Source organism: Poecilia reticulata, chromosome 2, assembly GCF_904066995.2.
Source record: "Poecilia reticulata chromosome 2, P_reticulata-male-v2, whole genome shotgun sequence".
Lineage (NCBI taxonomy): Eukaryota > Metazoa > Chordata > Actinopteri > Cyprinodontiformes > Poeciliidae > Poecilia > Poecilia reticulata.
Genome location: NC_088831.1, coordinates 11,117,399 through 11,260,721, shown reverse-complemented (window position 1 = coordinate 11,260,721; position 143,323 = coordinate 11,117,399). Strand labels below are relative to the sequence as shown.

At 39.0% G+C, this 143,323-nt stretch overlaps 8 protein-coding genes across 13 annotated transcripts; 4 read left to right on the top strand and 4 right to left on the bottom strand.

Moving 5' to 3' along the window:
• Positions 1 to 929: 929 nt before the first annotated feature.
• On the bottom strand, positions 930 to 5,179 carry nhlh2 (nescient helix loop helix 2). The gene is made up of 2 exons (XM_008429117.3): positions 4,539 to 5,179; positions 930 to 3,535 (listed from the first exon to the last, which is right to left on the bottom strand). Exon 2 carries the CDS (start codon positions 3,492 to 3,494, stop codon positions 3,120 to 3,122), a length of 375 nt encoding a protein of 124 aa, XP_008427339.1. The 5' UTR covers positions 3,495 to 3,535; positions 4,539 to 5,179; the 3' UTR covers positions 930 to 3,119.
• A 31,913-nt stretch (positions 5,180 to 37,092) lies between these two features.
• On the top strand, positions 37,093 to 41,149 carry hpxb (hemopexin b). The gene is made up of 10 exons (XM_008429102.3): positions 37,093 to 37,248; positions 37,608 to 37,627; positions 37,908 to 38,003; positions 38,090 to 38,232; positions 38,313 to 38,466; positions 39,119 to 39,331; positions 39,435 to 39,527; positions 40,296 to 40,426; positions 40,512 to 40,659; positions 40,760 to 41,149. Exons 1-10 carry the CDS (start codon positions 37,181 to 37,183, stop codon positions 40,984 to 40,986), a joined length of 1,293 nt encoding a protein of 430 aa, XP_008427324.1. The 5' UTR covers positions 37,093 to 37,180; the 3' UTR covers positions 40,987 to 41,149.
• Positions 41,150 to 42,886: 1,737 nt separating this feature from the next.
• Positions 42,887 to 51,419, bottom strand: LOC103476609 (gap junction alpha-3 protein-like). Its single transcript, XM_008429085.3, has 4 exons — positions 50,211 to 51,419; positions 47,822 to 47,910; positions 47,062 to 47,621; positions 42,887 to 45,826 (listed from the first exon to the last, which is right to left on the bottom strand). Exons 2-4 carry the CDS (start codon positions 47,888 to 47,890, stop codon positions 44,983 to 44,985), a joined length of 1,473 nt encoding a protein of 490 aa, XP_008427307.2. The 5' UTR covers positions 47,891 to 47,910; positions 50,211 to 51,419; the 3' UTR covers positions 42,887 to 44,982.
• A 111-nt stretch (positions 51,420 to 51,530) lies between these two features.
• LOC103476590 (gap junction beta-6 protein-like) lies at positions 51,531 to 68,755 on the bottom strand. Of its 3 annotated transcripts, none has more exons than XM_008429075.2 (9): positions 68,656 to 68,755; positions 68,325 to 68,431; positions 55,074 to 55,249; positions 54,928 to 54,981; positions 53,953 to 54,124; positions 53,265 to 53,417; positions 52,236 to 52,374; positions 51,932 to 52,138; positions 51,531 to 51,843 (listed from the first exon to the last, which is right to left on the bottom strand). In XM_008429075.2, exons 5-9 carry the CDS (start codon positions 54,121 to 54,123, stop codon positions 51,833 to 51,835), a joined length of 681 nt encoding a protein of 226 aa, XP_008427297.2. In that variant the 5' UTR covers position 54,124; positions 54,928 to 54,981; positions 55,074 to 55,249; positions 68,325 to 68,431; positions 68,656 to 68,755; the 3' UTR covers positions 51,531 to 51,832. The 3 variants fall into 3 exon arrangements, with proteins under 3 accessions (XP_008427297.2, XP_008427285.1, XP_008427294.1); XM_008429063.2 differs by having other exon boundaries at positions 52,226 to 52,374; positions 68,656 to 68,754; XM_008429072.2 differs by lacking the exon at positions 55,074 to 55,249 and having other exon boundaries at positions 52,226 to 52,374; positions 68,656 to 68,754.
• sap18 (Sin3A-associated protein) lies at positions 63,088 to 65,561 on the top strand. The gene is made up of 4 exons (XM_008429038.2): positions 63,088 to 63,265; positions 64,883 to 64,992; positions 65,073 to 65,195; positions 65,281 to 65,561. Exons 1-4 carry the CDS (start codon positions 63,194 to 63,196, stop codon positions 65,435 to 65,437), a joined length of 462 nt encoding a protein of 153 aa, XP_008427260.1. The 5' UTR covers positions 63,088 to 63,193; the 3' UTR covers positions 65,438 to 65,561.
• A 703-nt stretch (positions 68,756 to 69,458) lies between the features above and the next one.
• rtraf (RNA transcription, translation and transport factor) lies at positions 69,459 to 72,934 on the top strand. The gene is made up of 8 exons (XM_008429024.3): positions 69,459 to 69,630; positions 69,958 to 70,082; positions 70,158 to 70,257; positions 71,066 to 71,146; positions 71,222 to 71,310; positions 71,972 to 72,040; positions 72,112 to 72,160; positions 72,256 to 72,934. The coding sequence occupies exons 1-8, from the start codon at positions 69,570 to 69,572 to the stop codon at positions 72,408 to 72,410; spliced, it is 729 nt and encodes a 242-aa protein (XP_008427246.1). The 5' UTR covers positions 69,459 to 69,569; the 3' UTR covers positions 72,411 to 72,934.
• Positions 72,733 to 119,311, bottom strand: nid2a (nidogen 2a (osteonidogen)). 2 transcript variants are annotated; one of them, XM_081597390.1, is made up of 46 exons: positions 118,904 to 119,311; positions 117,639 to 117,824; positions 117,343 to 117,459; positions 108,965 to 109,066; positions 108,722 to 108,861; positions 107,880 to 108,012; positions 107,550 to 107,798; positions 106,911 to 107,022; positions 102,514 to 102,553; positions 102,331 to 102,440; positions 102,052 to 102,185; positions 101,619 to 101,730; positions 101,127 to 101,327; positions 100,376 to 100,606; positions 94,641 to 94,784; positions 93,469 to 93,597; positions 91,654 to 91,779; positions 91,453 to 91,568; positions 90,344 to 90,449; positions 90,117 to 90,250; positions 89,229 to 89,334; positions 88,251 to 88,375; positions 87,638 to 87,743; positions 87,274 to 87,407; positions 87,064 to 87,166; positions 86,042 to 86,166; positions 85,510 to 85,615; positions 85,247 to 85,380; positions 85,037 to 85,139; positions 83,607 to 83,737; positions 83,414 to 83,516; positions 82,941 to 83,071; positions 82,767 to 82,869; positions 82,465 to 82,598; positions 82,273 to 82,378; positions 81,660 to 81,784; positions 81,465 to 81,570; positions 79,968 to 80,088; positions 79,801 to 79,901; positions 79,264 to 79,436; positions 77,886 to 78,015; positions 77,640 to 77,811; positions 76,267 to 76,424; positions 76,070 to 76,193; positions 75,891 to 76,003; positions 72,733 to 73,848 (listed from the first exon to the last, which is right to left on the bottom strand). In XM_081597390.1, the coding sequence occupies exons 1-46, from the start codon at positions 119,294 to 119,296 to the stop codon at positions 73,838 to 73,840; spliced, it is 6,099 nt and encodes a 2,032-aa protein (XP_081453516.1). In that variant the 5' UTR covers positions 119,297 to 119,311; the 3' UTR covers positions 72,733 to 73,837. The 2 variants fall into 2 exon arrangements, with proteins under 2 accessions (XP_081453516.1, XP_081453519.1); XM_081597393.1 differs by lacking the exons at positions 83,414 to 83,516; positions 83,607 to 83,737.
• A 3,766-nt stretch (positions 119,312 to 123,077) lies between these two features.
• ptger2a (prostaglandin E receptor 2a (subtype EP2)) lies at positions 123,078 to 140,132 on the top strand. 3 transcript variants are annotated; one of them, XM_008403286.3, is made up of 3 exons: positions 123,078 to 123,422; positions 125,421 to 126,378; positions 136,615 to 140,132. In XM_008403286.3, the coding sequence occupies exons 2-3, from the start codon at positions 125,497 to 125,499 to the stop codon at positions 136,900 to 136,902; spliced, it is 1,170 nt and encodes a 389-aa protein (XP_008401508.2). In that variant the 5' UTR covers positions 123,078 to 123,422; positions 125,421 to 125,496; the 3' UTR covers positions 136,903 to 140,132. The 3 variants fall into 3 exon arrangements, with proteins under 3 accessions (XP_008401508.2, XP_008401509.2, XP_008401507.2); XM_008403287.3 differs by having other exon boundaries at positions 123,079 to 123,417; XM_008403285.3 differs by having other exon boundaries at positions 123,081 to 123,359.
• The last annotated feature ends 3,191 nt before the right edge of the window (positions 140,133 to 143,323 follow it).

Here is a 143,323-nt window from a genome sequence, read left to right as displayed (position 1 = left end):
CTATTAGCAGTTATCAGAATCAGCTGATGGTAGTTGCTGTTTGATTAATATATAAAAGCTTCAGTTTGTTTTTATTTTTCTATGATTGAAGACATTTTTTTTAAGAAGGATGCCATGTTTACATGTAACGTTTTGGAAAGGAAAAATATAAACTTGTCATTGAAATACTCTATTTTCACGTGGACAAAGTCTGAGAATCTTGATCACCAAGTTAATTTATTGTTTGCTTGCATAAAATAAACCTGGAAGCGCTCACATCCTGTGAAGATGTGTGTGGGTTTTATTTATACTCTGGTTTATATTCTGGTTTTCTATGTTTGTAGTTCAGTAAAAGCACAAGTGCAAAAGCCAGAATTATTATTAGAAAGGTAGAGATTGTCAACTGACCCTGAGATCAGTACTTGATATTTCTATAACTCATATAAATCATAGTAAAAGTTGGCAATATAAACTGTTCATCACTAGTTTTGTATTTCTTGTTGAGATATAACAAGTGCAGCATCACTAAAGGCTCACAGGATAAACCCTTAGTGTCTATTTTCCAACAACTGTGGTTTAGTGAATTAGGACTTTACTAAAGTGAGTTAAAATGTTGCCAAAAATCAATATTTTCTGCCAGCAGGAACGGGTGTGAATTGGCTGCCACTTATTTTGCCACTCATAAACAGGCTTTATGCAACAAAACATGGCAAATTTCAAAAAACGGCATTCATTGCACCACTTACAGACATTAAACAGTGATACAAATTAGGTTTTTAGGACTTATTAGATTTTTACGACAGATAGGTTGGGAGTCCCAATATTTGTCACTAATGGCTTGCCATACAACATGGTCGTCTCAGCTAGCATGTTGTTAGCTTATGTATTTAATGGCGTTTAATGAACTAAAATGCTTGAAACGTATTCCAACATAAGAAAGGGAGTCTTCCTTTAGCATTTGTTTTTAATTAAAAATAACACCGGAAAATATGAAAAAAGTCTGTCCATTAGAAACCAGCTGTCACACGATAACTCTACTAAAAAATCTGCATAAAGCAACAAGCCTACACAACCCTGAAGAGACAAAAAAATCTTTGGATAGAGGATATGTGTTTTTTTCTTCTCCTTTTGCTATAAAATTACTTATTGGAATTTCCAGGATACAAAGAAGAGACAAATAAATAAATGTTTTCTAAAATGAGAGCCTAACATCAGCACATCGAAGAGAATAAATTCAGACTTTGTTTTTGGTCACAGCAAAAGAAGAGGTGTCATTCTGGAGATCACAACGGAACCTCTCGTTGTCATGAACTGACAGAAAAACTGGGCTAATCTGAAAACTGAATGACGTCCCAACACAACATTTTAGGGAAGCAGATACCTGCGGGGCCGTGGGGCCCCACAGTTCAAGTGCTCATCGTTGCCATCGATCGATTTAACAGACATTATCAAAGCAAAACAAGGAGACATCGAACATACATTGAAAGCAAACAGGAGATGCAGTGGATTAACAGAAAGTGCCATATTTCTTTTCTTTTTTTTTTTTAAACAGGAAAACACCGTTACTTACCACGTTCAATTTCACAGCCTAAAAATATATTGAATCAACAAACAATATACATTTATACAGAAAGAAAGACCTGTAATCCGCATAAATAAATTAGCAATAATATTAACGCAATCAAATAAATAAATAAATAAATAAATACACTTTAAAATGATTAAGGTCACAATTTCTCATGTCATAAGTAGCACTTGACGCATTGAATTTTTTTTTTTTTTCCTTTACGGAAAACATCTTCTAAACTATAAGATCTAAAGCAGCTATCTTGTTTACATCCCTTCATTTAGATGTGAAAAATGCCCCCCACAGCCTGACACAGTGAAAAAAGGGGAAACGCGCACTGTAAAAAGTGAAATTTGCTTCAAAAGAAATTCTTTAAAGTTGAATTAAGCAGTTTTATTGCCTACGTTCTGTTTCAAGCAGGAATTTAACATTTAAAATTGTGTCCAGATTAAGGTAGTTTAGCAACAGCGCTAATGCTAACGTCAAACTTGCTAGCAAGTGGAATTTTGCACATCTGAGGCAGTTGTAGTTTTCAGGGTAACTTTTAATTAGATCACCAAAATGATCTTAAAAGCCAACTAATATGGTAAACATACATATTTCCCAACAGAAATACTGTTTAAAATCTATTTACTATATAAATCCAAACAACTGCACCAATTTTATTTAACTTGTACAGTTTTGTTTTACCAGAATTATGAATTTATTAGATTTTTAAGTCAAGAATGCAGATATATTGGATAGTTCAGGAAATCCATGTCATTTTTATTGCTTCCAGAGCTTAAAAAGCCTCAACAATCGGCTCTGGTCTCTCCCTAACTCATCAAACAAAGTCTGAGAAGAAAAAGTGATTTTATTTAACTGATTCTTAACAATTAAAAAAAGTAAAAAAAAAATGGAAGGTTATGTAATTGGTGAAAGATGAATTCCACACCTGTAAGTGGAAAACTCTTAAAAAAACATAAAAAGGCCAAAAGTTCTTTAAGGTTATAAATGTTCTACCGCTATAAAAATTAATTTTAGGGAATATTGACTAAATTAATTGAACTTATGTGGTTTCAAATTTAATGTTTAATACCTGTTGAATTCAAACATACATTTTCTTCTTTTTTTATTCGTCCTGCATGCTGCGCAGAGACCAGTAAGGCTATCACGGGTTGAATTAAACTCTCATAGGAGTTATGGTTTATTTTAAAAAATGAGTTATGTTTAATAAGTTTATATTAAACAGTCAAACTTGCTAGCAAGCCGAACTTTTTAACAGTGGGGCGGTTGCTGCCCCACAACAGCACATTTTAACTGTGTTATGGTTTCTTTTTTTAACACCAGACTAGGTCAATTAATTTAATTAGTTAGAATTTCAGTGACTAATCATCGTTTATGCGTTAAAAGTTGGACTCAGAAGTGATAATAACTCTACCCAACTAAATGGTCTCTCCAATTTTATTGGTTGAATTCGAAGTTGGGTTTTTTCAGTGTAGCATGTCTGCCCAAAGTATCATCTGTGAAAGGCTTAGAAAATACTGCGCGTTCTGTAGAAATCTCCCGCACCAGTCCGCCCGTCCGCTCCCACTCAGACATCCAACACGTGGTTCAGGTAGGAGATGTAACAAATAGCCAGTCTCAGGATCTCGATCTTGGAGAGTTTCTTGTCCGGGGGCAACGTGGGCAGCAGCTTGCGCAGCTCCGCGAAGGCCACGTTGAACGCCTCCACCCGGATCCGCTCCCGGGTTGCGTGCGCGGAGCGGTACTTGGCCGTGGCCCGCCGCCGCCTCCTCTTCTCCTCCCTGCTCAGCGGCTGCTCGGCTTTGCACTTGGCCCGCTGCTCCTCGCCCTCGGTCGGCTCGTCCGAGGTGCAGCCGGCCGACTTGAGCCCGTTGAGCATCGACTCCGGGTCGGACTGGGTCCACGACAGGTCCGCCTCGGCTTGATCCGGACTCAGCATCATTTTTACGCTCGGCGTGTTGGCGGGCGATCCTCCTGGAAAACCTAAGGAACAAGTCAAAAAATATTATCGAACAGAATAAAACCATATAAATCGAATTAAATCGGTACTTAATTAGCATCGAGGCCCCAGTGGAGAAATCTCTCAGCGGGCCTCCATACATCCATCATATCATAAAATCTACTTAAATAATATATAGATTTAAATTAGCGTAATGTTTCAGCATTTATTCTAAAAAGTAAGCACTGTACTGAGGCTGCAGATCATTTACTAATCTAATTCTGACGTGATTAATCTGAGAAAAACGAATTACAGCAAAGTTTAGGAAAGCTTTCCCAAACACGTGGACGTGTTTTTATGACTATTTAACACGTTAAATAAATATATATTTAGTCTAAATTCAACCCTGTTCAGAGTCAAGTTTGTTTAAACAAAATGATCAACATTCAAAAAGCACAAGAGGTTTTAATAACTTTCACTTCTCAGTCACATTTTGGCCTTTTTTTTAAACGAAAGGAAGCAGTTTCTACTTTTATTCATTTGAACTTTGCTCAGTGGGTGTTCTCCTGTCTTGAACAGAAAAATCATAATATTTAATGCTTTGGAAGGAAAAAAAAACTAATTCAGAAATATTTGTAGCTTTTTATACACAATAAATCAAAGTTGAACTAAATAAATTGTTTATTTTTAAAATAGAAAACGTAACTTGAGGTGAAAGAAAAGCCTTAAATATGAGCCAAAAATTAAAAATGTATTTCTGATTTTCTTTAATTCAACTTGTGCTTATTTATTTATTTTTTATATATATTTTTAGGAAGAAGCTGGCCATTTTTCCCATCTGAATTAACATAATCAGAATTGGCCATCTGTCACAGTGTGATGAACACATCTGCTCAGCCGAGGCCGGAGCGACTTGACAGTAGATCTGATGGCAAAATAAACTAATAAACAAAACACTGCAAATAAAGCTGGTTAGAAAATTATCTGAGTTTTCTAGCTAAAATAAATGGAGGGAAAAAATGTAACATTTAAAGATGATTAACTTACCTTGCAAGAGAGTTGGGAGGCAATTTGGTTCTTCGTTTAATTAACCCAACTCCCAATTAACTCATATTCCACGAGCCGAACGAGCATCAGATGTCAAAAAGACGTGCATTCAGGCTCAAGGAAGTGGAAAGAAAAAGCAGAGAGAAAGTACTTTATGTCACTTTTTCCTGATGGAAACTTGCATCGCAGAACGCTTTGAAAACGGTCCAGAATTCTTCCTGGGATCAGTTCAGGAAATCTGCAGAAAAATGTCAAAATTAAAAAAAACAAACAAACAAACCAAAAAAAAAAAAAAAAAAAAAAAAAACGATTAGGGTGACGATAAGATGGGATCAGCCGGTCCTCGGTTGGATTTCAGACAATAGATGAGCGGGGCTGATGGAGAGGCTGCTGGTCCGTCCTCCTGTGGAAGATGGGGATGAAGAGGCTGGAGATAAGCGACACTCTTCCAGGTCGGGAGTCGGGCAGATCGCAGATAAATCCCCCCCGCCTCGTCGCTCTGATTCCTCCTCATCCGCCGCGCGTCATGTGGAAGATAAGATCCAAACGATCCTCACTAATAAAGGCTCACTTCATGGACGGAGGGGACGGAATATATTGGAGGAATGGGCATTGTCTAACGCCGCCCCCTCCCTCCAACCCTTCTTCCTCCTCCTCCTCTTCCTCCTCCTCTCCTCACGCCCCTCGGCCCTCAAGCGCTCTGCCTCCCGTGGGAGTAGTGGGCAAAGGGAAGGCAGAGATGTGTGCATGATAAAGGATGGAGAGGGAGGGAGAGGAGGGGGGGGGCTAAGAGAAGAGAAAGAGAAAGAAATGCATGTTGTGAGTTTGTGCACGTGTGCGTGTTTTTAGTGAATAGCAATGATTAAAAAATAGAAACTGTTTTGTTTGAGATGCGAGAGAGGGCAGCAAGGGGGGCGATGAAGGACGGAGTTAACTCGAATGTTTCTATCCTGCATGTTGGCTTCATGCCCTGACATGTTTTACAGAAAAAAAAAGAACGAGAGAAGCAGGTAAAACTGAACGCTTGTCGTTCCAAAAGCAGATACCTGTTGTGCCAGGTGAGCCGGTTTTTCAGAATATTTTATTTTCAGCTGCATGAGTGGAGGGAAACTTACATTTTATGCAAAAGGCAAACAGAAAAGTGAATAATTGTACAATGAAACATATTGCTACAAATCTACAAACAGTAGTAATTGCTAATAAATAAATACGCGCTCTGGGTTGGATGAGACCAAAACTGGACTTGCAAACCATCAGTGAGTGAAAAAAAACAACACTCCACAAAACTATGAATGCAGCATCCTAATGGTAGGACACGAAGGTGGCAGCATTATGCTTTGGGGATAAGCATAATGCATGAACATTTTTTGGTAGTTAAGAGGCTGTAGAAGATTTGAAACTGGGATGGAGGTTTACTTTTCTTCAGGACTGTGACTCTTCACAGAGGCTATCCATCCAATCTGAACATCTCTGGTTCCATTACAAATGTGCAGAAATCTTTGTCTAGTGTAAAAAAAACAAAAAAACAATTTAATTTCGTAATAACAGTGTTTCCATGAGTTGAGAAATGAAATTAAAATCACACGTGAGTAAACTTGTTCACACGATAAGTCATTAAAAATCATGTGTCAAATGTAAAGAGGAAATGTCACGTCTTATTCAGGCGCTGTTTTGGGGAATTTGTAATCAGCTATTTTAGAGAAGGTGTTAGGATTCAGCACAACTTTTTGTGAATTGTGTGAGAGCTCCGGTGGAGCCAGCTGCACTTTGTCTGAAAAAACAAAAACAAACCATCATCATCTTACCACTTCCTGTCGTCTTGTTTGTCATTTCTCCCAGTAGTAACATCTGATTGTTGATCATGTGATTCATGTTTCCATCATAGTTTTGGAAAATATGGCTGGAAAACCATCCCGTGCACAAACCTTTTAAAAAAAGTGAATTTATTTTGAAATTGGTGCATTTCCATTCAGCAAATTTCTTTCCGCAATTTGAATTTGCACAATTTAATGGTAGCTACTGATCTTGACCCATGCGAAGCTTGTAGAGTACCACCCCCAAAGTGAAAGTTAGCAGTATTTTAGACGTTTTTAGTACTTTCATTCTACTTTATTAGGTTTATCACATAAAACTTGCATCGAAAGACCTTCTTCTAGGCATGATTTAAACTTTTAAGCAAAAATAACACCTTTCTGGCTTTCGCTAACATTTGAAAACCCTAAAGCTCGTCATCTATCCTCCTCTCCCCGTCATCCTCGGTGCCCCATGCCCAGTGGCACCAGCAGCATCAGGTCAGGAGGGCACGGTTCCAGAGGAGGAGCAGCGGCCAGAAAGCGTGGGTTACTAGCTGCGCCTAACGAGGTGATTAAAACGATAAGGGGAAGCACGGATGACTTGGCGTGGCCCGCAGCCACCGCCATGTTTACTGCCACCGCAGACACACTCCCAGACAAACACGCTGTGAATGAGAGCAAAGTTCCAACCGTGGTGCCAGAAGGACCATATCAATGAAGGAAAAAAGGATGAAAGTGTGTGTGTGTGTGTGTGTGCGTGTGTGCGTGAGATGACGGACAGTTTGCCCTGGGCTCCGGCCGGGGTCCGTGTGACACAGAGAGACTCGCAGCAGGGTGTATTGGAGACATGTCAAGACCAGGAGACAGAGGCCTCCTGACAGCTGGAGCCCACGGACACACACACACACACACACACACACACACACACACACACACACACACACACACACACACACACACACACACACACACACACACACACACACACACACACTTCCTAATTGCTCCACAGACAGCAAAAGGGAAATGGGCTTGTGTTTGGTGGTCTGCATCACCCGGACCCCGCCTCGGTCCGCGAGGCTTTGGGCCAAAGACACGAAGGACACCTCCAAGGCTGTTTTGTTGGTGCCTGCTGCAATTACATCCCACAGCTGATGCAGTGAGAGTGGAGACAGGCAGCACACTGCAGGGTGGTGGAGTCACCAGAGGACGGATAATGGATGTTCTTTAGTCACGGTATTTACTCTTTTCTCTGCCAAATTACAGCAACTAAAGCCTGTTTAAGAAAACATCACATATCATTCATAGAATCATTAGTAATTAATCTGCAACACGAATGAAACTGGGGTAAAGGACAGAAAGTTCTGATAAACCAACAACAAAACCTAACATATGAGAAAGATGGGGTCTCTAAACGGACCCACATTTTTATTTTAGACAAATTTTTCCACAAGCAGCTTTTGTGACTCCATTTTATAGCATAATACTGACTCAGATTGTAGGAACCTGTTACAGTTTAAACACAGGACTGGACAATAAATCAATAACAGTGTATATTGCGATAGACTTGCAATATATACTGGTTGGTGGCTTCAACTCACTCATTCTTTGACCAATCGCGAATCTTTAAAAATCCATTGGCCAATATCTATTTTTAAGTCAGAGAAGTTGCTAAGTCAGCAACCATGAGGTGAGCAGTGGCTGATTTATCGGTGCACCTCTAATCCAAACTTTACTGTAAAATGTGCAAATGCAACACGAATCACTGAAAACGTGTTCAAATATGATTAATAAATGACATGAATGTTACCAACAGTCTGCTTTACAGCACCAAACTATTTATGAATATTTACCAGAATTTCTAAAGAGTGAAATTAATTCCCAAAATGTTGTTTTGGATTCATTTGGACTTAATGAGATCACCAGCGTAGCTTTTATTCACATCCTGGGGTGAGACTGCAAGGTGCCTAGTTCCTAATTATTCTACTTTTCATCACAGTTCTGCATTGAGTTAACCTGTCCAGTGTAGTTACCTTATTTAACATGTAATCAAGATAAATGCACAATTACTAACTCTTAATACATCAGAGTCAAAAAGAGAAAAAAGACATTTCAGCAGCAGAACACACACATACACACACGGAGATGCTGCTCTTGCTTCATCTCTGGGGGTTTTGATCAATTTTAGGGTGAAGCATTTCTTTATAAAGATCACCCTCTGAAACAAATTTTGCGCAGACTCCTGCGCCCTCTTACTGTAGTTCCCATAATCAATCAGCGCTAGCAGACACACAGCAAGAACAGAGTTCAGTGATTTATAGTCATGATTATTCCTTCCTCGGCTTCTATCACCAGCTGAGGCCTGATACTGGAGCTGGATTCACCGGAAATAAGATGCTAATTTCAAAGTTGAGGGAAACATTACTTTCTAATCTGAGGGAACAAGAGGAGAAACTTTTCCTTGTGCAGGTGGACCTCATTTTCAAGAAACTGTCAACGAGACATCAGGAAGTGATGTCACTCAGGTGAAGCGTCAGTGATGGAGTTATATCTCTAATCACTCAAAGCTCAGCAGCTGTCTGAGTCGCTTGTTACAACAACAACAAAAAAAACACCTTGAACTTGTGTGACATGCACCCACCTGTCACGCATCACACACACACACACACACACACACACACACACACACACACACACACACACACACACACACACACACACACACACACACACACACACACACACACACACACGCTCAGCTTTGAACATTTGCAGGGAGCAGCAGGCTGGAGCTGTGAAATGGGGAGGATTAGTCACTTTGTCAGGAGACGTATGAGGCCTCTCTCAGGTGGACGGCGAGCCACGGGGGGCATCTGCAACAGAGAGAGGGGCGAGGACAAATTAGAGGACCAGAAGGAAAAGACGGAACAAAAAAAACACTTCAGAGACAAAAATGAAGACAGAGTGGGGTAAAGGACACGGAAACGAGACAGAGGAAGATGTTGTGACTGATCATTTAGCCCCAGAAGCTCAGCGTTTGACAACGCTCTAACTCTTCTCACATTTGCATCGCTTACATCACTCTGACTCTCGCTCGCTCGCACGCGGGGGAAACGCTCCGGGGAGAGTGCGACCGCCAACTTCCGCGTGTGCGATGTTCGTTTTGGGGTTTTTTTCAGGGTGGCAAACGGGCAGCGGGCCCAGACCCCGGCCCCTGGACGGGGGAAGAGGAAGGAGGGTTGTCGGCTCAAGCCCGAGCAGGAGGTGTGGGATCCAGAAAGCTGAGGGTCCCATGTGAGAATGTGGCCATCGTCAGGCGCTGCCGTGGCAGGCCTCGGCACCATCTGTGCTCCCAGCAGGACGCCCAGCGCATTCGCCGCCACCCAGACGCATATGGACACACAAAGGTGCTCACTTTCTCTCCCTCCCTCCTTGTGGATGTGCAGACACACACACACACACTCTCCCACACACGCACACACACACACACACACACACTCTCACACACACTCGCTGGGAGAAACACACTGGGGAACCGCAGAGGGAGAGATGAGAAAGAGGATGATGAGTTTGTTGATTGCGCAGTGAACACATCGCGTCTTGATGATGATGCTGATGTAAGTGTGATGACTTCAGAGGCACCATTAGTCAGCAAACGAGCCAGCTGTGATTTGACATTCACATGAAATCACATGTTTAATTTCCAGAAAGGACAGAAAGGTAGAGTTTGGAGCCTAAATGAAAACTACAAGCTGTTCTGCTGCTCAATTTAAAAAGCTGTGGATGGAATAGGCCCACTTCCTAAAGACGAAACTAAAGTCAGCGTAGATTAGCCTGAAGATTGAGGACAAAGTTTACAGTTGGAGTTGCATCATAAATGCACTTCCTCTAAAGACGTTTGAAAATGTTTTTATTTTCAGCCCTGTCTACTGTTCAAAATGAGAACCACATGGTTTATGTTGCCCCTCACTGGAAGGTATAAAAGCCAAGAGGGTGTTGGTCATGACTGAATTCTCCAGAGACGGTTACAAAGGTACAATCACAGCTTATGGTCTTATTAAGAGACCCTAAAGAACAAACCAGGTCTGACCTGATGACATGAGTGGGAGCTGAAACCCATCAGCACAATGGGAGTGAAAGCACAGGAGTGAACAGCAATCAGACTAAAACAGATTATTTTAATTTAAGCAAGTCACTCAAATATTGTGTCCAACTAAACCAATGCAATTCTTAATAGACCAAATCATTCACAACTACAGAATTAATTCTTACATTCTGTACAAGTTTTACTCAGTTGTGAGCAGAAGATACAACTTTCCTTTTCTACTACTAGGTGATACTGTCACCTTCTCATCTGGGCTTCATCAATTCAAGTCTTGCTTCCATCTTTCTTTAGCCTTGAACTCCTATTCAAAGTTTGCCATAACCCAAATAGTAAATGCAGAAAACATGTCAGACGGTGCTCTGATTGCACAAGATCCTATGATCCTTTGACCTACAGATTTACCCTGAACACACCATCCTCACCATGAAACAGTGGTGTTTCATGGTGAACACGCTGTTGGGACGCTTTTCTTAAGCGTCCCAACAGCGTCCCTAGAATTAATAAGAAGTCACAAGTAGCTAAAATACAAAGTTATTGATTGATGAACCCGGTGAAAGTCTGGAGACTGAAGTGTAGTTTCACCTCTCAGCAGGACAACGACTCGAAACCGAGTCAGAGAGTTACGATGAAATGGTTTAGATCAGATCAACACCCAGCTGAGAATTTGTGTCAAGACTGAATGTGTTGATCCGCCACATACACATAAAACTCTAACTAAGCACATTAACATTTTGGTTTTAATATAACAAAATGTGAAAAGGTTTATGGGGCATGAATGCTTCCTGGTTCTGAAGATTCAGCTCAGCTCAGCAGAATGTGAAGCTACTTACTAGCCCAACTATTGACTTTCTTTTTATGGGATAATGCCTTCACCTGCTCATCTGGGCCCCTTTCACGAGCCAAAGGATCATCAATCCAGTTCTTGCCTCCATCTTTCTTAGTCTCCATTACACCCTGTTCTGCTCAGCTTCCTACAGCTCTTCCTCCAACCGGCTGACCCTCCTCCTTTGGCCTCAGGCCCCCCTCCGAAGATGCACCTGCCTCCTTCAAGGTGTTGGTGAGATTTCCTCAGTCACCCACCTCTATCCTTCAAGCAACCTACTAACCCCATCTTCCTTTCTTTCTCTTCATCCCTCTGCCCCTCCATCTAGGGCCTCCAGCTGGCTGATGAGTTCATTAGGCCCACAGCTCAGCCAAGGAGCATGGCAGTGTTTGGGCCAAACTGGGAGGCCAACGGGAGGCCCCTGGTGGCCAATGGGCACAGGCCACGGTCATTGGAGTGGAGTCAGAAAAGTCCCCCAAATGTCCCACATGTCGATATGTGGGCTCTGTTTATTCTTGGAACTCATAGACTATTATTTCGTACATTAGCAATCTGGTTTGGGACTCGATTCGCTCTGAAACTTCAGCGGTGAGAGCACAAGGCATTGTGGTTTGAAGGGGTCCACGCAAACAATGGGTGGAAACAGATTTCTAATAATCCCCACAGGTTGCAGTGACATCTGGCCCCACACTTGAGCGTTGGCTCAATTAATTCGGAAAACACAAAACAAAAAGCGCCAGGGGCAAAGATCTGGGGGACTTAGCAGAATGCTTTGTGTTTGTGTGTATCACTGTGTGTGTATATTGATTATGGCATTTGATCAACTCAGCTGTGGTGTGTGAATCCAGCTCAAATTTATTGGGGTATGCAGCTGCTTCTTTACGTGGAGATTCTAGAGTAAAAACAAAAAGCTTAATCTGTTACATTTACTCCACTTCTACCTTTTCCTTCCTCCTCTTCCTCTCTCAGCAGCGGGTCATCTGGGGTCAGGGCCTCAGTGGCTGGGCTCAGGTGTAGCCTCAGCTGGGCAGGAGAGGGGGGGTGAGGACGGCGAGAAGCGAGGATGAGGGGAGGTGAGGTGGAGAAAGTGGAGGCAGCTTAGGTGAACCATGAGGGAGTCCGTCAGGAAACGGGGAAACAAACATGTGTTCACGCAAATAAATAAAAAAAAAGAGAGAAAGGAAAACAAACAAAAAAAAAATCAGCTTTGTCTCTCACCCTTGTTTTCAACACCTCCCCCCCTCGTGTTTTCTCCTCCCCTCTGCCGCCTCTCTCGCTCCTGTTCTCCTGGGAGCGGCCTGGCCGTGCTCGGCCTGAATGCCATCTGCTGCATAATGTACCGGGATGGAACTCCAAATCCTTCATTTCCACTCGCTGCCTGTCATCCTGGGCGTGCGCGCCCACTCCACTCGGCCACACGCGTCACCTAGAAAAGGGTGCGAATGCTTGGACGCGTGTGAGATCTCATTTTACGGATGTTGTGACATCAGCTCATCCAGAGACGATGCTGAGTGACGGCTTTGGAGCAGTAAAACTCGATGCCAAACGTGTGTGTGGTTTTGTGGTAGAAGGATTACTTCCCTGTTTTGGACATGCCAGTCTGGTAGTTTTCAGTCTCCGCAGAGGGAACAAAACTCTGCAAAGCATGCAGCCTGTTTGTCTTTGGTGATCCATTTCCAGAAGTAACAAAATCTCTAAATGAATCACTTTTTAAAGCTTGAACTCTGGGGAAATTGAGAGGAGAGTGGCAACTTGCCAGAGATGCCTCAAATTTGCTTTTTGTTTACAAGTTAACACACAAAAGTGCGCGCACACAGTCGTGTTTAAGCACCCCGCCCCTCTCGGCAGAGCTGGTAACCTGGAGGTGCAAAGAGTTGTCCCTCCAGGTCCCTGTGGGGCCACGGTGAATTGGGGGGCCATCTGTTTTGTGGTAATAAGCTTTCCCTTCCTTCTGCTTCGGCTCATTCTCCCTTCTTCCTCTGTGCGTTTGTTTGAGTTTCTGAAAGGTTCCCCGTGTTCTCCATGTCTTGAGGCGCGCGTGAACACAAAGGCACGAGAGGACGCAATGCTTCTGGACACAGACACAAGCTCAACCGGTGAGCTACAGAGAACAGAGGCATGGTGAAATATCACACAGTGAACCCTGAACCCTCAACCTCAGTCCATGGCTGCTGACATAAAGAAAATGTGACACATCAGAACCTCACATGAACCCAAATGCCCATTGCCTCCAGCTACTGTAAAGCCAATAGAGTCTAGATTTGAGATTTTCTTTTTCTACACTTCCACACTTAAAGACAGACATGCAAATATATTCCAATCACATGTTCAATGTGTGAGGAGGCGGCTCAACCAGCCTGGACGTTGACTCTCTTTGGTTTTGTCTTGTTTGTTTTAGGATTTCTAACACCAGATTTACACAGGTATCACTAGCTACACATGAATCAGATACTTCGACATCTACTTTGGTCTATGCATGTTTCCGCCTTTTAATTGATCCTATTTATCAAACAAAGGTTCTAACAGGTACAGACATTTTGAACTGACAGCTCAGTAGGTGGAGCCTGTCTACCAATCCTCTCCAACTTACGAATGACACTGGCAAAACGGAACCTGAATGCAGTCAGTAAAGGTATGACACAATTTGCCTTAACGACCAAGAGTTGACGACAGACGAGTTCAAGAATGTATCCTGGTCACGTCAGATGGGAACACCCTTTCCAACACCAACATAAGGTTGAAAGTTGAAAAGAAACCACTCACCAGTGTATTGTGTTGCAAAAGTATGCCTGAAAACGTCAAGATAAAAAGATAAGGTAAAGATACTCCAGCGGATGCTTGGGTTGTACAATTTATTGGCTAAAAGGAGAGCTTTTCAAACTAACGAGCACGAGTTGAAGAAGACTGAAACAATGCAAAAATCTTTGAAATCTGGTCACAGACACCCAAACAAGGATCAACATTGAATGGCCTACTGGAGTAAGATGAAACAAGATACTTTTTTGTTTTCTGGGGACATTCAGCACTAGTCCAGATGGAAGGACCCTGTGCGATATCCTCCATAAGTGCTGGTTCCATTTCCCCCCAAAATGTTGCGTTGTAGAGGTGCAGTCAACAGCGGCGGCCTGCTAACTCAGAGGTGAACCTCTCATGCATCATCCCACTCTGCTGGAGCCCCCTCCTTGACACACTGTGGCTGACGACCGTCTGATTGTTTAAGTTTGGAGAAACATTCGGCATTAGAAGGCACTTGATCGATCAGGAGAGTTGCCATGGTGACAGTGTGATGTGATGGGGAGAGGCTGAATTGAAAGGGAACGGTGAAGGAGAGGCTTGTGGTCTTGAGTTTGCTTCGACGTCTATAAAGACCCAACTGTACCTCGCTCCGCCCGAGCCTGACCTTTGAATCTGAATGGTGAAATAAACAAGGTTTGTAAAGTAGGGCGCTTCTTTGCTTTGCCCCCCAACAAGGTGGAAATGGCAAACCACGTTAGAGGCAAATAAACCATGTGTCTGCAGCTGTGTCTCTGCTCCTCAACGTGCCAATTCAAACCTAACACCACACATATATGTTTCATTACCCGGTGTGCATGACAACATCGATATGTCATCTGATATTGTTCATTATCCTGGCTGTGGCATTATCCGATTTTTCCCTACCTATGGCAGCTTTCAATACGCTCATGAGTTATATCATGATTATGAGCAGTCTGGGTGCCGAGATGCTGTCTGCATCTCATTGAAGGAGAATGAAGCGGATCAATAAACCAGAGGGGACTGAATCAGGGGGCGTCTGCATGTGTGAGATGTGTGTTTGCGTGCACAACGGCCTTGGGAGATCACAGCGCACAACCGTTTCTGGCCTCAAACAGCATCTCTCCTTCTGCCTGTAAGAAGAGTGTTTTTTTTTTTTAGTAACATTTAGGTGTACCAAATATCTAATCACACAGCGTGTCAGGCTACAGACGGCTTTGTTACAAACTTCACGAGGCTATATCTCTTCTGCGGCGCAGCGGGCAGGCCGTCGGGCAGGCAGCCAGCAGCCGGGCTCTCGCTCGCTCTCATTTAAGAGCAGATTTACAAGCCGTTTGCGACAGGAGCTGAGGTGCCTTTTCAGGATGCGTTCTGCCTAGTTGGGATGTGAATACATCTGTTGTGTCATCCAGAGTGCAGCAAACAAGCTGTCAGGCAGTCTGTGTTATGAATTTGAAAAATCGGAGCGCACTAATAGCTCAGGGGCTTTGTTGGCTTGTTCAGAGAAAATATACTATTTGACAGAATAGCGTGTGCCGGTTACAGGTATCGAGGTACATCGAGTGGCGTGCGTGAGTGCTAGCCCACTTTTAACTGTTGCTACTGATAAAATGTTCTTGCTTACAGGAGAAGTTGTTAGTTGGCAAGACGGAGTATCTGCAGGCTTCAGGAAGTCAAATTTAAGACCATTTTGATGCCACCTTGAATAAAATTTTTGTAAAAACCTCACATATTGATAATCTGGGTTTAATACCTTTGCAAATATATGAATTAAATGACACAATGTTGTCGTAAAATTACACTAATTTAATGCTCCATCCCATCTATTAATCCCAACTTCTGTCCACATTTGTGTTTGTGCCTTAAATGAAGGGGCTGCCACATGCTTCACCGCAAACAAAAGGGAGGTTAGATTTATTCTTCATTTGGGGCAGCGTGGGCGGCTGTGGAGGGAGGGGAGAGGTTTATGCATGGGCATAACCCGGCCCCTAAAGGAAGGCCCCCGCTGCCAGCTGCCAGCCATAATTAAGCAGCCGCGCAGTGTCTATCACTGATTATGTTTGACCCGGCTAATAAGGCGAACGTGTGCCACCTACGTGTGGCAGGAGAGCGCCGGCCTGCGTCACGGCGCCCATTGTCCTTTTCTAGATGAGGTTATTAGTGTGATGTATTGGTGATGCCAGAAATGGATGTGTTGCACAAACATTGGATGGTTTGATGATACATTTCTTGCTGTGATGTATGATGGGATGTTGGGAGCAGAAAACTGTCACCTTGTCAGGTGGGAGGTTGAGCCCTGAAGATCACCATTGGCAAAGATCACGACTGGCGGTGCGTCGTCATGTACTGGTGGGTGTGTCCTCTGCCAAATACTGACAGTGCTGCTGTTTTGTTGTTTTTGATATTTTGGCAATCCAGCCCAATCCGTATTGAATGGCATTTTTAAGCCTTGACAAGGGTTTTTGGTTAAAGCTGAGGTCTGTTTTGAAGTTGGGTGAAATTCACATCGTATTTTGGAAATTTACTGACTTGAAAACCTTTAGATGACAGAAAACAGTGGGGAAAATGTTAGTTAATCACCATTAGATAAAGTCAAAACATTCTGCTGCATAAACAGTAAAGCAAGATTCTACATACTTGAAAAAATCTTAACAGTCAGAGACCAAAACTTTAACACAGATGTTGAACTTTATTCAGCTGTAAGTTTAAAGTAAATTAGCATTTTTTAATTTATCCTGAAAAATATATTTAGGGAATGGTTAGTCACAAAATATTTTCAAAGTTAGCCAAAATGCTAAATGACTAATAAGTTCCACTATTAGCTCATTAGCCCCCGACTGGTGACATCACACAGGATCAGGGCCATTAAGAAAAGCTGTCAGTAATGGTTTCTATTCTTATTGGGTCGGGTTATATCACTAAAACATTGTCTTCCCTCGTGTGTTTCATTTTCTATTCACAATAATAAAAAATGTGTGAAAATTTTACAGAATTAACAAGTACAATGACAAAATAAAAATTTCTCTTGGTTGCAAAAACATTGGTGTGAAATAATAATCACAAAAAGGAAAGTCATCTATTGTCCCATTCGACTAAACTACAAAACAACAATTTTTTTCTCATTAACCTGCCATATATTTTTTTGCAAGTTGTTTTCATTGCTGCACCACATTAGGTGTTTGCCAGCAGCCTGTCCTCAATCAATCCCAAGTCAGCTGGTGATTTTATTTATTTATTTATTTTTTTGCTAGAATCTGCAGGATTCTAACCCCCAAACTGAGACCTAATAAGTTGTTAAGTTTGTATTTTTACCCATTGTTCAACGTAGCCACATGAGGAGGTTTTTGAGCATGACCACTACAAGCTGCTTTTGGTTGTTCACAGGTGGACTTGCAGCTGTCCTCAGACCATTGTCCTGCGCTTGGACTTAAGGTCACAACATCAGTCATTTTCTTTCAGTGTTTTCTGGTTGAGAACAGAAACTCAGTTCCATCAATCACAGCCCAACATGCTCAAACCTTAACATTTTCTCTCTCTTTACGGTCCTTGTTCTGCTTTTCACTTTTTCTTCCCCGAATTGCGTTTTTCCAATTTCTGCTAAGAAAAGTGTCGCCACAGCATGATGCAGCCAACACCATGTTTTTCTGTGGCTGTGGTATGTAATTTCTGTAATGTTCTGCATGTATACCTAAAAGTTACATTTACGTTTCACCAACTTATTTCTCCTGATGTAGCAACCTGAGGCAATTAATGTGTTTTTAAAGATTAATAGAAAGTAATCTGATCATTTTTAAATGGATCATTTAGAATAAAACAGCATCCGATACGAGGTTATGTCTTCTACTCAAACTTAATTACGCTGAGAAATGTTTATTCCTGCTTGTGCAAATATCACAGTCTCCTGAAATGGCAGTCCCAGGGAGGGGTATCCTTTAGTAACTGGCTTCGCCTGCATGTTCACCAACACTGCAGTAATCAGTATAAATTAATAATAGGTGATCAAAGTGCTTAATTTAATGGCGGCTATAAAAGATTAATACCTGACATTATCCGAGCCGCTGTGCTGTTGGGGAGAACCGCCCATGCCTGAGGTAAACCAATCACACCTCTATGAATATGACATTAGACACATTGATGCGATGTCTTCCATCAACGTCTGCCGGTCGTCAACGCAGCAAGTCTGGATAGAAAGTCTACCGAGTGTGACTGGTCTATTTCTGTCTCTGCCTCCCTCCCTCTCTTTCTCTGTTGGGTCCAGAGGCGAGAGATCAGTTCAGGGTGGAGGAGAGCTGGTGTTTGGCCTGAGGGGCCCTTGGACACAGATTCTGTCATTGTTCCACAGCTGCCACTCGGCCCCTCCCGTCCCCAGCTCCAGTCTGCGACCGTCCTCACCTTAAGGGCGTCCCCTGCTACCCCGCCTCCCTAATGAAGAGTGACACGCGTCCGGAGGATCTGATCTAGTCCAAACTGGGCCCTTGCCTCCTCTGTTTTGTCTCCTATTATTGACTGCGGTGGCTCACACTGAGTTTGCGGTGATGAGAGTGCTGTATACCCGAGAGGCATCAGTCCCACATCGAAGGAACGGGGGGCGGGGGGGCTCAAAGGGCAGATGCAATTGTATGGATTCGTCAGGACCTAATTGTCTTTATTCATGAGCTGCATGATTGATATTAGGAAAAAATGAGACTCCCTAATTGTTCTCATATGAGGAATTTCTTACAGGCTCACACTCTGGATATGTATCGATGTGTGTGTGAGTGTGTGTGTGTGTGTGTGTGTGTGTGTGTGTGTGTGTGTGTGTGTGTGTGTGTGTGTGTGTGTGTGTGTGTGTGTGTGTGTGTGTGTGTGAGTGTGTGCACTGCTGGGTGAGATATCAAACTGACAACTCCTGAAGGGCATCTACACAGTCGACTCCCAACATATCACTTGAAATAATTCATGTGGCTTTGTTGTCCTTTCTGACAGTTCTTAGCATACACTGGATCCGGTTATTTCCAAAATCCCAGAAACAAGATGAATTTATTATGCCTTTAGATTTTTTTTTTTTGGCATTTGATCATTTTTATGAAAGCTAAAGCAAGGCGATCCTTTCTCAGAATTGACCTTGTGACTACAAGGAGCGTTTTTCTCCAGGTAACCAAAAACCCAACAGAGTCAAAACGACCTCCTTAGTTCCTCTACAGATTAGAAAGGTTTGAATTCTTGTTGAGTTTTAACATTAAATGTCATTGCTGATGGTGTCAAACCTTGGATGAATCTTTTGATCAATGAAGTGATGAAATATTTGAAAGTTTGACTGGATAATCATCAAAGGAACTCCCGATGATTTGAATAAACGTTAAATGGGTCGAATCCTTCTTCAACGACGTACAAAAGGATCAAATCAGACAGATTCCTTCATCGTTGTACAACGATACACCTACTTCAACTCACTAAACCACAGAAACATTAAGTGTACGCCGTTATCCCTCTGACTTGACACTGCTCCTCCAAAGTGCAATAAAAAGGACCCATCTGTTAAATTACCTCCGTATTGCTCAATTCTCTTCAAAATATAGTTGTTTAAACTTCTTAATAACTTCCAACAGCAGTTCAAAGAAGGTCCATCTGTCTAATGCCATATAACTGACCCGTTCTAGCATTTTGCATCTGATTAGGGCATCCCAGCAACTCATCATCCTCAAGGGAAAACACCTTGAGTGGTCAGGTAAGCGTGAAGTAATGTTTTAGGGTTTATGTGGGCCACTGTACACACACTCACACACACAAAATGAAGATAAAAGCATGTGTGTGGATGTCTACACAGGTTTGTGTGAGTACAAGCCTGCATGTATGTGTGCACCCATCAGTGTAATGTGATAAGCTCCAGCAAAGCACATACCTGATGCCATTAAATGCAATTTCCCATGTGTGTCAGCGAAGCCATTTGTCAGCTGCTAACACTGCACGCTTTATTAAAAACCTCATCCGCTTCAATTAACTGCACCCGCAAAGCAGTTTAACTCCACTCTAATCCTGTCAAGATGTTTAAACAGGCCTTACGTACAGTAGGTACATCATTTCAAAACCTGCCAGTGAGTTTTCCGTGACCCTTTATCCATCATTGTAACTTGAGGTTTAAGTTCAGGCAGGAGGAAGCTGAGATGAACATTCCCCTGGTGCCGATACATTCATACTTTTTGGTAATCGCATTCCTTTTGGTGAGCATTTAGTCTCTACTTGTGTGCCAATCTTAAATCTATCTCTTGACCGTAATTGCAAAATTTAATCGCTTGCAACTGTAAAATTCAACGTTAATTTTTGTGCAATAAGCACCAGCTGGGTCCCCCTGCAGTTTGTCTCTTTGGTTAACTGGATTTCAGCTGACAGAAGGCGAGGCCCAGACCAAAGAACGTAGAAACATGGAACTGCTGCTCAAACTTTTTGAAGTCTAGATGTGACGTGTGACGTTCAGTTGCATTGTCATTTGTCTTACAATAAATAGTCAACAATAAATAGTCCGTTAGATTCTTCATGCTGGATTCACACTACCACCGATGAATTAGCTCTACCAGAGCATCTGTTTGTCAATATTAGGCAACACGTCAACATTTTTTCCTTTAATTTGATGCATTAGAAGCAGTAAAACAAGAACAAGGTGAAGGATCTGAGTGGGTTTGACGAGGGTGAAATTGTGATAGTCCCTCCCACGAGTTCTGGTCTTCCCTGAGATCTTCTCCCAGTGGAAATGCCTGAAAACTTTCACAACAAGGCATCCAAGAGGCATCCTTAGATACCTGAACCACCTCAGCTGAGACCTTTCCTTTCTCCAACTGAACCAGATGATGGAGGTTCTCACACTGTCTTTTAAGGTGATCCTAACCATTGCTATTGCTGAAGACCAAATGTAAATGATATTACGTAATGGCTGTCCCCTGGTACTTTGCTTTAGGAGAAAGATCATAGCAAGGGACACTTCACTTTGCCAAAAATGTCCTCAATTTAAAAATGTTTTAATGATGTCTAGGTTGAAACGCACAGAGAGAGGAAGTAGCCTCTATTTGGAGATTAGACTCAGCATCTTGGTCACTCATTCAAACAAGAATATTCCAGGCTTCTGTGTTCATCACTTATTTCTTAAGAATAAGGGTTAGGCGGTCGTACGATGATAGTTGTCTAATGGGATGTTGTGATATCCAGTGGTGACAGTTTCCCATCAAACTAAGTACAACTCTAAGATTGTATAAGAAAAAGATTGATTTTTTTGAAAAAGTTGACATTCCAAGTTTAGTTTAGCAACAAAAACTGCATGAGTTGCACTGTATCCAGATTTAAATGGCTCATTCTGAAGTTTGCCACTACTGAGGAGTTTTGAAGCGAGGTGTGTTGGGAAAATGCTGAGTGAACGATGAGTCAGTGTTGTGATATTTCATGACAGAATACACAAGACAAAAAAATAAAAGATTATGATTTAAAAAACAGCTAAGCTGAAGCACAGATCCCAAGGCTTAGCAGTTGCTACTGTGGAAAACATTTTGGAAAGTGGCTTGAGAGTTGACAATTGCATATAGGTCACTTCACTGGGTATGACTTATCCAGGATTAATAGCTTTAACGTTAACGCCAACAGCAGAAGATATATTTCTGTTATCGCACTGTAACTTAGTTTTTATTGCTTTGTGATGCAGTTAGTTTTTATTTTATAAGGTGGAAGTGTGTTACGTGTTTTATAAAAATGTATCTTATTTTGTATGTTCGAAGATTACTTAAAACCCTGAGTGAAGTTATAATTGTGCATGAAAAGGCTAGTCCACTATTTAATCTGAAAATCAGCTTCAATGGTCAGACTTCTCTGTTGAAGAAAAAAAACGCAGAATGAAAGCCTCCTTAAATATTTCTAAAGCGAATCCTCTCTGAAGGTCCAATACTCTATTCTCCAAGGATATCACACATGCTCTTTCCTCCATTCCCGTTTTCAACACACACATCCAAACACACCCGTTTTCCTCTCGCACACACACACACACGCACACGCACACGCACACACACACACACACACACACACACACACACACACACACACACACACACACACACACACACACACACACGCAGTCATGCCAGCAGGGAGGTGATGGTTAGCATGGTGCTGTCACCAGGGGATGCAGGGTGCGGTTTGCAGGAAAGCTAGAGGTGTAAATTGGGTGAGTGTTGGGTGCAAAGCCTTCTTGGTGGAGGCTTGGTGCTCCGTCTCTTGATGCTTTGTCCCCCTCCCACCTCCATCACATCGAGATACAGGTGGAGGGGAAGGTAAAGAGAAATAGTGATGTATTTTTTTTTATATACTTTGTCTTTCACGGCTGCTCCTTGACCCTCTTGCTTATTTTCTCCATTGTCCAACACACTATGATACTTTATTAGATTTAAAACAAGGTGAGAATCAGGAGGATGGATTGAATGACCAGATGAAAGGTGGGGAGTGTGACTGTGCTGACCAGGAGTAAACAGGTTTATGCCATAATTTCATATCTTTCCACTTGACGTTGATGAAATTTGAAAGTGTAATCAGCGAAACGAAAGCGCCGGGCGAGCAGGTGTGACTTGCCTTTGATCATAACGGAGACCAATTGCAATTATCCCCAAAATGGCTTGACGGCGGTACCAGGGGGCCGTTTGCAGATTATGTATTTTTAATCAGAGTTGTTAGCAGCTGTGATGGATGCCCGTTTTACTCATACGAGCATCTGATGGTGTATGTCACGTTTGCTAGCGGTGAATTATCACCATGTGTGCGCTGTCCATTAACTGCATGAAGAGGTGTACAACCCCCCCGGGTGCTTGTGTAACACCTTACACAACTCACCTGGTGTATAGGAAGATGTTTGGGAAGTGCAGGATTTGTTTTACTGAGGGTTTCCTTCTTAAATTGCATCGTTAGATTCTTCTGTGAGTAATTAACAAATACACATTGCACTTTGCTGGTTTTTATTTACAATTTCAACTCTATGCACCACTTTATGTTGGTCTATTAGATCAAATCCTGTAAAAATAGACTAAGTACTTCAGCTGTAGAACTGATGCTCCATAGATTATAATATGGATGAAAGCGCGTTCATATGGAAAGAATAACACTGGCAGCTGCATTCTGAGTCCTTTAGAAAACATTCCACATGATTACGTCTAATTAAAAGGACATTTATTACAGTTTACATAGCATGAATAGTCCATATTTGCAAAGACCAAAGTCTGTATTTGTCTGCCCGTGTGTTTGCGTGTGTGTGTTTGTGTGTGTGGCCCCTAAGTCGACCATGTGCTAACCCCACACAGCTGCAGAGCCCCCTTGAGGGTTTGTCGCGCGGGCAACAGAAGAAAAGCAGAAACGAGCGGTTGGGGATGGCGGAGTGTGTGTGTGTGTGCGTGTGTGTGTGTGTGTGTGTGTGTTGGGCACTGAACACTTATTTCCATCCCGCAGTACTCTGGCAAAGACATCGCACACCTCTGCAGTTGGGTGTCTCTTGTGCTATTGCTCAATCTTTTCGGTCCTGTCAGTTAGGCTTTTCATCAGGGTATCCTCCAGACAGCGAGGTTGGAAGGCTGATTGTGTGCTTCACTGAGGGAAATGCGTTTCCTCTGCGCCGTAATGTATGCACGCAGGACGACGAGGACAACACAAGTTGGTTCCTCAGGAGGAATTACCATCAAGAGATGTGATTGCTTTCTTTACAGCACATGTAAAATACAATACAAATCAATTTGTTTTGGGCTCCACTGCTTCGGCTGGGTGACTTTTGCTGCTAGATTTTCTCTTATTTTTTTGTTCATCTCAGCTGTGTGGTGCAGATTTTCACTGGTTTTGCTTTTTAGATTATCAAAATCTTCATTTCAGGCAAAGATAATCTTCAATTTCTAATGGAAAGCAACAAACCAACTCAGGCTATATGTGGAAAAAAATAATAAAATGTGCTCACAAACCAAATGCATGTCTTTTCCCCCAACATTTTGGAGGAAATTTGGCTCATTTTTGTTCGCAGATTTGTTTTAATTCAACCAAGTTGAACGTTTCCAAGCATAAACAGCATCTCAGGTGTAGAAACCCCATTTTAGCTTCTACGTTTTGACTTCATTTTCTTCTTGTTTTTGAGTCGTTGGTGAGCTTCAGATCATAGTCCTGCTGCATAATCCGAGCTCCTTTGGGCTTCAGCTCAATCTGATGGTCGACTTTCTCCTTGAGGATTTGACGGGTCATGGTTCTAGTTATGCATGTCTAACTGTCCTTTACTTTTTTTTCTCCTGAAGTTTTGTTAGTTTACGGTAAATGAAATAAGTTGTAACCTTTCCCTGTTTTCTCAAAATTTATCACCAATATGTTTTTTTTCCTCCTTTTTGGCAAATGTGAGACGGATCTTTGTGCTTTTTTCAGTAACCTGGCATTTAGATGCAGTTCTGCTTTTTTGGGACCTCCTACATGTGTGGTTAATGGAGCCATTTTGGTAGGTCTGCCACTCCTGAGATGGTTCCCTACTATTCCATGTTTACTGTCATGGTTCTCACTGGATTAGTAATCATATCCAGACTGAAAGACGTCTCGGGTGTTCGTGAATTTCTTTAGATTGGGTTGCTTTTAAAGCTCTTTTAACCTACTTCATGTTGTCAGACAGGCTCTATTTAAGTGACTTTCTGAACAAAATTGAATTCCAAAAATTGTGATAAATTAAAGCTAATTCATTATTTAACAAGGAGGTATTTTGAAACAGGTCTAGGTTGGATTGATAGATTTTTCCCCTCAATAAATAAAAACTGCTTTTAGTGATTATTTAAAGGTAATATTAAGCGTTTAGGTATTTTTTATAGAATTGTAAGACAGGTAGAGCACAGGTGGAAAGCGATAAAACAGGAACTGAGGACTCTCTGGTTCTTCAAATATCCCTGTCAATCAAACGCCGTTTCCTCTGAGTGCGTTTTCTATCTGTCAAGGGTCATAGAAAGTGAGGATGAGACCCATCCCTCCTCCGCCTCCATCCCTCCCTCCTCTCCTGCTCCTTAGAGGTGTATCTCCACCTTGTGCATCACGTCTGGGCATGACCTGTTGCTAGGTAACCCTGGGTCACAGCTGCACACCATGGCAGACCTTTTTTTATTTATCAGTGAGTTATGTGGGAGACGGGGGCTGTAATTTATTAGTTTGGTATTGGGCAGCCAGCGCAAGTTTGGGATTGTAAAAAGAAGAGACGTCTACAGCTCATCAAAATGCTTATTCCGATCCGGGGGCCTCGGCCCGCTCAAGAGATTCACAACAGAGGAGATCACAGCATTATAAATTCATCCGCTTTTTACTAAGAAAATCAAGCATCTCCAACAACAAAGCCAATGGTAATGCACTTTCCATGCTGGTAATTGAACAGATGTGGTCAGCGCTCAGAGGACAGCGGAACAAGAACTCATCTCGGTCCAATATGTGACTGATTCATGTCCAAGGATGAAGGAGCTACAGACAAATAGTGTTATCCAGCTTTGTAGGCAAGACTGCACCGCCACTGTGAACATACAGCTCAACTTTTATCGTTCTAGCAAAAAGATCACGCAAGTTTCATGAGCTTTATCAGAAAAATCTGAAGAGCTGGATGAATGAATGTTTTGGCTTTAAGTCTCCAGAACCTTTTTATACAATGGGTAATTTATAAGAAATTTGTATCGCCATTAAAATGTGAATTTGACTTGTTGCTCTTGATGAGGCTTAGTAGAAGTAAAAACCCTGAAGCATTATTTCACGATGCTTCAGAGAAACAAAAAACAGTGGTGCGTAGGCCTGTCGCAACAGGAAATTCATTAATCGCATGATAATTTACAACAAACTCAGTAATTTCCACCTCCATGAATTATCGTTTTTCGTTTTTTCCTGTGTTAAAACTTTGTCCGAATTCAAAGCTTATCGATCTTTGAGAACGTGTTTTTGCACTATTATGCCAATGTCCTTGTATTACTAGACAATGGTTTCAAAACAACAATAATATGATTTATTGCAATAACTCCTGGGACAATTTGTCATCCAGAAAAATTTGTTATTGTGACATTGTAGTGCATTTTTCTGGCTAATCACCGATCTTTAAAAAGCTGATTTTGGTCGGTACAGATTTTATTTAGAAAATGACGCTAAGTTGGTGACTATTGTTAGTGTGTGTGCAGAAGCAAGCGGAGCAAAATGTAACAGTGGCTGATTTTCAGACATTTATTAAGGTAGATAAAATTGGTTTAAGCATTGGCTGATCACCGCAAAATAAGACAATCAGGACCCTAAACAAAAAGGTTTCTTTTCTGACCCCATGGGCGTCTGCCTGTATTGCAGATGAGACCAATCAATCTCAAAAACAAAACAGCTTAAATTACATTTGGAACCAGGAAGCCAACATTCTGAGGACAAAAAGTTCTGGGTCCGTCCCAGATTGTCCTCCCACTGAGACGTACATCCCACTAATGCTGGTTGATGCATATTTTACACATACCAAGGATTATGTTGGAAACACTCAAGCTAAATTTGTTATATTTTCAATGAATATACCTACATTTATGCATATTTTATGTGCAGTATTCAAATAAAAAAATCTACTTAATTTAGCTGAATTTAGTTTTTATGAAATTGTAAATAAATTTTAGCAGTAAAGGTTCATGTGGCTATACTGATCACTGATTTAGACATCTTTAAAAGTGCAAAATAATATATTTAATAAGTTGCAAATTTGGGTAGCAACAGAATTGTTTATACAGAAGTGTCTCTCTGGTTAAGATAATTAGTGACTATTATCTTCTTATATTGAGCGTTGTTGATATTTAATTAACAAGCAACGTGTTTGTAAAAATGTTTTCATATAAATAAGTCAAACAATTTGTGAAATATGAATAAAAATCAATAAAAAATGATTGTATTTTCTACAAACATAAGTATTTTTTTTATATATTTTGATTGATATTATTTTTATTTTTCTCCCAAACGGTGCTTAGTGAATCTGTGGACAGACTGCTACCCTCTGAGACGTTGACAGTTTTTGCAACACTTTGCTGCGATATTCATTCACGGTGCATCTGTTGCTCTTAGCTCAGCCACTCATCTCCATCTTATCCCGACCAAAGCTCGCCGTTGCATCCCTCAAAGCTTTTGTTAAATTCCCTCTCCTTAATGTGCGTGTGATGAATATTTTTTAGAAGCCTCCTCCGGGGCAGAGCTGATCAAAACAAATGCACCTGGACTTTTTTTTTTTTTTCCTCCTTGCAACTCCCAACTCCCCCAGGATGGGTAAAAATTGACTCCCTGGCTTCCTCCACGAGGCAATTATGTGCCATCTGTTCCCATCCTGGTTGTTCCAGCTCGTTTTGTTTCTGCGATTGTTCGTCTAATATCATAGGCCTGAAAGTGTTAGAGAGGACGTGGCGGTGGAGGGGGGACAGAAATGAGGAGTGGCATGAGGAGGAATTAATCGAATCTAACAGCCCAACCAGATCTTCCACTCTGAAAGGAGATAGTCCCACTAGAATGAGGACCATTACCATATTCATCACCTAATATTGCCTTTTGTATGCAAAGTGGAAGAGAAGAGCGCAATATGAATTTCTTTACTGTCTTCCTAATTCCATGTATGAAAGAAGCTTACAAACTTATTCTTAATTGTTTGTTCACAACAAGTCCACTTAGCAGCTAATTTATTGTGTTGCTCGCATTTATTTTGAGGCGATAATAAAAACCCATTATCCCCCCGCTGTCATATTAGAAAAATATATGTATACGTGTATGTATGTGGTTGTTCTGCTGCCATGATGAATCCCATTATTGTTTTGTTACAGTAACTATTGGGGCCATTACTCTCTGCCACACAGACAGGCTGGGAGCAGCATGTAGATTTAATTGCAGTGATGTCGCAGGCGAGGCGAGCAGCTGGATCGGAGACTTTTAACAGTGATATCAATAACGGAGCGCCACCTCAGGCCCGTATGATTTCCCATCTCTCCTGACAGAGCGAAAGATGGAAATAATCAGTCACGGCACCCAGCGAGACAGCCTGTAGGACCCTGTGTGACATCCAGCAACAGTGACGGCTCTGGACCCATCTGTGTCCAGGGGGCAGTACTCCCTGTGAGTGTGTGTGTGTGTGTGTGTGTGTGTGTGTGTGTGTGTGTGTGTGTGTTTGGGAGTGCGGGTGGAGATAATTGGTGAGAAGGTGTTGGATGGAACTCTTGCTGCTCACAGGTCATCTTATTAGATACAAAGACAAAATTCAACACCTCATCCACAACGTTTTAAGACCGGGCAGTAGGGGTGCACCGATTGCCGATCGCTGATATTTAGAAAGCCTGACCTGCCGATTCTGTCTGAAATGTTGCTAAATACAGCAAGAAAGCCTTGGGGTAAATATTGTCAACTACAAACATGCAGACATGAACTGGTGGGCCAGTTGAACCTCTCTCTCAAGGCAAAGCAGAAGAGGACAGTGGTTGATTTTTAGATCTATATTAAGGTAGGTCAGATCGGCTTCATGTGTAAGTATCAGCAATTTCCCAACAGTAATTGGCGCTAATAAATCGGTGCACCACTAGTCAGCAAGATTGTGTATATTTCTCTTTTAGGGAAAATCTGAAGAAAATATGCCCCAATTTTTGTTCATTTTGTGATTTTATCTTCCTCAGCTAAGGTCTAAAATTCAACCACTGTCCTCTTTTGCTTTGCTTTGAGAGAGGTTTGCCTGTTAGCCCCGCCCACCAGCTCACATCTGCACGTTTTCAGTTAACAAGTTGATACATTTAGCAACTTTTCAGACAAAAAAAAAATCAGTATTGACCAAAATTGAAATGTCAAACTTTTTTAAAGATCGTAATCGGCCAAACAATGGCAATCAGTGAACCTCTAGTTCGACTATCCTTAAATCTTTCCTGTGGAAAGAAAAACCACAAAACATGATGGTGGCAGTATCATGCTGTGGGGATGCTTTTCATCAACAAAGACAAAGAAGATCTTCAGTGTATTTTACTGGAATTTTTTGTGGTAGAGTTTTGAGGATGAACGCCGTTAATAAAAATGTTACAGAAACAGATCCAATGCGAATAAAGCTTAAAGTGTCTTTTCACTTCTAGAAAACGTCACTTGCCAACATCAGTTTAGAAATGTTGCAACACATTCCCAACTGTATTTGAGTCTGGACTTTGACTAGACCATTCCAACACATGAAATGTAATTGCTCCACTGTAGCACCATTTTATTTTTCTCTGTTCCAAACCGCAGCATGATGTGGTCACCACCATGTAGGATAAGACAGGGCAATGTAATACAGTAAAAACATGGGATTTTTCTGTACAATATTATATGTTTTCTGAGGCATTTCTTCTTGTTTATACTGAAGAAACCAAAGTTAAACTCCTGAAGAAGGGAAACAAATATACAGGATATTGTTGAAATTTCTTTTCACCAAATGTTTAGATGAGACAAAGTAAACATGTCAATTGAAAATTCAGTGCAGATCCATTTTAAGTTGTAAAACTAATTTTACTTTTGTTTGACACCAAAGCACGTGGAGTTTCTCATGCATAAAGACCCAAATTCTCAAATACTCAAGCATAATGCAAAAAAATAAGACCTTGTTCTGGATAACCCAATAAAAAGTTGAACATGTTTTCATAAGAACAGAAAAAAAAAATCTGATCAGTCAGAGGCAATTTTGCTGATAGTTTTTGCTTTGTATCTGTGTATTAGACTATATCAGCCAGAATTGTCTTATTTTAAATAAAACAAATCAGGTAGTCTGAGGTGAGGTCTTTGTATTTGCTGACATCTAGTGGATAAATTCTGGTATGCACTTTTGGTGAGATGAGTGTGTTCATATGAATTTAAATTAGTAATTTAACTATATATATATATATATATATATATATATATATATATATATATATATATATATATATATATAGTTAAAAAAGAAATTGTATTTTTATTGGAAAAGTAAAATAGACAGATACAGTTGATAGTATTAATATTAATGTATTGTTTTGTGGATTTTACACATTTTAGATGTCATGAAACGGGAGTATTTGAGACATTGCAGTAGGTGTATTTTAACAGTATAACAGCACAGTTCACAACACTGCTCTTCAAAGAAACTAACAAATTCTGAAAAAATCTAAATTCAGCATAAAAAGTCAAAATTGTGATTTGAATCTCAGATTTTTTAAAACTTTTCTTTCTTTTCAATGGAGCTAATCTTCTTCTTCCGTAAGCAACGATTAAGTAAATATGACACCAGTTTTGATTATATCCTTAGATGTATTTCAATTTAGATCGTGTTTTGAAGGACTTTAACACACCATCAGGCCACACTAATGTGATTTTACGCATCATATATAATTAACATTATTAAGAAGATAGATTAAAAAACAAGTTAAACTCACCACTGCTGTCTATGTCCTGTCAAAGTAGAGATGTAGTCTGTTATGATGGAAGAATTTATCTCCCAAACATCACGTTAGGCTGTGATATTTATGTATCAATGTATTTATGTACATTGATACATAAATATCAATGTACTTTATTCGATTATTTATATATATATAAAAAAATGTTCTTTTAATTGGAGCCCAAAATAATCAATTTAGGATTTTATGACTCATCTTTAAACTAAAACAGGGAGAAAAAATCTGACACATAGCACAATAGCTGGAGTCTGATGTAAATCATACCAGTGTTTTGAAGGAATATGAAGTTTGTATTTAAGACTTCACATACATTTATAGTCGGCCGCAGGGTCGGTGGCTCACTTTTCATTTTTTGTGAGTGAATTTCTGTTGAAAACAACATATTTTATATCTGTAAAACCTAATTAGCGACCCAATCTGTAAGCTAGCGGTTAGCCGCCTGAGGACTCACGTCGCATTACTATTAGCCAACGCATTTGTTTCACGTCTGTGTTGGTTTTGGCAGGTTGTGTAAACACAATGAGGCTTTTGGAGACTTTTCTGGATTCATAATGTTAATTCACACTCTTCTCGAAAGGAAAGCCCCATTTCCTCTACCCATCTCAAATTTTCCGGATAATATCGAGCGCATGAGCAGCACGGAACACGTCTTCTACTACATTTTAATGGATTACCGCCCCCTGGCGGTTGGTAAATTTTACTCAAGTAAAAGCAAAAAGTAGCCACCCAATAAACTACTCGAGTAAGAGTAGAAAAGTATTAGGTAAAAAGGCGACTCAAGTATTGAGTAACTGATAAAAACATCAATGGTTTAATATTTAAAAATGACATCATTGAATGAAGCAAAACGTAAATTTCATGGAAATGTTACATAATAATTCAGAAAATAACATAATTCCAATCCTACTTTGTGCTTTCACTTAAGTAGAATTATGCTTAAGCTGTATTTCATTACAGTTTTAGGTACTTTACCTACCTCTGACTACTTAGTATCAAGCATATTTAATCATATTTCTGAAATAACAAGAATGATGTGGCCAGTTTAGTTTTATTGTGGAGTTTTTTGTTTGGGTTATAGTTTAAAATTCCGATTAGCTGGTCAACAGCCTGTTTGAGACTGCATGCAACTTTCAATAAACCACTCTGCTTCCTCTATTCTTTGTTTAACTTGCTCCTGTTTCTACCTGGTTATGACCAAGAAACTTAAAATATGATTAACTATTGATTTTTTTTTTCAGGAGTATTGTCAAAGGTTTCTTTAAAGTCTGGTAAAATGGATTGACATTTTGGAGCTACTGTAATCCAACATGGGAGTATACAATGACACAGAGAGGGAGGGTGAAAAGGTGAGATGGGGGTGTGGCCGAGAGGAACAGACGAATGCAGCTCAGATCAAAGCCAGCAGGAAACCAAGAAGCACATAACTCAGGTACGAATACCTTTAATTACAGTATTTACAAACACATAGGTGTTACTGTGTGTAAATACAATGTAAAAAAATATGATAATACATATATATTTTCTTTTATGTGTCTAACTGAAGTTGACCTGAATAGTAATTTCCAGGATTTTAATTTTTTTGTTTGTGTAATTCCCAGTGAATAGCTTCATTGTTGAGTTTCTCTCCTGCACATCCTGAATAATCTCCTCAATTATGAATGGTATCATATATGCTGCAGTCACCTGGTAACTTAGCAACTGGAGACTGTCATTCAAAATTAAAAAGGGGTAACTTCAGACAACATAACTTTTCCAGTCCAGAGGTTTGACAGGGATTTGTTGTTGACAGGTAAATTGAAGTTTTTCTCACTCTGACCAACATATTAATCAATGTACTTTATTCGATTGTTCATAAAATGTTTTTTTTTCTTTTAATTGTAGCTCAAAATAATCAATAGACAGCAGGAGGTTGGATGTTTCCAAAGGTCCCTTTGTGTAACCGTGTGGCGGTAAACTGACACCTGCCTCTTTCAGCCGAGCAAAAGCCTTTTTGTTTTGCTTCAGCCTGTTAAAAGGCACCAAAATCCAGATTAGTAATGTGCAAAAATATTAATACCCCTTGTACTTTTTCACATTTTGTCATTGTACAAGTATTTTCTTTGTACTTTAGGTGATAAACCAACACAACATGGTGCATAACTGTGAACTGGAAGAAAAATATTTGGTTTTCAAACATATGGAACCAAATAAGATGGTCAGATTGATAGGATATAAGCCAGTTCAACATACTATTCTCCTTTTTTGAGAAAAGGAAAATAAAATTGAATTTATTCCAAGCAAAATCTGATTAAGACCCTCCATCGCTTAGTGTTGCAGTGATCAGTAGGTGGTCTGAATACCTCATTAACCTCCCAGAAACAGAACATTGGCAACCTGAGACGACATTAGTGTCCACATGAGAAACCAAACCTTGTCCAGACAAGGTAAAGTTACAATGAAAGCAAAGCCATGTCCCAGTTTTAAAACAGCCACACGTCCTTTTGGGGTTTATGTGATAGACCTCAGTCAACAGGTAGGTCAGTTAGAGTTCCTGAAGAACTGAGACAGTAATGTACAACACAACAAAGGGTGACTGTGTAGGTGAGGAGTTACGTTACTTAAACAGTCCTGATAGCTACAAATGATGATAAGGGTTTTCTATGTTAGATATATTTTAATGGTTTATTGGTATGTAACCACACTACTTTGGCTAAAATGACCCTAAAATAATTAAAACTGAACAAAACCAGAAAGAATGGCTGAAATGTTGAGCTCCAAGGTGATCAAAGCATGGTTCAGTTACTTCTAAGTACTGTAACAATTAGAAGATCCCTATATGAATTCAAGCCTTTGGCAATAAGCCCCCTCAAAGTCCCATTGTTGGAAAGAAATGAATTGGGCTGAAGAGGAAGCCGCAGACAGTTTGTCAGAAGATGGCCAAGCATTTAACTCAAGTCATAGAATCGTTCAAATTCAATGAGCCATGGTGGCTCAGGTATTATGGTATAGAGATAGTCTATGTTTCAAAGGCATTTGTGTGCATAGGCATAGAAACTACTTAGAGGAGTTTATGTTTTACTCCCTGCTAGTAGGAACAACTGTATTGCACTGTTTTAGTCTGCTGCATTTCTTTGTCTTCACAGACAAAAAACGGAGAGAAAGTTGAACCCCCTTTAAAAGCGGCTTCTGAAATTTACCATTCACAATGTTAATGAGGTCTCACTCTGAGAGAAAAGCCCTCCCTGGCTTCTCAGCCTTACTGACGCTCAGCACTCCAAAAGAGAGAGATGTGACCTTCTCATCTCCCATGTACTTTACCCCACGGGACTCCATCTTTACACCACAATCTCCTACTTTATCGCCTCCTTGGGTGACAGAGGCTCTTTCAACACTGGAGAAAGGAGAACAAGAACTTCACATTCTAAGAGAGCGACAGCAAACCGAAGTGGAGGAGGTGAACCGTGAAGTGGACAATGCAGTGATTGGAGCTCAGCGAGAGGAGCGACGCCTTCTTGAAAAGGTGGAACAGGACTACAGGGAAGCCCAGCGACACCTTAGTCAAGTGAAGAGAGAAAACTCTGCAGCTGTGAGAGTTGTGCAGTCACTTGTTGATCAGCAAATTCGTAAAATTGCACAGCTGAAGGAGCAGATTCAGAGATGGGGTTTTATGGCTGATGGATCAAACAAAAATCAGCTTCAAAGAGGTGTAGTAGAGCTTACACAACCATGGGAAATCTCTCTAACCTTGAAGAGGGTCACTTTTCTTTCAAGCTCCCTGTATAAGACGTTAAATTTTGGGGAGATTGATATTCGTGAACAGGGTATGACCTACCACATTGGAGTCTGTGGTGACCAGGGACACAAATGTGCCTTGCACTCTGGTGATACAAAGTTCTCAAACATAAATCCTCGTGAAATTCGAAAGGAACCCCAACCAAACAGAGGAGGGCAAAGGAGCAGTCCAGTGGAGAACATCAGGACAAACAGTGGGAATTTTCGTGTTGTCCGGAAACTACAGCTGTCAAGCTCCACAGAGAACGAGGATGAGCCTAAATCAACAAAGTCACCAATTCAAAGACATCGTGAGGTATCAGAATCTTCACAGGATGAAGAGGTGGAATCTGTCTGCTCAGACACACAAGGGCAAGATCTTTTTCTTGCTATTCCATCTGTCTCCAGTCAAGCAGAATCAGAAGGTGATGAGTCTGATTGCAGACATAAGGAAACAAAGAGACGCAACACAGTGAAAGGTAAAAGAAGGCAAAAAGCCCTTGTTATGGTCTCATGTGAAGAACCATCATGCCCTCTCGGAGAAAGTGATGACAAAAGAAGCACTGCGGCAACATTTTCAAAGGCTAGATGCAAGGGTTCAGACTCCAGACACAATCTTGTAGAAGCTTCTACAAAACATCATGCTCTTTCACAACAAAGCCTTTCGAAGAAGAACACCTTAAAGGAAACAGCAGTGGACAGTGGAAGTCCTTCATCCCCAGTTGATAGTGAAGATTCCTGCCACACATACACTGTAGATACTCTATGGGACGGATCTCTTAAGCAGGACCACTGCTGCTCAATCTCCACCACTGACCTTTCTAGAAAGGAACATCTTTTGATAAACGATGACAAGACTGAGTGCAGAAAACTAAGAAGAGTCAATAGAATGCGTCTCACCTCAGAACCTTCAGCATTTGAACAATGCCAAGGAAACTTCACAGAGTCTAACAAGAGCATCATCACCCCTAAAAGACAATCAAGATCTCAAACTCGGGGTACGCATAGTTTAAGTGTAAACCGTGTTGGCAGATCTCTGTCCATGTCAGCCATCGATGGTGATAAAATAAGTCAAGACAGAGACTTGATATTATGCAGCAAGGACAACAAAGATGCAGCTGAAATACCTTTTTGGGAATCGGAGGAGGGCATTGGTTTAGCTGCCTTGGACTCAGCTCTTCTGGTCAAACAGTTTGGTAAACAAGGATCAGGCCGAGCTGACTTCAATCTGCCAAGTGGCGTCCATGCAACTGCCAGAGGGCAGCTCTTTGTGGTGGATTGTGGTAATGCCCGAATCCAAGTGACAGATCTCCAGAAGAACATTGTGCAGCAAGTCTCTCCTTCAGGATCGGATAGATCTTCCCGCATCTGCAACTATTTTGATGTGGCTGTAAATTCAAAAGGCCTCATTGCCTTGACCTGTGCCGCTGAACGGGCATTGTTGTTGTTCAGCCGCCATGGACGCCTTCTGCAAACATTTGGTGGCACTGTGACTGGTTCCACAAATGAAGAGCTGGATGCTCCAAGAGGGGTCACTGTTACATGTCAAGATGAATTTGTAGTTGCTGACATCAAGCGTGGCACCTTAACTGCTTTAAAGTTGGACCCCAAAACTGGGGCAAGGTTAGAACGTACAGTTGTAACCGGGTATCACCGACCTTATTTGGTAGCAGCCTGTCTCACCACTGGCCTTATGGCAGTGTCAGAAAGAGGCAATGAAACTGGTCGTGTTCCATGCATTCGAGTCCTGGAACCCGGCTGGAACACTATCAGAATCCTTGGGGTGTGCTCTGGCCTGGGTCCTGTCCTGACCTGCCCCTGGGGCCTTTGTATAGACCATGATGGGGACGTCTTAGTGGCAGACTGGGGAAAGAAACACCACCGTGTACTCATCTACCCATCGAAAGGTGTGGGCTGGCCTCTTGTGACAGACAACCTCAATAGCCCACGGGGGCTGGCGCTTCTCCCCGACGGCCATATGGTTGTATCAGACAGCATGAATCACTGCATTAAGATCTATCGCTACAAATGAACTGCAGAAGGTGGACATTTTTTAAAAATATGTGTCACACAGACTGGTGTTGATGGTTAAATCTGTGGGTTGGTGAATTTTTCTCTTCATTATTTGGTTGTTCAATACCTAAAGGGTCATCTTTCACAAATGTCTCCCAAAAACCTTGCATATACCAGAAACGAGGACATTTAATACCAGTGCTGACAACTGTAGGTTTAAAGTTGATCTCTGAATATTTCTTTAAAACATACTTTACTCCAAGGAAACTAACCAGATTTAGAATGTGAAGTACCAGATCGGTTTGTTTACAAGGATCAAGGGTTTCTTATTTGAAGTTGAATTAATGCTCTATTGGTAATCCTTTATGATTAAGCTGTAAACATTACAACTTTAGTATTGCTTGCACCCTGTTGTAATGTTTTGTAAAGTTCTGTACTTTAAAGTAATGCATCTCTTTTTAATCTTAAAATTAACTATAAAGATGATTTTTATGTAGTTTCAGTTGTAATGTAATGAATATTATTAAAATGGATTTAATCATCTGTGTTTGTTAATTATTTCGATAATCAGACCATAAAGTCATTTTACTGACATTTCCTATTGGTTTCTTCATGTCCCAAATCTTGACTTGACCAAAAAGGAAAAGTCTGTAAAATATTAACTAAGCTGATCAGATAGTTTCTTTGCCAGTTGCATGAAATGGTCACTGGAATACATTACTACAACAAAAAACTTGCAAAAGAACATGAGAACAATAATGCCTGACCGTATAAAAAGCTAATTATGCAACAACAAAACTTCCACCTCCCTATCTGTGCAAACAAACACACAATCCAAGCTCAAAGTTTCCTAACTGGTCCACACACTCCCACACACACACACCAGTATAAAAGCACAGGCTCAACTCTTGCTCAGCTCACTTCCCAGCTCAGTTCCAGCGTGAGGAGCCACATCTGAGGACATCAGCACAGCAAACATGGAGCCGGTGATCACCAGAACCCTGATTCTGCTGGTGCTGGTCACCATCTCTACCGCAGCGCCGCTGTAAGTACCGATACATCCCACTGGTTGGTACAACTGTTACAATTACAGTCTTAAAGGTAATCTAATAGTTTAAAGCTTAAACGTAACACGAGGTGAGTTTTTTTAATGTTTATTTTCTTCAAATGTCATGACAAATCCAAGACATGCTCTTATTTATTTTTTAGAAATATACCAAATTTCTCAATTGGGAAGAAGAAACATCAATTTGTTATGCAACTCTGTTTGGTGGTTCACAAAGTTCAGCAGCCGGATCAATAAAATAAGCTGGTCTCATTGATCGGCTGCTGACTCATCATTTAGTAACGTTGTGTAATGTTGAACTGGAGAACAAAATGTAATTTCCTTTCTATCGTTCACAGACAAGACGCAGCAGGAGAAGGTGAGTCCTTCTGGTCTTAGTTACCAGTATTTCACATTTTTTATCACTTTATAACCAAATACTTCAATGTATTTCTTCGGTGTAAGTTACTCCAGGCGAATTACATAGAGAACAAAATTAACTCAGAAAAGCTGAATACTAACACCTCACTTTTGAGATTATTATCTGTAATAATATTTATTCTGTGGTGGTTCATCATGGTAAATCCAAAGGAAATACATTGAGGGTTTTTTGCTTGAAATGTTACAAATTTAAAATGCCAGTATTATCTGTAATCCAGATGGAGGCATTAGCCCTGGCGCTCCAGACAGATGTGCCGGTGTTGAGTTTGACGCCATCACTCCTAATGAAAAAGGAAACACTCTCTTCTTCAAAGGTGTGGGAAATTTTTAAAACCCCAAAAAACTGCATTTTAATGTTGTTTTTATGCTGTAATTTATGTCAAAATGTTTTTCTTCTCAGACGATCACGTGTGGAATGGCTTCACTGGTCCAGCTCAGCTCTCCAGTTTGCACTTTAAGGAACTGAATGGTCCCATCAATGCCGCTTTCCGCATGCACAACACCGAAAACCCAGACGACCACGATCACATCTACCTTTTCCAGGTAACAATAAATTAATCTGTGACGGAACAATAGGGACGTCTGATGTGGTGTCTCATAACGAGCTCTGACGTGACCTCTAGGATGATAAAGTGTACAGTTACTTCAACCAAACTCTGGAGGAAGGGTATCCAAAACAAATCCAGGAGGATTTTCCTGGAGTTCCCACCCACCTGGACGCTGCAGTGGAGTGTCCCAAAGGAGAGTGCATGGCTGATTCGGTTCTGTTCTTTAAAGGTTTGTTGGGCTAAAATGTTTATCTCACGAAGACAAACTGAACTTATGAAAATAAAAAAAACAAAAGTTTATTAGGGACATTGTAGATAGAAAATAAAAGGAGGAGTAAATTTCTGCCAAAAACTGCCGAAATATTTAGATAAATTTCAGACATTTTCTAGAAAAAAAACACAGAAAATTTCTGAGTTTGAAAAGCCAAAATTTTGCAAGACAAAATTGAGAAATTTTTAAATTTCAGAAATTTTCTATTTAAAAATATGGGAATTACTGAGTTTGAAAAATCATAAATTTGGTTTAAAAAAAAAATCAGAAAGTTTGAGATTTATTTCAGAAATTTACTAGAAAATACCTAGAAATTTCTCGGTTTTGGTTTCTCAGTAGAATTTTTTTATTATTTTACATTTTGGAAGTTTCACAAATCTAAAATTTTCAACTTTTTATTTAGAAAATTTCTGAGAATAATCTAAAAATTTCAGAGTCCTTTTCTCACAAATTTTAGACTTTTGGAGCTCAGAAATGTCCTTGTTTTTGCTAGAAAATTTCTGAATTTTTTGTCAGAAATTTGCTCCTTTTCCCCCCATCTACAATAGCTCTAAATACGTTGTTGTACATAAAACTGCTGATGAAAAACGTTAAAAATCTGCCCCTACAGGCCAGGATGTGCATGTTTATGATATTGCCACAAAAGCGGTGAAGACCAAGACGTGGTCCCACCTGCCGTCCTGCACGTCGGCTTTCCGCTGGCTCGAGCACTACTACTGTTTCCACGGACAGAACTTCACCCGCTTCCACCCCGTCTCAGGAGAGGTGACCGGCGCCTACCCCAAGGACGCCCGGCATTACTTCATGACCTGCCCCAACTTTGGTCAGTTCTTTAAGGAATAATGTCACAATTTTCATTTCTTGGTGAAAGGAATAACAGTGGATTTTATGGCTTTATTGGTTCTTGATTTTGTGCTTGACTGCAGGTCACGGAGGAAATCGGAAACCCCTTAAATGCAGCGACGTCAAACTGAACGCAGCCACCACAGACGATGGAGGCAGGACCTATTTCTTTGCAGGTAACACAAGAATGGCACTGAAAGCTAATGATTCATAGTATAACAATGCAAAATATTACATGCATGTCATATGAAACTAAACGATAGGAGCATGAAGTGTAGATCAGAAAGTCTTAAACTTAGCACTTTATCTTTAATCTCATTGGTTGGAGGTTGGCAGTATGAGAGTCTGAAAGTGGATATCGCTGACAAAAAGTACAGTTTGCAACTTTATGAAACTAAATAATGCTGGTAGCATTGATTAAAGATATTTTTGTTGTAATTGGAGCCCAAAATCTTTAATTACTGTTTAATTAGAAGTGCAACTATGTTTTTATGTTGCTCTATTTATAAAACTGGCATTTATGGCCCAACAATTTGACATTTGCAAGTTAATTAGTTTAGTTTATCTTGCTAACTCTTGTAGCTTGTTGCCAATAGTTGTTTCACTCAATGCAAGTGAAAGAAGACAATGACCCAAAACACACAACAGCTCCATCTCTGAATATTTTAGTTTTAAGTTTCAAAGTGGCTTCGCCAACCTTAAACAGAGTTGTCATCGTTACAAACTCTCTGGTATGGCTGATTAAACAAATTCTGCAAATAAGACGACTTATTGCCAGTTATCACAAACTCTATTTGGCAAAGAAACACAAGAAAACAGAGTCAAAACTGACCCACACTGAGTAAGCATCTCTGAAACAAGTTGCCTTTGTTCATTAAGGAAAACACAAAATATGCTGTGCGTAGTTATGAATATGAAGAAATAAATGTGTTGAATCTCTCTAGGTCCGATCTACATGCGTGTTGACACACACCGTGACGGATTTCATGCCTTCCCAATAACCAGAGCGTGGAAGGAGGTGAACGATGGAGTTGATGCCGTTTTCTCTTACAACAGCAAAATCTACTTGATTAAGGTAGCTTCATCCTCTAGATTCTTTAATTAATTCAAAATGGGTAAAATATGAAATAAATGCCACTTATTTCTCCAAACATTTGCAGGGCAATCAGGTTTACATCTACAAAGCAGACGCTCACTTCACCTTGATCGAAGGCTACCCTAAAACTGTCAAGGAGGAGCTGGGCATTGAGGGAACTGTGGATGCCGCGTTTGTATGCCCAAATGAAAACATAGCTCACATAATTCAAGGTAAGATGTCTAAATATTTATTTCTAATGACATGTTTTGAATTATGATGAGACAGAAGACTCAGGGATTAATTAATATCTCAACAAACATCCTCCAACAGGGAGCAGCATGCGTGACGTTGACCTCACCGCCACACCCAGGGTTATTAGCCGAAACTTTCCATTGCCGTTGTCTGACATAGACGCCAGTCTGTGCGGTGATGACGGGATAAGGCTATTTAAAGGCTCACAGTTTTACTACTATGAAAGCCCCAGGATACTGGCGATGGGCAGGATCGCACCAGTGGCCTCAGATATCACCTCAGCGCTGATGGGATGTGAGGATTAGGGAGGAGAGAGGAGGAATCTCTGAGAAACATCAAAGAAATGATCGCTAACTCAAACATTACTGCCTGATTAAGACAATTTATCATCTGCAACTTTGGACAAGCCTTGTGTCATGCAGTCAAATTTGTCTTTTGTTTGGAGAATAAAAAGCAGAAAGAAAACCACTCCAGTCTGTTCTTTTTGGTATCAATGCATAGTCTGTCCACTAGAGGACCCACTGTCCACATCACACAGGCTGCAAAAGCATTTAAATATTTCCCAGGTTTGGAAAAAGACCATTAAGAATTAAATACATTTGTGGTTCTCCAGAAAAATCATTCTACAATGACTATAACACAATGATATCTTAATTTATACAGCATGGAAAAAACTGTTCAAATGTCCAGCTGGTGCATCCCTCCACTGTTTAGAGGACTATCACAAAGCTTAAATACTAAATGTAGAGTTTAGACCCAACAGATATTCCTTGTCATTATTTTAAGGCACAACTACACCACTTCAGAAAATTTAACAAGGTGATTGTAGTTAAGCTTCTGTTGAAGTGAGGATAAATGTTGGCCCTGCTCTTCCCCCACTAAACAGACCTGAAATATCTGCATTTATTTTTGATAATACCAAATAACATTGGTAAAAACTGGCTCACTTTTCCAACTTACAGGGTTTTACAAACTACCTGAGTCCATATTGGAGCATGTGGACCCATACTCTTCAGCATGGGTCAGGACAGCTATAATCGGCATTCAAGGCCTTTTCACGCCCTGGAGAGGTCTTTGTTCACTCAAAATCCCTGGGACATAAAGGAAGCGCTGGCCTCAGCAGATTCAGAGTCCAGACAGTGAGGACTCACATGAACACGAGACCTAAACGGCAGACATTACAAACTATTATCATTACAAACCCAGAAATATTATATATTACCACCAGTTAGAAGTTGATATGTCACTTAGCTTAATTACTTTATATTTAATTATCAACAATTTGAATACATGTCAACCTATTGAATATTTGTTAATTTGAATACATGCTTTAGCAGTTAAATACTATTGATTTTTATTTATCCAATTGTTGACCTACAATTAACACATTCTGGACTGTTCTTATTGGCTGTAGACTAAATTAATTTTATTTGTTAGTAACCACAAACCTTTAATGTATTGGTTAAAGGTTTCTAAAACAGATTTAGCATTGGGTGCTACACATTTTCAACAACGGAGAAGTTAAAATAGCATCGATTCCCCTCTAGCTAGCTGTTAGCTTTGGGCTGGCTGTTAGCTTCTTCGATCTTTATGGATAAAGAGAACAGCTAGCTACAGCGGAAACTACCGACATTCAGAGTTATTTAAATCAGAAAAGATACCGACATAAAAGTTAGGAGAAGTTAGCGTCTTACCTGCAGGAAACAACTTTTGTTAGCATCTTTATCAAGGATTAACCCAGTTTAGTTGATGGTGTTAGATAAAATGAAATGCTGGTCTAAATGGGACCAAGGTGAAAATCAACTTCTACCATTTTGAAACAACTCCAGTCTCAAATTAAACAGTTTAATGGCCTTTAAGTTTAAGTTTACAAAGTAAACTCACTGATTATTGACAGGAAATAATTCCTGCCATAGATTCACTATACTTAGCGATTCAATGCAAACGTGATGACAGTTTAAAGGTTCATAAAATAGTGCTAACAACTCTGATGTTTTCATTATTGCGGGAGTTAGTATAGCAAAACCTTCAAACAGTCTGGCTATGAATGTATCTTGTTCCAGAATATTAATGTTGAACTAAATTTAGCTAAATTTAATCTTACTATATATCTGTGCTCAATGTTATTAGTTTTTATAATGTGGAATCTTGAAAATTATCATGAATAACATATTTTGAGTGGTGTAGTTTTATCCTATTTATTTAAAAATAAAGCAGCAAAACAAAAAAACAATTGCTACAGTACAAAAAATTTATTCAGAAAAAGCTCTGTCAGTATTTGAGGTAAATGAACATTTACATCAACATGATTGCTAACAAAATGTTCTGTCGAAAATCACTTTGCTTTTAAAGACAAGGCATGTTTCAATCTGGTTGTTAACAAGTGATGTTTCTTGAAAACAGACAAGAGAAACTACAAGTCAGAGAGCTAAAGCATTTTTCAAATCTTTTTATCTGAATATGGTTAAAGGCACATCTACGGTTTAAGAGCTAAAGGTCAGAGGAAATATCAGCCACTGTGGTTTCATATATTGTCCATTCCTTAAATTATTATTTTTCAATTACCATAAATAAACAACTCAACATAGAAAACTCCATCTATTCTATATTCAGATCTGTATAGCTGTTTAAATCTTCATTTACATAATATTACAGGTTAAAACGGAACATTTCACCAAAAGAAATAAGCAAAAATAAACTTTGCACACATAATAGTTACAACTCCTTTAACACTTATTTTTTTGCTATTGTTTTTTTTTTCTTTTTAGAAAATAACTAAAATATTTTCATTCTTTGGTGAAACTCAGAATTGCACCAGAGATAAGCTTTTCCAAAATATAGTTGCCATACATCAAAGCACAATTTTTCATTATATATTTACATATTTATAAACTTTATATAGTTTAACCCTGATATAACTGCATAGATTTTATTTTATAGACATTAAAAACAAAACTAAAGCACCTGAACAGACACGCATGCACAGCCTGATTGACTTTGTCTCAGGGTGGGATTATAATCCCTCTTCATTGAAACTACAGGCTGCATAATAGCAGAACATCAATACAAAAAAGACCAAAAGACTGATATTCTCTGTCATCATGAAAAAAAAAATAGAAATAAAAGTGCAAACCTCTTCTTTAATATCATTTAAAAAGTATTGCTGCTCCCAAGATCCAAAGCTTGCTAGTTAGCTCAGTTAATTCTCAACATTAGGAACATAATGCAGTTGAGTTTGTGCTAGTCCTGTGTTTACTTAGGACATCTGTTAGCATATTTAGAGGCATATAATGTCATTTCAGCAGGATCAAATTATATTTGACAAATAAGATTGGTGTTTGACTATTAACACCTAAAACTATCTCTTGGCTAGCTTATCTTAAATGCTGAAAGCCATGAATAAGCTTATATGAATAAGTTATAGCTAACTTATAAAGCAATGTATGATAAGAAGAGAACATGAACTGGGTTGATATCTAACAGACGAGTTAGATTTAAAGATCAACACATTTAACATGTTTTATTATTAACTGCAAAACTTGAATCATGCTAACTTAGCTTAGCATACATGCTAAAAAGGGGTTAAATAAGATGGCTGGGATATTGTTAAATATCAAAACAGTATTTATAGATCCAGGTGATTGAAACAACCCTTCTGAGAGTTAGATTGAAAGGCCAATACGTTTGGTTATTGATTACAAAAAGAGACTAGAGACTAGTTTAGCCTAACATAAATGCTAAATGTAGGTATAAGGTTGTTCACTAGTTATCACAACCATGTGCAACAGAATGCAAAGTAGTTGAGTTAGTCTCTAAAAAGTTAGACTGAAATATCAACCCATTTCACATGTTTAGCTATTTTCTACAAAAATAAATAGACACATGGCCAACTTATCTTAGCATGAATGCTAAGAATGGTAATCGAGTTGAATCGTATGGAACTGGAGTTTGCTGCTCATAATTCTTTAATGTGGTACAGTGTATTGAGATATCTACTGGCAGTAAAGCAGAGATGCTCAACCCTACTGACTGTGAAACCATCCAATGAAAATTTAACAACTATTATTCATGTATATGCTATGCTAGTTAGCACCATAACTCCATAGAATCACATAGACACCAAAACAGAATTAAAGCTCCAATCTTACTGTCATATCTTGTGTTTCTTTCATGATACCCCTTGCTTCTTGATATGAACTAGTCTTAAATTGTGGCAGATACTGTGGTTTGGTTTTATGGGCATACGGGTAAAAGAAAAGCACATGTGCATCGTTTTATAAATGTGAGCGTCTACATTTTAGCTACACAGAAAGATCATCAGGGCGAGCTCGAGCACCACAGGTCTTGTTCACCATACTGGGCCTCCTTAAATCTGTCCCGACAGCAGAGGGAGGCTGATGCATTTCCGCCCTGGTTATCACTGTGAAATCATCACGTGGTTCTATGCTAGGTGATGTGGCGACAGTGTCTTCTAGATCCACTGCTGTCTCCTCCGGCGCGAGCAGAGAGAGAGGTGTATTTCGAGGAAGAGTTGGAAATGTGGAGCGTTGCTTCTCTTCCAGACATGTCGTCTCCTCCTGAGAGGAGGAGGAAGAGGTAGAGGGCAGTGGAGATGGAAGAGGATATGTGGGGGAATTTTCCTCATTGAGATTCTGAAGCTCCAAAGCCATGTTTCTATAATTCTGCTGCATTTCCGCAAGGTGTCCACGGCTGTCTTCACTCTCACCATAGACAGAAGCAGGCAGCGACTCCATCAGGAAGTCCTCTTGGTGGCTAGCAGCACTGCCCACATTAAGTCCTTCAGACACTGGTATTGTAGCCATGTTAGTGTTTAAGGAAATCACTGTGTGGGAGGTTCCGGTTGGACTGTAAGTTCCTCCTCTCATTGCTTCACCTCTCACCGCACACACATTAGAAGACACTGGCAAACACTGGAGCCCTGTTGGAGAGGTCTGTTCAGAAATCGTCTCTGCGTCTCCAGGCTCATTGATGCCTATCAGTGACAGACTGTCAGGAGCAAACTCCTTCGTGACCCCGTGCTTTACTTTCTTCCAGCCCAGGTGGTAGATCTCAAGTAGGTTGAGGACCAAGGAGACACATGCTACCACTAGCATGAAAATTATGAAGATGGTCTTTTCAGTAGGCCTAATACGACAAACAAAAACATAGGAAATAAAAGAAAAACAACAAAAAGAAAAACTTTGTTCAATTGGAGAGCAACATTTTCAGCTGCTGCAGTTGTCTTTGCACTGCACTATGTCAAACAAACCAAACCCTTTGAGAAACCTGTTCCCCTCCTCGCCTGTGGTGGCGCTGCATCAAGAACCACTGAAGGAAACAACACAAAAACCTCTGAAAAAGATATGGTCAAAACGTCCTTCCTCACAAAATGTAAACAAAGTCTCTCCAGCCTACTATCACTTGTGCACCAGACACCAGGATATCTAACGTCCTCTGGTTGAGGCAGAGACTACCACCAAGCTTGGAGGGAACAGTCCACCCTTTTCTGGCTGAGAACCTTGGCCTCAAATTTAGTGGAGCTGGTTCACACTTGGCTTTGAACTGCTCCATTACATACTGGGGGTCATGCACTGAGTCCCCACAAAACAACATCATCTGCAAGAACAAACGATGAAACCCCTAGCTTCTTGAACACCCTCCTTTCCAAGACTACACATTGAAATCCTGTTCAGGTACACCACAAAAAGGAAACGCGACAAGAGAAGACCCCTGGTGAAACTTACCACACAATGGAAACACGCTAGACTTTGTATTTTGAATGTGGACACAACTCTTGATTTCTTAATTATCCAATCAAGGGTAACCCTTAAAAGCATCTCTGACCCAATACTTCCCCTATTTCTGAACACTCGCATATGCAGCACAACCTAACTCCAATGACCTCCTCAGCAAATCTGCAAGGGTAAAAATCAGGTCCGTTATTCCAAACCAATGCCCCTATTGAATTTAAGGTTTGACAATCAGTCAATTGTCCTTTTCAACAGTCTAGAGGAAGCTTTCTTAAGGAAGATCTCCCTGTTGTTGGACCAGTTGGCATTATAGAAAATTTGGACCACAACCCTGGTCTGCCACTCCCCACCTGTTACCATGTCCTTCTTGTGGCATTGAAAAGTTGTTTCAACCATGACAGGAAGCTGATAACTGTGACCCTGACCCTGAGTACATCTGGACAGAGGACATGGTGACTGGATTAAGAAGATCCTCAAAGTCTTCCATATATTCCACCAAATATATATGTACTTGGTAATCTTAATTGGCCTAAAATAAGAAAACCTGAATCTGATTTACTGTAAGACAGGGAGAAAAAGGTTATGTGTCTTCAGATGTACATAGAAACCAAGAATATAAAACTTCCTAACCTGGAGATGAAGCAGTCCACAGTGTTGGGGCAGGGCCAGCGGCCACATTTATAAAGAGGCCTCAGGTGGAAGCCATAGAGAAAGTACTGCCCCAAGATGAAGCCCACCTCAAACAGAGTCTTGAAGATGATGTTGAAGATATAGGTCCTCAATAAAGCTCCGCGGATACGAATCTTCCCATGTTCATCCCGGATTGGCGGTTTCTCCTTTCTACCACCTCCTCCCCCTCCATCACCGACTCCATTGTGATAGAAAGGATCGTCGTCCTCCTGATGTCGTCCAGATTTTCGGAGGTCTTCCTCCCTCTCTCTTCTCTTCTCTTCCATGCGCACGATGTGCAGCACATGGCCAAGGTAGATGAGAGTGGGCGTAGAGACAAAGATGATCTGCAGCACCCAAAAACGGATATGAGAGATGGGGAAGGCCTCGTCATAGCAGACGTTCTCGCAACCGGGCTGCTGGGTGTTACAGGTGAAGTCGGACTGTTCGTCACCCCAAACTTCTTCAGCGGCTGCGCCAAGAACCAAGATACGGAAAATGAATAGGACAGTAAGCCAAACCTGAAAAGGGAAGATGAAACAATTACAAAACACCGGTTAGCTAAAGATTTCTGAGGCACTTCTGCCGTGGGAATGACATTTTGTCCTTCATGAAAAGCGTGTCTCCATTTTAGAAGTTAGAGATCTACTTATCATGGCCACATTAGGAAATGGCAAAGAAGATTAAAAAATGTGAATATGGGATGGTAATGTATAGTTACCTTTCCAATCACAGTGGAGTGTTCTTGAGCATTTTCCAACAGTCGCCCTAGAAAGCTCCAGTCACCCATTTTTCCCTTGATTTTCTAGCCTGGAAGACGATAAAAAAAATGATGATTATCACAAGTACTCGCAATAAGCTACAAGAAGGCTGCAGAACACCTTTTGGCCAAAATAACCAACTACAATTCTCCAGGTCTTTAAGCCAGAGGATACATTTCTGTGCCTTTTCTGCATCTATTTGACCTGTTCTCTTTGCACTACTGTGACACTAAAGTATTTATCATTATTATCAGCATGTTGAAACAGTATTTTTGCTTGAAATACCCCTCCATGACTTTGTGTGGACTGGCTAGTGAGAGGACAATGTGGGAATGAGTGGATGACAGGTTGTCCCTGTTGAATGCTGGACTCATCACATCCCAGGAATGCTGATGGGAGCAAATGTTTTCCTGGGATTTACTGATATGAATGAAAACAAACTTGCAAGTAATGTAAGTGAAGTGACTGCATGACCTCATATAGTGCTGTATTTACATGTTAAAATGGCTCAGTCAAAGTACAGAGGACTTTGATTGGGCGGAGAGTCTCTCTCTGACCTTTAGTCATGAAGGAAAGGAGAATGGAAAAAATACCTAAAAGTTTCTTATGGTGAAAGTGTTATTCTGTGACTAAAGTCAGTCATATCAAAGCTACTGAAGCTAACCAGGAACATACACTGTAAAAACACAAAATATTACCAAGTATTTTTGGTCTCGTTTCTAATACAAATATCTTATTACACAAGACAAAACTAATTTAGAAGGTACTTTTTTAGCAAGGAGCTTATATGAAGTCAATAACTCCTTATTATTGATTAAAAAAACACTAGTTCCACTGGTACTGCACCGTTACCTAGTAACCCCCGGTTGTCACCTAGCAACCGGCGGCCGTCACCTAGCAACCCAGTTCTAGTTCCGCATGGAAAAATGTCTTTTATCTGCCAGTGGAACCAGTACTTTTAATCAATATTAATAAGGAATTGTTGACTCCAAATAAGATCCTGTATCTGTAAAGTTACTTGTAAGTTGGTTTTGTCAAAGTGTCCTAAAATATTTGCACTATAGAAACTCGACCAAACACTCTTGCCTGGGCCACCAGTCTGACAGCAGAGTGTGTAGATGTACATTATGTGTTGACGTGATGAAATACCACGGGCCAGGACAGACAATAGAGAAGCTGCCAGATGGATATTGTCCAGGCTGGTGCATGCTTTTGATGGATCAGGGCTCTTTGTCCTCAAATGACCCAAACAGTTAACTCTTAGATCACCGATTGAATAACAAAATACTCACCATGAAAGCTGCAGCCGCCACTTATCAGACAATTAGCTTCTTACTGTATGTTTTCACACACTGCAGTTTGATGAAACCAAGGGATTAAATCTATATACAGACTCAACAGATTATAGTAGTATACAAATATACAAGTAAAGTAAACAAAAATAATGTATAGATCTCGCACTTTTGGTCAAAAACGTGCACTTTGCAAACACAAAAATGCATAATTTTTGTGTATCTAGAAAAGAAAATATTTAAAGAAATTTAAAAAGTACATATGTTGGCATTATCACAGCTTTAAGATGCCACAGTTTTACCAATAAGGAAATATTAAGTCACACAAAAGAGAGGAGAAATCTGTGCTGAGGAAAAGCTTGTGGTAAGAAGCAATAAATCAATTAATGACATGAAAAATTAAAACTAGCTGAATAATTTCGATTTTCATGATTTATTGTTTAATCTTTTTTATTTTTCAATCAGAAAAAGTCTTTTTTGAAAGACAATTTTGTTTACGGAGACTTAATAACTAATTTTATTTGCTATTTCTATTGTTTTGTTTGTTCATTTTGCATTTTTAAAAATGTCTTCCAGTTCCAGAGGCAAATGTTTATTACAATTTTAAGTGTATTGATCTTTGCATATGTTCTTGCATTGTTATGCAATTAACATTATATTACTTGAAAATAGTGTCAAAAATTGCAATATCATCATTTATTGCCATAGCTTCTGGGACAATTTATTGTCCAGTAAATTTGTTATTGTGATTTAAAAGTTAAACTAAGGATCAGTTAAACTTTTGGTCTGTTAAAAGTTTGCAGACGCAGTTTAACAAAAAGACAAACTTCCATGAAAGTTTTCAAGGCAAAACATAACATTTTACTTGATTTTTTTCCTATTAATTAACTGAAACCAAATTAATAACTCTGCGCTATTAAGTAAGAGAAGCTTCCTGTTTCCAAAAGGAAATGAACGCAGCATGAGAAGATTAGATAATCCAGCAGGAGGAAGGATGATAATCCCTCCTCTTCCCTCCCACTTCAGACTACCATCACTCCAGCATCCACCGGCTTACCGCTCCCTCCCGGCGGCGGGCTTCTCCTCTCTTCCCGTCCCTTCTTCCTCTTCGTTTTCTTCCTTATTTTAGTCTCACGGGCACGGGTGGGCTCGAAACACGAGGAGAGGAAGACAGAAAGATGGAGAAGTTTTTTTTTCCTTTTGGAAGACGCGCGGAGCTACTTTTGGTGTTTCAAAAATAAAAAATAAAAAAAAAGTTGGGTGCATGTGGAAGCCGTCCCGCGAAGCGCAGCGGCTGCGTCCCGCGTGGCCAAGGCCCTCCGCCACTGTCGCACACTTTGGTGTCCCCGTGCATGGGGCGCACGAGGGGGGCTACGGGGGTTCGGTGCTTGCGCGCGCGCATTAATGTTTTGAGAGGCCACTCAGAAGTCACGTTCCTCCAAAACCAACAAGCGCGGGGGAAAAAAACGAATAAAATGGGCATTGAGGCAAGGCCGATCAAAGCTTTTTTGGGACCGTGGGCAAATTTTCATTTGGGGCCCCCCACACCAACATGTAAACACCAAGAGTTGGGGTTGTAACTAGTTACATTTAAACTGTTGTATTTACTTGAGTAACTTTTCTGAAAAGGTTTACTCTTAGGAGTATTTTTTTACTTTGCTGTACTTTTTACTTTTACTTTTTTATTATGAAGTATTTCTACTCTAACTGGAGTAAAATTTAAGGATTGGGGAACAAATGTGTTTCAAGTAAAAATTTACCAGACAGACACACACCAGCAGTTTTTGTTAAAGTTTCATAAGCTTTTTATTTAAAGAAACTGTTTTCTTTTGCCCGATTTTGTTATTTTTTGCTGCTTACATGAATTATTGTCATTTTGGTTCTTAAAATACCAAAATTTCCACTTAACTATATTTTGGTCTTTCTGATTATATAATTTTTAAATAATTGATAATTTGATCAGTTACTCAGTTAGTAGACTTTTTACCAAATACTTTTTCACTCTTACTTAAGTAATTTCTTGTTTTTTACTTTTACCTGAGTAAAAATATGTTGACGTAATGCTACTCTTACTTGAGTGCAATTTTTGGATAGTCTGGCCACCCCGGTCAGCACCAGATGTGTCATCATTCCTACTCTATGTGTGTAAAACACCTGCTATCGTTAGTGTCATTTGTAATTAGCTTACATAATGACATAATGGTACTGATTTTAACTTACACAAGAAGTAAACAAGGAAAAAAATAGATTTTGAAAGGCAGCGAGTTATGTAAGTGTGCCATATTATTTAACTATTTTAAAATAACATCAGCTAATAAACACTAAATTTACAGTAAACAATTTGACATAATACCCACATTTTAAGATTCAGCCCAACTGGTTTTGCAAAAAGATTTAGTTGTCAGGATTCTGACAATCTGACATTGCAGTTTTATTGTTGTCCAGTAGATGGTCCCACGGCTCCACAATGGTGTGCATAAAAATTCATTGTTGACATCAATCACCATTTCTGGGGTCACAGAAGTGTATTTATCTGCATTTAAAATTGTTCTTAAAGGTCTTTGCTATGTGATGCACCTTCATCCTGGAGCAGATGGTTTGTTCAAACCCAAATCTGTCTCTTGAATTGCTGATTTCGTCACCCTCTGCCCTCAAAGTTTCAATGAAAGCAAGATGTTGTCAGTTGTTAGCTGAAAATCAAAAACACAGAAAGGTAATGTGAAACTGCAAACCTATTAAATCGGATTAATCTCCTGGTCGTCTGATTAACACTTCTACCTGTTGAGAGCCTTGGCGACCAGATATGCAAGTTCAGCCAAATTAAGAACCATGCAGATAGAAGAGGCAGTAGCCATGAAAACGGTGAAGATGGTTTTCTCCGTGGGCCGTGAGACGAAGCAGTCCACCAGGTTGGGACATGGCCACTGATCACACTGCACCAGGCGTGGCATCTGGAAACCGTCGTACACAACGTACAGGGCGTACCTGGTGAAACAAGTACATACAGTGTGTGTTCTCACACCAAACCAGTCTGATTATGGACAGAGGGAAAAGTCGAATCCCACGTCTTACATGAATCCACCTTCAAATATCATCTTAAACACCAAGCTGCAGAGGTATGTCCACCAGAGGGCGCCAGCTATTGGGAGTCTCCTCTTTTTTAGCGTCTCCAACTCTTCTTCTTGCCCCTTATTGTTGAGTACGCCAACCCGTCCAGAACTCTGACGAACAGTAATGGCCGCCCATGGGAAAATAAACGCACAATACCTTCTGAGATTAACGCAGACGTGAAGAGATGAGTGTGAAAAATGCAGCAGCATAAAATCACATAAAACTTAGGCAAAGTTCAGTGCCTTGGACAAGTATTGATACATTTGAAAGTGTTTCCCATTTAGCTACAGTACAAAAACTTCCAGTTATTTCTTTGGTTTAGCCAGGCGTGAGCTTGATGGTGTACTGCATAACCAAATTTGGTTATGGCTTCTTTTATATTTTACTGAAAATGCCCTGGTATGATTTATGATATGTATATATATAGTCACTAGTATGATATATGTGCATCATTTAGATTTGAAAACAAAAGAAATTCATCAAACTTCCTCTAATTTCAATATGCAGTTTTCATGTGACGCCACGTAACACTTCCGTGAACTCTTTTCTTGACAGGCAGTTGCTATGGAGTTACTATGACAACAATAAACAAGCTACAAGCTTAGAACTAGCTCTCGTTAAATTCCTATATAACTTATAAACAATATAACTATTGGTCGATCACAGTTTTTGATTTTTTTACCCATCTCTGTGTAATTCTCTTTTTGGTTGATAGGCACCAGCAGCTATGTTTTGCGCTGCGTTCTCCTAAGATGATCACTTCCGGTTCAGAGGGAACCATGTTCTCATCCAGATTAATGGTCCAGCTAATGGTTTTACGACCTCCTCTGGGATTTTTCTACATCAGAACTGATACCTGTCAGAAAATCCAGGTTGGTCCAGAAGCAGCAAACAGTCCCAACCAGACTTCTCACAAAAAGTATGAATACTTTCACAAGACACTGGTTATATTTAAACATGACATCACAATGAATAAGCAGAATAAAAGAGGGACATCCACCTGAAGGATTCGTCTCTTATCGCAGTGGTTGCGGTAGGCCACATACATGGAGACCAGGAGGGTTGGTGTGGACACAAAGACCAGCTGGAGACTCCAGAGGCGGATGTGGGACACTGGGAAGAACTGATCATAACAGACGTTCTCACAGCCAGGCTGGGAGAAAAAACAAAGTAACAGAAATGAAAATCAGCATTGGTGCTAAAAACTGCATCACCTTGCAGCTGGCGTTGTTTTTTTTCTTCTAATAATTAGTTTTGATTTATTAAACTAAATGGTATCATACAGGTGTCAGTATTGATTGTGTGGTGGTTAGTTTACACATTTCATGTGTCACTAGTTGTTCACTACAGTTTTGGTCTTTTTGTGTCCTGATTTGAGGACATCTTACACCCACATAAACAAGCAACAAGTTAAAGTTATTTTCTGTAAGCATTAGGGTCCAGACCAGTCAACAAGAAAAAAGTGAGTAGGTATGAAAGAGAAGCAGGAATTAAAAATAGGAGATAGTGATCTGGAGTAGTTTATATATTTTTTAAAAAGTTGATATCTACAAATAATGTCATGTTTCTTTCCAACTTTTCAGAAGACATCTAAATATTTTAACTCGTTTGCATAAATTTGACTCCCCATCTGATTTCTTTTTATTAATGAATGAGTTTGTGGTAATTTCTCTCTGTCCATGTGATACCTGTAGTGTGTTACAGGTGAAATCGGACTGCTCGTCGCCCCAGACGCTCTCAGCAGCCACAACCAGAACCATGACTCTGAAAATAAACAGCACAGAGAGCCACACTTTTCCCAGGGAGGTGGAGTGCCGGTTGGTGCCGGCCAGCTGAGCGTACAGAGCCGGCCAAGACATCCTGTTAGAGCAGACAAGCAAAACAATCAGAAAAGTTACTTTTTACACCAGAAAACTGCAGGTAAATGTTTAGCATTTTGATAAAAATGACTCCATGACAACGTGAATCTGTTTCTGTGGAGGACAGCAGTGGCAGAAGATGAAAGCAGAAACAAAAGCCGACTCTGACAGAGGAAGGCGATGAAAAGGAATGAAAGTGAGAGGAGGAGAGTGGAAGGCGCCGTGCCAGCATTCATGTGAACATCTGATGAACCTCGCTGCCCACTGACACTGTAAAAAACACTCTACTGTACAAAGAAAGCATCACCATTCACTGTTTATGTTTCACCCTCAGATAAACAGCTCAGGCTGCTCTATAGCGACAGCAGAAACACTTTTTAAATGAAATGTTTCTAAATATATTCGATTTGTACCTTTCCTTCTTTACTGTTACCATTATTAGCAGATTATTTACTATCATTATCATGATTAGTTGTTGTTTTTTTTTTACTTTATCTGTTATATAACACAGATTTTGAAGAATTTACAGGTGTACATTGGAAAGGAGTTGGTAATTATTCTGACACTGTATGTCTAATTATTAATATTGTTAATATTAATATAACTGATTAGTTACAGTAAATTAAACAGGTATATGAATATCATAATGTTTTTAATTACAAATGTCTGATAATTATTGAGTTGTAAGTTAATTATTTTTGTTCTCTTGTTCTATTTGTTAGTTGTTTCTTTGTTTTTAAAAAAATAAACAAATAAATGAAATGAATTAAAAATAATTTCATAAAACAGGAACACATTTCTCACCTTGTTTACAGTGATTCAGGTTATTGGCTGTAAAAGTTTCTCCATTTTCTTTTCCTGCAAGAAGAAAATAAAATGTATCTAATTGAAATCACAAAACTGACAGAAATAAAACTGAATTTGTCCTTTGAGAGCAACAAGACACAAACTTGCAGCTCTGAAGTCTTCTGCATAAAGATGCTTTCTTCACCGTGAAGTCAACAAAGACAGCAACAGGGTCACTTCCTCCAAGGACTTTCAAAATAAAACTCATGAGGACTTAGTTTCGGATATTAGTATCTTTCCAAATGCAGGAATCAGTCTGGACTTTTTTTCTTATACAAAGCTGTAAGAGTGAAAGGCAGACAGGCATCCTGTAAAGTAGGGGTGTCCAAAGTGTGGTCGTGGGGCCATTTGTGGCCATCAGACCGATTTTGTGTGGTCTGAAAAATTTAAATGTGCTTTCACCAAATTAAAGCAATTTCTTCAACATGTTTACTGATGCGAACTTTATATGTGTCATTGTGGAGGATCCTCCATCTTTTCCTCAGTGTTAGTATTTAAGTGTTTCATATAATATATTTAGAATTTCACTTTTTCTTTGGTGGTGGTTTACTAATTTGGGTGCACACATTTAGTAAACGCCTTATGTTTATTTAATATCATTAATATTTTGTTTTGCTGAGTTTAAGACTGGCTGGCAGAAGGGGGTTGGCTGAAAAGAAAACCAGGAAGTGGAACAATCCATCAGGCTGCTGGAAGCAGGGGACTTGAGGTGAAACAATCTGCCTCTCTCCACTAATAGCATAATTGCTAAAACCCCTTTGGTATTAGGTTTTTTTTGTTTTTTATAGTTGTGATAAAGTTAGAATGTTTTACTTTGAATTAGTCATTTATGTTTATACATTATTTGTCTTTGTCTCCTTCCCTACCCCTCCTCGTTTGTGTAGGCTAGCCTGTTTGTATAAATTCCCCTGCGTGTTCATTGTTAAGTCAGTCTTTTGGTTTGTTATCTTGAGTTATGGTGCCTCCGTTGATTTCTTTTGGGCCCATTTTGCCATATTTTTTAGATTTGTTGTTGAACCTTTTTGTTAATATATTCTTTGGAAAAAATAAATAGAAAATATTTTTTTATATATGCCCTTGTCCTTTTGTTTTACTGGTCGGACCGTCACAGTCATTTATGCATCTTTTAAATTTTCCCTAATAGCCATAATAGAATCTGTTATGTTAGTGCTGATTGTCCCGTTTACACGACAACGATTTCGGGGGAAAACGGAAGAGTTTTGTTGCGTTTGTAGTGTGCGTTTACACGAAACCACCGAATGTTTTCTCTAACAACGGCACAGATTGAAAACGGGTTCCAGACCAGCTCATGCATAGTATGACGCAAAACATAGCTGCTTCCTACAATCCACAGAAGAAGAAGAAACTACTCACAATGCTGATGTTACTGTTTCCCCATCAGATACGGTTCCCTCAGCGTCTCTTCACCGCTCCGCACCGCCCAGGTGGCAAAATACACGGCTGCTTGTTCAGCGCTATTATCTAGAGAACTACGGACCAGGACCAGCCCGGCTCCAGACGAGTTTAACAGGAGGGGCACCGACTTATTTTGGGGGGCAAAATGAGTCTACGTAGCTGAACATAGACAACACCAGCAGCCTACAGGCTACTTGTTAACAAGCTTAACGTGCTGTATTGATATTAGCCAGTCATCTTTTAGCTAACATCACCTGCATCCAACAGCTTTACTCAACTCAGTCGGTTAGTTCGGGGGAAAAACTGTGCCAAGTTATTTACGTTTTGCTGGTTTGCTGCCATGATTCTAACACACACACACACACACACACCTGCGCAGCAGCATCAGGTCTCCTTCGCTGCCTCACAGGTGTAAACCCAGCGCAAGCGTCTCAGCGTTCATGTTGCGTTTGAAGGCGGCTCGGAAAAACAGGTTACGACTTGTTAGCGACGGATAAAACTGTTTTAACTGCTGAAAAAGGTAACAGAGGACACGAATATGGGACGTGCGGGAACTCCTATTTTATCAAATTGATATAGGAATAACAGACTGTTGGCCATTCCAAGGTAAAAACAATAAACAGTTTCCAGTCCGGGCCGCTACAGACACCGTGAAAGCTCAAACAAGGTTTTTCGGCAAAGTTATCCCACTTTTTCCAACTGCATGCGCCCTAATCAGACGCACACAATGCGTGTTCTCTCACGGAAATCCACATGCCTTCAAGTACAACTTTTTTTTAAACACATGCGCACTTTCAAAGTTTCAAAGAACCTAGCTCCAACTAGGCGCAGCAAGAGCATTACACGTTTTCTATGTGCACCGTTACTGTGTAAACACAGATCGTAATCAGAACGTTATCGTGTAAACGATCCAACAAAAACGGAACAAAAGTGCCGTTTTTGTTGGATCGTTGTCGTGTAAACGCCCCCTAAGTTTTGTTTTTATCAACTACATTATGACAAAATATCTCCACTTTTATTTCTACTTTGTTGCATTAGTCTTCAAGTTGGTTTTCAGAGAAAATCTGTAAAACTAAGTTGTATCGTATTTTATCTTAGCAAGTCTAATGTTTTTGTCAAAACCTTTAAGGCGTCTTTTTATGATGCCAACAGCTTTAACTGATATAAAATGGAAATGGAGAAAGGAAACTGTCATATTGAAGTGTTTTGCCAGAATGGAGGCAAAACTGAAGACATGAAGAGGTTTTAATAAGATATTAAGATCATTTCTAACTCAATAGATTTACTAGTTCTAAATAGATGCTTTCGGTTTTTTTCTATTAGGGTCAAGAGTGTCCATCCTTTTGAAGACATTTTTCATGTTTAAGTCAATTTAGACTGTTGTATTCACATTTTAAATTTTACTGAACCCGCAGTTTGGAAGTCCGAGGGCTGAGAGAACAAAGTGGCATTGTGGTGTGTAGGTGTGTGTGGGAAAGTGTATCTGTGTGTGATTGTTGTGACTGTAACTGGATCCAGCGAGAGAGTCGGAAGAAGAGCTCAGTTACGTCTTGGCAGCGGCCGGCGAGCCGGACAGAGCGGCTCTGTGTGCGGCAGATGACTGGGACCGATGAGCTTTTCCCACAGTTTGTTGAAGTGTGGGAGCAAAAAGCGACCGAGGAAGTCAAATAAAGACGTCAGAAGATGCCAAATTTAAGACAGAGACGCGACCTAGGAAACATGCTTAAATGACATGACTTAAGGATCTGAAAACAGTGAAATTAGGAATGTCCTTATTCATGGTTGGGAATTTATCGTATCGTTTATCATTTATCGTGATAAGAATTTTGATTTATTGTTGTCACAATAAATTCCGATTAATGATTAATTATGTTTGCACCCTCCAAAAAATGTCTCAGTTTAAATAATTTCTCAATTGTTTGTCTATTATCGCAATAGAAACTTTTTATGATAGAATGTGTGTTAATACAAGACCCTGCCGCATTGAATGGGTATCAATGTCAGAGACTCAAAGACCCACTGTCAAGTCCGGAGCAGAAACGGCTGAAAAAAGCTCGGAGGATCGTTTCAGTCTGGTGTGTGAGTGGAAATGTGGGAATCCGGGTGAAAGAGTAGAGACGTTGCTGGTTTCTGATCAGCCAGAACAGAGAGCGGCACTGTCAGGAAGAACACAAACAACCACTCACTGTACCATCACATACTGTACAAACATACACTCACATATATGTTGACAGGAATTACACACACACTCACCCACAGATAGTTTAATGAGTGAGCAGGAGTGAAGCATGTGACTGAATGGCAGCTTTCTGTAGGAGGGCTTGGCTGCTTAACACTAAGATGCAGTTTCTACAAAAACTGAAAATTTAACAAGCTGCAAGTGTTTTAGGTGATTTATAAACATTCTGGATAACAAAAAAGAACATCTAAACCACTGAGATGTTTCCTGGATGTACTGTCATTGCAGAAACATTTTTTTCTTTCAAATGGTTCAGAAAGTGTGATTAGGATTTCTAAATGTAATAAATAATAATGCATGACGTCTCTCAGAGCACAAAGCATAGAATTAGACAGAATAGATCTGCCCTTATGGATTAGGCACATTGTCATTGATACCCTAACTGATTAACAACAAATATTATTGTTAAAAATAAGCATAATTTCTTCTGTAATTTTGAAGGACTACTTAACAAGAAATGTGCAGCTGGAGAATTTTTCAGAAAAGTTCAAATGTTTTTTTTTTTTTTGTTTTTGTCATTGTTAGTTTAGATATTATAAAACAGACATTCAACACAAAAGGAAAAATTACATATACTTCGTGGCAGTTCGTGACCAGAAAAAAAACAATAATTTTAGAATACCAAATTAATTACTTTTATTTAAAGCATAAGGTCTGTTGAAATACATCTTATCTACTTAAACACAGGAAATTTGCAGTTGTTAAATTGTGCACTACAAAAAACAATATGTTTACTTCTTGGCACTTGGTTACCAGAAAACTCAATCATCTCTTAGCAACTAATTAACAACAAACATTGTTATTGTTCAAAGAACTTTAGATTTCTAGTTCTTGCACTTGGTTACCAGAAAACTCAATCATCTCATAGCAACAGATTAACAACAAATGTTATTGTTCAAAAAACCTTAGATTTCTAGTTTGTTGCACTTGGTTACCAAAAAACTTGATCATCTCTTAGCAACTGATTAACAACAAATGTTATTGTTCAAAAACCTTAGATTTCTAGTTTGTTGCACTTGTTTTCCAAAAAACTCGATCATCTCTTAGCAACTGATTAACAACAAATGTTATTGTTCAAAAACCTTAGATTTCTAGTTTGTTGCACTTGGTTACCCGAAAACTCAATCATCTCTTAGCAACAGATTAACAACAAATGTTATTGTTCAAAAACCTTAGATTTCTAGTTTGTTGCACTTGGTTACCAGAAAACTCAATCATCTCTTAGCAACTGATTAACAACAAATGTTATTGTTCAAAAACCTTAGATTTCTAGTTTGTTGCACTTGGTTACCCGAAAACTCAATCATCTCATAGCAACAGATTAACAACAAATGTTATTGTTCAAAAAACCTTAGATTTCTAGTTCTTGCACTTGGTTACCCAAAAACTCAATCATCTCATAGCAACAGATTAACAACAAATGTTATTGTTCAAAGAACCTTAGATTTCTAGTTTGTTGCACTTGGTTACCCGAAAACTCAATCATCTCATAGCAACAGATTAACAACAAATGTTATTGTTCAAAAACCTTAGATTTCTAGTTTGTTGCACTTGGTTACCCGAAAACTCAATCATCTCTTAGCAACAGATTAACAACAAACATTGTTATTGTTCAAAAACCTTAGATTTCTAGTTTGTTGCACTTGGTTACCCGAAAACTCAATCATCTCTTAGCAACAGATTAACAACAAATGTTATTGTTCAAAAACCTTAGATTTCTAGTTTGTTGCACTTGGTTACCAGAAAACTCAATCATCTCTTACACTGTAAAAATAATTAGGGTGGTTAAACTTAAAAACTTGAGGTCAATTGCTGCCTTAAAAACACAAGTTAACGCAACTTAAAATAATGTACTTTTCCAACTTAGGATGCCAAGCTAGAAAAGTAGCCCAATTGATGATAAGTTAGTGTTTAAATGTGATACCATAAGTTGAAATGACTAACTATAGAACATTATTCATTCTCAAAAACTTGAGTACTCTTGTCAAGTAAAATTACAATCATGTTCTATTTGAACTCAAATAATTAAGTTATACCACTTCTCTAAGTATATATAAGTCTATATATATATATATATATATATATATATATATATATATATATATATATATATATATATATATATATATATATATATATATATAAAGTTGAAATTTCTCAAGACAAATGTGTATTTAAAAAAGTCAAAACTTTCCAATAAAAGACAGAGTTGTAATGCTCTCTTTATATTATACTTGTATTTGATGTAAAATACAGCAGTTTAAGAACTTTCCAGATTTTTTAAATACATTTTTTTTTTAATTTCTTTTCTTTCTTTTTATTTATTTATTTTTACAAATGTTATGTCTTTTATGCCAAAAAACCACATCGTTGCCAAAATTTGGATCAAAAAACACTTACCATAAAATTATATATATATATATATATATATATATATATATATATATATATATATATATATATATATATATATATATGTATATATATATATATATATTTTTTTTTTTTTTTTTTTTTTTTTGTGGGGGGGACAGGTAAAGATATGTTCTGGGTGTCTCTTTATTGAATTGACTGCATAGTTGCAAAGTAGGAGAAAATCGAACATGGCTTAAGTGGTGGAGAAAGTACTCAAAAAATGTACTTAAGTAAAAGTACAAATACACAGACAAAAATGTACTTAAGTAAAAGTCAAAGTACCACATAAACATTTTACTTAAGTAAAAGTAAAAAAGTACTGGTTTTTAAAAATACTTAAGTATTAAAAGTAAAAGTACTTGCTATGCATTGCCTAATCACTAATATCATTAAGTGTACCGATCATATGATCATATGCCACAGATAAAACATGTTTTTATTGAGTTTACTCTGTAACATAGTTTAGACTTAGATATTTGATTCTATGCATCATAATTTCAGGGATGGAAACATCTCGTCTCCTGTCCTAACATAACATGAACTTCACTTTTTTTGCCAAACATTTATTTTGAAAGAAATCCAACTGGCAGAGGAGGACATGGAACCAAGGAGCCTCATAGCAGAGTTGTAGTCTGGACCACTGAACCCAAGACCAAATCAAAACCAGCACCCCGCGCTACATGACAATAAAATTAAGTGCACCTATCAAAACTGCTTCTCAAATTGATCTGAAAGATTCACTTTCCCATCTAGATATTAAATACTTAGAGCTGAAATAAATTTAACCAGTGACAATTCAAACTCTTCCTCATTCTGTTTTGCTTTCATCTCTGTGCCACAATCCACAGAGGTCTCCTGCCATCCCTAAAGAAATAACGCCCTGTGCGGTTGCCCATATTGCCAATGTCAGAAATAATAATTGTCTGCACCATTAAACATAGCAATTAACAATGTCAACTATGAACACTGTCCAAGGCCCAATAAGCAAGAAGTAACCAAGCAGGAGGAGCACCGTGACTGTTCTCATCCTCCCTCCTGCTGCAATGTCTGCCACCATGACAGGTGACGAAAACAAAGAGCAATGAGCATGCTCTGCGTTCTTATGTTCTTGTTTTATTTATTCACCAATTAAATATAAAAATATTTTAATGAAATAAAATAGCTACTGCAGTGTACGCAGAGCATTACAAGAACAAAGAACGGCTCTCAGTGAGGCTTCAGTACTATAGGACTTAGTCAAGATCCGTCCAGAAGAATCGGATCGTCCATGAATGTCATATTACAATATTGCACTTTGGTCACAGCGTTGTCCCATATCTGCGACATGTCAGTCATCACAGATGCAACATGTGTCTCAGTCAATACAGCTAGCTTTGCTAGCATCATGTCCACGGAGCTTACCTTTCTTTAAGTTTTCCTTCCAAGTGACGTTAAAAATTGGACAAAGTCCCACCGTCTGTGAAAGCGAAGCGCTGCTGATTTTACATGTCGCCATATCTTATGATTTATGCAGCGCTATTATATTACTGACGCTCAGAGGAAACTACTGCCCATGTCTTGGAGCTCCGCGTGCGAGTAAAGGTGGAGCCGATGGGTGACAACAGACACGTAAGTCACGTTATTGCTTGGATTTTACGGCGCCACCTTAAATCCCTGAACTTCACATTTTAACGGAAAAAAAAACACAATGCGACTTGGATGTAACGAGTAACGCGACAGTTTTGTAGAAATGTAGTGAAGTAGAAAGTACAGATACTTACTGTAAAATGTAGTGGAGTAAAAGTAGAAAGTATCCATTATTAAATCTACTTAAGTAAAGTACAGATACACGAAAATTGTACTTAAGTACAGTAACGACATACTTGTACTTCGTTACTTCCCACCACTGCATGGCTTACAGTTTTTGTTGTCAATATTTGTTGGTAGCGACAGTTTTAATAAGAATACATATTTTTAAGCGAATTTGAAATATTTCCATTCTGACTCGCAAACCTCACCAGCTGGTCGCGGTAGTGAGCAACAGAACGTTGTTTGCCAACCGCCAAAAAATTGAAGAAGAAGAAGAAGTCGTTCTCCACCTTGTTTCGTTGCTGCAGCTACAGAAAGAGGACGGTGGCAGACCTCGCTGTATGACTGTATTATTAATAAATAACAATGGCGCTTGAATCGCGGATTACACAGGAGGAAATAAAGAAGGAGCCAGAGAAACCCATCGATCGGGAAAAGGTAAATAACAGCATTTTACTCCGGAATCCTCCTCTGCTTGTTTTCCTTCTGTACCCCGAGCTAACCTAGTTAGCATTTGATGCTAATATCAGAAAACAAACTACTGAACGGTATTTGTAATATTAGATCAAATGCATCACAGTATTTAAATTATGTGAAAAATTGCTGTGGTAATGTGAAGCTATTCAATAACCAAGGGGGGTGGCGGTGGGAAGCAGGTAAATAACGAAACGTCAACGTGTCGTGCTAGCTAATGCCGTGCTAGCTAATGGCTATTCAGCGTGAGCATCAAAAGACGTTTAATTTTATGTTTATCTTAAAAATATGTTGATTTGATGTCATGTACTGTTATAACTTTCTTCTCGAAAGTCTATATTTGCACTATTTTTGAATTAAAATTAGAATCAAGTTTTATGTCCGACGCCGAAATGAAGGTCTTTTTAGCAAAAGGCTATTCCGCCTGTTTTAGTAGATCTGATTTCTGGTTCAAACTCTAAAATACTTGTATAATCTTTCATATGTGAAACCTTTAGACTTTTTTAGGCAAACATTAAACGGGGGGCTAATGACTCATGTGGCATTTTTTTGAAATATTACAAAACAAAGCACCTTTATCAGAAATTAAACTTTACTTTTAATATTCTGTTTTATATATAAAATAATCTAATTCAGAGTTGAATAAACATTTTGGTTTTCAAACCAAAAGAAAGCTTGCTAATATTACTCTTTTCAAAACTCAGGAATATTTATTTATATATTAGTTTAGGCTGTATTTTGAAGGATTCTTGTTCATTTTAGAATAATACAATCCAAATCTAATAGTTTTGCCCTCTATCTAATACCATCCATCTAACCTGTCCCTGCTCAATGAAAGCAGCCCCTCGGCATGATGCTGCCTCAACCATGTGTTACTATGGAGATGGCATGTCCAAGTTTGACTATTGCTAGTGATTTTAATTGAACTAAAGCTGACAAAATGTAAGAAAAATACCAATTTAGTGTCAAATCTTCTACTTTTGAAACTTTGGAATTATTTTTTTCTGAAGAAATTTCAGAGTTTTTTTTTTCCTATGTGCAATGGCCCTAATATATATATACGGTTGTACTTTCAATGTGTCAATAGGTGTGTGTGTGTGTGTGTGTGTGTGTGTGTGTGTGTGTGTGTGTGTGTGTTTTATTATGGTATTTACCCTGGCCAACCTGCCTGCTCTGCACCAGTAAATTCTGTATTGATCGGCTTTGTTAAAGTTATTGGTGTATTTTGACATAAATATCAATAATTTCCCTCACAGCACAGGAATAAATGAACATATTAATGCATATATTCATGTTTTATTTGTCAACTTTTACATGTAAGAACGATTAAAAAAGTTTTTAATTAATATCTGTTTCTCATAAACAAAAGTTGACTTGTAGTAACTTGGTTTTGCCACTAGATGGCAGTCCTGATGGATTGAACCCTTTCAAAACCATTATTTAAAGACAAACAGTGTTTATTAAAGTAAAGTTTGAACACTAACTTGTATTTATAAGATCATTTGATTGGGTAGAATACTTTTGGACTGTTTCTGCACTGCTTATGTTAAAAGTTATGCTTTACTTTCTCGTTTGCTGCAGACTTGCCCCCTTCTGCTGCGAGTATTTACTACCAACAGTGGGCGACACCACAGATCAGACGAATTTGCTCGGGGCAATGTGCCCTCCAGTGAGCTCCAGATATATACATGGTAACATTTTGTCGGCTTGTCTGTATTTACTTGTCACAGAAGTGAAAATTGAGCTGAACTGTTGACTGTATGTGTTGCAGGATGGACGCTACATTGAAGGAGCTCACCAGTTTAGTAAAGGAAGTGTATCCAGAAGCCAGGAAAAAGGGGACTCACTTCAGTTTCGCCATCGTCTTCCCTGATCCAAGAGTAAAGATGTACAAGTAAGTCTAACTCTACAAATCTGTGCTGACTAGACGGGTTGATCAGAGGAATAGCAGGTTATTGATCTTAACTGATCACTTTCAGGCTGAAGGAGATCGGCAGCACTGTGTCCGGCAGGAAGGGCCTGGATGATGCCATGACGCTGCAGTCTCAGCGTTTCCAGATTGGAGACTACCTGGATATAGCCATCACGCCGCCCAACAGAGCGCCGCCCCTCAACCCGCGCATGAGGCCTTTCTGAGCGCCCTCTCACACTCTGAGAGATGGATCTTTATTTTGTGTTTTCTCATCTTGAATTGTTTCACTCATTTTATAAAACTTGATGTTTAATAAACCTGTTGTTTTGTTGGTTTTTTTCCCCCAAAGACTAAGTCTCATTTTTACTGACAGTTATTATGAGTTTCTCTGTAAAACTTTAGTAATTAGAAGTAATTGTGTGTGTGTGTCCTTATAAGTCAATGACCCATAAACATTGAGCCGAGTTGTTGTGCCGTCTTCCACTGAAACAGTGAAGGGAAAAGGGCTAACGAACGGCTAATTCAACTCATTTTACGAGTTTAATGTGTTTGGAGTTTCTTAAACTCTTTTGGGGCAATTTACAGTGACCAACTGACCTGACCGACATGTTTTGGGAGATGTGGGGGGAACCGGAGCACCCGGAGAAAACCCACGCAAACACGGGGAGAACATGCAAACTCCACACAGACGGCCTCTGTGAAGGTGCAGCGCTAGCCGCTGCACCACCGTGCTGCCCACGATTTTTCCAATTGGGTTGGGAAGGGATCTATTTTCTAGTTTGTCAATGGAGGAAAGCGGGGGGGAATTGAAGTTTTAAATTTCCTCTTGACGGAGGGTCGCAGGGCGCCCCGTTCACACTGGCAACAACCTCCATCTTTTCTCTAGTCAAAATTATGAATATTAGATTTGAGTTTTATTATCTTCACTTTTTTTCTTCTTGAATCCTAGAGTGCTCCGTATCTTCTTCCAGATTGAAAATGTAGATTTTTTCTTTTTACCATCCGTAGCTTTTTCCAAATCCTCTGGGATGGTTTCTTCTGTGGTCTCTGTCTCTACAGGTTCCAGATCCGTGGAACAACCAGGCAGCGATTCTGAAAAGAGTTCCTGCTGAGAAGAAACGTCTTCTCTTGTCTCTTTAACCTGGTCGACCTGGTTCTGTGAATCTTCCTCTGTTAAAGCGATGGTGGTGTTTTTATCCTCTGTTTTTAAGCAGTTGATCTTCTTTTTCCTTTTTCAATTCCTCTTTTAGGCTACTAATTTCCTGCTGGTATTTTTCAACTTGCTGTTTTAATGCTGTAACATCCGATTCATAGCGATTATTTTCCTCCAGGTACAAACCTTTAAATTTCTCTATCTCACCCTCGATTAGCTTTTCTTTCTCTTCTGAATCTAAAAGATTATTTTCCCTCTGTTTTATAACTTGCTGGTACGTTTCAGCCTGTTTCTCCAATTCCATGACATCGTTTTCATATTTGGTCTTTAGCTTGTTGTATGAAAACTGAACTTTATCGAGTTCATCAAGGATGTTCTTTTCCCTTTTGTTAAGGGTTTTAATTTCTCCAGACATCTTCTGACAGAGCTCCTCATTTTGAGCCCTCAGGTCATTGATGACTTTCTGATTTTCTTTAACCGTCTCTAAGTTCGTGTCTTTCTCTTGGATAACCTCCTGCTTAATTCTTTCAACTTCTTGATTCAGTTCATTAACATCAATTTCATATTTGCCAATAAAGTCATGGTAGGATTGTTTCATATCACAAAATTTCTTCTGCAAACGTTTTTTATCGCCTTGCAGGAATTGGACTTCTTTGTCATGGTTTAACTGGAGAACGGCATTCGTTGCTCTCAGGTCTTCAATCAGTGCCATATCTTCCTCTGATGTCTTTCTATGATCTTTTCTTTCCTCAATTAGCCGTTCTTGTAACACCATAATATCCATCTCATACCTGGACTTTTGGCGCTGGTTCCACTTTGCTTTCTCTCTTTCCAACTCGAGCTTGGTCTCTTCCAGCTCTGCCTCCAGGTTGGCCATTTTCTCATTGTCTTCAGACCTTCTGGCAATCTCCATTTCCAGAAGGGAGCTCAAATGTTGGATTTCTTCCATGAAGGCATCGTATGCAGGTTTTATCAGGCCTTCAGGGTTGGAGAGATGGAGCCCCATCTCTCCACTGCCGTATCTTGGTGTATCAGACATTTTCTCCAAATGCAATTACAAAAATGTTGATTTGAAATCTGTCTGAAAGAGCTTTGCGCACGTCTGAACTAGTCAGGGATATTGCAAGCAATGAAAAATATGCAGAGCTGTGTTACATACAATTCTGCATTGTATGTACTTAATGAACTTAATCAGAAATGATTTCTGATTAAGTTCTCTGTTTTCATAGTTTCATGGATTGTTCTTCTTTTATCCATTTTCTACACGGTTTTCATGTTAAATTGCACCCTGGACCTTCTGGTCACAAGACGACCACTCTACCCTCAGAGCCACAGCCGCCTTAAAAAATCCACTGCTTGATCCTTTTGCTAATCTTTTCTTAAAATGCAGATTTAAGCAGTATAACAAGCTACAATTCAGTGCAATTTATCATCAATCGAAAACAAAAAGCATTACTATAAACTCCCAAAACGTGGTTACAATGAGCTTAAAGTAATCTTGATCTTCATCTGATCTGCAGCTTTTTTGAAATCCTCTGCTGCTTGTAACTCATTTCAACACCACTTTGGTTCAACTTTGTGAGCTAACAGCATATCAGCATGCTAACCTCTCTTCCTGTAAAACCCGCAGGTGCTGCTATCTGGTTGTGTAAGCATGTGGCCTGATGCGAAAGGTCACGCTCTGTTTACAGCCTTTCTGCCGTTCGTAACAGATAACCTCGTGCATAAAGTATTGATTTAATAATTTGTTGACAGATTCTTATTAATTCCTCTTCTGTTTCTAACCCTGTGTTACGTCTGATGTGCTTGGGCACAATCTCTTCCACTGGGATGGATTTGACTGCAGCATCTTTGCGTGCAGACACCCCCGATTAAACCCCTTCGACTGTGTGCGTGTGTCTGAGTCTGCCATGTTCTGTAAGCTTTAGCCTGTGGCTGCCGTGTTAAACATGATTTACCAGGTTTGCGTGCGCACACAGACCACCGAGGAGGATGAGTTCACCCAGAAGCCTCTGATTCCTACAGGCGCTGACCTGCACCCACCAAACTCCACCAAAGGAGCTTCCTGGAAAAACAACACATCTTTAAGTGAACAAATGCAATGAAAACTTTGACTGGGCCGTTCTAACAGTCTAAAGTATGAATATACTTTATGATTAGGATAGCTACGAGATGAACTTTCACCATTTATGGACTGAATGCTAATTTTAAAGGATCGGTATTATGTAAAATCTACTTTTTTTTAGCTTTACATCATGTTATTATGATATATAATCATCAAAAACAAACCTGGAGTGTTGTTTTGAGTCTTTCATGCATGTTTGAGAAATCTCTTAATCTCCATGGCAACCATTAAGCAGTTCAAAACGCCTAGCCGACTTAGCCTTAGTGGCAGGTGTTTTAGGACAATCAGACATTAGTATGAGGCAGAGAATGATTTGGAAATAAGCATTGATTTAATTTAAAATTATATCTGTGCAAAAATACTTTGAAAACAAGACGGGACGTTTCCATATATGAGAACAATCAACATAATTGTGTGTGTTTCCACTACTAACGTGAAAACGTATTGAGAACAAAGTAGAAATATTTTTAAAAAGTAAAAAATGCCACCATAGCGCCAGTAGAAATTTAAAAAGTTAAGGGAAAATTGGAACTATCGAGAAGGAAGGAAGTTGTATTTTTCAGAATAAAGTTCAAATTTCTCAAGACAAATGTGTATTTACAAAAGTCAAAACTTTCCAATAAAAGACAGAGTTGTAATTCTCTCTTTATATTATACTTGTATTTGATGTAAAATACAGCAGTTTAAGAACTTTCCAGATTTTTTAAATACATTTTTAAAAAAAATTTTCTTTTCTTTCTTTCTTTTTATTTATTTATTTTTACAAATGTTTTGTCTTTTATGCCAAAAAACCACATGGTTGCCAAAATTTTAGATAAAAAAACAAACACTTATCATAAAATTATATATATATATATATATATATATATATATACATATATATATATATATATATATATATTTTTGGTTTCTTTGGTTATTAAGGATTTTATTTTGAAAGGTCTGTTAAGAACTAGAAGGGTCCAACGTGGGCGCATGCGCACTGCCATACACAAGACGTTAGCAGAGCAGTAGCCGCACAAGTCCACAGTGTCTAAATAAGAAAAGCGGAGATTTTGCCCTAAGTATTTGCTCTGAAATGTTTCGCAGGAAACTGACTGCGCTAGACTACCATGACCCGAACGGATTTGACTGCTCAGGTGAGGGGGAAAAGTGACTGGTTAGCCGGTTTTGTTCAGGTTTTCACGGAGCTAGCTGACGTGCGTACGTATTCAGAACCGTGTCGCTATAAGGAGACAGTCAATTGCCAGACTAAAAATAGGAATATATGGAGGAATTCTACGCTTTAAATTAATATCAGTGCAGTTTAATGCGTCCTATTTGAGCAAATCTAATTACTAATGTTAGTAGACTTTAATATTCTTATATTAAAATGTTAAAAGATATTAATGAAGATTTCTGGTATGATTTTAATATAGGCACCTGCCTATTTCTGTACTAATGGCCACATTTTGACTCTTGCTCAGATGAAACACAGTTCAGAAATTGCATCGTGTGGCTGGAGGACCAGAAGATCCGACACTATAAGATCGAGGACAGAGGCAACCTCAGGAACATTCCCAGTTCAGACTGGCCCAAAGCTTATGAGAAGGTGAGACTGTCCAGACCTCTGGACAATCTGGACACCATGACCTGCGTTTAAAGGTTTCTGCTTCTGTTTCTGTAGTACCTGCTGGATCTGAACTGTCCCTTTGGAGTTCAGGAGAAGAAGGAGGCCCTGGACTGGCTGCTGGGTCTGGCTGTACGCTACGAATATGGAGACAATGGTAAGACATACAGAAAATATATGAGATTGTATTTGATCAAGCAACATTTTTTACAGACAGGTTTGCTTTGTGAATCTTCCTGGACAAATTTAGCACCTGCAGTAGATTTAAAACAACGAAATTAGAGAGCTGAAGTCACAAAAAAGTGAAGAAAAACCCCCACAATTCTTCATGTTTGGTACATAACTTTATTTTCAACAATTACTACACTGATACTATGACGTATTGGCGCCGTTGAAGATAGAAAAAGGAGTCTTTTAGATTAATCTAAGAAATTCAAGAATTAAGCATGGAAAATTAAAAGTCTAAGGTTTTAGACTTGTGTTTTTGGTGGAAATAATAGATATAGTTTAGTTTGTAACAGATTTCCTAGTTGTTGTTTTTTTTGTGTGCAAATTTTCAACTTTTCAAACTCAGAAATTTCCAAAAAAAAATTTTGTCAATCAAATTTTTTGAGACCAATCTAAAAACATTAATTTTTTTCTGGAGTTTCACTCCTTTCTACCTGCAATGTCTATCATACACTGCAGCTAATGTGTACAAATAATAATTTTTCCTCCCGTTTCCACTGTTTCTTTACCCGCTGTTTTCAGCAGCAAATTTACAAACAGTCCTTAAAGATAATTTACTTTAGCTTTTACAGGATATTACAACAAAATCACCAGATTACAAACTCACCTCAAAACAATCATTTGCTAACATTTTGAAGGCAATAGAAACAAATCCTATCTCGTTTTCCTCCGGTTGTAATACTGAAGATGACCACTAGATGGCGGCGCAACACAACTTATTTTCTTCCGTTATGCAGTTGAAAAGTATAAGAACTGCCAGCCGCTGGACACATCTGGTAACAGCGATAAAGCCGTGGATCCTCTCGTCAACCTCGACAGTAAGTAAACCCCCCATCTCTGTTTCCTTTCACTGTTTCAGTTAATTTTAATGTTTGTTTTTCTGATTCTTTTAGATAACTCCCCAGATTTTAAAGCAGGAGTCACAGCATTGGCCAACATCCTCAAAATACAGCGGCATGACGATTACCTGGTCATGCTAAAGGTGAGAAACGGGTGATGTCATCCACATGAATCTGCTACAATCTGTATTTTATTGGGTTTTAATGGATAAACCCACACAAAGTAGCACAACAAAGTAGCACAACAAAATTCGCAAAATTTTTAAATATTTTGTGAATATTTAAAAATTGTGTAATTAGATGGACCAAAATATAAAGTTTAGTGGAAACCTTGTTATTTTAATGACAATAATTCATATGAGCAGCAAAAATAATAGCAAAATCAGGCAAAAGAAATAAGTTTCTTTCAATAAAAAACATATAAATCTTTACATGAAACTGCAGCTGTGTGTCATGTTTGGTTTGTTTTTCATTCAGCGGGTAGAAAATCCAGAAATTTCTCTCAAGTAAAAGTGTACACCGTAGTAAAACTACTTCTAAAAATACATTCAATTGAGTAAATATAAGTAGTTAAAGAGATTATGAGATTAAATAGTCCTGTCCCAAAATGTAAGGCCTGCAAAATTAACATGTTTAAGGCCAACTTATTTTTCCTCAGTGAATCTAAAGTCTTAATTTGAGGTTGCTTTTTTATGGAGATTTTTTAAAAATTTCAAATCAGAAGAATTATGTCGTTGAGTTTGATTTCCTTATTAGGAATTGCAGCAATGCTTTCTAATCAGTGCATCTTCCTGTTCTTGGCAGGCCATCCGTATCCTGATCCAGGAGAGACTTTCACCAGAGGCCATCGCTAAGGCCAGCCAGAACAGAGAGGTGAGCTGAGGACATGAGCGAATATCTGAACTCTTGATTTAAAACTAAAAACGCTCTACGGGTCTTTGCAGGGGGTTCCGGTCGCTTTGGATAAACACATCCTGGGTTTCGACACTGGAGGTGAGAGAGGTTAAACCCCTCGTTTTTCTTGTTTGTTTTTTTTTTTATTCAAACGCACACGGTAACAACATTCCTCCTCTTTTCCCCCCGGGCAGACGCGACCCTGAACGAAGCGGCCCAGATTCTGCGCCTGCTGCACATCGAGGAGCTGCGGGAGCTGCAGACAAAGATCAACGAGGCCATCGTCGCCGTCCAGGCCATCATAGCCGACCCCAAGACGGACCACCGGCTGGGCAAGGTCGGCAGATGAGAGGCCAAGGTCGCTGGAGTTGATTTGCAGAGAAAAGCGACTTTTTTTTTGTTCAAAGACATCTGAAGGAAATTTTTTTTTTTTCAGTTGTTGCATGAAATGGGCCAATTTGGACAAACTGAGCGAAGGTCCAAGTTTCAGATGCAAAGATTTGTTTTCTTAAAGAAGGGAAACTGTTGTAGTAGTTCTGGTAAAGAAATGAAATTCCTCACAAGTGGAGGATTGTGTTGAACTCTGATAGTTTTTTTTTTTAATAAATGTTTATTTTGAGGCGGTTTAATTCACATGGAATGTGATTTATACAACAGTAAAACAAACAAACTTGTATCAAATCACATTTTATTGATATAAATATCACATCTCGTTAACAAGAAAAGGTTTAAAATGTCAAAATATTCAGCAAAATAAAACGACATTTTCTCCTGTGGGAAATCCAGGACTGCAGCTGCTGCAATCTGTGGGGTTGTACTGCTTTCGGTACAGAAATTTATTTTATTGTTAATAAAACAGATTTGCTGCTGGCATCAGTCTGATTGGCACCATTTATGTCCGAGCCGCAGATTCAAGCGCTTCGCCCAAGCTGCGAAGTTTCTTTAAACTGAAGAAATAACACCAAATTAAACCAACATTTCTTGTAGTTCTTGTTGACATGCAGCTTAACTTGTCGTCTCCTGGCTCTGGAGAAATGCTAATACTGCTGAATCCAAATAATTATTAATAAGAAAGCACACACATTACTTAAAAAGTCGCTGAAGTTGAATGGAACAGAAACTGGACACGGAAAAACCCTGATGCTGTTACTGTTCTGTTTCCCACCTTCCACTGAGTCAAAAGCAGTCAATATCTTACCTGTAGTAGATCCATCGTATTTAGAATAAGTCGCTAAAGCTAACGGCTAACCGGCTATAGACCAAAATTTATTCTAAATTAAGACAGCAGGAATCATACCTACTGCAGAATTAAATTGATGTTAAATGTTTTAGTTTGTGCCGCTATAACTTTTAAGATTTTAACAAAACTGATATAAATTAATTGTGCTATGTTTGTGCAGCTTGAATGTGTAGCACAACTGAGACCAAATTTGCTCGATTTTTTTGTTGACCTTCAATGACCTCTGGAAACATTAATATCTTTAAAACCATAGCGGCACAAACCAGCATCAACGTTTAACACCAGTTTAGTGAAATTCGAAGTTGATTAACTGCTTCCAACTTTTTACTTCCCTTTAAGTGATCGGAAAACACTCGTGAAGAACTTTTAAAATCTTTTGTAGCTTCGATAGAAAACAAAACTCAAAACAGTAGAAAAAAATGAGGTATAAAACAAATTTACATTTACTTTGGGTTATATTTTGAGGGTGAGGACAGTGAGGGTTGCAACTTGCTTCCATCCAGCAACTGTAGCACCAAAGGACTGCTGGTTCGTCGTTAGAGGCTCCCTGTGAAACAAGAGCAGAAGATTAGTTCCATGATGTCTAATTAGCCACAGGAGGAAGTCAGGTTTCCCTTCATGTGTAAATCTGAATGTCTTTAGTGCCTCTGTTGCCTTTAGTGAATAAGTTTTCAATGTGTTGACGTCTTCAACAACAGCTACGTTTCTGTTGACCAAATACGTGTGGAAATTGTAAATATAAAACTAAATCTGCTCCATGGAAACAGCAAATTTGAAAAAAAAAAACCTGCATGTTTTTTTGTAGAATGTTTTAGTGCTACGATGACGTGGTGTTTTGTCTATATTGAAATTGGCGTATTTCGCAAAACTGCAATGGAAAAACATTTTTCAAATCATGAGTCACATGTTTGAATGTTGCTACTGACAGAAACAACAAAAAAGACAACAGGAAGTAGTAGGAGGATGACTGCGTGACATGTTTTTTAATGACTTATAACAAACTTATTCACATGATTTTAATTTAATTTTGCATTTAATGGAAACAATAGAATTGCAAAGTTGTGGTTTTTCAACATTAGTTGAATGTTTTGTTGAAGTTTTGCACACGTTTGTACTGGAAATGCTGCTAGTGTGTTGACATCTTCAACACAAGCATTGTTTCCATTTATATTGCGCAAATTAAAATGCCAATTTTAAAAAAAAATGTTTTTGCTAAAAACTAGCAAAAAATGGGGTGGATAAGGTGGTGTTTTGTCTATATTCAAATTAGCCTATTTGCTAAACTGCAATAGAAATACTTTTTTAAAATCACGAGTCACTACTACGAGTTACCAGTTACTACTTACTGGTGGAAACGACAAAGAAGACAACAGGAAGTAGTAGGAGGATGATGTTGTGACATAGTTTTTAACGACTTCTGAACAAACTTACACGTGATTTTAATTTCATTTCGTATTTAATGGAAACAATACAATTACGAAATTGTCTTTTTTTTTTGACAGTCTTGCAGCACATTTGTAACAGAATAGTGGCTAATGTCTTCACCCCCAAACACCTAGCATGAGTGCTGTAGAGCTGTCATCAGGCGCCTTTGAAGGGAGCGGCGGACATCATCGGGATCGGCGCTGTGCTGATGTGTGACATCTGCCAGGGTGCCACTTTGGGGATTATCCTGTGTTTAAAGAGGCTGCGTCGCACTTTGAAGGTGTTTGAGAAACAGCCCTGAGGACATCTGCACTCATTAACACGTCAGACATGATGACCCAGTCAAAGTACAGGCAGGGGGTCGTCAGTGACGGTGTAATCATGGCTGCTCGGTTCACACACTGTGAGTCAGGACGGCCGCCCCGCAGGCCAGGTGGATCTGGTCTCTTTTATGAGCGGCGCTGAAGAACTGAGCAATGTTTCAATTTAAAGGCAACTGAGTAAGATCCTCACATGACGGGCATTTATATGTTGTATTTAGCTAAATATGGCAAAAAAAGTTGCTGAGGTTATTAAACTTAATTATTAACTGAAGACGTGCAGACGCGAGTCTGTTGAGAAACGGAGGACAGAGGTTAATTTTTAGACCTTTCACTGCAAAAACACAAAATCTTACCAAGTATTTTTGGTTTAGTTTCTAGTGCAAATATCTAGTACGTGGAAATAAGACAAAACTAACATGAAACCATTCAACAATTTATATTAGCTTGTTTTAAGTAAATACATTCTTAATACTGATAAAGTTCTAGTTTCATTGGCAGATAAATTCACTTACAACATGAGAAAAATGTCTTGTAATAAGTGAAATAATCTGCCAGTGAACTAGAACTTTTCCATCAATTTTAATGAATGAATTACTTGAAACAAGCTCTAATATCTTACTGAAAAGCTACTTATAAGTTAGTTTTGTCTCATTTCAAGATATTTTCACTGGAATCTAGACTAAAATACTTGGTAATATTTTGTGGTTTTGCAGTGTAGAGAAGGCCGGTCGATCTATCTGCTGCTCTCTTGTCCAGATAAAACCCATTTGTGTTTGATCTAGATCTACATCTAGTTTAGGAAAGTCTATAAAGATGCTACTTGATGACTATCTCATCTCACCTGGTAGACAGTGGGTGGTTGCTATGGTGATGCCGTAGAGGTGAGAGCGCTGCTCAGGCAGGTATTCGTCGGCGAACTTGCTGCTGTCTTTGTCGACTGCGATCACGCCGTCCCTGTTGCGACCCAGTGGTTACTAACCAGTGACAGAAACAGACTGACGGGTCATCAAAGATGGCTACCTCCTCCAGTCGCTGAAGTAGAAGTGGTTGCTATGGTAGACCATGCTGAACGGGTAGTTCAGGTCAGAGTTGATCACCCTGCGGCCGGATCCGTTTGGAGATATGCACTCCAGTCGCTTGGTGCCTGACGGAAACAGAATCGATTCCAGATCAGCGCCGCTTTCAGGAAGTGAGGAGAACAAACGTGGGGTGTTTACCTGCGTCGGCCCAGCAGATCTGCCCAGATGAGAGGTCGTAGGTCAGCGCGTTCGGCAACCCGACGCCGTCAGACACAACCACCCTACGGCCCTGACCGTCCACAGTGGACGTCTCGATCTTCGGCGCCTCTCGGTTCCAGTCGGTCCAGTAAAGACTCCTGCAGAGAGTCACAGTCAGCGCAGAAACCAGCTTGAATGCTGGGAAACAATTATTTTAATATTAATTAGCATATTAATATTATGTAATTTTATTCAATTACTCAATCTATTATTTTTATTAAAATAATTGCCTCATTTGTCAATATTTTTTATCAATATTGAAATTCAGAGGTGGGTTAAAGTATCCAGCAATTGTAGTCAAGTAAGAGTAGAACTACTTCAACGTATTTTTATTCAAGCAAAAGTAAAAAGTAGCATCCAAGAAATGAGTAAAGTAAGAGTAAAAAGTACAAACTAACTGATCAAATTATCAATCATTTAATATTTAAAAATTGCATAATCAGACGGACAAAAATATAAAGTTACGTGAGATTTTTTTATTAACTAATATTAATAAATGGATAAAAAGCTGCTTAATGTGAGATTTTTTTTCTATTTTATGCCACTTAAATTCTTAGTAGAACTTAGACAATTTTTTTTCATCTTAAATATGAAATATTTAAATTTTATGCACAGTTTTGGCTAAACATTTCACTTAATGATTAATGATTAATCGTGTCAGCTCTACTGGTGATGTAACACAGATTAAAATCTTAGGCATGTTTTATGTCCCCTTTGTTCTGCTTCCTCTCATCTCAGTGTGAAATTTGATAAAATGCAGATGTAGCGCATTAAGGACGCAGAATTTACAGCTGCATTAAATAATACATCAAATGTGATTTTGGTAAAGGAGGTTCCAACTCATAGATTTCCTTCTGTTTCTAATCATGTTCAGTTTAGAGACTCGAGCCTAGAAACCAAACTCAACAAGACTCAACGGAGCGGGAAAATGCGGAACCGTCTGCTCTGCGTGGATCCAGAGTTTGTTGACTCACAGCTTGCGTCAAATAAAAAGCCGAACCGTGTGTTCCCTATACGAGCCAACCCTCTGAGAGGAGAGACGCTCAGCTCTGGATGATTAAACCTCCAAACACAACTTCTTTTTATTTAAAAAGAAAAATGAGTAATAAACAATGTATCAATGTGTTCAGCTCATGAGTTGAGACGGTTTTAGTTAAACAAAGACTAACAGAGTAGCATGAAGAGTAAAATGTGATGATTTTTATCACTCTGTTTTGTCTGAAATTGATTTTGAGGCGATATCAAACATTTTAAATCTTAATTTTCTCCAAACTAACGAACTTAAAGCAAACAGTTTGGATAAAAAGTCTGACCCGGTGGAGGAGACCACTACGATGGCCCGCGGGTTGACCAGGTCCGAGTCGAACAGGGTCCGCCTCCTGCTGCCGTCCAGGCTTGCGCTTTCTATCACATCTGTGTTCGAATCGACCCAAAACATCAACCTGCGCTTGGCATCCAGGGCCAATCCCTCCGGACTGACAAGCTCTGCAGGCAGAGGGCGCTGTTGTTCAACCCAGAGCAGAATAAAACCATTCCAGACGAAGAAGAGCAGCCGTTACTTGTGTTGATGAGCATCTCCGGCTCAGCTCCAGACGCCATTGAAGCTCTGTTGATCGTCCTCGCTGACAGATCCGTCCAGTAGACTTTATTCTCCTTGCAGTCGTAGGCGATACCGACAACGATGGAGCCCTGCGAGTAAACAAACATTAGCATCTCAGCTGGGGTTAGCTTGGAGCAGGAGGTGAATTTTTAAAGCTGGAAACTCAAATCAGAATGTTTCCCCCAGTGTTTTATAAGCCTGGCGGGCCACCAGGCTTTACTTGTGCCTCCACTAGGCTCAGCATTGCTTATTTTTTCAAATCTTTTTAAAAATGTTGCATTTTTTAAGACTTTATAGTTGGTGCTCAGGTATTAATCTTCCAATCTTTCAATAACACATAATTATGAAGTGATATTTTCAAATTTTCTGCCAACTTTAAACATATTTTAACTCAAAAACACGACAAGCTGCTGGTTGAACCCGCTGGATGAACCCGCTGGTTGAACCCGCTGGTTGAACCCGCTGGTTGGCCCTAGTGCCCAACCAGCGGCCTTAGCAAGTTTTCTGGGGAAAACTTTGAAAACATGACTTAGAAGGAATCTGACTTTGTAATTTAGCGCCTTGAAATTGGGCCTCCGTCTCTTTAAAAACTCCACTTTCAGGAAGTCAGCACAAACATGGCTCCTCTATTAACCCTTTAACGTTTTTACCAGCGTTACACTGACAAGTAGCTCTTATAATGAGTTGTTTGCTAATTGCTGCTGGCTAGTCTGAAGGAGCTGAGTGGGGGAGGAGCTGCTTCTCGAAGGCAGTGCTACGTCCACCCAGACGTTTTTGGACAGCTGAATGGCTGAATGGAGATCAAAGGATTTCTCAAACATGCATGAAATAATAAAAATAAACACTCCATGTATGCTTTGGATGAAGAAATGACATTAAAGCTTAAAAAAAAAGATTTTACATAATACTACCTCCTTCAAAATCAAATCATTTGTCCGTCATTTTGATGAGAGCTAAACTTTGACTAGGCCAAAATGAGAACACAATGGTTGATGGATTTAGTTAAATGGCTGATTATGAGGTTCTAATCTAAGATTTTGCTCACATATTTAAGTTTTATTTCATTATATATCCACACAAATCCCTTCAGAATGGGATTTATCAGCTCAAATTTAAACCTTTCAGCATTTAACATGTTTCTTCTGATGAGCACATCTGCTGCAGTGGAGACGTCAGAAACTCATCCACAGCAGACGTTGCACAGATGTCTCTCACACATTGCATCACTTCACACATCGGGTGTAGACAGCCAATAAAAATGACAAACAGAGGCTAAATCATGACATGCTGTTTCTTATGCTGATCTGATGGAAAGTTTAACCTGCAGCTGTTCTTACGTGGAGCGTCAGCAGCGTTTTGGAGCGCTCTGCGTCCAGACGGCTCCCGTTCAGAGGCAGGGCTCCGATTTTCTGGCCCTGAGCGTAGAGGAGGGTGACGGCGGTTTTTGCCGGAGGCGTCACATCCGGACGGGTCACTGGACGGACGATGGGCGGAGCCACCGATGGGAGGCCTGGCACGAGCAAAATGGACGAAAACGAAAATCTGTGATTGTATTCAACCTCCTTGACTCTAATGATGGTTATGAAACAACATCCTTCAGTCAAAAGTACATGAAGCCACAAAACAATAAACTAAATATACAACCATTTTAAATTAAACAACTAAAAAAGTCAGGCTTTTTCTTCCTTAGAAAGGGAATTTTAAATCATTGTAGATCTAAAACTTAAAATGCAAAGTAATTAGCATCCAGCTAGCTAATTACTTTGGATGAAAAAAAGATAAATATTCAATAAAATACAAGAAAGTTTGAGGTTGTAATTGTGTGGATGTGTTACTTTTGCAAGGAGAGAATAAAAGATAAAAAGTTGACTTACATGCTGGTTTGACGGCGTCGTGTGAGCGAGTACCAGGTACTTCCCGGCCCTCCTGGTCCACACACCAGCAGTAAGTGGACTCCCCGTAACACTGGACCGGACTGAGAGCGCAGAACGATCACAATCAGCAGATCTGAAATTACTTCTGACGTTCAGCGCCAATCTACCTGAATTCTCCGTCTGGTTCGCACTGAGGCAAATACTGCTGGGGGTCCGGACTCCCTCCGTAGTGCTCGATCAAACTGGCCCTCCATCTCTCACACACGCTCTCGGCTCGACTGGTGGGCGCTGCGAAGAGCGCAAACCTCTTTTAAAACCAGCAGCCACACAACAGAGTCATAAAGAAACTCCTCTGTTGATGCTGCATTCGTCCAACTGAATGCAGCATCTGTTTTCCAGCTCTCTGAGTTTATGTCGCAATTTGAGTTGGAGTGCTTTGTTAATGGTGTGTGAATGCCCTGTGTTTAAAGAGGCACACACACGCGCACACACACTCCAAAATGTTCACCAGCCAACGGGCGTTTTAATAGAACTGAACCTGAAACCGCTTTGTGCTTCTGCTTCTGCCTGTGCAGAAATAAAAACACAAATTTGGTGTTTTTTTTTGTTTTTTTACAGATTAATAGATTCTTGTGTGATTCGTGTGGTTTAGAGGTTATATAGCATTTAAACCACAAAATTCACTAAATTTGGTGGTTCAGAGCAGCGGCTCCAAACCGCAGAGCTGAACTGTTTAACTCATAAATACAGAGTTTAACGTGAAACAATAAATCAGGGAGTTGCAGTTTAAAACTGTAGGAGATGTAAAAACCAAAAGCAAACAGAAAAAGGAAATTCCACTTAAAAAAGTTAGTCGGGGGGGGAAAATTCTAGAGAAGTCCACCAGTTTGGAAAGTGAAAAATCTGTAAGTTTTTCTGCCAATAATTCAAACAGCAACAGATAATTACAAGAAGCAACGCTTCAATTATGTGCACAATAAAGACTGAAAAACTAAATATGCTGTGCTGGGTTTACAAGAGAGCTGTGCAATAATACAAGTCTGTGAATCTAATTGAGATAAAGCAATTAGGACAGAAACAAATAATCGGATTAATCAATTATTGCAGTAATCTTCAACTAATTAAGTAATCGATTAATCGTTAATTGGAGTATGCAGACTCAGAAAAAGTCTGTAATTCAGCCAAAACTTTACAAAAAATGCATACATTTTACATTTAATCTAAACAATTTTAGCCTCAGCTGGTTCAAATTCTGTTAAAAAATCCTACTAAATATCTTTTTATATCCAATTAATAGTTGATTAATTCAAAATTAATCAACAAAATAAGTTTGAGCTTTTCATACGTTGATGTTAGAAGCATTTTTTTAACTGCAGATGCATCTTATACTGCAAATAATTTCAAAGAATGGTTTGTGTTTGCATTTTAATCAATGAAATGTTTATTTTCTTAATTAAAAATGACATAATTGTTTATTTGCATCTTTTAATGCATTTCTAATATAATATACAAAAGGCTCAAATTGTTGAAGGCAGAATCTGTAGAATTTTTTGGATAAATTGACAGAAATTTGGATCAAAAAGTGATTGTCTCCTGGTATAAACTCAGTTTCTTGTTATTTTTGTGCTGATGTCATCCATCAGGTAAGAAAGCAGCTTTCTTACCTGGTTTCCTGCAGTCTGCAGGTGTGGCGCCAGGTGCAGTCCTAGTTCCTGCTCTCTCCTGTCCACTACTGTCAACACACCAACAATGTCCAGTAGATCCATGGCACTGGAACACACAAGAGGAATAACATCGATGAACAAATATAGAAATGAATGAACAGGTGAAAGTGACTCAAAAGGAAACTCTAGAGTTACCTGTTGAGGTAGGAACTGCCCCTGTGCATCGCAGCGAGGGACAAACACTCCAGCTACGGGGTAACGCTCCTGAATGCTGGCCTGTGCTCTGTCTCTCTGCTCCTCACATGGAGTTTTAGGAGCATCTGGTCCAAAAAGAAGAAAAAGAGCCAGAAATGAAGCTATTTTAAAAAGTATTTTATATGATTTATTAACAGAAATCAGTTTTCTTCCATAATTCAACTTTCTTTTAGTCCCTTTGAAGCTGCAGTATGTGGCTTTTAGATTTTGTTTTACGTATGTGTTTAAACTGTCATCATGTTGTGACAGTTTGGTATGAGACAGATTAGCATGGCTAACAAAGACGATATTAACATGGCTAACAATGATGGCATTAGCATGGCTAGCAAAGACAGCATTAGCATGGATAATGATGATGGAATTAGCATGGCTAACAATGATGGCTCTTAGTGGTTGTTTTTGGTTGGGAGAGGTGCATTTCTTCAGACAGCAGTAGTAGCTCAAGGAGAAAATGATCTTTTCACAGACTATCTGTCTCATAATAACAATTGAATATGTAGATAATATATTTTTTAAATCTACCGTAGCTTTAGCAGCTAAAACCAACCCTCACCTGGTTTCGCACAGTCTCTTGGTTGAGCACCAGGTGGGGTTCTGGTTCCCGCTCTCTCCTGTCCGTCCTCTTTGACACACCAACAATAACCAGTGGACGAGTGGCACTAAAACATCAACAATGAGAAGCAGCAAAATTCTAGTAAAAGCTCCTGAAGCTTCAGTGCAAAGAAGTAATTTTATGCTTACACACCTGTAGTGGTATGTACTGCCCATCGGCGTCACACTGAGGCACATAGGCTCCAGCTACAGGATATTCACGTGAGCTAGAGGCCTGAACTCTTTCCTTGTGATGCTCACAGGGAGTTTTAGGAAGCTCCGGTTGATCTGTGAAACATTTTGACATTTGTTTGGCTTAAAACGTCGAGGCAGTTTACCACCATTATTGGTTTATACGCAGATGATATCTAACTATTACTGCAAGAAGAGAACTGAAATAGTTCAATGAAAGCTTTCATTCTGTTGTGTTGATCCTCAGAAAACCATAAGTCTCACCTGTTCTGCAGTTGACACGAAGTGAACCAGGTCCAGTCCTGGTTCCGGCTCTCTCCTGTCCACTACTATTCACACACCAACAATGTCCAGTGGAAGCATGACACTGGAACCAGTAAACACATGTAAAACAGTGACAATTCAGTCTTAAAGCAGAAACGTTCAGTAGATTCTGACCTGCTGTGGTAGATAGAGTCCGTTTTCATCACACTGAGGTACGTAGGCTCCCGGAGGAGGGAATCCATCTGAGCTGGTCTGGACGCTGTCTCTGTGGTGCTCACAGTGAGTCTTTGGACGCTCTGGTTCCTCTGTTGGACAAACAGGACAAACATTTACATCATCAATTAACCTGAAATGTTTAGCAGACCACAGCACAAGTGGTTTGGACATAATTGTGTTGTCACCAGTGCAGAGTTTATTCAACAAGGGTATAAACCAAAGAAAGGGGGCAAAAACCTTCTTTTGCCCAAGAAACATACCAGTGGCAAATGAGAATGGTGGCAATGGTTTAAGGTAAATGTTCACCAAATGTCAGAACATTGACATTTCAGGAAACTTCCCACATCCCAACTCAATCGACTTGAGAACCAGAAACCAGCAAACTGTAGCAAAATAATAAGAATGGATGGGTCACCGGTAGATAGTCTCACCTGTTCTGCAGTCTACACTGGGTGAACCAGGTCCAGTCCTGGTTCCGACTCTCTCCTGTCCCCTACTGTCCACACACCAACAATATCCAGTAGAACCATGGCACTGGAACCAGTAAAACACACATTATAGACATATTCAATGGCACTTTAGAGTTAAATAAATCAATATAAAGGTAACGTAAGGAAGTCTAACCTGCAGTGGTAGATAGAGTCCGTTTTCATCACACTGAGGTACGTAGGCTCCAGGAGGAGGGAATCCGTCTGAGCTGGACTGGACGTTGTCTCTGTGGTGCTCACAGTGAGTCTTTGGACGCTCTGGTTCCTCTGAACAACAACCATTCATTATAATTAACCAAGTTCTGATGAAGATTTAAGACTTTTGTTCCTTAAAATGCCAAAATTTCCACTTAACTTAATTATTTGGTTCGTCTGATGATGTCATTTTCTAAATGTTAAATCATGATGTGATCACTTTTTACCAAATATATTCTTACTCTTAATTTCTGGGATGGCTACATTTTACTTTTACTTGAGTAAAAATATGTTGAAGTGCCTCCGGAACTGCCATATTGTTAGCCAGTCAGCCCAAAAGAAACTCTAAATACACACAACATTTGTGTTGTGTGTATTAATTTTTAACATTAATTTGTATTAGTAACATTAATAAAAATTAATGTTACTAGAGACAAAGACCTTAAGAGTGTGTGGTCCAATTAAATAAGACATAATTAATTACCTTGTAACAAAATTTTTTATTTTTCTTTAATCTGTTTTAAGTCATTCAACCATCAGATTGACACAGAATAATATTATATCTATTCAGCTATCAAGTGTGTCAGAAATCCATTTATGTGATTTCTTTGAAAAAATACTTCTTTAGAAATGTGACTATGAAGTAAAAATTAGCCAAAAGAAGCACCTTTGTCGCCCATTTTTGTTTGCGAATGCTGCTTGTGCGTCAGATTTATGATTGTACTGGAAACACACAAAAACAAAGGTTCCCCTCAGAACTTTTGTATGTTAATCAATTGTGAATTAATCAATTAATGAATCAAAATTAACACTAAAAACTTACGTTAATTTGGGCTGAATTGGGTTTACAATAAGATATAACACAGACAAACACTTTAGAAATACATTTTGTTTGCTTTCTTGTAAAAGAAGATAGTTTGAAATGATGTAAATTACCTGCAGCCTCTTTTGTAATGTTTTAGTTAATAACATTACAGTTTATTCCCACTGCAAAAACACAAAATCTAAGTATTTTTGGTTTAGTTTAAAGTGCAAATATCCAAGTAACCTTTTAGCAACATATATTAGCTTGTAAATTCTTAATATTAATGAAAAAGTACTAGTTCCACTGGCAGATTATTTCACTTATATCAAGGCAAAACTGTTTTGTTTTAATGGAAGTAGAACTTCTTTTCCAATTTTAAGAAATTATTAACTTAAAACAAGATAATATTTCTTGCTGAAAAGTTGCTTATAAGTTAGTTTTGTCTTATTTCAAGTGTATCATTTGCATTAGAAACTAAACTAAAAACTAAAATACTTGGTAAGATTTTGTGTTTTTGCAGTGAATCAGTATTTAGATTATAGATCTGATGAGATTTAAAGCCTCACCTGATCTGCAGTCTGCATGAGGTGAACCAGGTCCAGTCCTGGTTCCGGCTCTCTCCTGTCCCCTACTGTCCACACACCAACAATATCCAGTAGAACCATGGCACTGGAACCAGTAAACAAACATTAAATGCTGTCACTGAAAGACCCAAAGCATTATAAGTTCCAGTTAGATGAAAGCAAAAAGAGAAGGATCATTAAGAAAAGTCTTACCTGCTGTGGGACATAGAGTCCATTTTCGTCACACTGAGGTACATAGGCTCCAGATAAAGTGAGTCCATCTGGACTAGTGGTCTGGACGCTGTCCCTGTGATGCTCACAGTGAGTCTTTCTACGCTCTGGTTCCTCTGTTGGAAGAATGAGTCACAGTCACACAGTTTATTAGTTTTCTGTGTTCCCAACTAAATGATCTCCAGACTCCGTTAATATTTGGAGGAAAACACACATGAAATGTTATGGTAAATCTGAAACTGTACCTGTTCTGCTGCAGTCTACACGACTTGCACCAGGTGCAGTCCTGGTTTCTGGGAGCTCTTGTCCTCTATCGTCCACACACCAGCAGTATCCAGTAGAACCATGGCACTGGAACAGCAAAGAAATATTAAGTAGGTATAGAAAGTCTCAAATGAAGGGTAAACAGTGGAAAAACACTATGAAATTGTTACCAGTGAAATCCAACATTTCTCAGATTGGTAAACACACCGGAATCAAATGCTACAAGGTAACGCTGATAAAAATTTGTATAGTTATACAATAATATAGTTCAACTATAGTTCACTAATGCTAGCTGGGCTAATGGTGCTAATATAACACATAAAACACAATTTAAATACAAACTCTATAAGAATTTTGTTTGTTTCACAGCAACGGCTTGCTTACTCTTGGGGTGATGTTGCCTTTTCTTCTAAGAAAACCAAAATCTAACACAAATATTCTGCTCAATGAACCTCTAATGACACTTAAAATTAGGTGGAAGGTCACAGAAAAGATCAGTGAAGTCCATCTAACCTGCTGTGATACATAAAGTCCATTTTCATCACATTGTGGTACGTAGACTCCAAGTAGAGGAAGTCCATCTGGACCGGTGGTCTGGACGCCGTCTCTGTGATGCTCACAGTGAGTCTTTGGACGCTCTGAAAGAGAATACGACACATTTAAACAGTTTATTAGGAAACATACAAGATTTTAGCAGAAGAGATGGTTTGAAAAGCTTCTTTGGACAGATTACAACAAAGCGGAGATGTTCTGGTGATACTGGATATGTTTTATTTGCAGTCGAATTTTGCCAAAGTCACAGGACAAATGGGCCTCATTAGGCCAAATTATGCTGGACGAAAACAACAACCTCAGCTTTCTGCTCCTTGTTACACTAAACATCTGCCAGCAGTGTGCTACTGATGGCTAACAGCTACTGATTGCTAACAGCTACTGACCGCTAACAGCTACTGACAAGCGCGGAGCTATAGGGGGAACTGGGGGGGCGGGTGCCCCCGGGCCCGGGCCGGAAGGGGGCCCGGGTCTGGAGGTGCCAGGGAGGGAGGAAAACTTTCAAGACATTTTAATGTCTGATTTCAGACTGAGAAAGTGCGCCCTCACCTGTTCAGAAAGGTGTATGTAAGTTACTGTCCCAACCTGCACCCCCCCACTCCCCCTCAACAGTTTCCAGTAGCGCAGGCGATGCACGTAAAGTGCCCGGTCATTGGCCCCACCCCCCAGCCCGACGTCGACTTGTTCCGCTAGTGGCTACTGATCGCTAACAGCTATTGATCTTAGGCAGGAGTTTGTTCACCCAAACAACTCCTTACATCCAATGGATGGCGCAGGTTTCTACAATCGATAGTGGCCACACAGGCACACCCTCTAGAAGGAAACAAACACACCCAGTACAACACTTTCGTTCTATTGGCTGAGAGGTTGCCAGGCGACGGTGCCAAAAGGCATTTTCAAAAGCAAGCAGAGTCCGAGCAGAGACTAATCTTCATCATAATAAATATATCAGGTGTTATTTGGATGAAACCACAGAGTCTCACCTGTTCTGCAGTCTGCATGAGGTGAACCAGGTCCAGTCCTGGTTCCGGCTCTCTCCTGTCCCCTACTGTCCACACACCAACAATATCCAGTAGAACCATGGCACTGGAACCAGTAAACAAACATTAAATGCTGTCACTGAAAGACCCAAAGCATTATAAGTTCCAGTTAGATGAAAGCAAAAAGAGAAGGATCATTAAGAAAAGTCTTACCTGCTGTGGGACATAGAGTCCATTTTCATCACACTGAGGTACATAGGCTCCAGATAAAGTGAGTCCATCTGGACTAGTGGTCTGGACGCTGTCCCTGTGATGCTCACAGTGAGTCTTTCTACGCTCTGGTTCCTCTGTTGGAAGAATGAGTCACAGTCACACAGTTTATTAGGGGCGTATTGTCAGCAGAATACGTGGATCACGAAATCCTGATGCTCCTAAGTCATTAAACTCAACAATTAGACTCTGTTGTTTTATTTTCTTCACACAGTGTCTTATATGTTCCCAACTAAATGATCTCCAGACTCCGTTAATATTTGGAGGAAAACACACATGAAATGTTATGGTAAATCTGAAACTGTACCTGTTCTGCTGCAGTCTACACGACTTGCACCAGGTGCAGTCCTGGTTTCTGGGAGCTCTTGTCCTCTATCGTCCACACACCAGCAGTATCCAGTAGAACCATGGCACTGGAACAGCAAAGAAATATTAAGTAGGTATAGAAAGTCTCAAATGAAGGGTAAACAGTGGAAAAACACTATGAAATTGTTACCAGTGAAATCCAACATTTCTCAGATTGGTAAACACATCAGAATCAAATGCTACAAGGTAACGCTGATAAAAACTAGTATAGTTATACAATAATATAGTTCAACTATAGTTCACTAATGCTAGCTGGGCTAATGGTGCTAATATGACACATAAAACACAATTTAAATACAAACTCTATAAGAATTTTGTTTGTTTCACAGCAACGGCTTGCTTACTCTTGGGGTGATGTTGCCTTTTCTTCTAAGAAAACCAAAATCTAACACAAATATTCTGCTCAATGAACCTCTAATGACACTTAAAATTAGGTGGAAGGTCACAGAAAAGATCAGTGAAGTCCATCTAACCTGCTACGTAAATAAACACTTTGTTGTTGGAATAGAACAGAAAAAACTGCTAACAGTGGAGCAGTCTCAATGGATCCTGACCTGCTGTGGTACATAGAGTCCGTTTTCATCACACTGAGGTACGTAGGCTCCAAGTAGAGGAAGTCCATCTGGACCGGTGGTTTGGACACTGTCTCTGTGGTGGTCACACTGAGTTCTTGGACGCTCTAAGTTAAAAAGTTGAGAGTTTACAAAAGCAAACATGATGGGAACCTTCAAGTAATTTATGAAATTGACATAATATGTAAGAATTCAGTTTTCTTTTTGTCACATGGGCAAAAATTCTTCAGGTAAAAGCATTGCTAAGGCCAAGAAAATAAAAATTAAACCAAAATCTCGTCTGTTTCTTGTAGAAAAAGATGTTTTTCATCATATAGCCAAATAGAAAGGATTTTGCAGCATTAAAAGGAAGATGATTAGTTTTCAAATTGATTTTGGACTCAGTTAAACAAATTTATCCTCAGTTATGGGTTTAAAATGTTTTAATTAAATAAATAAAAGATGATTTTTGGTGAAAGTCTGGATTTGCTTAACATTTTCCATTATAAGAAAATTATATTGAGTCTTAAATTACAATTGGGGGCTGCAAAAAAAATCCATCCCAGGACCATAAATGGCCCTCGCTCCACACTTTGGACACCCCTGCCTCAGGGCATCCATTACTTTTCAGAACATAGCCCTCATTACATTTATTAACCCATAAATACCCACTCAGGGGCTTTGAAGCCAAACAGAAAACCACTCAGACTCTCTTCATTCGTTAAGTTTTACCTTCGCTTTGGGGAAACTTGGTTTTTACCACCCACCTGTTTTTCCAGGCATTCCAAGCCTACGACCCCGTGACCTGAGCAGCATACAACTCACAAACTCACATAAACAAGCTGTCTGAGTTGCTAGCAATTCGAGGAATTAGTGGGTTCACAGGTCACAGGTTAACAAGAAAGCTTAAAAAAGACGTGACATGATGCACTTGCTCACGCCGGCGAACGCTGGGGTCATGGGAAGGTTTGTGTCACTCACCCGGTTTGTCGCAGTCTGTGGGGGGCGTACCAGGCGGGGTTCGGGTTCCTGGGCGTTCTTCTCCCTGGCTGTCCACACACCAACAGTATCCGGTAGAGCTGTGGCACTAGGGAAGGAGGCATCAAGGTGTTTCACTATGCAGATGATATTTGTCTTTTTTTATACAAAAGAATTGAGCTCAATCAGGACAAAACGGTATTGATTTTATTATTTTAAATTCACAACTAATTTCAAACACATTACTACCATAACAAAGGCAGGACTCTTTCACTTAAAAAAGACTTTAATCACCTGCACGGGTAGTTGTTGTAATGTTTTTCTTTTGAGTCCAAACATCATTTACTCTGACATGGTTCAGTTTAAAGGCTAATATTATGTGTTTTATATAGTGCCGTTTTATAGCACAATCAAGTAACTATGTTACCTTCAGTTGTTATATTACTCAAAGGAAATTGGACTTTGCAGTTTAGCCGCTTGAAATTGGGCTTCTGTCTCTTTAAAACTCTGCCTTCATTAAGTCATCACAACATGGCTCCTACATTAATCATTTAAGCAGCATTTTTACAAGCGATGCTCTGAGAAGTAGCTCCTATAATGAGATGTGCAGTTCCACCAGGTGTTTGCTAATTGCTGCTGGCTAGTCTGAAGGAGCTGAGTTTATATAATACTGCCACTTTAAGATAATTTCTAGAAATGTTAAGTTTTCTTGTCTAATTTTCTTTTGATTTATAAGCCATCTGGACCCCTCAAGGTTAGTTTATTAATCTCCAAATTTGGAATAAAAATTATGATTAAACATCCTTTAGATAGTTTTGAACTCTTTAACCTGTAAAACTATATTATTTAAACTTAAGAGATCAACCTGCTTATTGCTCGTTATGTGCTGACCTGCAGTTGCCTGTACTGTCCATTTTCATCACACTGAGGTACGTAGGCTCCAGCCAGAGGGAATCCATCTGCACTGCTGGTCTGGACTCGGTCTCTGTGGCGCTCACACTGAGTCTTTGGATGCTCTGGTTTATCTGTTGATGTAAAAATAAACAAAATCTAAGATTAATACCCAGAGGATTTTTTTTTATTATTTCAAAAGCTCCTCCAGGTCAGTCAGGTTTTACCTAATGAATCACAGGCTTGAGGTGCGGTGCCGGGTGGAGTCCTGGTTCCTGGTTTTTCCTGTCCTCTACTGTCCACACACCAACAATGTCCTGTAGAACCATGGCACTGCACAGAACCATTACAATCATTTAATAATTTGGTTACTCAGATTTCATCATCAAAAAGTGTATTTATGTCAGAATCTTAACTCAATAAGAAAACTCTCATTACAGAGCTTATTATAGTGAAAAAACATAAAATCTCACCAACAATTTTGGTCTCCTTTCTAGTGCAAATATAAAACAAAACTAACTTACAAGTAGCTTTTCAGTAAGATATATTAGGTTGTTTAAGTAAATAATGTACTAGTTCACTTAACAGAATAATTTACTTATAACAAAAGTGAAAAAAAAGGTCAAAGGTCAAAGCTCAACAGCGGTCCAGGGAGTGATGTAAGCAATATAAAGTTGAGTGTAAGGAAAAACTGACAGAAAAAAAGGAACACAATCAACAGGATTTTGAATCAAAGTCCTATTCAAAGGAAATGTATTGTACCCAAAAATTGTACTCAAGTAAAAGTAAAAAGTAGCCGTGCAAGAAATTATTCAGGTAAGAGTCAAAACATATTTTCTAAAAAGTGCAGAGTAACAGATCAAATGATCATATAATATTTTAAAATTACATCATCAGATGGACCAAGATATAAAGTTAAGTCAAATTTTTGGTATTTTGTGGACTAAACAAACAATAATTCATGTAAGTAACAAAAAATAACAAAATCAGGCATTAAAAACTTTAACAAAAAATGCAGGTGTGTGTGTTTGTTTGGTGATTTTTTTTTTGGTTAAAACATGTTTGGTTTTCATTCAGTGGGTAGAAAATTCTGAAATTTTACTCAAGTAAAGTAAAAAGTACTCAGGTTGATGCTCTGGTTGATGTGTTATATTTTAAGCTTTTTAAATGCCAGGAAACTAAATTTTGTTGTAACTGGGCTTTTAAACAGGGATCATTTGGTTAGATAAATTCAGAAGCGAGTCACCACAGATGAAGTCAGCCATTTTCTAAGTCCACCTCATCCTCAGATATAAATATTAGAGATCATCCAAAGGGAAATGTGTAAACAGCCCACCTGGCGCGGTCGGTACTGCCCATCAGAATCACACTGAGGGATGTAGGCTCCAACACTCGGCTGTCCTCCACTCTGTAAACTGTCTCTGTGCTGCTCACACTGGCTCCTCAGGCGATCTGTGTTGGCATTTCAGAGAAGAAATCAACAAAAACAAACAAAAGAAACATAATCAGGAGCTGAGTGGGTAACTGCTGCACCAACCTGCCTGAGGGGAGCAGAGGAAACCGTCGCCCTGAAACCCAGGCAGGCACTGACACTGGAAGGAGCCCTGGGCGTTGACACATCTGGCACTGATGTGGCATGGAGACGAGCTGCACTCATCTATGTCTGAAAAACAACGACAGATAAAACTTCAGTCTGGATATCTAACCACACCTGCTCATGTGGTGGCTAATTTGGTTTAATTCACTTAAAGAGGTAGCCTGATTTTCTTTAAGTGTAGGGTTTATTTTTGAGTTAAAAATGTTCAGTTGACAAGAAATTTTAAAATATTACTTGATAATTGTGTTATTGAAAGATTGGAAGATTAACACCTGAAAACCAACAATAAAATCTTAAAAAATGCTAATATTTTAAAAAGACTTAAATAAATAAGCTACGCCAAGCCTGGTGGGAAGTAAAGCCTGGTGGGCCACCAGGCTTATAAAACACTGGGGGAAACCCTGAAGTGTGGCTATGTGGAGTACATAAGCGTAGTCAGTGTCATACCTGCAGTCAGAGTGAAGCCAGTTAACAGCTTTTCAAAATAAAGTCAATTAAAAATAAATGTTATTAACTAAAAACTGTCACATCAGTGCTATTGCTGCACATTCTTAATTTAGTGTTGCTATTTTCTCACCCAATTAAAGTGAAATTGTGTTCACTGTTTCATAAGTTTACTCCTAACAGTTTAGGTCTAATACAGTAACATATACACTGCAAAAACACAAAATCTTACCAAGTATTTTTGGTCAACCTCCAAGTGTAAATCTTAATACATTTGAAATAAGATAAAACTAACTTACAAGTAACTTTTAAGCAAGAAATACGAGGGGTTTTTCTTAGATTTCTAAGTTTTCTGCCTCTGCAACATGTTCACATAACAGACAATAAAGTAAAAATAAACCAAACAAGCACAGGTAATAATGAAAGTATAAAAGGGAATTACGATGAGGCAAAAGAGGAAAAAACTTAATTTTTGGGGGGCTTAACTTAGCAACAGAAACGTAGTCATGTAAATCTGCAAATGTATAAATGATAGTTTAACCACGTTTTCATGCAGAGTTACATGTTATGAAGGCTTTGAGTTAATGTTGTTTTAAATGGAGGAAAAACTGAGATAAAATGTAAAGAGTTTCATTTGTGAAGAAGACGGTTCACTGGAAGTTCATCTAAATGTGACAAACATAAAGGATGTTGGTCCACGGTGCATTTCATAGCCAAACAAACTTCCCATTACTCAGTTTATCTTCCACTTTGCTGCCTCCCTTCAGCCTGTCCTCTTCACACTAGACCTGTCCTCTCATTAGTCATCCCTCCTTCCTTCTTAATGTACGTCTAGCGTTTGCAGCTGGACTTCAGGAATACTTTCAAAGTGCAGAAAGTGCAGAAAAAGAACTCAAAATAGAGAAACTATATTGGCTGCTATTATAGTAAAGACACATTACATTTAAAATATTTTGGCTTTATTTCATAATTATGTGTCACATAGATCCAGTTGGGATCTATTTTCACCCGTTTCCCTGCCAAAAACATAATAATAATAAAAATCCCACAGCATGATAGTGCCACCACAATGTTTCAGAGTGAAAAATATAAATACAACTCTGGAAAAAATGAAGAAACCGCTGAACCAGATTGAAAATCTCATGGTTATTCCACTAAATATTGGTTTCTGAACTCTTCCTGAGTTAAAACAGGCGATGTATATTTCATTTTTGTTCTGCCTGTTGATGAGGAAATGAGAACAAATGTGATAAAGACAAATAAATACTTGTGGAAAATAAACCAAGTACAGGGTATTTCCGTCTGTCTTACCAACACAGGTCCGGCTTTCGTAGCCCAGTTCAAAGCCGCTCTGGCACTGGCAGCGGTGCGTCCCGGGAAGGTTCAGGCACTGGGAGTAATCGCCACACGAGCTCAAGCCCTCTGCACACTCATCGATGTCTGCATCAAAGGCAGGGAGGGAACGTCAGACACTCTGTAAACCAGGACTACCCCGTCTAAAACCAACACCAAGCCACATGTGGTACAATAAAGGTGTAATTACTGTTTACTGTTCCTATAACCTGTAACTCCCTCCTTGCTGCCTTGGCTGATACCTGAATTCTTGGCAGTAAATGCATTATTCTGCACCAGCTGATCTGTTAGACACTGAAGTCTGGCCATGGGAACCGCGGGGCCTTCTCGGTGCTGTCAGCAGGAAACAGACACCACCTGCTGACCTGATGACAAACCGCTCACCAGCTCAAAGCCTTACATGTCGCTTTTTACAGGGGAAAGAGAGAGGAGGAGAAAACTGCTGGTTCCAGTCATCCACACTGTACTTGAACCCTCAACACTAGACTGACAGCTGCTGAAGAAGCACAGGAGTTTTGCCTTGAACTGTCAGCCAGGTACATTTAGATCCAACAGACCTAAGATCTAGAAAATTCAGAGGGCCGTAATTAGTACTCCGCTTCAACAGAGAAAACAAGAGATTGGATTTGTTTTGTACAAATAACTCCAAACCAAGACGTCTTCTGGGAAAAATCACTTGTTTTTCCTCTTGTATCTGTAAATAAAATGGCTGTGAGAAAGTGGCTACAGGAAGCTGAAGGTTATTCTGAGGCCACAGATCGGATTGCTCTTTGCCAGCCGCATAGAGATAACATCAATTTCATGACTAAGTGTGTGACCGACTATATAAACTTCTTTATGGATGAAACCATCCTCACCAGAACAGTGAGACGTTCCCCTAATAACAAACCCTACATCACCAGTGACTAAAGAAACTGCAAAAAGAGAATAAAGAGTCTTTAGGGAGCGAGACAGGAAGTTATTTTACACAGAAGGAGTTCAGTCATGAAAATCTACAATAACTCTGACGATGAAGTATTTTCGAATTGTATATGAAGAAAATATCCGTCTCTAATCTCCAGAAGAACAAAATTCAAACACAATCAGTATGAGTCTTCATGTTTGAGTGGAAACAGAAAGACTGAAGTTACCGTAACAGTTCTGTCCATCTCCTCTATAGCCAGTAGCACATTGGCACCGGAAAGCTTGGCCCTCCAGTGGGATGCACTGTGCTGTGGTGTCGCAGTCATGGTTCCCAGCATAGCAGGGGTTCAGCAGTTCAACCTCTGATGAATCTGTTACAACATGCCAAATACAAGAGAACCAGCTCAGCAAAGGTCACAGCAGTTTAATGCAGCTTGGATGAGATTAGATAAAGAGATTAGATAAACAGACTGGCCATTTACTCCTGTACCAATCGGACTTTTGGAGAACCAGGTTGTTAAGTTTTGTCCTGGGTTTGATTCACACATTTTACACAAATACATGATCAGGTGATCATGTTTCTTCCTGAGTTAAGAAGAAACATCTCTGAGGTCAGAGACACCCTGGACATTATGATGGTAGGGTGGGTACACGTCCGCTAATCTGCTAATGCACTAATAGTGAAGCTAATTGGCTTTAGTTGGCGTGTTTTTGCTAACTTTTTAGCACATTTAGTTACACATTTTAAAGCTTACTTAGGAAACAGCCAAGTAAATTAGCTGCTTTAGCTAATTCAGTGTTTTTTAAACAGTTTTTTTCTGTTTGCTTTTTTAACTTTTTTTAACTATTGAACGTTATTGGTTGAATAACGTTCAATATCTCTGTCGAAGTTTTTGTTATGGACAGTTAAGAGTGTTTCAGGTAGTTAGATGTGTATATTCATGCTCTTATTTTGAAGGCTGTTTACATAGCAGTTCATTTTCCTCTCATGTTCTCTTTTGTTGATGTTACAGGTCATAAATGCTCAATGATTGTAGTCTTTTAAAGATAGATATGATTACCAATTTAGTGTTAGCTTCAGCTAATTACTGGGATGTTATAGCAATTTAGCATTAGCAGAACTAAGGTTTATGATTAGCACACAGTTAGCCTTTTAGTTAGCGTGATGGTGGCTCCTTCAGGTGATTTCCTAAAGATAAACCTGACTTGTGAAGTTAGTTCTTCATAATATCTTGTGTTTATTTTGAAATTATTTCATTTTGTAATACAAGGTAGGTGCTGCTTAATCCTCTAACTCAAATATTACAACTTTATATAATAATTTTAGTTGAAAATATGAATATTTCAATATTCCCGCGTTTAGAAATAACACCTCCAGTCTTTTCCAACATCAGATCAACTGCAATCTGGGACATTTACTGTTAATATTTTGATAATTACAGAAACACGTATCCATGGAAACATGTAAAAAGTTCCAGATAAATTCCCGTGGGATGGTTTCCTGCAAAAAGGGGACTCCCTTCAAGTTCCCATTACAAATAAAACATGTGGATGAGGTTAGGCGCACATGTCCCAGACATTAGAGAGGAGACAACATACAAACAGGAGAGGGGGTTTATGGTGTTTCCTCATACCGCCGTCTGGTTCAGATGAATAATTTCGAAAGCAAATAAAAATAAAATAAAAAAAAAACCTCAGACGGATTTCTAGAGAATCTGGCAGAACAAAAAACTCTGGGAAATCATTAGAAAAGAATGTCAGAAGATGTCTAAATGTGCTAAGAATTAGAGACGCGGTTCAGATTCTGCAGGACGGGAAGTCATGCTGCTCTTCTGAGCCTCAAAAATGGTCCAACACGAAAACATGACATTTTAAAGGATGTTGCATATTACACACAGAGGTCATTTAACATAAAACCAGGAAGAAATAGTAATGACTGTTCTTAATGACGTGTAAGAGATTTAGCAACCATCAGAGGTTTTTTTCTACCATAAACACCATAAACAAAACGCACAGCTTGCCTTCATCTCCCCGGGCCAGAGAACAATTTTGGCTCATTATCAGAGAGGGAGAGAAAGACTCTTCAAAGTGCAATGTGGCCAGGAAGGAGGGCAGATGAGAGGCAGCGCTCCACATGGATGGGAGAAAAATGCCTGACGGATAATTAGAGACAGGGAGAGAAGGAAGGCGAGCAGGACAGAGGGGTGAGGAACACACACATCCCACACATGCACTGCACACCATCAAAGTGATGGCTGCAGCTTCCCACCTGTTGCTTTTTACGTGGCTCCTCTTCCTCTCAAGCAAACACAAAAGCACAGATTGAACAAGAGAGAGCCGGTTTTTAAACATTATGGCTAACTGTTAGCACACAGAGCAGGGTTTCTGCAGGTTCCAACTCAAATTCAAGACTTTTTAAGGCCTTTTAGCAAAATTTAAGACAGACATTTATAGGAGAACATCACATGTTGTCACCTCCCTAAAATAATGGACTAATTTTGCCTAAATCATCTTTTGGAAATAAAAATGGGGTGATTTTTTTGTTTCAAAATTCACTTTTATTTTATTATTTTAGGAAGGTGACAAAGCTAAAATCCTCAGGTGTCAAAATTAGCCTTTTCTTTCTATTAAATACTGGAAAAATCATCTTATTGTGAATTCTTTCACCTTTAACTGCATAACAATAAACTGAATAATTTCCTTTTTTCTTTGCCAAAACCAACATTAATCTGAAATTTGCCTCAATGTTTGCAATTTAAATTTTTTTTGAGCCAATTGTTTTCTATTTTATTGGTCTATAAATTGTTTGTGGTTCATTTTCAGTGAGAATAACCAGAATGTTCTTTTAAAACTTTTGTTATGTGTAGCCCAAATGGGTTTCTGAGTAAAAACATCACAGGATGTTTGTGGCTTCATGCTATGATCTGCTAATGAAAGAAAAATTCTTTGTGCTGTACATTTTCCATTTAAGACATAAACTTGCCATGGAAATCTCAAAAATAAATTTAAAAAGTGTCCATCTCATTTGTATCAGCTTTTTCAACTGCAGTCAGGGGCCACACAAACTCATTCCAAGGGCCACAAATGGCCCCTGAACCACACTTTGGACACCCTTGCTCTACAGCCTTAACCCAGAATGCATCTAGCCTCATATTGGTTAGCAAAAGTGATCTAATGGTGAATACAAATGTCGTTTAGGCAACTGGACACATGATAAACGCAGAAAAGCTAGCTAGCTGTTTAGCTAGCTAGAGTATATTAGCAGCTAGCTACCGGTAGCACAACTCAAACATTTACCTGACAGAAAAGTACTGCGAGAAAAAAATTACAAAATGAATTAACTCTAGACTTTTTATTAACATATTTAAAGTCAACTTGCTTTAAAAAAGAGAAGAAAAAAATTAAGACATTTTGTAGCCTTAATTTTAGATGCACAAATTTAAGGCTTTTTAAGGATGTGGACACCCTGTACAGTCGTTTTACTACTTTATAATCCAACCTTCTTTGTATTTTGATGGGATTTGATGTGATACACCAACACCAGTCAGTGCATCACTGTAATGTGGAAGAAAAAGATGCATTTTTATCAGGACCAACACAACTTTAACCAGGAATTGTGCTTGCAACTAGAAATTCATAAGAAAATCTCCATCCATCCGTTTATAACAGCAGGCTGAAGACGACCATTTTGGTTTTACATCAGGACAATAATCCACCAGTGACTCCATTACAGGAAATGTAGAATGTGATGTTTTTAAAGCCTCCTAAAGGCGAGTATATACAGTTAATTAGTTTTGTGGTTGTCTTATCACTTCAGTGCCTTAAGCATGTCTGCAATCCCTGATTCTCATGACCTCACAGGGCAGCTATTCTGCCCAGCAATCCCCCTCTTCAACAAAATCTGTCATTGGCTGAGATATTATTTCCCAGAAAGTGGAATTAACACACACAAAAAAAGCTTTCTGTCCACACACACATCACTTAGCCCGTGTTTATGGAGCCTCAGATCCCAGCAAGCTCTTCCAGCTGTGTTCAGTGTATTAGCATGAGCGTGTGTCATCTTTGACTTTTTAATCAGAGCGCCGACGTTCCGGTGAAAGAAACTTGGTCTGCGTCCAAACGCTGGGCAGAAAAAGCAGGCTTTCTCTGGCTTTCTGCCGCAAACTCTGTCTTTTCCACTTTATCATGTGAGCAGCCTCCATGTTTAATTACGTTTTATATAAACTGATTGGGTTAACCCCTGAAAGTCCTGACCTAAATACAGTTGAGGCTCTGGCAAAACAAAAAAAAAAAGGCATATTAGTCTTTCCCCAGTGGTTGAGTGTTAGGGCAGTCATTCATCCTGCAATCCGCCATGTTTTTGAGTTAGAAAATATTTAAAGGTGACAGGAAGTTTGAAAATATCACTTGATAATTATGTGTTATTAAAAGATTGGAAGATTAATACTTGAACACCAACTATAAAGTGTTAAAAAATGTAAACATTTAAAAAAAAAAAACCTTAAAAAATAAGCAATGCTAAGCCTGGTGGGGCACAAGTAAAGCCTGGTGGCCCGCCAGGCTTATAATAGGTAAACCCTGGAGGAATCTGAAAAAATATGACACAAATCAAGGGGTGTAGATACTTTTGGATTTAAAACCACTATCCAGAAGGAATTTTAAACTTTACAGTCATTAATATAAAAATGAAACAAATATTAGTAGAATTAGATAATCTGTTGGATTAAGTCTTGATCTGTGGTAAAAAGAGTAACAAAACAAACACTTCCATCATGATATTTAAGCCTTGAATCCACAAAACCAAACATTTCCAATCAAATCACACGGCTCCTGTTTGCGCACAACTCCGTTCCAGTCACTTTAGCTCAAAGTGTTAGCAAACACCCAAAGCATGACTGCAATTATATGGATGATGCAAAATAAATCTGTCAACTGCGACACAAACTGCAATTAAAGCAACACCGAAAGTGATTCTACTCAGAACATGAACCATTTAACTTAAACACTAACAGTTGTACTTTAACACTCAACCAGGGTTAAAGTGCTGAGTTTTATTTATGCGTCTAAACTGTCATTATTAGGTGAATCTTTTATGGCACAGGGTAATCTGGGTCACAGTCCAGTTAAGATCCAGACCTGAAACTATAATCAGTGTGCTAACTGCTTCCATGTGTGTCAGTCTTTTCTCTCTATTGTTTATGTTTTTCATGGTTTAGTGCTAAAAGCCGATTTGGAAACCTTGAAAGAGTTAAAAACTCAGACAAGCTGTTTCACTCATCAAGTTTTGATGAGGCTCTAATGGTAAAATTTGAAAATATTTGTCATTAAACCTAGATTTCTGCATTATAATTTTTTATTGGAACATTTAATTATCCTAAATGTTGTCTTTTCATTAGCTGTCAGTGGAAAATCATCCTAATTTACAGAAATAAAGTCTTGAAAACATCAGTCTGGGTGTATTCACTTTGTTATTTGAGTTACTAAAATAAATTAGCAATAAGTTTCTCATTTAACATTCATATTTTACCCACATATATTATTTTAGATTATTAGGATTATTAGTATTTGTTCCACCGATATTCAGTAACCACCGATAAAGTTTAGAGAATTGCCAAGTAAATTATTGCTGTGTAGATTTTATGTGGAAAAATTAATTTAGATTATGCTGAGTGCGTTAAACGTTTTCAAAGCTAGCAACAATGCTAAAGCACAAAACAAAAAATTAGCAGATTAGCAGACGTGTGGTCACTACTGCTTTTATCAAACAGTACATCTTAAAAATAAACCAATTCAGAGCTCAACTCATCAAAATCTACTACATAAGCATTTTTTTAAAGGATTTTTACTCGTTAAAACATCTAACTTGGCTTCTGTTGACCTCGCTGCATGCGAGTCCTGCAAGCATCTCAAAAATGAACAGATTATCAGATGGATTATGAGGCAGGAGGTTTAGGATGCTAACCTCCGACAGGGCTGATCTTGTTGGTGATGGCGTATCTCAGGATACGCTCCTCCTTGACGTACATCACAAACACCCTCTCCATGTTGATCTGCAGCGTCTCCGGGGTGGCAGCCCGGTTTCCGTGGCGACAGTCGCGGTAGGTGATGTTCTGCTTCAGGTGGAACGTGTACGACTCTGAAACCTTTTCAGGCAAACCAACGGAAAACTCCCTGACAGAGCTGGAGGTGGCGACTGCAGGACGAAAAAACAAAAACAATAATCTGATATTCGGATAATCTTCCTCCTTCAGCTACTGAATAAAAGCAACGCTCCCGACCAAGAACAACCAATCAGAGCCAGGAGGCGGGTCTCAGCGCTGTCAATCATCCTCATGTACAATGCTAAATATGCTAATAGCAGAAAAAGTTGGAAAACCGTCATCAGTGGCTATGCTAACTACCCTTAGCATTGTTAGCAGGCTATGTTGTGTTGAACAAGTCAGTTTGTCTATGTTAATGTGTGTCTTTCCCTGTCAAATAAACCTAATAAAACAAAATAAAACAACCAGCTGTAGCGTAGCATAGAGCAAAGGGGAGAGGTTGAGCATGAGAGTGATTGACAGCGCTGAAACCCGCCTCCTGCCTCTGATTGGTTGTTTCTGAGTGGTTAGTACACGGAAGAGGCAGAAGATAATGATAATTTTGATAAATATGTTACATACTGTAACTTTAAAATGGTTTAAATTGATTGTGTAATGTAATATAATGTTTACCAGACGGGTAGTACTGGTAGGTCTCCTTGAAGGGCTTCACAGTAACTTCAGCTCCAGGTGGAACGAATGGCACATTGCCACTAATGACAGTATCCACACTGAGGTGGTTGTGTTCGTCAAGGCCGCGGCCCGTTTGCGTGATGGACAGGCGCTGGTTGCCGGGGCTAAACACCACCTCAGCATGACGACTGAACTCTGCCCCTGGTAACAAAACATCAACAAATCAATCACTGTCAGGTTTGCTTTGTTGCACTGCTTTACTGGTGCTGCTTTTGTCTACAAGGGGGGAAAAAATGTACTCTCCAAAACAAACACGCATGCAGCTGTTTCCTATTAAATGGAGGAGGTAGATGCTTCATATCACATCGCATCTCTGGAGAAAACGCATCTGGCTGGGCGACGAGTCAGCGAGGCACAAAATGTCCTCAACACAGAACAATCTGCATGTTTGTGGCTAGCGTCATCCAAGAAAACGGACAAAAACAAGATCACCTGTGATTTTAAATCCCGCTTGGCCATTGGGCAGCTCCAGAGCAAACAGCCAACCGAAAAGCTCTCCGACTGGTGACACCGACATCATGGCCCAGCCCACTGGTTCTGGTACCTACACGGCAGAAACGTAAGCGGCTAATTGTCCTAATCAATAACATGACAAGCTGAAAGCTACAACTTTATAATAATTCTGTTTATATGATGTCTCCTCTACTTCCAATAAAATGAATGACTGCTTACCGTAGAAACGATTAGACTAACAATAAGCTACTAAAGGTGAATTATTTATAGCAATTAGTTGTCTCTGGAGACTTTCTAATTCACTAAATGAATATTATTTATTTGTAAAATGTGGTTTTATTTCTTTCGGTTTAATATTTTGTTGTTGTGACTGTATCTCCAGAGGTTAAAGGTTATGTTTCGAGTCGTCTACCTCACTAATGGCTGTGTAAGCTCTTCCATCTGCAACCACGATGTAGGCGTGAAGGTCGATGTTGTCCAGCTCAACCGGAGTCGAGCCCACCGTCACCATGCCGCTCACTTTACCGCTGACACGCTGAGGAGCGCCTGGAGAGCAGGACGACGTCAAACATACAAAAAAGGTCTCTTTCTAGACCATTTTTGTGTTTCTTTTAAAGGTTTTAATGGTACTAGTGGCCTTTAAATGGACCAGGGTTGGGAACTGAACTGCGTTTAAAATGTACCGTCTTACCGTCTGGCAGACAATGGCGGCCATTTCCGTAGAAGCCTGGTTGGCAGTGGCAGCAAAATCCTGTGGGGTAATCTGAGCAGAATGCATTCTGGGAACATTGCTGCTGGAACCTAAACCAAAAGATATATACATATATTTAGTCGTAAAGCTACTGAAAACAATCTAAAGATTGTTTTCACTAACCTGGCGCATGTTTCCTTGTTCTCTGTAGTGTACTGGATCACTGAGTAAGAAAAAGAGAGTTATAGTTTCACACTCTGCTTGTTAAAACCCCAAACTTCAGTAGATTTCATTTTGACTTTGTGACTTTATGCTTCGTTGTAAAGTGGAAGGAAAACATTTGGAGCTCAGACAGATCGGATGGAGAAAATCTGCAAACACAAACTCAAATTTTTCAGGCCATTATGAGTTAAATTCAAGACCCGTATCGCAACAGAAATGTAAAAATAGTTTTATATTTTATACAGTAGCAGTGTGAAGATTTTCTTTTGCACAGAATGATTGTGGCATCGTATAGGTTGGCAACAGAAGTGAGTCAGTGGCAAAAAAAAGCTAGCAAGGCTACGTTAGCAGCTATTAGCGGTAGCCTCAACTGCCTCGAGTCACTGAACTCACATGACTCAAAATAAAAAGTCCCTGCAGAATATAACAGATTAAATAGTGATCCTGTCACAAAATGTAAGACCTCTGATTGAGGTCAACTTACACATTTTCTAGTTTTAAGGCCTTAATTTTAGATACAGGCTTTTCAGTCTTTTTAAGGATGTGCCGAAACCTTGCAACATATTAATATGTATCATATTTTCCAGTTTTGTCCTGTATTTAGCTCCATTCATCTTTTCATTACCTCTGATGCTACATTATGGTTAATCTATAGGTTTCTGTACTTTCTGCTCTATTGCTAAATGCGACAGTGCGTCTATGTTAGCTTTAGCGTCATATTTGCTGTCTTGATTATGACATTTATAATTGCTCTGGCTTAAAATACAGAATTAGAGGAAAACAAATTGGACATAGCTGGTATTCACGCATGGAAATCCAGGCAGGATGTGTGGATGGGATCTGGGGAAATATGTAGACATACACAAACATATGTCGAAGCGCGTCTTGGACAGAAACCAGCTGCTGCAGTCCTACCTCCCACTGCTTTCTGCTCGTGAGGACACGTGTTGCAAAAACCATTTTCTGCTTCGCTTGGCGACACAATTAAACGGTTCAGATGACCACCGAGACAAACAATCTAACCTGCACAGCTCAGTTTTATCCCCAAATCAATCACCAGAGCTTGGAAAGGCTAAACAATCCGAGGCTTAAATTTTTCAATAGAAGAAGTGAAGCAAACTATAAGTTATTTGGAAACAAGGAAAATGTAGCAACCTGCATTAAAAAAACGGAGTAAACGGGTTTCTTGGAAGCCATGTTGGAAGTTTCCAAAAGTCGGGTAAAACTAAAAGTGATGAACTTTACGCAGTACTTCCAAGTGACTGTTTTCCTTTCTTTTCTCTTTCTTTGGAACAGCATACGCACATCTGCTGTGGCACAGAAAAAAATCAAACTTGAAACCTTTAAAAGCTTTGAAAAATGATAATTTTTAAATTCTTAATGTTGTTTTTTGTTTTTTAGGGGTGTTTATGGGGCAGCGGGTGTGTCCCTGTTTTTATTTTCTTCCTGGCAAATATGTGAGCTGGTTTTAAGACAAAACAGTCAGAAAAACAAATCTAAGTGTTAGAACCTGCTAGATTAAATCCAGCTGGGAGTTCAAGATTAAAAAGTGATTCACATTTAATTTCTCCATTCACTAATTAGAAGCAGTTTTGTAAAGAAAAATGGAGAAAATCTCTAAATGTGCAAAGATTGACACAGGAGGGATGACAAATATGCAGTTCTCACTTTTCAGATTTTTATTTGCAAAAACATTTAAAAGCAATATTTCATCCTCTGAAACTTTATCTTGTAAAGTTACAACATATGCAGAAAAACCTTTAGTTTAGTAATGTGTTTTTTTTTCTCTGTTTTGTCTTATTTTATGACTTCTGGTTGGTTTTCTTATTTCCTCAGATTAAATATATCTAAAATATCTACAATAAAAATAACAGAAAGAAACAAAAAACTCAGTTTTCTTGTAATTTAAGGTAAAATCTTTTCTGAGAAGATCCTGAATTATTCCCTCGTTGTTCAAGCTAAATGACTTCATGGGTTTCGACCCACACAGACTTGTTAAACCTTATGTAACCAGGTTGACTGAAAACACTTTCTGTTTATGACTAAATCCTTGGAGAGCAGTAGCGAGGGAGTGCTGAACACACACACACACACCCCCACGCACACACACACATGCGCACACACCTGGAGTTGTGCTGCACAACGGCTGTATTGTACTGCTAGCTGCTGAGCAGCTCCGCCACAGAAAGCAGGGGTAGAGTAAAGTTACCCTCCTGCTTCTCACTGTTCCTCCATATTGGCTCATATTTAATACATACTGTCACTGCTGAACACAAAAATAAACTTTTAACAGATTTAGAGGGAATTTTAAGAGTTAAACCAACACAAAGTAGTGTTTAAGTATGATTGGAGAGGAAAATATAAATGGTTTTAAACCGGTTTTATAATAATAAAAAAAAATTTTAAATCTGAAAAGTGTGGTGTGCATATGTATTCAGTGTATTTTACGTAAACCATCAAGTATTTTATTAAATTTAGAAATAGTTTTTAAAATCACCCCAATGAAAGTTGCAGTAAAATGACAAACTAGGGAAGAAATTCACCAGATGTGAACACTGTAAATCTACAAAAATAAATTCAAAAAGGTTTTTTAAAACACAAAAAAAGCATACATCTCTTGTTTTTAAATTTGATTTGAACATATATTTAAAGTATAAGTAGAGTAAGTGTAAATAAATAAACATAGATAAATCTAACAAACAGTAACAACAAAAAAGGACATGCATTTTTAAGAGACGTGTTTCTGGTTGTGTTAAATCACCTTCCCTCTTAGCTGCACTTATTGAGCAGCAACAGGATCAGAGCTGCTGCAGGGCTGCAGTCTATTACCGCAGTAATGCGACTCCCATTTTCAATGGGGGAAAGATCTGAAACTCGGTTAATTCAGCTATTTGTTTAGCATCATTTCACAACAAAAGTCATCTGGTTCAGTCTGGAATTGCTTCCCAGGCAACACACACACTCCTCATGGAGCCTCATTGTTGAAAGCTGCTCTGGGTTTGTTCTGATGAAATACCAGGAATCTGCAGCACATGTCGCTACAGAGATAAATTTCATGAGATATATAAGGAATTCAGCTATCTGATGGCTTATTGAATCCAAATTTAGTTTCTTTTTTTCCCCCAAAAGAAGCTCAAAATGCAGATTATATTTTTCTAGTTTCTAGCTAGCAAAAAGAAAAAAAAAAGATTTTAGTTACAAAGTTGTAAATTGGTGTACAGGTTTTACACATTTCTATAGAAATGTAAAACATTTTTGTCATTGTAAAATAACAAAGCTGTTTAGAAACCAATGATTTTTACACAAATATTAAAAATCTAGAGAGAAATCAACTGGAATTATATGATTTTTTGCTACCAAGTCATGCTAACACAAACTCTCCTCAGTGAGGAAGTTGTTACTGTGGGAAGAATAGATGAATTTAACTATTTTCCATAAAATAAAAACATACTTTTTTACATATTTGTTGTATGATGTGACGGTATGATATTAAACAGATAATCTGTGAAAGAAATCAAGCTCCTCTGATCAGTGCTAACTTGAAACAACCAATCAGAGCAAAGAGACGAGTTCTAGTGCTGTCAATCACCACTTCTGTAGCTAGCAGAGCCTATTGTGAATGCTAAGGCTAGTTAGCATGTCCAACAATGACAGCGGACAAATGGCTAGTTGTTTCTCCTTTATTAGCTCATTTAGCACAGCGTAAATGAAATTGATTGACAGCACTAAGACCCTCCCCCTCACTGTGATTGGTTGTTTTTCGTTGGGAGCACAGCATTTCTTTAGACGGCAATAGTAGCCTACGTAAGAGATGGAGGAGATTTTCACAGACTATTTGTCTCATATTAAATTGTTGCGACATGGTGACAGTTTTAACAAGTTTTTTATGTAAAAGTTACATACTGCACCTTTAAAAAGAGAGTAGCAGCATCTCAGCTAAAATATTTTTAGCTAGATTTTCTAGCTAATTTAACAGGTATAAAATCTTGGTTCTAATATAAATAATTAATGAGCGTTTACAGCATGAAGACTGCATTGCTACTGTATTATAATTCATAAAGAGAAAACAGCAATTAGTTACATTTGAAATTAGCAACGCAAAGAAAATCAGAGGTTAACCACAAAATCCTGCTAGTTGCAGTTTTAAGGATACAAAGTAGTGAACGACCTTTAATCCTTGCTTGAAAAGACCAAATCTTTTGGTGGATCATCTTTTTATAATCTAATCACTAGTCATAAAATATTTTAATTTTAGAAAGAGAAAGCCCACACCTATAACTCCCTACTTATTTTTCCCATGCTATTCTTAGCATGATGGTAGCCAGTAAAAAACACATGCATGTGCGGTTTTCTCTCACCTCCTGTGTCAAAGTCAATATCATCTTCATCCACGCTGACGACATGACCTCCAGGGGAGAGGGACGGGTTGCTTCTCAGAGGGGGGTAGACGTCCAACACCTCCAAAGGAAGATGCAGAACAAGAGAATAAAAGGTGATCAACTCACAAAATCTCCAGAAATCTATAAGGAGGGAATACGTCATATCGAGTGTACAGGAGGCAGAATCAGTTTTGTTGACAACAACATTCCCCACAGCCGCAGAATGTGGCAGAAAGCCACTACAGCTTTAAATTGTTCAGTCAGTGCAATTAGGAGTATAACAGAGGATGTAAAATAAATAATAAAGGCAGGCAAAAACAATACGTTGACTATCTTGGTCAAACTAAACAAATCTTCCAGAAAATTAAGTTAGGAATAAATTATAAAGGATGACGTCGCTCAAAGAATGAAGCATAGAATTAGACTGACTAGATCTACCCAAAGGATCAGACACATTGTCACTGATATCCAATCTAGAATTTGTTTCAAAATCGGGACCAATACAGATATAAGTATCGGATTGGTGCGTCTCTACTGATTACAAGAAGGAAAGTAAGAGGAAGAGGATTGAATGAAGGAGAATTATTTGAAGCAACGACTTAAAGATAAACTTGTTACCTGTGGTTGCTGTTCCTCGACCCGCTGAGTGCGCCCTTCAGGAACCGTCAGTGGAAACCCGGGTGGAGCGTACTGCCTTTCCACTGGCTCCAAGGTCAATGGCACGTCTTCTCTGTTGTATGATAACTGGCGATCGGAATCTTCCGATCGAGGATTTGGAGAGTCGGGACTTACAGCAGCATCCACTTCCTCTTGGCTCTCTGGCTCAAAGTTGTAATCATCAAACTCATATTCGGGAGTGGTTGAGTCCTTGGAAAGAGAGTAAGTGAAGACTTCAGAACGATGAGATTAGAGAGCTAAACGTTGGACGGCACAACAAACAATTATTACCAGGTAGAGACCGTAACCAGCAGTAGGCGGGACAGCAAGGAGACCACCAATGGATGCAGGAATGATCTCTTGAAAAGAAAACCGTTTTCCAGTGTGGAAAAGCCAAACACCTGGAATGCCAGTATTCCCAACCCTGGAGAATCAGATCAGGATTCATCAGGTACAGTTATCAAGACTTTCCCATCAAGCCAACCAACCAGTAACAACATCTTCTTTCTGATAAATCTACTTAATTTTCACATTGTTTGTTTTAATTTGGCATTAAGAGAATAGTGACAATGCTCCAATGTTAACAGGGTTGAAAAGAGGAAACCTCATCAGCACATGGAGCAAAAGTACAAATTAAAAAGTAAAAACATCAGACAATACAGAACGAACTTTAAAATGCCTAGCCTAGCAATAGTGTTAGGTTTCTTGGTTTCTTGCTAGCCTCATCAGTGAACTGAGTTATTTATCTAAGCAAATACAGTGAATATTTTAAAAGGCTTTCTGTTTTATTTGGTGTTTAATTAACAAAGTGAACGAGATTAGAAGTGTTAGCCAACTTATTTGTTAGCTTGTAGCCACCATTTTTCTCTCCATCTCAGTTATATATGAAAGTGTTTTAAATATTTAAGAGGCTAACAGTGTAAAGTTTCTAAATTGTTATTTTTTTCTTACATTCAGAACGATCCCAGTCACTTACATGATTGTTTATAATCTTGCAGGGTTCCCCCAGTGTATTATAAGCCTGGTGGGCCACCAGGCTTTACTTGTGCAATCACATAACAGTTTTTAAATGCTAATGTCCATGGCTGCCAAATGTTGTGGGTTTTAAGGGCTTGTAATCTAATTTTACTTACTGAGAAAGCCTTTTAACACTGTTTTCATCTTGGGCAATGCTGTAAAAAGGTCCATCGGTTTTGGAGATGATGAAAAAAGAAACTTCTCCTCTACTGAAGCCAACTCTAGCAGGAAACTCTATCTCCACATTGTAGGACTCCTAGGAAAGCAAATAGAAAACAAGTGATTTCAAACCAGTTTTAGCTGAAACAATAAATACATACCACATGTCTATAATACTGCAGATAACCCAGGAGGTTTACCTTGGGTCGTGTCCCATAAAAGTTGAGTCCATCTTCGGGATAAAGGAAGAGAACATACGAGTCGGTTTCATCGTATCCAATCACAGCTTGGAACGTATTGACCTTCAGAGACACAATAAAGAAACTCAAACTGAATAGGATTCAAACAAACGTTAGTGTAAGATGTGACTTTATTTATAAAGCCGTACTTCACGTATTACTCCTCAGTAGGAAGCAACAGACATCAATAAAGTCTGTGGCCACCTTCAGTATCTCTACTTCATGCAACTTCACCATCATTATCTTCCATTTGCTCCCTACTTTCCCTACAGATCACAGTGTCATCTGCAAACAACGTAATCATCCCGTTGTGATTATACTGGCATAAAGGCGTTTGTTATGGAGTTAATATGGAAATAATCTCTCTAAACAGGGATTCATTATTACAATGTAAATCTTGTATTTTATGAAATTGTAACAATCCCATAGAAGGGGTCGTGCTACTATCCGCTATACCCCAAGTGACAAAGCCGCCTCCTCTGCTTCAAACACTCACCTCTAATGTTTAATCTTCTCACTTCTCCCCCCTTCCTCTCTCATCTCCTGTTTCGCTGGGTATTGTGGGCTTCTCACCCCTCTTTCCGCTCCTTACACCCACCACGACCATTTGTTGATCTGCCTTTCTAAACATTTAATCTGTACGGACCGACGCATGAGGAAACGTGGGCCACTCTGCCTACTACAAACCACACTACAAACACTCAGATTTTATGAATGAGGGAAACACTTTGAGCAATCCTACGCTGTTTTTCTTTGGCGCTGCTCCTGGTTACCTGCATGCACATTGACACAGACAAACAGAAACCGATGTATATACAACACCGCTGGTGCTGACCACCCCCAGCCCAGATGTTGAGCTCCCCAGCTGTCTCTCTCTGAGTCTGACCGTCCTTCAGGGTGATGTTACAGCTTGGAAACCAGTTCTCATTAGACAAAGAGCCACGGGGCGCAAACAAACACAGATGTCCCTTTGCTTATAGTCATCTCATGTGAATGTATGTGGGCCTGCTCCTAATTGTTTACATCAACATCTTAAACCTGTCCTGTTGTTTGTAGGAGGGGGAGGACTTTGTACTGTCCAGACTCTTTCTAATTAGCGAGGAGCAGGAATTTTTTAGACTGTTTCTTTGTTTAAATACCGCAATTAAATGTAAGTATTTAAGGCAAAGAAGAGATGGGTACAAAAAGGTTGTTGGGGTGCATATTTGTGTGTTTCCCCCTTGTATTAAGGGTCTCTGGAGGGAGAACCTTTCAAAGGCCAGAGGAAAAGGTTTAGTAAATTAGAGAAAAAGGAAGTATACTATAATCTATAGTCTAAAGTATTGGCTCAATCACCCCTTTAAATCATTGAATTCAGGTATTCCAATCACCTCTGTGGCCACAGATGTACAAAAAATCCAGAAACTAGGAATGCAGACTACTTTCCAAAGGAATGGTTTACTCTCAGGAGGTCAGGGAAGTCCAGGATTGTACCTTGTGTTTTTTTTCTTCTCACTACTAAGTAACCCATATTTAAATGTTAGTGATATTATAACAATGTGGAAATGATTGGGAATGACACCAACACAGCCAAAGCAAAGAGACCTTCAATATCGAGGAACCCCATTCAATCCTTGCGTCCCCAAGTGCAACGCAATGCGTCTGGTGGCGTGGTGTAATGTTTTAGTTGAACATGTTTCCATGCTGCCATTGGAAACATGTTCTCTGCTGTTCTGTAGAGTGGTGAATGTTGCTTCTCTGTCTGGTGATTCACAGGATGAGTCTTTTTTTGGCAACAGCCAGAAGGACACTTGCCGAACCGCATTGTGTCCAGAGTGGCATCTAGTGATGAAGGGATTGAGGGTCTGTTTTTTCAGGAGCTACATCTCTTCCCATTGGTTCCAGTGAAATGAATACCAACATATTTTGGATAATTTGATGATAAACACCAGTACACAAACTAAGGTTTGTAAAAACATGGATGAGCGAGACTGGTGTGGAAGAACTTCACTGGAAACCCATCTTAGATGAGCAGAGCCTATTAAAGGTTGTCCAACACATTAATGGTTAAGAATCCATTAAGTTCTATTGTGACCTAATACTTTCATAGGGTAGATCTGCTTAAGTTGGGGAACAGCAAGCAGACAGTCGTCAGCAGTGAAGGCTAAGGGGAAACGGATATTGAAGTTTGGACACTCGATCACAATGAAGAGCCAAATACCTCCAGCACTAAACAGCTTGAATGTAAAGATAAGCCTCTTCCTGGGTTAGCTTCATTGCTGTTTGCCTTGGGTTTGGCCTAAGACCTTCTCCTTATGGAACATGGTCAAAACGACTCCACTGGAAGACGCCCCGAGGGCATGCAAAGCATACTTACGGATAACATCAGTCTCTTTAGAGGCAAATAAATAACAATTTTACTCTATGATAGGATATCAATCCCATTTCCAACATCATTTTTTCATAGTTACACAAAGAAGTTTAAACCCATTGGCGAATGTTGAAACAAATAAATACAAGTTCATCCTCCACTCAGCTCTCACGTCACTACAACAAACTGGGAAGGAACAAAAGCACATTTCCACCACTATCCATTTGTCTCATGTGGAGCAGGACAGCAGAAAGCTGTCACTTCTAGTTCCACTTTCTGGACTCTCTAAAGGTTTTGTTAAAGAGTTTGGGGGGTGGATGAACTGGAGGGAAACGGTGTAGGTCTGCTAGATTTAGGGAACGACAAACTGAGCATCTTCTGACAAGAACACTAAGGGAACACTAAGGGAGAACAGCAGCTAGAGTTTACGTATGATGAAGAAAACCCAAATACCTCTTTTGAAATTTTTTTTGAGTTTTTCTCTCCCCACACACGTAGTCACATTCAATAAATTAGAGCAGACATGTTCCTATGAGTTTAGTTTGTCCTTAAAGCAGGTATTGATTTGTCTTTACCGTTGGGAATGGGAGGATACAATAGCACTAAGTAAATGTTGAATTCACTTGGAATGTCTTCTCTGTGTGACTAAACATTGTGTTAATGTTGTTACAATCACTAATGACTAATGCTATAATCTTCAGTTTTCTCCACCTACTACAGTATATTGGGAAAGGCCCATTTTGTTATGTTTTCTTCCCAATCCCGCCTCTATCTGTTTGGTTATTTGCCAAATGCTTGTGCTGTTTTACTGCCTCGGCAAAGACCTCTTGGTGTTCTTTACAGACTCACAGCTGGAAGAAAACAAATTACAGCCAACAGAGATGAAAGGCTTTCAGAAATTGTAGCTCAACACTCAACCTTCCTGCAGGCATTCCCTCACACCTTTTCTTTTTTAACACAGGGTGCTGACACTGGTGGCGCTGACCAGGGACAAACACAGACACTAATTACTGCAAACCTCCTGCTGCTGCTTTTCTTTTCAGGGAGATTATAGATGATTTATGTTATGTGGGTTGCGTCGTCTGCCTGATAGCTGTCCGGACCTCCCGGTAAATAATTACAATGTATGCATTAGATTTGAATCACATAACTTCATGTAGTGTGTTCTGTTCCGCAACATGTGTTTCACATGTTTCACATTACATGTAACAAACCGCAGACCATCACAGTCTTTAAATTAAACAACCCAAGATCTCTGTGTTAATCAAACTTGATATACAAGGCTTTATTTAAAACTTTATTTGGCTCACTAAACTAACTTCATGAATACTTTGCGATAATATTCACACATCTTGAGCTTTTAAAGGTTTGTCACATTAAGAAAAAAGATTGATACATTGACTTTAACATGCTTTACATTAACCCCTTAAGGCTTCAAATCTCCATCTGGATATTTTTTCTTATTTTATTTGTATGGAGTTCTGTAAATGTCCCGTTAGTAAATATATTTGCCTGTTTATCCAGAACATTCAACATTTAGCAGTTATTTACAATTTAAAGTCTATTAAAAAGAGTGTTTCATCAGATTTTAATAACAATAACCTGATATTGGCTGGAAAGCGCAACGTCTCCCCTTTCAGAAACCGTTGGTATTTTCAGATGCCGCAAAGTTTCGTGGAGTTACGCTACTGCAAATCTGGCTTGTAAAAACTGCTGAGAACTCTGAAAACGTGTCTACAAATGACTTGAGAAGCTTCTGGTGTCACTGTAAATGTTATATAATCTCTCATTTTGTGTCTTTTTTTGTCTCTTCGGCCGACACATTCGACTGAATAGCTAAAAACATGAAAAGTGCAGCATAGATATATACAACCCAATTTATTCCAATACTTCTAAACAAAATCCAGTCCTTAAAAAGGCACCAAATTAGTGAACAGAATCAAGATTGATGGACTTAAACAATGAACAACACCTGTTAGGCACAACACAAGACTGGAATGATAGATTATATGTTAGAATGGTCCAGTCAAAGTCAAAGGCAAGACGTTAAAATCTGTCTGAGTTTGGACTACGTACCAAAGAAAAATGGGAAAAAACTGGAGTCTCTAAATGCAAAACTGGCAGAGAAGCATCCCAAATTACTTGCATCTATAACCGCAGCAGCATTAAGTCTTTTAAAAACCATGCATCATTTAGTATAGGTAGCATGCTAACTGCTGAAAATACCTCCAAAGAAACCCATTTGCGTAATTACATAGAAGCGCTGCATTTCGGCGCTGTAGTCTTGCACAAATTGAAGTCAGAGGTATGTGTAATGTGGTTAGCCTGGAGCATAAAGTGGAAAAGAGGTCAGGATCCATGTTCTACATGTGTGTTTTTGGTTGCTGGTGTTTCAGCCCGTTAACCACAGAGCAGCTGCAAACAGGCAGAGACGCAGACAGCAGCTGTGGTCCGGTTGCCAGTATCACCAGCGTGGCTGCAGCGTGGGAACTGGCAACACAGGCACACACATTAACACACACCACCGCACTGATTTCTGGTCAGGAACTGTCCACTCAATGCTCCACTCATGTCTTATAAACTTTTGCGTCTGAGTTTATAAACGTTTGAATTGCTTGAAGAACATTTCCAGATTATATTCTCGTTTGTTGAGAGAAAAAAAACATATTTTTTTCTGACTGGTTTCCAGATTTAATGTCGTTTTTGTCATCCTCGCCTCTTAAAAAACTGAAAGTCTCAAAGGATCCCACTGCATGTGGTCAGAATAACATTCTGTCAAAGTTGAAGAGTGGTCAGAACACGCTTTGAGGCTGAGTGAACATAATCCAAGAAGAACCCCCAGTCGTCACAGCTGGAGGGCCTCAGGAACAACAAATCATATTCCTGAAACTCTTCCTATGGTGCTAAAACGAAAACCAAGTTGAATTTTCCACTTGTAGCTTTCATGTGAGGAAGACGGGAAAACTAAAGGGACATTCTGTATGAAAAGATCGGCTCAAAACCCTCTGAAGTAAGAATCCTAAATTTCTATTCATATGGAAGAATTGTCACCCATTCTTTGCTGAATTCCTTCAAGTCGGCCACTAATTTTAAGGGTTTTTCTCACCATCTCAGTCAGATTTAAGTCTGTACTTTAACTAGGTCACTCCAAAACTGTAATTTATTGGGGATGGCGGAACAGTCTCCTTCAGGATTTTCACCAGTAACAGAAAACATAATAGTCCCTGTTGGTACATTGTTTGTTTTCTGTTTGTTTTATTCTAGATGTAATGAGACGAAAGTGAATACAGACTTTAAATATATTATTTACATATTATTTAGTAGTTTCAGCTGCATTTCTCCAGTTCTCTTCAATATTAAAGACTGGAAATACTTACAGTAAGAGTATAGGCACCTTTAAATTCTCCAATAATACCCTGCAGCTATGATGGTTAAAAAAGTGAAAGAAATCACTAACACTGGCCCATTAACACACTTGTTAAAATAAAGTAGGCACTAGCCAATCTATTTCCCATTTCCTGGTTTTTAAGCTAAGCTAAGCTAAGTTAAGTTAAACATCTGCTATCTTAATATGAATGCCTATGTTTTTATCAAACTTTACCTTTTAAACTACACTTCTGATCATTATTTTCTGGTCAAAATTATTCTAAGCAGAATTACCAAGATTAAAACTTAAAGGTAGAATTTGGTAAATATTGTTAAAAACAAAAACTGAAAGCTTTTCTGCATAAATCATTACCAAAGTAAGCAAACTTCATATACCAATGTCTTTGTGTTCAAATTGATAAATGTTATGCTAATAGCATTTTTCTGCATGTAAGTCAAAAATGTATCTTTTTAAGCAAGAATGATGTGAATGGTGACTGTCTTGCTTTATTGGTCTTCATGTCTGTTATTTGTTTCCTTAAGCACTTCTTGTGTCCCGTCCAACTCCAGAACACCCCACAGTCTGGCCCTTCCCCCAAAACGCCACCCCATGACTTCTTATACACAACCTAAAAAACACACACCTCAGGTTAATCAGTTCACACACACACATACCACACCAGCCCCCTTCCACCCCACCCTGCACCTCTGGCTAATGTCTTCAAAGGAAGAGGCTATCAGTCCAAGTCCAAAAGAGACACAGTGAAGCAGAGACACCAATCCGTTCCAAAAGGATGGACCCTTTAAACTACAAACTCCAGTAGATCAGGAGACTGATCCTGATTTAAAACATTGGCATCACTGCAGTCAAACCAAGCTCAAGGTACTGAGCAAAGTCCTAAAGTGCTTCATAATTGTTTCAATATTTGGCTTTTGATCATGCAGCAAGATATAAATAAATCTAAAAGAAAATATACAAGGAAAGTGAAGACAAAGAGCAACCACTGCTGAGAGGGTTGGACGGTCACAGAAAGATTCCTTGGGGGTTTTCCTTGGATCTGCCACTCCCTTCATCCCACCATCCCACAAGCTGCACACCAGGAACTACAAAGCAATGTTTGTTCAATCGATCACCTCAGTCTGCCTGGCTTTACTTGGAGACTTTCCCAGGGTTTAACCAAAGCAAAGTTTCTGATGCAGTTCAAGAAAAGCTTTTCTAACAGGCCTGTAACTATGATTTGTTTAAAATGAAGGACCTATATTTTTCACGAACATGTAGTGACTCAGAAATTATTGAAACTTTATGTTTTTCATTGAATTAAGAGTTTTTTTGTGATGGAAAGGAAGGATGAAAGATTCCCAGCTGTGGATTTCTGCAACTCCTCCAGAGTTACTATAGACATGTTGAATGTTATTGATAAGTGATCATCTGAACGCAGCTAATTTAAATACCTGCTATGTAGATGATCTGTCAGAGATGGTGAGTGGGTCATATTATTTATTTATTTTACTGAACCCAAACACTGGATTCCACACCACATCTACATGTTAAGGTTTTCAAAGTCAAGCTAGCATAACTACTTCCGTCTCCCTAGCTATTAACCTGACCTGTGTAATGTGATACACTTGGACTTTATTGTTGACAATTAGTAGCAAAGCACTGTATCCCGTTTTCTTTCATATATCATGTTGTATATTTAAGATTTAGCGTGATATGCTGGTAGGTTAGGTAGGCTAACAGCTAAAACCAATGGTATTCATTTTCAGAGAGTAGGTTTTTGCCCTCCATTGGCAGTTGTGCCGTACTACTCTCTTGATTTACATAATCCCAACAAAATACATTACAGGTCGCTGTTTTAACGTGACAACATGGATTTTCAAGTTGTGAAATACTGTAAATCTGGTCAACTAGCTCAAGCTTATATCTTGTGGAAAGGAATGAAACAGGTGCACAACATGCAGCTAGTTTAGCCCACGTATTGCGCCATTCATCATGGGAGCAACAGCTGGAGCTGGGCACATCTGTCAAACAGCTCCTGCAGGGAAATCCTGGTTGTTTTATTGGTTGACCGTTCTAACCATTTGGACATAAGACACATACTTTGTGCACTTACTATACGTTGGTTTTAGCAATTGTATTTAAAGACTTTAGTGATGACTGTTGACGCATTTATTGGAAGTTGCAAAGTAAACAAACATGACTCAAGTTGTAGCCTACAGCTAAACTCTTGACCCAGTTTCAGCAACTTATTTCCTCTCTACATTCCTCTCAAAACCCCCAAACTATATGAAACAATATTTCTAGAAACTTTATGAAGACTAGGTAACATACTGAGAGGGGAGAGTTAGTCTATGCTTGAGTGGGCAAGGTTAGTGTGGGAACTGGAGGAAGGAGTAATGGGTTGGTAGGGCGGGGGACTCTTTGATGACACTTAAAGATGGCCTCTGACCCTTTAAAAAGGTTAAGAGGCAGATTAGGAGGGGAAAGGTGGGGGTTATGTACCTCCCACCTCAGGATTAGTTCGAACGAAACACGATTTACAGGAATTTGGGACTGTGTGTCTCCAGAACACCAGCACACTAGTAGGGGGTTGAATTTGGACAAAGGTCCAAAGTGTTGTACCTTGTTGGTGGTGCCAGTGGCTCGAGCTTGTTCTTCGTACGCAGCGACGTTTTCCCACGTTGCCACCACGGCGTGCGTGGGAGTGAATTTTGCATCTGGGAAGCCCCGGTGAACCTCCTGGAGGAGTAAGATGAATGAACCAATGGATGAAGGACGGAGAGAATGACAAATGAACAAGAGAAGGACAATGGGATGCACTAATGGAGGATGAACCAAAAGGGGAAGAAGCCAAACCTGAAGCACGTTTTTTTACATTTTAGAAGTTTGAAAACCAGACAACTTTAAATCCGACATACCTGAGCGAATCTGTTAAGTACGCTGGGTGTTTCAGTAACGCGGTAGTAAATGTTTCCTCGTCCTCCACTTGTGTCAATGTCGGCCAGGAACGGAGCCACAACAGGGAAGTCTGTAGGCAGACCATCATCAACATACTGCTTTTCCATTGGCAGATCCTGAGCCGAAACGATGCCATTGGTGGCCACCTAAACCAAGACACAAATCAAGCTTTGGTGTTAAAAAATGACTCCAAATGAACCCACATCCCCTTTAACCCACTGGAACCCCCGGGAACCACATAATGAACCTCTTCAGTGCCTCCCTAAACCACTGGAACAGCCCCAAGGATCCCCTGCCTGGACTTGATTATGTTTAGGAAACCAGCAAACCACATTTAAATGACTTTCAGTCTGATATTATCCTTCATGGCAGAGCATGACCAATCATTCCTGTGAAGTGTGATGCAAATAAGCACAAAATGAACAGATTTAATCAGGAGGACATTGAATGATTACTGCCCAAACTGATTAACTTTTACTTGAAACATCTTTGTTTAGTATTCACTTTATTAGGTACATCTGTTTAATTACTTAATGTTTCCAATTTAAATGCCAGTTTAAATTGGGAAATTTAAACTGGCATTTTAGATGACTTGCTGAAGTTCAAACTGATGTTTGTTCACTAATGTTTTTAAACCAACCCTTGCAGAACAGCTACATTTATGAAGATTAAATTGTTGTAAAAATTGAGAAAATGTATAATTTTCCTTCTACTTCGTTAAATAGACCTCATAACAGATGGTGGTGGCAACAGCCTGTTGTCAGTCATTCATTTTTTCAGATTTCTGTTCGCAAATTTAAAAATAAATTACAACACGATGGATTCTGCAGAGTTTGGAAAACCTTGCAACCTGTTTCTTACCTTTTTTTATTATTATTATTACAACTAGCAATAATAATGTATTTATACAGGGAAATTTCTTGAAACTTACAAGAGAGACCTGTTAGATACATCAGCAAATGACATAAAAACAATAATAATAGCTTCACCTGCTTCGTTTATGATTGTTGAAGTACATGAATAATACTCTAATGTTAAAAAAATGTATAAACAATTATAGCTAAACTGTAATTTTCTTTTCTGTTTTTTTTCTTTTACATCTTTTTGTTGCATTATGTCTTTCCATGTTAAAGAGAATGACAGACTGGAGCAAATTTGCAAATGCATTGGAACAAATTAAGCTGACAAACTAAAAATAGAGGAAAGAAAAAAAAAACTGACTTACATAGAGCTGGGAAAAAGGGGAGTCAAAAAAGTAAAAGGGTCTCGGTAGGGTCAGCGCTCTGGATGTCTCATCGTCGCCCTCTGGTAAAATTAAATCTCCGGTCAAATCCCCGAAAGGGAACAGATCCGTCCTCCGGATGGCTGTGACCACACACACGGTGCAGCTCCAGCAGCACAGCAGAGCCGCGGTCAGCATCGCTCCTCTGTCCATGGGCAGGCCGAGCAGCTCTGGCAGCAGAAACAGCCGGACTCGGAGAGCGGAGCAGCGGAAAGGAGGAGAACCCCGCCGGGACCCAGCCGCTCCTGCCGGGGCGGGAGGGAGGAGCTTAGCCGCGCACTGATTGGTCACAGGCGGGCTGAGTGACACGCTGCGTCCCGGTGCTGGAGGTAACATCTGGCTCGAATTAAGAGAAAAGGACAAATGGAGCATTTTTAATCCGGATGTAACAATATCTGTTTCACAGTACTCATGAAGACACGTGGTTCCGTAACTATTTTAATACACACACACAGTACCCGGTTCACTGAAAAACTATAAACTTCTAAAAATATATATTTATGTGAAAACATTACTAAGAAAGAAATCTTAAACTTTAATTTCAAATATTTTTTATTTATTCAGTTTAATCAAGGCAGAGACATCAACCTGGCTCATTTGTGCCATCTAGCGTCTGCACCAGTGTACTGCAGCCTCACTTTAAATCCCGTCTTACTCCTTAAACTTTTCCACATTTTGTCATGTTACAATCACAAACTTTACTGCATTTTGCAACACTATGTTTAAAAGGGTGTGAATAAACGCGATATATGAAGGAGTCTTCTAATTAGACTCCAAATATAACTCCTATATGATTCCTTCAGATAGGATATAGTCTAGCGTCTATAGTCTTCTTGTGAAGTGTCATTCGGTAAATAATAACTTTTAATGGGCTTTTAATGCTGTTATTTTGCATTAAATTAGTCATTATTTACCACATAATGCAAAATAGACACGTTTGATGGACTTTTAATGCAATTTTTAATGCAACTTTGCATTAAAAGTCTCTTTATTTACCGAATAGTACTTTTTAAAAAAATAAATAGCAACTCTGAAATGCAGTGTAAATAAATAACAAATAAGTATATTTCAATAAATATAATAAATATAAAAACAGAGTATTTGTTCAAAGAAAACCTATTAGCAGCTTCAAAAGCAAAAAGTTATTCAGTCCAATCATACAGTCAGATTCCAAATCAAGTAAATACATTTCAACTTATCATAGTTATAAATAAAACTAAAGGTTTCTTTGGAAAACAATAAAACAACCAAAAAGAAGATAAATACTACAAAGTAAATGAGAATAATCATCTAAATGTTACATGTGCTTTATTACGATCTCATCTGATAGATCAACAAAAATTAGTGCATGACGATTGTGAAGTTTAGGAAACAAATATTTATGGTTTTCAATAAAAAATAAATGCAGGGAATGTTTCTCAGACTTTCAAACAAAATAGCAGTAAAATTAAGTGTTAACAAAATACAATGTCAATATGAGACACATCTGAGTGTCTTCTATCAGAACAAAAAAGCTCAGATTTAACTAATAACTGAAATGTGTATTTTCATAGTGAGTTCACGACGTAATTACTCAAATAAGCCTAAAGGTGGCGCCAAAGGCAAGCTTAGATACATCTTCCGTGCGGTTGAGCATGTTGAGTTAAACATACAGTAACGACTGTTCGCTCAATTAAACTTAACATGAAAACTAACACACTGGATTATACAGGGGTGGTTGACTGTGAATAATTCTGATACTACATTAGTCATCCTAAAAACAATGTGTGATTACCGGACGCTGGCTGCCCACGTCTCAACGGAGACATTTGATATTCAATAAAATTCAAAGAACCCATCAATAATTCAGAATCAGCAGGGACTGAAATGTGTGCTGTAACAGAGGGAGTGGGAAAACCAAGGACCTTAATGAGACACAGCAACCGAGGCAGGGAGAGCTGGGAAAAACGCAACAAGGAAGGAAAAAACTAAAACGGCAGAGAAGAGGAAATGGAAGAAAAGTGAAGGTAAAGGAAGTGAAATATGGTCCCATATGGGACTTCACCTCTTTCACTGAGGTGAAAGAGGTGAAGGGAAGTGAATATGGAGCAAAGGAAAAAGGAAGCAGCGATGTGGATAAACAAGTTGAAAGATCTGGATTTTCCTTTTTAAATTTTTGAGATCTGAACCTGAACAATTGGAGTCATTTTACTCATACTTTATAATAATTCTAACAAACTTAGAAAGCTTTATAAATATATTGACAATTCTTCACATTTTATTGTGATTTTGACTGTAAAGTGAAATGAAAATGGTCCATTTACATTTGTGCAGTTTGAAAATCTAAATTTTATACTTTTACAGAACCATTTTTTTTGTGCAAATTTGTGCAGAAGAAAAGCCGCCCCAAAGCATGATGCTGCCACCATAAAGGACAGTGTTTCTCAGATAATGTTCAAAATCTCTTCTTTATAAAGAAGAGATTTTGCACCTTGTATTATCTTCCGCTTATTATTTCCTTTTTCGTGTTGACTTTTCGTATAAAATCAAATCAAAATACAACATGTTTTAGGTGAAAGCATGAAAAATTTGGGATTATGAATACTTTTACAAGGCACTGAATGTTCTAAGTAACTGAAAGTGGGCAAAAAGAGAGCAGAAGAGAGACCAGGGATGATGAGACAAAATTACAGCAGAACCATTAGGGATTCATTAATGGGTCTGAATGAAAGCACTTTTGCAATTTAAAGGCTTTCAGCGTACGTCACTTCCCAATTCAAGACAAGACAGGCATTTTTTCTACTCTTCTTAATAGGTAAAACGATGCGACAGCATTTCAATGCATTATGGAACACTTAATATGTTTTCACTAATACTAAGCATATGTTTATCTTCATGCTGGCATCATGATGGCTGTCTGTTGTCAAAAAGGAACCCAGTAGAACCAAACCCTGAAAAATAAAAATAAATATTTACAAAAAAAACCCGACCATTTTTAGTCACTTGTTGATTAGATCCTTACTTTGTTGTGGCCTTAGGGGAATGGGTCCAAGCCACTGATTGTATCTCCGGGTCATAAGGGACGTATTATAAAGAAGAGAAAGTTATATTAATCCAGATGGGAAATGAGACGCTCGTATCTAAAATGTTGTAGGAGGAAACTCTTGGGGCACTTTTAGGAAGCAAACACACATCTTTCACGCTCCACATTTTGACCCAGGAGGGTAGGCACACACACACACACACACACACACACACACACACACACACACACACACACACACACACACACACACACACACTCTCACACATACTCAATGTTGCACGTTCTCAAAGTATCGCATAGCAAAGAGGAAGCAGTTTCCGCAGAAGGTTTTTGGAGATATGAGACGGTTTCGCCGCGGCACGTCCAATCTTAGCTGTTTATTTAAAGAATTGCAGCCCTGAGGAGCTTAAACGGGTTGCAGCGTGCAAAACCCACACCAAGATGACAGACTCTGTTTAAGACAAAACGAGTGTAAAAAAACTCTGAATTGTTTCAAACTGGGAGATTATGTTACCAGAATGCAAAAACACAAATAATAAGAAACTGATATGTTCTCTTTGAGACCTTATCATAGCCAGGTGGACAACATTTTCATAGTTTTATTGAGCTTAATTCATTTCTAGTTTTGGTACAAAGTATTAAACATTACAATAATATATTATTCATTTATGGTGCCAATTTGCAAAATGTTTTCAGGTAGGTGTGGCGTTCTCAGAATTTAAAGAAGAGATACATGAGTAATTTTAATTGTTTTGAGCAACAAGTTCATTGCTGTTTCTCTATGAAAATGATCACTGACAGCTGGATAAAATTGAAATGAGTTTTTGTGAAAAAGAAATATTATTTTAACATTTTGAGGCATAATTGATGTAGAATGTCTGCAGGAGGAGAAAAAAATCTTAAAAGAAAAGATTTACATTTACTAATCCATCTCTAAACCTCTAATTCTTATTTTCTTGTCATAAAATAAAAGATCTTTTGGAAAGCTTGGGGAGGGAAAAACTTTATTTATTTCTTTATATTAGTTTGTTTTTAATCCAGACTCCCCCTGAAAGCTCCTTGTAAACAGATCTGCAACATTATGGACGTACTTCCCAGAATGCAAAGGCGTGGCGGCCAGCTAACCAGCTCAAACTTGCAGAGCGGCTGTGGGCGTGGCCGCGGCGTGACGTCACCGCACCGCTCTCTGAGCCCCAGTCAATTCATGCCCGCTTCATCACTTCGCGTCGCGCCTCACCCCTACCAGCGGCTCACCTTCAGAGCAGCTGCAGTCCCGGAGGATTCAAACTACACCTGGATATTTAGGAGCCGAACCTGGTTTGTTTGAAGTAGCGGAAGGCAGAAACGCGCTGGAGGGTTTCCCTTTGACAGCAGGTGAGAACTTCATCATCCGGGTGTTTTTGGTCGCTGGGGGGTCCACGCGGATCTGACAGTAAGGTTTTTTTTTTCTCTCTCTCTCCGTGTAAATTTTTCCGTGATGTAAATAAAAACGCTGGAGCGCTTTTACAACCCGTTTTGGCACATTGTAGAAAAATTAAATCTAAACTCCATGTTTTAAACATATACTGCGTAAACAAGTGCTCATTATTCAGCCTTATTTTCTTTATATTTTTGAAAGTGAGAGTATGTTCAAAAGCTGTCATTTGTAGAAGTGACGCAGCCAACAGCTGGACACATCTGTTGGAGATGCGGTTTGTGGCTAAAACTTGGAGGCAATTCTTCCTCCTTATATTGATTGAGTGACATCTGATGCCCCCGTTCTTCAGTAGGAAAAAAGACAGTGAGCCAGAATTATGGTTGCAGGGCCACATAGTCATACGAGTTTCGAAGAACTAGGTGCTTGGAAGAAAAGCTCACAAACCTAATTTGGTATTTAAATCTCATTTTTACCTTTACTGGGATTTTATCTAAAGTGGAAGTAAAAGAGTACATTGCTTTCAATGCTGTGAAAAGTGAGATTTTCTCGCTTCTTGTTTTAGCAAGAAATTAAAGTATGCATTTCTGACTAAATTCCCATAAAGTTTGTCCGTATAAAATCTGGAAAGGTTGACTGAGTTTGAATCCCCCCTTGCAGCGATGTAATTTGAGCATGGCAGCAGCTGCAGGAATTTACAGGTCTAATGTTCGAGCAACAATTGTTTCTAAAACAAGACGCTTGAACATCTCAGCATACGTGCGATCATTCATTTCTCAGGAAGTGGGATGACAGTTTACAGTTCAGCTTGTCAGCTGATGTCTGTTAAATCATAAGAGGAACAACTCCTGGTTTCGCAAGTACAGTAGGAGCAGTACAGAATGCTGTACTGCATGCCTTCTTTAATTACAGATGTACTAATGTAACGTATGCTCTGTACAATTTAATCTACACAAAGTGTTGAAACATCAAATTAGAGCGGTGCAGTGAGTCCAAACAGTCTGAAGCTCAGGGAGAAAAGTAAACATTTTTTACAGATGAGACTTTTAGGTTCTTTGTTTGAAGGCGGAAGATAAGCATATTAAAGCAGGTTTTACAATCCTGGAGCAAAGTTATCTGAGGTTGGAGCAGAATCAGAGGATCCGATATCCATCAAACGGTTCTGCAACCTGCAGGATGTCAAAAAGGGTTAAATATACAAGTCTAATTTTGAGGTTACAATTATTTTTTTTGTTTTTATTCCACATTAGGCTTAAACTTTTCTCCTCTATTCGTAAAAAACATGGCTGATCTAATTCAAAAACATGTTTTTGTCGATGTTATTTATTGTTCCATCAGTAGTCTTGTAGATTTTGTGATTTTATACTAATTTCATTTTGTTGGCATGAGAAAAAGACTTTAGATTGTAAAAGTTTTTGACTCCTTTACTAGAAAATAAAATGTAAAAGCAGCCACCCTGTTGATTTTGTTGGTTTTACTGAATTGAACTAATTCAGTAAATTAATCAAACTTCAAATAAACTTACAGAAAACATCTTGAGCAAACATATAAGTCTGCAAATGTTCTTTCAAGCAGCCAGAATTTCATACATTCTCATTCAAAATAATTGTGACAACTTTTTGACTACTGACTATTTTGGCTGGACTATTTTTCAAGAAATGTTTCAGGTTTGTTTTCTATGCCAAAAGAAAAAGAAACACATATTAGAGATATCAGGAAAAACTGGAGGCATCTGCCAGAGGACTTTATTTACCAATACGTTTGCACCATAATTTGGATATTTTGTTGCTTTGATAACTGATGATTTAAGATCATTCTTAATTTTTGCTTGTTGTAATAAAATGTATAGTTTTGATTTTATGATTATTATTCTTGATAATTCATAAACGTATTTAACTACAATCCAATACAAGAATTTTAGGAAGAAATGAAATTGCAAGAGAATATTAACTACCTGCTGGATTAGCTATTTAATTATTGCTGCTCTCAGACTCTAAAATATATATTTTTTGTTTTAACAGGATGGCTCCAGACAACTACTTAAAGATCCATTTTTAAGCTTCTGCTGGATTTGCAGAAAGTTTTTCATTAAAGGAAATGGCTTCTGCCATGTCAGAAAACAAATATACCAAATGCCACTCAGGAAACGATATAGAGCCTAATGAATCCCCAGTGATCAGCGCCATCATGTTTGGCTTAGGAGTCTTTGGGAACGTTGCTGCCTTGGTGATCCTGGAAATCCGTCGGCGAAGGGACGCCAGGGCCGATGACAGGCGGCACAGAGGATTGTTCCACATCTTCATCATTTCTCTGGTGTTCACAGATCTGGCTGGAACCTGCCTGACCAGCCCCCTAGTTCAGATTGCCTATGCATGGAACAAAACCTTGGTTGGGATGGCTCCTAAGTGTAGCAGTACTACAAACAACTTCACTAGCAGTGCTGATAACAGCTGCACTAGCAGTGTGTGTAAGTACTTTGGCAGCAGCATGACCTTCTTCAGTCTGGCCACCATATCGCTCCTCTTCATTACAGCACTGGACAGATGCTTCGCAATAGGACACCCCTACCTGTACAACCGGGTTGTAACCAAGAAATGGGCATATATCACAATCTCTGTTATGTTTCTTGTATGTATCCTATTCAGTTTACTTCCCTTTGTGGAATTTGGTGTATATGTGCAATACTGCCCTGGCACATGGTGCTTCATTGACATGAACCCCTTGGACATTGAGCACCGGGTCTACGCTAACTTATATGCCACAATTATGCTGGTGTTGGTCCTGTCGATTGTGGCCTGCAACGGTTTTGTGGCGTACCAGCTGTTCCGGATGTACCGCCGTCGCAACAGGCAAGGCTCAATGATGAAGAGCATGAGATCCAGCAGCGAGCGCAAAGTGTTCGTGGCTGATGAGGTGGAGCACCTTGTCCCACTGGTCTTCATGACTATCATCTTCATCATCTGCACACTGCCCATGGTGGTAAGACGACACACATCTTGATGTTATCACTGACAACATCTGTCCCAGCAGTAAATGTTGATGTGTAGTTTTCTCAAGGTATTATAAAAATGCTTAGTTTTGGGCTCAGAAGATAATTGTGGTGCCAAGATAGGTGATTTGTGTCTTCCACCCAATGATAATGATTAAGCATTGTTATGGAAATTTCATTATCAAGGAATGAGAATCTGTTTCAATAATAAGAGAAAGATTAATCTTTGTCTTTAAGTTTCTTTATTCGAAGGCAAAAGCGTTCGAAGACCCTTCTCACTGAGCGCAGTCAGTAGAAGAGCCCTGAGCAACACACATCACATCGTTATATAGTCACAGCAAGACAAAGACCCTCCCAAAGTCTGATGTTATCTCTACTGCCAGATGGCCACAGAGACACCCTGACCCCCGCCTCATGAACTATCTCTCACCTCTTGGAGGAGATGATTTTATGGCAGGAAAGACAGTTGATAAGGATTTCAGGAGGAACTTCTAACACTTCTTTGTCAGTTCATGGGTTCAGCTCAAACAGGGTACAAACTACATTCCACACATCAGTCCTTTAAGACAATCATTAGATCAAGCATTTTACCCAAGACGTCTTCAGGTCTCTTCTGCTATCACAGCTGTAGAAACATCTTAACATTATTTGCAAAACTTATTTAATGGACAAACACATCTTGCAGAAATACAAAAACAAAGCAGATATTATCAGTAAATAAATGGTAAAAAGTATCATCAGTTCCTTCAGGAATGAAATAAGACTGAAAACGAAATTTTCTATTACAGCATCACTATGAAATAAACTAGTAAATCATAGTACTTCAACAAAGCTTCTGGCAGCTATGATTAGAAGTGGACCAATCAGAGTTTGACGGAGTTCTGACCTAGTTTCAATCTACTACTAATAGCTATAGCTATTGTTATACAGAGTGGACTTTTAAGTCTTTAGTCTTTATGAACAATTAATAGAGTTGTTAAGGTCATTCCCTGGAGACTGTAGACCAAAGATTGGAAACTCAAGAGACGGTGTCCTGCAGGTTTTAGACGCATCTCTGCTCCAACAACTGATTCATATCATTGAATCACTTTGCCTTTGTTCATGTTTGCAAAATGCTGCCAAAATGTACAAATCTAACATTTTGCATAGTGGTCAGAGATCTGAAGCCCAAGACAGACGAGATGAGTCTTAAACAGAACAATTATGTAAAAAGTCAGTTGCAAAACTGCAAAAAAAATTCACAAGTATAAAATTACCTGACAAAGTCTATTTCTCTACTGAGAGCCTGACATGCATCTGAAGAAACTGCTTTCCTGTTAAATAGCTTCAGATTTGTGCTTCCGCTAACTTCATTTTTAAACTCCTGGTGAATAGAGAAGTCTAACCTTCAATAATCTTCCCTCAGTAACGTCTACACTGAAGAGTGTTGTCAACGTAACCTAAGGAATGGTGTGTGCATTAAAATGAGAATATATTGGATTTTTAGCTTTCTACAGACTGATAACTAGCCTTTATGTAACGTTTGTAAACTCAGATTGAGCAGAATCTTGACCTTTTGCTGCAAATTGAGAATAGATTATGTAGCTTATGAATGTTAGGTATAGAGTCGCTGAATGACAGGAAAAATCAAACCTTAGAATCATGTGAGGTCATAAACTCAAAAACCAAATTAATATCTCCTTATTATGAGAGAACACAATTTGTCATCATATGATAGTGACAAAAATATACCATCAGCGCAGAATGAGAACTATAACTGAAGAAAATAGAAAATATTTATAATAGTGACTACCATTATCTGCTTCATTAAACGTCAAAGGTTAAGTGAAAATGTCAGAAAAAGTCACAAACTCTCAAGCAGACAGAACTATTTTCATTTTCTCATTATGAGGTTAGCTAAAAAATTTGACATTTACCACTGTATGTCTTCTCTTGTCTATCTGATCACTATCACCTAAAAGGCGAAAGACTGAAAAAACTTTATCTGTGGTTTGGTGTTGTGTCGCTCAAGATCTCGACAGAAGCAGATGCAGTTTATTGCTTCATTCTGGTACAGGTTTTATATCTGCTTTATTGCATTCCCATTGGCCAAAAACAAAGCTGCAGCGATGGTTCTGATGCCAAAAGTTCAAATACTACATTGATACATCTAGCTCCCAGAACAAAATACATTTATGTCATGTGAGAATCGTAGATTTAATGCCTAAACAAAAGACCTAAATACGCACATTTTAATTATGAAAACTAACAATAACCCATTTGAATTGGCAGTAAACAAGAAACACAAAGCAAACTTTATGTTCTAAAGGAAAACCGTCTTTACTACCAGAAGGCTGCAGATACAGCGGCTGATTATAATTGAAGTTTAGGGCAGTCAGGATGTGATCACTAATATCATCAGGAAGCTGTTTGGATGGGAACTGTAATGAGACGATAAGGGTATCTGGCTTTGAAACTGGGATCATAAATTTCACTAATACAACATCTGTGATGTTTCTGATAACAACCTGGGAGGGCCTAGCTAAATAACACCGGGTCAACACTGCGTCGACCTGAAAGAACCAGGTTTGTTTAGTTTGGCTAGCTGACAGAAATGTGATGATGGAGCTTTAATCTACCTGATATCATTTTTCTCAGGAGAGGATTAGCTGTTTACTGCTATGTGGCGGCTGTAAGACATTTGCATGCTTTTATCATGTGCCTGGATGTCATTTTTGGACATTTAATTATAAATATGACATTTTCTGTTTTTTTTAGTGGAATTAGGAGACAGTTTTGGTGGTTTTTAAATATAAGAATATCAGAAAATAATAATAAATCATCGGAATTAAGCAAATAGTCTCTTCAATGTTACATTAAATATTCCTCAGCAGGTTTTAGAGGCTTTACACCATTTAATTGTGGCTCAGAATTTGATCACATTTATTGGTCAAATTGATAAGAGTCCATTTATTTTGGTAGGTTATATCTTTTAAGCCAAGTCAAACATTTTTTCTAAAGAATGAGGCCAGGTTTATTTGTGAAACTTAATGTCAGGGTGTTGGAACAATCAATTCTGTCCATTCTGATCCAATTTCAATTTCCATCTAGATTGTGTTTCAACATGAAGTTGGAAAAAGATTGAAGTAGTCTTCATTCATGATCTCAATCCACCTGCACATGTTCCAGGAAACTCAAAATGTATTTGTGCCACCAGATTCCTGACAGTTAGAGATCAGAGATTTCAAACAAGTAAACCCTGTTCTAGTGGCTTCTTGCATTAAACTGGGTTACAAAAATAATCTGGAAGTTGTCTATGTTTTTTCAACTAAATTAGGACTATTTTGCACCGCTGAATCCATTTTGCTCAATCTGGTCACGTTTTTATTCTAATTTGATTTAGAGAAATACGATTATGACTAAACTGATTATATATTTATGACGTTATCAGTTTATTTCTGTTAATATTTCTCATCCAAAGAAGGTTCTTGGAGTAAAAAAAAGGTTAGTAGCAGTGTTTATTAATTAAATGATACAAAGTAGGATTTCTGTAAATCTGAATTGTGCAAAACCTGAATTGTGCAAAATTCAGGTTATGAACTTCAGTTTCTTCGACCACCTCGTATGCTCGGCAGCAGAGATATCTCTCTTCAGAGACCAGCAGTAATCATCCTTCATGACTGCATCCCAAACTAACATGTAGCTTAGTTCAGAAAGTTGACCCAGTTGAGCAAAACCAGTGTGATTTTTGGATTCAGCTCATCAAAATGACCCGAAAACAGCTGACAAACCCCAGACAATGTTTTGGCTGTTGACCAGTGTTATCATTCGCCTCCAGATGTTTATATTAGTGAAATTTATGATTCCAATTTCAATCAAACAGCTGTTTGACTGGTTCATTAAAAGCTCTAGTTGTACAACATTCATGGTGATAATGAGTGCATGTAAACGTCTGAGCTGTCCTGTACGCCAACAGCCAGTTTGATTAAACAGATATAATGAATATCTGAAACAAGCTTATGATTAGCAGATGCCAGAGCTGACGCTGCGCTTTCCCTAGACTACCTCTAATGGTTTTGGCACAGACAGAGGGGATTCTGGGTGCTGCAATCAATGAGTACCCATAAATGACTCATCACCCAGCCATTACGCCGTCTCAGTGCGACTCCTGAATAATCTGTATGGAACCACATTGGTTTTTAAGTGACACTTCTGACATGAGATGCAAAATCGATAAGGTTTTCCCTGCAGCGTTAGATGCTGTGCACTTAGGTGTGGACAGCTGTAATGGACCAAAGTGGCATCTTGTGCATTGTTGTCTCAGCTGTTGCTGGAAACCATCATCTCTGCAGCAAAGGCTAAATTCTGCTTTGAGCTTGGTTTTTTAAATAGAGTTGTTAATTTTCCACAGACAGACCACAGGAAGGCTGAACCAACTGTTCAAGCTGTGTTCTCCAGGACTCAACAAGCACAGTTAAAGTCATTTATGTGTAATGTGTTAAAGTGTTAAAGTAATTTAATTTACACTTTGATATGTGACACTGAAACATCGTGACAGTTTTAATGTACTAAAAAAATGATCTTCACTGTAGAGAAAGTGGAAAAGTCTTCAAACTGATTCATCGTACAACCTCAAACTACAACGTATTTTACTGACTTTTTATTGTATCACCACAAAGTGGCACATAAATACAAAGTGGAAGGAAAATTTTGTGCTCCTTTTTCCAAATATATTTTTATAAGTAATCAAAAAATTGAGGCGTTTACGTCACGGCGACAAGTGAAAGCCATTAGAAGTCCTGTTTAAAATTTATCACAAACAATAGAAAACATGCTCAACAATAGAGTAGATTATTGATCCCCAATGGAAAATTGCTTATTTGCTGACAAGCTACTCCATCCAAGGTGTAAATATCAATAAATATATATCTATAAAAGAGTCCAGAGAAAACTTAGATTAAAGTATTTGGTATTGTATAATCTGAAGCATACAGGCAGGAATGAAGACGTCTTTGATGAATCTGTTTAAAAAGCATTAAATAGATGGTACCAGTATTAGTGCTACTATATTGCCCTCCAGCTCAGAAGGGTAACACCCATGTAGGCAAATAGAGAACACAGGGATCAGCTTTCGTCGCCTTCTCATCAGGAGGCAAAACAAAACAGATGATCTGGTGCAGTGAGGAGAAACAAGGACAGCCAGGGGAAAGGCAGCAGGCAGAGTCTAGATTACCAAGTTATTTCAGATTCTCTGCAGTTCAGGATGAACAGGAGTAAGGATTTCTTGCAAAGATAAATATATAGACAGCTGGACATTTTGGCAGCTGCAGCTCCAGATGCTTTCCAGTCTGCAGAGGTCATGACCTGCATAGACTGGTCCAAAGAAAGAAAACAACAAGAGACAAGACCACAGGCTTGATACAGCTAGAGAGGATAATCTGGCCAATGACAGCTGATCCGATTGCAGAGCGCATTCAGATAAACTCCCATAAGGTTCCTGTAGAAATATGTTGCAACAGAGAGTGAATCTCCGTTGGTCTGATTAACCTCTGACCTTTCTAACTGAATCCAAACACAGACTCAAGTTTGACAGACGGTTAGCTCAGAAAAAAGTAAACCTTAATAAAACAAAACCGACTTCAGCTGAAAGATTATATACATTTTCTGAAGCTATAGATGAAACATGAGCTCAACTTTAATAAGAAACTCAGGTGACATGTGGGCCCAGAAAAAAGAGGATAAATAAACAAAAAGCTTCTAGTGACGAGTAAAGTGGAATAGACTGGACTTTGGCAAGGCCTTCGACAAACAGCAGACATTTCCATCGGCCCTGTGTTTCACTATTTACACACTGATGATTACAAGATTATACACAGGAGAGCCTTCATATCTGGCTCATATCCTGTCTATTGTCACATTTCGTCATGTAATGATAGTTTCAAGTCATCCGTATAAATCTGTTCATATTCCATTAACCTGTTTACATTGGTTTCCAAACACCAGGATGTAGGAAACCTTCACCAATACTGAGTTATAGAAGCCCAGTTCAGAACAGTCCAGTGCTTTGCTCTTAGCCATTCTTTGATGTTTTAGCTATAATTATCCTGTTGAAAGACCCGTAGCCTGCAGTGAATGCCTCGATAGTCTTGGGATTTCATCGTGCCCTGCACAGATTCAAGACACCCTGTGCCAGATGACGTAAAGCAGCTCCAGGACATAACCAGGCCTCCTCCATGTTTCACAGTAGGGACAGTGTTCTTTTCTTGGTTTGCTTTAGTTTTGCATCTATGCACATAGAGCTGATGTTCTTCGGCAAAAATATATAGTTTCGTCTCATCTGTCCAAAGGACATTCTCCACGTGTGTATGCCATATATTTCAGATTTTAGGTAAACTCATACTTGCTTAACTGTCTACTTTCTAGAACTACATATTGTATTGAATGTAAATAGTCATTGGATTTATTCAAACGGCAATGTGAGCAATATCTGAATTTGCAAAGAACTGCTTGGATGTTTGATTTGATAGATTATTGTATTTCGAGGACTGAGCATCTAAACTCTGTCCTTACAAACAGATTTGGTCGGCTGGATGGACTTTCAGTGTCCTTGATTCCCAAATCTGAAGCTACAGCTCCAAGAAATTTTGTTTTGGGTTAATTGAAGCTGTTTTCATCATTCAATCCTAATATTGTGCAGCCCAAATAAAGTCCCTGTAAGATAAGTTCAAGTTTTTGGTGAAAGGTTGACAAAATGTGAACAGGTTTAAGGAGGAGAGACTTACTGAAAAGTTGTTGTAAATATCTGGTTTTAACACACATTCTGAATCCAAGGCATCGCTCTGCATTTTTCAAGCTTTAAAGCTGACAGACTTCAGTCATGATGTTTCATAGCTGCCCCAGGGTGGCGCATTTAAACCTACTACAGCAGGTGAATAATTTACTAGGAGCATTATAGAAATACTCATGGGGGCTTAAGAAAGTGACACCACAGTCTACACACTGACTAGACTCCTGGATTATATTACATTTTTCTTCCAATATGAAGCTGCAGCATGATGACGTGTGTAAATGTGAAGAGCCAGCGGTCATATTTGATTGCATCAATGATTGAAAATGCCAAACAGCAGCGCTCCAGACAGAGAAAGAAGGACCCGCTCATGGAGAGCTGGAGAATGTGTTAGTATTGCTTTCTCAGGGCCAGTCCTTCCAGCTGAAGAGCTGTGATCAGCCTCTTCACATTAAAGTCTTTATTACGCTTCCTGTTGCTGCTCAAAGAGGAGGGGAAAATAGTCTCGCAGTGTGAAGCAGATTTCATGGCTCAGCCTGGATAAAAACAAACAAAAAAAACTGTTTGTTTCTCACACATGTCGAGGACTGACAGTAATCAGAGAAATGATACCATGTGGCAATAAAAGCTGGTCCCAACTCAGACAAAACAAAAGCATATGGACATTCTTGTTGTCATAACAGTTTCTGAAATGTACGCAGTATTACAGCGGCTTGTAAACTCTTAAAGTAGTGGAGCCCTTTTTTAACGCTCCACATTAACAGCTGCTGATGTGCCGCTGTGCAAGACTTAATAGGCATGTTAAGCTGAGGAAAATGCAGCAGTTTAACAGCAGCAAATAGCCAAGCTATTGGCTCAATGTCTGTGCATCATTACTACACAAAGTAGATTTTAAAAAAATGCCAAAGATAAAAGCAGAAGGACAGAGAAAATGACAGTAAATAGAGGAAAAGGAGAAAATGATAAATGGAAGGCAGGAAGTAATTTAAAGAGTTGCTAGAGAAAATACTCACTCCACAAAAGCTGCTTTTATAACTCTATATTGTTCCTTTCTACCCCCCCTGAGAGGGACGGTAGGGGCATTTTCTAAACCTGTGAACTAGTCACAGCTTCCATGGATTGTACAAAGAGCCGGTTCCCAACCTTGGGGCCATGGCTCCAGGGAGTTTACCGCTTCTCATTTGGGCTGTTTAAGCTGCTGATTTATTCCACTCAACAGGGGGAAAAAACAGAGAAACCTGCTGCTCAATCTTCACACCAGGAACACCAATCAAATGGTTCCCTTTTAAAAGGTGTCTTACTTTAAAAAGGTCAGATACGTCCTACTGCTCTCAGAAATGGAGAACAGGAATGCAAAAGGAAAACCAACATATTGGAGTTGATGAGGGAAAAAAATCTGTTTAATGTGAGTTTTGAAGGAAAACATTAAAATGCAGTTAAATACATAAATGGTAGAATTACAATCAAATTCAGTATACATCTGTGGATTTTGCAACATTTACTGTTTGAATTTTATCAGCATTTACTTTAACCACATGCCAGCTCAGTCAGTCGGCTAGAAGTTGAGATTAGATTTATAGATTACATGTCTTTGTTTTAAAAGCATAAACTTGACTTGCTTTGATACTTTTAAGGGGAAACCAGATGTATTCTTACAAATTTCTAGAGCAAGTGTCGAACCTGAGGTCCGGGGGCCAAATCTGGCCCGCCATAGCTTTTTATGTGGCCCTCTCTGCTCAAAATTACATCAATAAGTCCCTCTAGTTTTTCACAAAGCTGCAAAATTCACACAAAATCAACAGATTCCCACATTTTTGTTCTGATTTTTGCTGCAAATTTTTCTCAAAATTGGCCAAAAACATTGGGTTTAGCTAAGTAACTGCTGCCTCAGCCTTTCTTGATGTCAAGTTATAGTCTGTCATCAGCGAGTAATAAAAAGTCACATTTAGCATCATAAATTTGCACAAATATTGTAAAAATTTACAAAATTCAATCTAAGCAATCATCTTTTAAATTTAAGAAAAAAAAATCTTTCACAAAGCGACGCTGAAGCGCTTCTCCATTAATCCTCTGAAATCTGTTTGTTGTCTGCTAAACCAAAGATAATGTGAAAAATAGCAGTAGAGAACAGTTTGCAATCTTTGTTTTATAGCATCTAATTATTTCATTAGACGTGTATCTTGTGTGTAAACCGAGTTGGTGGAGATCAGCAGAGGAATGTCAATTTGCTTCTGGCTCAGCATTAAACATCCGGCTCTTATAAAGCCACAGAACACACAAATGAGAGCTATCTGCTAGTCACTGGCTGAAAATGAACTTTAATATCTTGTTGAACTGAGGACGTACTGTGTGCTCTGTAAACATCCTGTCGCCACCTTACTGTCTGCTTTACTGAGATAAAATCAGAAGGCTTTTGTTCATGTTAATGCAACAACGTGTGACAAAGATGTTCTTTATGTGGTTATTTTGTTGACAAGAAAGCTGAGAAGAGTGACGCACTGATAAGAATCTAACTCCTTTATCTTCCTGCTGCAGGTTTGCGTAAAATATTGCTCTCAGTTTTTCCTATAATACAAAAGATAAACAGGTGGCTGCAGCATAAAAACATTTTCAGCTTGGAAAGTCGAAAGCAGTTTTGATTCCTTAAATTATTAACGTCATGTTTTCAAACCACTAACAGAAAAGTGGAACTAAAACCATCAATGATTGCCAAAGTAGTCTTTATCTATCGCGCAATAAAAACCAGATTTCAGAAAACGATTCCCTGCATTAAATTCATTTATTTTACAAACAATCAATACAAATTCAAGTTATTGTTTTTTTTTTTTTTTTAGATTTTATTTGTAAATAATAAACAAAGAATTGAAAACCATTCGCTTTTCATTCTGTCACATTAAATCCACCTCTGGATAAAATGAAGAGTCCACTGCAATGAGCCCCATTGAAAACCTCCTGGTTTTTCCACCAAATGTTGATTTCTGAACTCTTCCTGAGTTAAAACATTATCATTGTTGTTTCTAAAAGAATATGAACTAGTTTTATTTGCACTATTTGAGGTCTGAAAGCACTGAATGTTTTTCGTTATTTTTCTGCAAACAAATGTTTGAGGCATGTTGTCAGAAGTTCATAGAATAAAAGAACAATGTTCCTTTTACTCAAACATATAGCTATAAAAAATGTAATCAGAGAAACTGTAAGTGGTCTTAATTTTTTCCAGAGCTGTACATTGGATTTGTGGTTGTTAAATAAAATGTGAAAAAGAGAGAACTGTCACGTAGTGAACTGTGGCTGTCAGTCACAAGGAAGTACTTTTTCAGAACTATGAACAGAAACAAGGAGCATCCAGTTTCTCAGTACAAAACAGTTTCCACAAAAGTAGGATTTGGAAACAGCAGGGGGGGAAATGAGTCATTATCGTCATAAAGCTGATTTAACACAAACTTCTCCATTGATCTCACAGATCCGAGTGTTCTACAACTCTATCAGAACCAAGGAGGAGTCCCATGAATATGACCTGCTGGCCCTCCGGTTCCTCTCCATCAACTCCATCATCGATCCGTGGGTCTTCATCCTGCTCTCCCCCAGCGTGCTGCACTTCTTCTGTTTGTCGGTCTGCAAGACCCGGCTGGGGAAATTCAGAGGCTCCGTGACCGAGTCGATGCTGGCCAAAGAAAACTGCCGCGCGCCTGTGGAACTGTCTCGCGCCACCATGTGGACCAGCTGTCCTCCCACGGAGGAAAACGTTTGATCGCTGCAGTGTTGTTTGGGACTCCACGTTTCTATTTATTGGAAGTGTGCAATCCTGCCTGCCTGCAGGGCTCACACAAGCTGGAGAAGTCTGACGGACTGCAATCATTTTCCTGGGTGTTTCCATTTCATTATGGCCATAATAACAGCTCCATCGGCCAATTAAAGACCACTCCCACTCACTTTGTGGTTTTCAGCGTATTACTGTTGAATCCACAAAGTTTTTTTTTGACACTGTCATGTAAGGTTGCTTCTACTATTTACTGTCAGTGAATTAATTTGCCAGTAAAAGCCTATTTGCTCAGCAGATAATCAGATGGCTCAGCTTTGTCTTTGATGGGTCGAACTAAACTGAAGACACTGAAATGAACTAAACGTAAAGATAAATATCACAGCAGGCGTTGTTCTCAGATTACAACCACATGTTTGAGTGTCTGTGACAGACAAACAGAAAGTAGAGCTTTATTCTCAGGCGGAAGAAAATGGTAACCTGCTTTCTTGCTCCTGCTGAGGCAACGCATCCCCACAACATGTGCTGCCACCACAATGCGCCACTTTCTGGATGTTCAATGTTTTTCACACATTTGCACCAAAATGCGCCATCTTCCCTTATTTTCTTCTACTAGTTTGTGTAGGTCTACCACATGAAATCCCAAGACAATACGCTTTCATCTGAGCATGTGGCGAGACATTTGACCAATGATGGCAGAAGAAAACTGACAAATTGGTTTTTCACGTGCCAGTCGGAAAGGTCAAAGGCCAGAAAAGCTCAGAGACTTTTTAGGGTCCAAACTTTCACTCAGGGAATGAGTGAACTTTTCTAAAACTTATTCTCTCGCAGTTATTTCGTTTTTATTCACATGTTTATTATGAAGCATAAATATATTTAACGAAACTGTTTTTCGTGAGTTTCCATTGTGGTTTGACTTGAAAAAAAAAAGGTCTGTTTGAAACAGTGATGGGGCCGCTGTGGCTCAGGTGGTGGCAGGCATGTGGAAGATGAACTTTCCTCATCCTGAAGTGTCTTGGAGCAAGTTTCTCCAGATAGGCCACCATCTTGCATGGCAGCTCCACTGGTTTTTTTGTGAGTGAGTGAGTGAGTGAGTGAGTGAGTGAGTGAGTGAGTGAGTGAGTGAGTGAGTGAGTGAGTGAGTGAGTGAGTGAGTGAGTGAGTGAGTGAGTGAGTGAGAGAGTGAGTGAGTGAGTGAGTGAGTGAGTGAGTGAGTGAGTGAGTGAGTGAGTGAGTGAGTGAGTGAGTGAGTGAGTGAGTGAGTGAGTGAGTGAGTGAGTGAGTGAGTGAGTGAGTGAGTGAGTGAGTGAGTGAGTGAGTGAGTGAGTGAGAAACACTGTAAAAATGCCTTGTTGAACCGCAGTTGGTCAATTTTGTCCTATAATGTTTGTGTAACTGTGTTGCGATTAGATAAATTGCTGAAAATAACTTCAGCATTGATGCTGGATGAAAATCACTTCTTTTTGTTGAGGGGTTGTGTGGAGCGTCTCCTCTGCAGCATGCATCGATTGTACCTCAACCTACCTCACTTTTATTTAAATACACATCCTGACAAATGACAAAATACATTTCGAATTTAAAGACGTCCCCTATCAGTCGGTTATTTATGTTGTGTCACTGTTAAACAGATTTACTGATAATTGAAACAATAGCTTATTTGTTCCCCAGAAAGCTCAAAATTATAAACACAATCTTTTTGTACTCTGTTCAGCCTTCTTGTTATCTACTTCTCTCTCTCTCCCTTTCTTGCATTTAATTGTAAAATGATGACGTTTGTGAGTTTTTCACCGATTATCAAGCTAAAAATCTGTCTACACTTTCCACCAGTCAGCTTCTTGGTGCATCACTGACTTTCATCATCTTCATCCACATCTTGCTTTAATTTAGGATAAATACAAAAGTGTCATTCAAACTGCTTTAGGAATTTAAAGGAACATCTTGAAATGTTTTTTAAAACCCTCTTCAAAAGGAAATAAAGACCTTAAAAAAACTTTTGAATCCTCAAAAAATTCATCTACCAAGTGGAGAAAAATCATAAAAATGTCAATTTTCTTTCAAAACCATGACATTTTTTCCTGGCATTGACTGCAAATGCCAGGCTGTAAAGACATGGAGGAGCTTATTATATACCCATCAATAATATTCATAATTACATAAGATTAATGTCAAATTAAAGTGACTACTTGTTACGTTGTCTTTGTGTTTTTATGTGGTAAAATATTTCATGTTGTAGATTCTCACAGTTAACTTCTAAAAGACTTTTACTAATAATCATTGCATCTATTCTTTGAAAGTTTAAATACCAGCCTGTGGTTTGGCACAAAAATCCTCAACAACACATTTTTTGCAGGCGTTTCTGCCATAAATCTGTCATCAACATAAGCAAGAGTTTCTGATGTTTCTTGAAGCAGAACAATTTAAATTTTAATAAGTTTAATTATATGACAGACGGTTCTCAGCAACGCATGAAAGTAGGTTCTGTGAGCGCCAGGTAATGCTGAAAAGTGAGCTTATTGTATCTGTATAAACGTTATTGTTTCTGTTGCTCTACTTTTTAAATGTTCAGCGTTTACTATCATGACCTGCTGCTTCCTGTCAGCAATATGGATGGTTTATGCTCTAAATGTCAGTGATTTTGTGTCTGTGTTTATTTAAGCTTGCAAATATCCATTTAACGTGTATGCGTGTGTGCGTGTGTGTGTGTGTGTGTGTGTGTGCATGTGTGTGTGAACGTATGTGAGCAATTGTAATGTGAATGAACAGTGTCAAACCATAATGCTGCCTATCTGGTTGTCTGTACTCTCCAAGTACTGTAAGATGAAAAATTAATGCACTGAGCACACAAGCATGTTCGGATGAGTTTTACGGCTTGTGTAAATAAACATCTCATCTAGAAAATATTCTGTCTAACCTGCTTGGTAACCCGCAATGCACCAGAGGACACACACACATTTATCCCGGTTTTCTGGCTTCTGTACCCTCAACAACTCTGGCTCCTTAACCTAATAATGTTCAACCTTTCAATTAAGTTTTGATTAGCATCCCAATAAACACTGAATTAGTGGAAAGTTCCCCAAAAAATGTAGAAAAACAAGATTTAACGGAGTTTGAAGATGAGTTCCAGATGGAAAGGAAACGTTGAACTTTGAAAAATGTTTCCTGATTGTGTTTGAATTCTTTGTGTAGGACAGTTTGAGCTTTGAATAAAAATTTAGCAACCATTTGCCAGTTTTTGCTTCGTGAAGAAAACCTTGTGGCTGTCATTTTTTTTTACAGTGCATAAGTGAAGAAGAAAAATAAAAATCTGAAAAGTGTGGCGTCGATTTCTATTTCTATTTACCCACCTTTACTCAAACACAAATAGAAAACAGCACTTCACACTTCCTTTAAAAAAATCCCCTAAATTGTTTGTATTTTATTTTGAAAGGATAGGAAGCATGGATTTTTTTTAGCATATTTTCAGTGAAACTTTTATCCACATTATGGATTTTACATCTTTTCCTTTTCTCTATATTCAGCCTTTCCTACATTTTCTCATCTTTTGCCATAGTTCAGTTTAACAAGTTTTACTCCAGACAATAAATGGAACCAATAAGTCAGTCCACTAAATCCCTTTGTTTAAAGACCTTCTGTCGTTTATTTCTTTATTTATTGCAGCCGCCAGTCTGGCTGGAATAAGCAGAAAGTCTCTTGGCATCAGAAACTGCAGATGGGCTTTTGTGTCATTATGAAAACTATTCCCGAAGAAAAGAAAAAACGTACAAGTAAACAAAGCAACAAAACAGTAGTAGATCCTACTTTAACAATCTGAATGAACCTTAAGGGCATTAGTGTAAGCTGAATCTTTATAACCTGTCCATTGTTTGAAGTTATGCAACAGAGACCTTCTGTGAGAACTGAATGACTCACCTTCCTGCCATTATAAAACAACAATAGGTAGCCTGCATAATGGAGGATTAGAAATTACAGACATCTTCACAATCACCTAAGTAAACTGGTTATCATTCCAGTACAATAGGATTATAATAGGATTCTAAATTTACATTTAAAGGTGCAGTGTCATGTATTTCCAAACACATAGTGTCATTTTATTATTGCATAATCAGTAACGTTACATTCAACTGTTATAAAAATGCTACATATTTTAAATATGACTTGAAAGAAACTTGACTTTGTAATTTAACACCTTGAAATTGGGCCTCTGTCTCTTTAAGAAACTCCTGCTCTTTCTGAAACTCCGACTTCAGGAAGCCATCACAATATGGCTCCTTTATTAACCCTTTAACAACATTTTTATCAATGTTTCACTAAGAAGCTCCTATAATGAACTAAGCAGATGCACAGTTTGCTAATTGCTGCTGGCTAGTCTGAAGGAGCTTAGGGGGAAGTTATGAGGGAGGAGTGCTCTGTGAGGCAGAAGCTAGCAAGCTTAGAAACTTTAGCTCAGAGGAGGAGCTGCGCCTCGAAGGCGGAGCTAAGTCCACCCAGGCGTTTTGATCAGCTGCATGGTTGCTATGGAGATTAAAGTATTTCTCAAGACAGGAACCCAGGTAAGTTTGTGATGGTTGTGATTGTGTTTACCATTTAAATATATTTCAGTCATGCATCTTTTATGATTTTTAATTACGTCTAATTTGGTGCTGCCCAGTCATGGTTTAGTATTTGTGATTTTACCTATTTGAGGATTTTTCTGTGGAACATGACTGTAGCTTATTAATGGAAAATTTGCCTATTCACAGATATTTTTTTGAAGAAGATAAAAGATAAAAACACTACCTTTTTTGGTAATCTCTTTTGGCAAATGACTGGCCATTATTTTAGGAAGGTGACAATATGTAAAATATTTGAAAGCTTAGAAAGCAGCAGTAAGTTGTTACAGTGCTACTTGAAATGCTATTGGCTGGCATTGCAAAAAACCCAATCCGAAGGGACTGATTGGCTAAACCTCCAAGTGCGGTTAGAAGGAAGACTTTGCAGTAGTGCAAAGATGGATGCCATTATGTGCACAAAAGCAGATTACACTATATTTGGTTTTAAACTTTTAAAATAGGCTGATAAACGTTTTAAGAGGGAGTCTAAAGTATTCACCAATTATTTTTGGAATCCTTGCTTCTGTAATTCTGTATTTTCAAGAAACATTATCACGTGACTTCAGCTGAATTAGAGAGCATGTCTTGGATTCTGCTTTCACAGCAGATAGAGGATCACTGAAAGGACCTCGCAAAACAAAACTCTTTCTCTCAAGGCCTTAGGATTGTGGTTTTCTGTTTCTTTTGTTCGCTGAATCATGACCTACATTCAGTTTCCAGTAACAGCAGCACAAAGATATCTTCACACTTACATACTGTATTTGCACTAAGTGAGTAAAGGGTAACCGCCTGAGCTGGACCGCAGACACATGCTGTACTTGCTAAATTATTCTCCACATTTTTCAACTACAAGCTTCTAAAAAAAATTATATTTCATTTCTTCTTCATAAATTAACACAAAGTAGCAGACAATTATAAAGTGAAAGGACAAGGATTCATTGTATTCAAAACTTTAAATATGCAATAATCATTAGCAATATCTGAAACATTTCCCCTCGTTTTTCTGGTTGTGTTTCAGGATTACAGGCTGACCCTGTCACTATTGGTAAACATATTGCAGGATGTAACAGTTTAATAGCTGGAAATAAATGTTTTTAATACATTTATAGCTGAAATGTTGATATTGGTTAAATTTCATGAGCACAAATGTCATTTCCCCCACATGAAATTTACTTTATCTGCTTTCTAACAATTAGAATGCCCCGTTGATAAATATTCAGCATCTTAAATGACAGACCAGACATTTGGAACAGAGAAGCCTAACTCAGTTTATCCACATTATTGATTAGATAATCAATTAACCCTGCCAGGTTAATTGGATAATGAAGTTTTTATTAGGTCAGAGGAAGGGAAGCAGGATGAAAGGACCTCACGTGTGTTGAGAATATTCATCCACTATAATACGTTTGACAAGGTTTTTCCATGCATAGAGTCAGACCAGCAAATATTGTAGTGAACCAAAACCCAAGCAGAGACAGAGCTGGGAGTGAACGCAACCTAACAGGATCACAGGGTGATTGGCGGCAAATGGAACACAAACGAGCGGGAAATGACGGCAATTAAAACGAAATCTGATGTGCAACTTTTCCACGGCCGAGAGTAAAGGGAAGGAAAATTACGTTTTCCCTCAAATGTAGAGTCACCAAATGATTGATTTAGATTGACGTTTTATCAGATTCAGTTGCAAACGGATGTTTATATCCACTGTATATATTTATTCCGGTCTAAATGTATTTCTTGAACTCATGAATCATTACAGTGGAATTGGTTGGGTGTTTTTCTACAGTTGAGGTTTGATGCAAATTATGTCACAACCTGGTAAA

Bases quoted from the DNA above. Each gene is read 5' to 3' on its own strand.
- nhlh2 (XM_008429117.3), bottom strand. From the start codon at position 3,494: ATGATGCTGAGTCCGGATCAAGCCGAGGCGGACCTGTCGTGGACCCAG.
- hpxb (XM_008429102.3), top strand. From the start codon at position 37,181: ATGGAGCCGGTGATCACCAGAACCCTGATTCTGCTGGTGCTGGTCACC. The intron at 38,004-38,089 runs GTGTGGGAAATT...TTTTCTTCTCAG, and splicing joins AAACACTCTCTTCTTCAAAG to ACGATCACGTGTGGAATGGC. The intron at 38,467-39,118 runs GTTTGTTGGGCT...CTGCCCCTACAG, and splicing joins TTCGGTTCTGTTCTTTAAAG to GCCAGGATGTGCATGTTTAT.
- LOC103476609 (XM_008429085.3), bottom strand. From the start codon at position 47,890: ATGGGTGACTGGAGCTTTCTAGGGCGACTGTTGGAAAATGCTCAAGAA. The intron at 47,622-47,821 runs GTAACTATACAT...TTCCCTTTTCAG, and splicing joins ACTCCACTGTGATTGGAAAG to GTTTGGCTTACTGTCCTATT. The intron at 45,827-47,061 runs GTTAGGAAGTTT...TTGTCGTATTAG, and splicing joins GTGGACTGCTTCATCTCCAG to GCCTACTGAAAAGACCATCT.
- LOC103476590 (XM_008429063.2), bottom strand. From the start codon at position 54,123: ATGTCTTGGCCGGCTCTGTACGCTCAGCTGGCCGGCACCAACCGGCAC. The intron at 53,418-53,952 runs GTATCACATGGA...TTTTTCTCCCAG, and splicing joins TCACCTGTAACACACTACAG to CCTGGCTGTGAGAACGTCTG. The intron at 52,375-53,264 runs GTGGATGTCCCT...ACTGTTCGTCAG, and splicing joins ATAAGAGACGAATCCTTCAG to AGTTCTGGACGGGTTGGCGT.
- sap18 (XM_008429038.2), top strand. From the start codon at position 63,194: ATGGCGCTTGAATCGCGGATTACACAGGAGGAAATAAAGAAGGAGCCA. The intron at 64,993-65,072 runs GTAACATTTTGT...TATGTGTTGCAG, and splicing joins GAGCTCCAGATATATACATG to GATGGACGCTACATTGAAGG. The intron at 65,196-65,280 runs GTAAGTCTAACT...GATCACTTTCAG, and splicing joins CCAAGAGTAAAGATGTACAA to GCTGAAGGAGATCGGCAGCA.
- rtraf (XM_008429024.3), top strand. From the start codon at position 69,570: ATGTTTCGCAGGAAACTGACTGCGCTAGACTACCATGACCCGAACGGA. The intron at 71,311-71,971 runs GTGAGAAACGGG...TGTTCTTGGCAG, and splicing joins ATTACCTGGTCATGCTAAAG to GCCATCCGTATCCTGATCCA. The intron at 72,161-72,255 runs GTGAGAGAGGTT...CCCCCCGGGCAG, and splicing joins CCTGGGTTTCGACACTGGAG to ACGCGACCCTGAACGAAGCG.
- nid2a (XM_081597390.1), bottom strand. From the start codon at position 119,296: ATGTTACCTCCAGCACCGGGACGCAGCGTGTCACTCAGCCCGCCTGTG. The intron at 108,862-108,964 runs GTAAACCTCCTG...TTGCTTTCCTAG, and splicing joins TTTATGGGACACGACCCAAG to GAGTCCTACAATGTGGAGAT. The intron at 107,023-107,549 runs GTAACAAGTTTA...CTTGTTCTGCAT, and splicing joins TCGAGGAACAGCAACCACAG to CTTCCTTTGGAGGTGTTGGA.
- ptger2a (XM_008403286.3), top strand. From the start codon at position 125,497: ATGGCTTCTGCCATGTCAGAAAACAAATATACCAAATGCCACTCAGGA. The intron at 126,379-136,614 runs GTAAGACGACAC...TTGATCTCACAG, and splicing joins TCTGCACACTGCCCATGGTG to ATCCGAGTGTTCTACAACTC.